General features: G+C 56.3%; 9 protein-coding genes across 14 annotated transcripts; 5 read left to right on the plus strand and 4 right to left on the minus strand.

Annotated features, from left to right (window-relative positions):
- Positions 1-498: 498 nt before the first annotated feature.
- On the minus strand, positions 499-8,880 carry RTN2 (reticulon 2). The gene is given in 11 exon segments (XM_066984709.1): positions 499-686; positions 795-853; positions 1,110-1,156; positions 2,413-2,482; positions 3,820-3,955; positions 5,032-5,239; positions 6,576-6,740; positions 7,036-7,357; positions 7,360-7,401; positions 7,516-7,560; positions 8,704-8,880. Coding segments are annotated over 11 exon segments (1,239 nt in total). The 5' UTR covers positions 8,806-8,880; the 3' UTR covers positions 499-643.
- Positions 8,881-12,332: 3,452 nt separating this feature from the next.
- Positions 12,333-21,896, minus strand: LOC136787463 (maestro heat-like repeat-containing protein family member 7). Of its 3 annotated transcripts, XM_066984680.1 has the most exons (19): positions 19,730-21,892; positions 19,202-19,272; positions 18,879-19,007; positions 18,659-18,738; positions 18,357-18,480; positions 17,977-18,066; positions 17,786-17,890; positions 17,387-17,564; positions 16,549-16,655; positions 16,059-16,208; positions 15,687-15,841; positions 15,267-15,405; positions 14,848-14,985; positions 14,427-14,603; positions 13,871-14,026; positions 13,500-13,601; positions 13,188-13,290; positions 12,890-12,949; positions 12,341-12,586 (listed from the first exon to the last, which is right to left on the minus strand). In XM_066984680.1, exons 1-19 carry the CDS (start codon positions 19,953-19,955, stop codon positions 12,459-12,461), a joined length of 2,418 nt encoding a protein of 805 aa, XP_066840781.1. In that variant the 5' UTR covers positions 19,956-21,892; the 3' UTR covers positions 12,341-12,458. The 3 variants fall into 3 exon arrangements, with proteins under 3 accessions (XP_066840783.1, XP_066840781.1, XP_066840782.1); XM_066984682.1 differs by lacking the exon at positions 13,500-13,601 and having other exon boundaries at positions 12,333-12,586; positions 19,730-21,896; XM_066984681.1 differs by lacking the exon at positions 17,977-18,066 and having other exon boundaries at positions 12,342-12,586.
- A 383-nt stretch (positions 21,897-22,279) lies between these two features.
- Positions 22,280-28,669, plus strand: VASP (vasodilator stimulated phosphoprotein). Its single transcript, XM_066984605.1, is given in 15 exon segments — positions 22,280-22,398; positions 24,687-24,858; positions 25,822-25,873; positions 25,876-25,922; positions 25,924-25,990; positions 26,083-26,134; positions 26,682-26,722; positions 26,847-26,980; positions 27,188-27,240; positions 27,354-27,414; positions 27,507-27,549; positions 27,710-27,755; positions 28,091-28,160; positions 28,250-28,307; positions 28,560-28,669. Coding segments are annotated over 15 exon segments (939 nt in total). The 5' UTR covers positions 22,280-22,393; the 3' UTR covers positions 28,598-28,669.
- Positions 28,670-29,108: 439 nt separating this feature from the next.
- Positions 29,109-30,482, minus strand: OPA3 (outer mitochondrial membrane lipid metabolism regulator OPA3). Its single transcript, XM_066984715.1, has 2 exons — positions 30,265-30,482; positions 29,109-29,913 (listed from the first exon to the last, which is right to left on the minus strand). The coding sequence occupies exons 1-2, from the start codon at positions 30,404-30,406 to the stop codon at positions 29,492-29,494; spliced, it is 564 nt and encodes a 187-aa protein (XP_066840816.1). The 5' UTR covers positions 30,407-30,482; the 3' UTR covers positions 29,109-29,491.
- Positions 30,483-35,499: 5,017 nt separating this feature from the next.
- GIPR (gastric inhibitory polypeptide receptor) lies at positions 35,500-43,873 on the plus strand. The gene is given in 12 exon segments (XM_066984710.1): positions 35,500-35,606; positions 35,708-35,829; positions 38,414-38,517; positions 38,602-38,683; positions 38,685-38,750; positions 39,623-39,782; positions 39,885-39,945; positions 40,082-40,151; positions 40,233-40,321; positions 41,787-41,925; positions 43,400-43,441; positions 43,613-43,873. Coding segments are annotated over 12 exon segments (1,197 nt in total). The 5' UTR covers positions 35,500-35,527; the 3' UTR covers positions 43,796-43,873.
- A 1,088-nt stretch (positions 43,874-44,961) lies between these two features.
- Positions 44,962-49,698, plus strand: FBXO46 (F-box protein 46). The gene is made up of 2 exons (XM_066984701.1): positions 44,962-45,533; positions 47,728-49,698. Exon 2 carries the CDS (start codon positions 47,785-47,787, stop codon positions 49,549-49,551), a length of 1,767 nt encoding a protein of 588 aa, XP_066840802.1. The 5' UTR covers positions 44,962-45,533; positions 47,728-47,784; the 3' UTR covers positions 49,552-49,698.
- Positions 49,699-51,884: 2,186 nt separating this feature from the next.
- QPCTL (glutaminyl-peptide cyclotransferase like) lies at positions 51,885-56,514 on the plus strand. Of its 2 annotated transcripts, XM_066984711.1 has the most exons (7): positions 51,888-52,141; positions 53,420-53,560; positions 53,647-53,940; positions 54,912-55,064; positions 55,524-55,623; positions 56,020-56,136; positions 56,265-56,514. In XM_066984711.1, exons 1-7 carry the CDS (start codon positions 51,920-51,922, stop codon positions 56,408-56,410), a joined length of 1,173 nt encoding a protein of 390 aa, XP_066840812.1. In that variant the 5' UTR covers positions 51,888-51,919; the 3' UTR covers positions 56,411-56,514. The 2 variants fall into 2 exon arrangements, with proteins under 2 accessions (XP_066840813.1, XP_066840812.1); XM_066984712.1 differs by lacking the exon at positions 55,524-55,623 and having other exon boundaries at positions 51,885-52,141.
- Positions 56,515-59,730: 3,216 nt separating this feature from the next.
- Positions 59,731-113,957, minus strand: LOC106049637 (leucine-rich repeat and fibronectin type III domain-containing protein 1-like protein). 3 transcript variants are annotated; one of them, XM_066984699.1, is made up of 5 exons: positions 113,874-113,957; positions 111,184-111,327; positions 71,996-73,390; positions 69,420-69,498; positions 62,288-62,427 (listed from the first exon to the last, which is right to left on the minus strand). In XM_066984699.1, exons 2-4 carry the CDS (start codon positions 111,222-111,224, stop codon positions 69,432-69,434), a joined length of 1,503 nt encoding a protein of 500 aa, XP_066840800.1. In that variant the 5' UTR covers positions 111,225-111,327; positions 113,874-113,957; the 3' UTR covers positions 62,288-62,427; positions 69,420-69,431. The 3 variants fall into 3 exon arrangements, with proteins under 3 accessions (XP_066840799.1, XP_066840801.1, XP_066840800.1); XM_066984698.1 differs by lacking the exon at positions 69,420-69,498 and having other exon boundaries at positions 59,731-62,427; XM_066984700.1 differs by lacking the exon at positions 69,420-69,498 and having other exon boundaries at positions 62,239-62,377.
- GGN (gametogenetin) lies at positions 87,857-91,735 on the plus strand. The gene has a single exon (XM_066984697.1). The coding sequence runs from the start codon at positions 88,532-88,534 to the stop codon at positions 91,733-91,735; it is 3,204 nt and encodes a 1,067-aa protein (XP_066840798.1). The 5' UTR covers positions 87,857-88,531.
- Positions 113,958-122,141: the final 8,184 nt, after the last annotated feature.

Raw genomic sequence — 122,141 nt, forward strand, 5'->3', positions numbered from 1 at the left:
GGCAGGGGACACGCGGGGGGGGGGGGGGGACGACGCGCGTGGGAGGGGGGGGCACGGGGGAGGGGGGGACCCCACGGACGCGTCCCCGCGTGTCCCCCCCTGCCCGTTCACCCCCGCCCCCACGGTGTCCCCCATTTTGGCCCCCCCCCCCACGTCCCCTCGTGTCCTCATGGCCCCCTTGTGCCCCCCCCGTGTCCCCACTGCCCCCCCCCCGTGTCCCCAAGGTCCCCCCCCATGTCCTCAAGTCCCCCCCCATGTCCCACTGCCCCCCCCATGTCCCCACGCCCCCCCCATGTCCCCACGCCCCCCCCATGTCCCCACTGCCCCCCCCATGTCCCCAAGGTCCCCCCCCCCACGTCCCCACTCCCTCCCCCACGTCCCCAAAACCCCCCCCACGTCCCCACGCCGCCCCCCCCATGTCCCCACTCCCCCCCCCCACGTTCCCAAGGTCCCCCCCCCCCTCATATTGCCCCCCCCCCAAAAAAAAACGAGCCGGGCTGTCACAAGAGTTTTTATTAAAGTGTAAACCCCGCGCAGGGGGGGCCCCTGCCCCCCCCCCCCGAGCGAACCCCCACATGGGGGGGGGGGTGTCCCCCCGTGTCCCCCCCCCCCCCACCACAGGGTGACACCCCGGGGGGGGGGGTCACTGCGGCTTCGCTTTGGCACTTGGGAGCTTGGCCTGGATCCTGGGGGCAGAGGGCGGCACCATGGGGTGGGGGCACCCCAAAACCCCAGGGGGGCACCGGGGGGGTGGGGGGGCACCGCGGTCCCCGTAGGTTTCGGGGTGCCCTCACCTGGCGCGGAGGTGACTCAGGTGGTCCCTCAGCAGGCTGGCGTACCGGTCGATCTGGGCCTGGGGGACAGTTGGGGACACGGGGGGGACAGTTGGGGACATTTTTTTTGGGGGGGGGGCAACTGGGGACACGTTGGGGGCAGTTGGGGACTTTGGGGGGGCAGAGGGATCCCCAGAGCTCTCCAGCCCCAGTGCGCGTCCCCCCCCGCTGCCCCCGACGCTCTCCGTGCCCCACGTCCCCTCGTGTCCCCAGCCCCATGTGCCCCCCCCCGTGTCCCCCCCCCGTGTCCCCCCCCCCCCAAAATGTCCCCAGTACCTGGTGGTGCCGGTAGAGCACGGGGAAGGTGAACGCGCAGATGACGCCTGGGCAGGGAGCAGCCGCGTCAGGCCGGGACCCCCCAGCCTGTCCCCCCCCCCCATCCCCATGTCCCCCCCCTGTCCCCATAACGTGACCCCCCACCCCCCGTACCCCCAAACCGCCGTCCCCACGTCCCCGTCCCCTGTGGCGTGTCCCAAACTCCCGTCCCCGGTTCCGGGCCGTTCCCCCCGCTCCACGCCACGCGCGCGGTGCCCCCACCTCTGCGTCCCCTCCCCTGGCCCCGTGCCCCTGTCCCCATCTCCTGTCCCTGTCCCCATCTCCATGCCCCATCCCCGTGTCCCCATCCCCGTGTCCCCATCCCCGTGTCCCCATCCCCCACCCCCATGTCCCCATCCCCATGTCCCCATGTCCCCACCTCTACGCCCCCTTCCCCATCCTCATATCCCCATCCCCGTGTCCCCATCCCTCTGTCCGTTCTCATCCCTGTCCCCCTCCCCGTGTCCCTGTCCCCATGTCCCCATCCCCGTGTCCCCATCCCCGTGTCATTCCCGTGTCCCTGTCCCCATCCCCATGTCCCCATCCCTATCCCCATGTCCCCATCCCATGTCCCCACCCCTACGCCCCCTTCCCCATCCCCGTGTCCCCATCCCCGTGTCCCCATGTCCCCATCCCTGTCCCCATGTCCCCATCCCATGTCCCCACCCCATCCCCATCCCCATCCCCGTGTCCCCGTCCCTGTCCCCATGTCCCCATCCCCATGTCCCCATCCCCATGTCCCCACCTCTACGCCCCATCCCCGTCCTCATGTCCCCATCCTGTCCCCATCCCATATCCCACCCCCATGTCCCCATCCCCGTGTCCTCATCCCCGTGTCCCCATGTCCCCATCCCTGTGTCCCTGTCCCCATCCCCATGTCCCCATCCCGTGTCCCCACCTCTACGCCCCATCCCTGTCCTCATGTCCCCATCCTGTCCCCATCCCATATCCCATCCCCATGTCCCCATGTCCCCGTCCCCGTGTCCCCATCCCCGTGTCCCCATCCCCGTGTCCCCATGTCCCCACCCCGTGTCCCCATCCCCATGTCCCCATGTCCCCGTGCCCATGTCCCCGTCCCCGTGTCCCCATCCCCATGTCCCCATGTCCCCGTGCCCATGTCCCCGTCCCCGTGTCCCCATCCCCATGTCCCCATGTCCCCATCCCCATGTCCCCGTCCCCGTGTCCCCATCCCGTGTCCCCACCCCGTGTCCCCCTGTCCCCACCCCGTGTCCCCGTGTCCCCACCCCGTGTCCCCGTGCCGTACCCACTCCGAGCAGCGTCAGCCCGTTGAAGACGGCCCCCACGTAGGTGAGCAGGTAGAAGAGGAAGGCGAACTGCGCCCGGAGCCCGCTGTCACCGCCGCTGTCCCCGCCGCTGTCCCCACCCCACAGCACCCTACAGCGCCCGCCGCTGTCCCCCTCCCCACGCCCACAGCCCCCTTGTGCCACAGGGTCCCGCGTCCCCCCATGTCCCCCCATGTCCCCAGCGTCCCCCCATGTCCCCAGCGTCCCCCCCATGTCCCCAGCGTCCCCCCGTGACCCCAATGTCCTTTGATGTCCCCCAGGACCCTGATGTCCCTCGATGTCTCCCCACGGTCCCAGTGACCCCGTGCCCCCAGTGCCCCCCACAACCCCATAACACCCCATGTCCCCAGTGGCCCCCGATGTCCCCCGATGTCCCCTGATGTCCCCCATGACCCCAATGTTCCCCCATGGCCTCAGAGCCGCCCCCCAGGCCCCTGATCTCCCCCCCCTGTCCCCCATGACCCCGACGTCCCCTATAACCCTGATGTTCCCCCATGAACCCAATGTTCCCCCATGACCCCAGTGTTCCCCATGACCCCGATGTCCCCTATAACCCCAATGTTCCCCCATGACCCCAGAGCCCCCATGTCCCTGATGCCCCCTCCTCTCCCCCATAACCCCGATGTCCCCTCCTGTCCCCCATAACCCCAATGTCCCCCAGTATCCCTGCTACCCCCCCGTGACCCCGATGTCCCTTCCTCAACCCGTGGCCCCGATGTCCCCTCCTGTCCCCCATAACCCCAATGTACCCCATATCCCTGATGCCCCCCGTGACCCCGATGTCCCCTCCTGTCCCCCATGGCCCCAATGTTCCCCCATGACCCCAATGTTCCCCCATGACCCCAATGTCCCCCCATATCCCTGCTGCTCCCCGTGACCCTGATGTCCCCTCCTGTCCCCCATGGCCCCAACGTCACCTATAACCCTGATGTCCCCCCCATCCCGGCTGCCCCCCATGACCCCGATGTCCCCTCCTGTCCCCCATGGCCCAATGTTCCCCCATGACCCCAATGTCACCTATAACCCCAGTGTCCCCCCATATCCCCGCTGCCCCCCGTGACCCCGATATCCCTTCCTCAACCCGTGGCCCCGATGTCCCCTCCTGTCCCCCATGACCCCAATGTCCCCTATAACCCCAATATTCCCCTACAACCCCAATATTCCCCTAGAACCCCGATGTCCCCTCCTGCCCCCCGTGACCCCAATATTCCCCTAGAACCCCAATATTCCCCTACAACCCCAATATTCCCCTAGAACCCCAATATTCCCCTACAACCCTGATGTCCCCCCCCATCCCCGCTGCCCCCCGCGACCCCGATGTCCCCCGGCGTCCGTCCCCCCCCCCCCCCCGCCGGGGTGACCGTCACCTTGAGGGACTCGGGGAGGCTGTGGACGAGGAAGAGGCGGGTGAGGGTGCGGGCGGCGGCGGCGAGGTGACGGCCCAGGCGCCGGGCCCAGCGCTGCTGCTGCTCGGGGCTCAGCCCCACGGCGTCCGGCTGCGCCCTGCGTGGGGACAAGGACGGCCTGGGCCACCCGGGGGGCAGGGAGTGGGGCCAGCAGGGCCACCCAAGGGCGCGGGGATCCCGGGGGCCAGCCAGTGGTACGGGGATGGGGACGGGAGGGGACACCCAATGTCATGGGGATGGGGACGGGAGGGGACACCCCATGACATGGGGATGGGGACGGGAGGGGACACCCAGTGCCATGGGGACAGGGACAGGAGGGACACCCAGTGCCATGGGGATGGAGATCCCACGGGACACCCAATGCCATGGGGATGGGGACGGGAGGGGACACCCAGTGCCATGGGGACGGGGACAGGAGGGACACCCAGTGCCATGGGAACGGAGATCCCAGGGGACACCCAATGCCATGGGGACAGGGACAGGAGGGGACACCCAATGCCATGGGGACGGAGATCCCAGGGGACACCCCGTGCCAGGGGGATGGGGACGGGAGGGGACACCCCATGTCATGGGGACAGAGATCCCAGGGGACACCCAGTGCCATGGGGACGGGGATCCCAGGGGACGCCCCAAACCACGGGGACGGGGTTCCCAGGGGACACCCCAAACTATGGGGACAGGGATCCCAGGGGACACCCCCAACCACAGGGATGGGGATCCCAGGGGACACCCTGCTCCCTGGGGACGGGGATCCCAGGGGACACCCCTAACTACGGGGACAGGGATCCCAAGGGACACCCCAGACTACGGGAACGGGGATCCCAGGGGACACCCCAAACTATGGGGACGGGGATCCCAAGGGACACCCCAATGCCATGGGGACAGCGACAGGAGGGAGACCCTGCTCCCTGGGGACGGGGATCCCAAGGGACACCCCAAACTATGGGGTCGGGGATCCCAAGGGACACCCCAAACTACAGGGACGGGGATCCCAAGGGACACCCCAAACTATGGGGTCGGGGATCCCAAGGGACACCCCAAACTACAGGGACGGGGATCCCAAGGGACACCCCAAACTATGGGGACGGGGATCCCAAGGGACACCCCGCTCCCTGGGGACGGGGACACCCCGGAGGATCCGGCGGGGGGGTGGGGGTGGGGGGTGTCACTCACCGGCAGGGCTGCTCGGGGGGGCTGCGGCGCAGCGCCCGCAGGGCGGCCTGGTGCAGGCGCAGGGGCAGGGTGACCCCCAGCACCGCCAGCGCCCCGTAGGCGCCCACGCTGACGGCGCTGAAGCGCGCCAGGCACCCCAGGGTGCCCAGCGTCCCCACCAGCGCCAGCGCCGAGCGCCCCGGGGCGCGCCAGTACAGCAGCTCCCAGACTGTGGGGACACCGGCGTGGGTGCCAGGGCCTCCCAGGGCCTCCCAGTGCCTCCCAGTAGCCCCTCCAGGTCACCCCAGTGTCCCTAGAGTCTCCCCAGTAGCCCCTCCAGGTCACCCCAGTGCCCTGCTACAGGTCCCAGTGCCCCCTCCAGTACTCCCAGTATCCCCGTCAAGGCTCCCAGTGGCCCCCAGTAGCCCCCCCAGGTCACCCCAGTGTCCCAGTGCCTCCCAGTAGCCCCTCCAGGTCACCCCAGTGTCCCTGGAGTCTCCCCAGTAGCCCCTCCAGGTCACCCCAGTGCCCTGCTACAGGTCCCAGTGCCCCCTCCAGTACTCCCAGTATCCCCGTCAAGGCTCCCAGTGGCCCCCAGTAGCCCCTCCAGGTCATACCAGGGCCCCTCTAATGGTCCCAGTGTCCACCCAGTGCTCCCAGGTCCTCCCAGTATCCCCTCCAGGGAACCCCAGTGCCCTTCTAGAGCTCCCAATGCCCCCTCCGGTGCTCCCAGTATCCTTCAAATGCTTCCAGTACCCCCCAGCATCCCCTTCAGGTCACCCCAGTACTCCCAGTGTCCACCCAGTATCCCCTCCAGGTCACCCCAGTGCCCTCTAACAGTCCCAGTGTCTCCCCAGTGCTCCCAGCACTCCCCAGTATTCCCTTCAGGTCACCCCAGTGCCCATCTAGAGGTCCCAGTGCCCCCTCCAGTGCTCCCAGTATCTTGCAAATGCTGACAGTGCCCCCCAGTATCCCCTCCAGATCACCCCAGTGCCCCCAGAGTGCTCCCAGTGCCCCCCAGTGCCCCCCAGTAACCCCCATAGACCTCTGCCAGTGCCCCCCACGTTCTCCCCCTTCCCAGACTCCTTTCAAGAGCCCCCAAGTGCTCCCAGTATCCCCTCCGGAGCCTCCCAGCCCCCCCCAGTTCCTCCCAGTGCCCCCACCCAGTCCCCTCCCCACACCCCCAGTTCCTCCCAGTGCCCCCCTCAACGTCCCCGGCCGCCCCCCCCCACGCCCTCTCCCAGCGCTCCCAGTCTCCCCCCAGTCCATCCCAGTGCTCCCAGTCCCCTCCCAGTCCATCCCAGTGCTCCCAGTCCCCTCTTCCCAGCATAGGGGGGGGGTCCCACAAGGCTGGGGGGGGGGCACCCCCCACACCCACCTTGCCCCTCCATGGCGCCTCGGGTGCTGTGTGCGGGGGGGGGGGGCCGCCCCCCCCCCCCCTATTTTTAGCCACCAATCTCGCCCCACCCTGCAACCGGATTCCTACCCCCCCCCCCCGGTGCCCCCCCCCCCACCCCCCCCCCCCCCCCCGAAACCGCGTCCCGGGGCCCTGATTGGCCGCTCACCCACGACGTCAGCTCCTGTCGGGCTCGGCGATTGGTCGGGGGGCGTCGGGGGCCGCTCGGGGATTTGGGGGGGGGCCGGGGGGGGCTCCGCGCGGGGGGGTCGAGGGGCGCCCCCTGCAGGCGGGGGGGGGAGAGCGGGCGGCGGGGGGGGCCCCGCAGGCGCTGCTGTGGGAGGGGCGGGGAGAAGCTGGGAGGGGGGGGGGCTGGGGGGGGGGGCACAAGCAGTGCCCTGAGACCCCCCCCACAAAACCCCCAGTAACCAGACCCCTCTGCCCCCCCCCCCCCCAGCACCCTAAGCCCCCCCCCAGGGTTTCCTGGTCACCCCCCCCATCACCTGCCCCCCCCCCCCCCCCCCGACACCCTCTGCCCATCACCCTGCCCCCCCCCCCCCCCCCGGGGGTCCCCTTCCATCACCCCCCCCCCATCACTTTGCCCCCCCCCCCCCCACGTCCCCCCATACCCAGGCTCGGTGGGGGCTCCCTGGGCACGGGGTCTGCCAGCACCGGAGGGGCCCCCCCCGGCCCCCCTTGCTCCCCGGGGCACTTCGTGGGGGGGGCGCGGGCAGAAGCGCGGGGGTCCGGCCCCCGGGGGGGGGGAACGAAGCCCGGGGTCAGGCGGGGGGGGCGGCCCCGGCGGGGGTCGCGACGACCCCGGGGAGCCGGCTCGCCGGGGGGGCCCCCCCCCGAGAAGGCGATGTAGGAGAAAGTGAGTTCCCGGGGGGGGCCCCGGCCCCCCCCCGCCACCTCCGCATCTTCATCCTCCTCCTCCTCCTCGGGGGGCTCCGGTGCCGCCTGCAGCTCGGGGAAGTCCGGCTCCTCGGGGTTGCCTTTTTTTTGGGGGGGGGGGGACAATGGGGACGGGGACGGGGGGGGGGTCAGGGGGTTGCCCCCCCCCCCCCAGTCACCCTAATTTTGGGGGGGGGCGGCTTGGCCCCACTCACCCTCCGTGGAGTCCGGCGTGGTGGAGGCCGTGGATGGAGCCTCTTCTGGGGGGGGGGGGATCAGAGGGGCACATGGGGGGGCTTGGGGTCACTCTACAAGGCCTGCCCCCCCCCAGTGGCAGGAGCCCCCCAAACCTGACCCCCCCCATACCCCCATTCCCACTGCGTCCCCGTGGCTTCATCCCGGGTGCCCCCCCCCCGGACACTCCCCGTACCCCACCCTGCCCTCCGGTGCCCCCGGGACTCCCGGTGCCTCCACCCCCGGTGACCCCATCCCCTAATTCCCCTCCTGGTGCCCCCCCCCGGGTCCCCATCCCCGGTGCCCCCCATCCCCTGCACCCCCTCCCGGTACCCCCCATCCCCTGCACCCCCTCCCGGTGCCCCCCATCCCCTACATCCCCTCCCGGTGCCTCCCAGCCCCGGTCCCTCCCGGTTCCCCGTCCCCGGTGCCTCCATCCCGTGCATCCCCACCCGGTGCCCCCCCCCTCCCGGTTCCCCATCCCCGGTCCCCCCCCCCCCCCCCATCACCTCCCGGTCCCTCCCGGTTCCCCCATCCCCTACATCCCCTCCCGGTACCCCCCATCCCCACCCTCTTTCCCCATCCCCGGTCCCCCCCATCTCCGGTGTCCCCCATCGGTCCCCACCCGGTGCCTCCCCTCCCGGTTCCCCATCCCCGCCCGGTCCCTCCCGGTTCCCCATCCCCGGTTCCCCCATCCCCGGTTCCCCCCATCCCCTCCATCCCCTCCCAGTTCCCCCATCCCCGGTACCCCCCCCCCATCACCGCCCGGTCCCTCCCGGTTCCCCATCCCCGGTACCCCCATCCCCGGTACCCCCCCCCATCACCGCCCGGTCCCTCCCGGTTCCCCATCCCCGGTTCCCCATCCCCGGTACCCCCCATCCCCTCCATCCCCACCCGGTACCCCCCATCCCCGGTACCCCCCCCCCCCCCATCACCGCCCGGTCCCTCCTGCTTCCTCATCCCCGGTATCCCCCATCCCCTCCCGGTTCCCCATCCCCGGTACCCCCATCCCCGGTACCCCCCCCCCCCCATCCCCTCCCGGTCCCTCCCGGTTCCCCATCCCCGGTTCCCCATCCCCGGTACCCCCCATCCCCTCCATCCCCCCCCGGTACCCCCCCCCCCCCCCATCCCCTCCCGGTGCCCCCGCCCCGCCCGGTGCCGGTTCGTACTGCAGTGGGCGAAGCCCAGGACCTGCCCCATGGCGGAGGCCCCGGCATCAGGCTCCCGGTTGCCCCCGGCCCCGCTTCCCCCCGGCCGGCCCCGCCGCGCATCACGGCGGCGCCATGGCGGGGCCCGCGGCGGCGGCGGACAAAGGGCGGCGGCGGCGGCGGCGGCGGCGGCGGGGGGGGGGGGCGAGGGGAGGGGGGGGGGGGGCGGGGAAGGGGCGGGGCCGCGCCGGGAACCGGGGAGCGGAGCCCCCCCAGCACCCTCCCGGTGTCCCCCGGTAATGACCGGAGACGCCCAGCTCCCTCCCAGTGCCCCCCCAGTGCTGAGCTGAGTGCCCCCCAGTTCCCTCCCAGTGCCCCCCAGTATTGCTCAGAGCCCCCCCAGCACCCTCCCGGTGCCCCCCAGTATTGCCTGGAGACCCCCAGTTCCCTCCCAGTGCCCCCCAGTATTGCTCAGAGCCCCCACAGCACCCTCCCAGTGCCCCCCGCTAATGCCTGGAGACCCCCAGTTCCCTCCCAGTGCCCCCCAGTATTGCTCAGAGCCCCCACAGCACCCTCCCAGTGCTCCCCGGTAATGCCTGGAGACCCCCAGTTCCCTCCCAGTTCCCTCCAGTATTGCTCAGAGCCCCACTACCACCCTCCCAGTGCCCCCCGGTAATGCCTGGAGACCCCCAGTTCCCTCCCAGTGCCCCCCAGTATCGCTCAGAGCCCCACCAGCGCCCTCCCAGTGCCCCCCGGTAATGCCTGGAGACCCCCAGTTCCCTCCCAGTGCCCCCCAGTATTGCTCAGAGCCCCCACAGCACCCTCCCAGTGCCCCCCGGTAATGCCTGGAGACCCCCAGTTCCCTCCCAGTGCCCCCCAGTATTGCTCAGAGCCCCACTACCACCCTCCCGGTGCCCCCCGGTAATGCCTGGAGACGCCCAGTTCCCTCCCAGTGCCCCCCAGTATTGCTCAGAGCCCCCCCAGTTCCATCCCAGTGTCCCCCAGTAATGCCTGGAGACCCCCAGTTCCCTCCCAGTGCCCCCCAGTATTGCTCAGAGCCCCCCCAGCACCTTCCCAGTGCCCCCCGGTAATGACCGGAGACGCCCAGTTCCCTCCCAGTGCCCCCCAGTATTGCTCAGAGCCCCCCCAGCACCTTCCCAGTGCCCCCGGGGTAATGCCTGGAGACCCCCAGTTCCCTCCCAGTGCCCCCCAGTATCGCTCAGAGCCCCCACAGCACCTTCCCAGTGCCCCCCGGTAATGCCTGGAGACCCCCAGTTCCCTCCCAGTGCCCCCCAGTATTGCTCAGAGCCCCCCCAGTTCCCTCCCGGTGCCCCCCGGTAATGCCTGGAGACCCCCAGTTCCCTCCCAGTGCCCCCCAGTATCACTCAGAGCCCCCCAGCACCCTCCCAGTGCCCCCCCATAATGCCTGGAGACCCCCAGTTCCCTCCCAGTGCCCCCCAGTATTGCTCAGAGCCCCCCCAGCACCCTCCCAGTGCCCCCCGGTAATGCCTGGAGACGCCCAGTTCCCTCCCAGTGCCCCCCAGTATTGCTCAGAGCCCCCCCATTTCCCTCCCAGTGCCCCCCGGGTAATGCCTGGAGACCCCCAGTTCCCTCCCAGTGCCCCCCAGTATTGCTCAGAGCCCCCCCAGTTCCCTCCCAGTGCCCCCCGGTAATGCCTGGAGACCCCCAGTTCCCTCCCAGTGCCCCCCAGTAATGCCTGGAGACCCCCAGTTCCCCCCAGTATTGCTCAGAGCCCCCCCAGCACCCTCCCAGTGTCTGCCGGTAATGCCTGGAGACCCCCAGTTCCCTCCCAGTGCCCCCCAGTATTGCTCAGAGCACCCCCAGCACCCTCCCGGTGTCTGCCGGTAATGTCTGGAGACCCCCAGTTCCCTCCCAGTGCCCCCCAGTATTGCTCAGAGCCCCCCAGCACCCTCCCAGTGTCCCCCGGTAATGCCTAGAGACCCCCAGCACCCTCCCAGTGCTGCCTGTAGCACCCCAATACCCTCCCAGTTCCACTCTTTGCTGCCAGAGCCCCCCCCCAGTACCCCCCCAGTGTCCCTCAGTGCTGTGTAGAGGTCACCAGTACCCTCCCAGTGTCTCCCAGTAAATGCCCAGAGCCCCCCAGTACTCTTTCAGTGACCCCCCAGTGCTGCCTGGAGACCCCCAGTACCTTCCCAGTGCTTCCCTGAGCCACCAGTACCCACCTAGAAGTAGCTAGAGCCCCCCAGTATTCTCCCAGTGCCTCCCAGTACTGCACAGAGCCCCTCAATAACATCCCAGTGCCCCACATTGCTGTCTAGAGCCCCTCAGTATTCTCCCAGTGCCTGCCAGTAATGCCTAGAGGAGGTCTCTGGGCATTACTGGGTGGCACTGGGAGAGCGCTGGGGACCTCTGAGCAACACCGGGGGGCGCCGGAAGAGCGCTGAAGGTCCACAGGCGTTACTGGGGGGGTGCTGGGGGGGCTCTAAGCAATACTGGGGGGAACTGGAAGGGAACTGGGGACGCTCAGGGCAGCGCTGGGGTCACTGGGAGGGAACTGGGGGGGGGTCTCCAGGCGTTCCTGTAGGCGCGCGAATCTGCCTTGACTTCAGTAAGGCTTTTGACACCGTTTCCCACAGCATTCCCCTCGAGAAGTGGCTTGGACTGGCGTACGCTTCCTTGGGTTAAAAACCGGCTGGATGGCCGGGCCCAAAGAGTCGTGGCGAACGGAGCCAAACCCTCGAGCGCTGCGTTCAGTTTTGGGCCCCTCGCTACAAGAAGGACGTGGAGGTGCTCGAGAGAGCCCAGAGAAGGGCGACGAAGCTGGTGAGGGGTCTGGGGAACGAGGCTTAGGAGGAGCGGCTGAGGGAGCTGGGGGTGCTCAGCCTGGAGAAGAGGAGGCTCAGGGGAGACCTCATCGCTCTCTACAGGTACCTTAAAGGAGGCTGTAGCGAGGCGGGGGTCGGTCTGTTCTCCCCCGTGCCCGGTGACAGGACGAGGGGGAACGGGCCAAAGTTGCGCCGGGGGAGGTTTGGGTTGGATGTTAGGAAGAACTTCTTTACCGAAAGGGTTGTTGGGCACTGGGACGGGCTGCCCAGGGAGGGGGTTGAGTCGCCATCCCTGGAGGGCTTTAAAAGACGTTCAGATGTAGCCCTGAGTGATAGGGTTTAGCGTAGGGCTTGTTAGTGTTAGGGCAGAGGTTGGACTGGGTCATCTTGGAGGTCTCTTCCAACCTAGACGGTTCTGTGATTCTGTGAACCCCCCCAACCCGGGCGGACCTTCGTGCGCATCGCCGTTCGTGCGTCCGTTCGTGCCAGAGCCTGTTGTATCGGGGCACCTGGGGACGGTGAGCTAGGCGAGGAGGCGCCCGCCCGCTGCCCCGAGCAGGTCCGGGCTTTCATCCTGGAGTTGCGCCAGGGGACGTTTAGGTGGGATGTGGGGAAGAATTTCTTCATGGAAAGGGTGGAACCGGCTGCCCAGGGCACCGGCGGGGTCCCCAGGCCTGGGGCTATTAAAGAAACGTGTGGACTCGGCGCGAAGGGTTTGTGGTGGGCCTGGTAGTGTTAGCTGACGGTTGGACTTGAGCTGAAGGGCCTTTTCCAACCGCAGCGGTTCTGTGGCTCTTTCATTGAGTAGGCACCAAGCAGTCACCGGGCCCAGGGAAAAGACGTCCTTGGTAGCCTCCAAGTTAGCTCAGCTTCACGGCACCTAGTCACTTTGAAGGAGCTGCTGGAATAATGAGACAAGAACCCGGTTCTATTAAGATATATATTGATGTTTTGAGGAGTGCTGCGTGGCTAGAAGCACCACAGCTGTCGAAATCTCCGTCCTGACGTTCTGTTACGCCTTGACGCCAGGATCATGATGGTCTGAGCTGCCAGGCATCTGACCATGGGTTCCACATCCTTCCCTGAAGACCGGAGGACTGCCAAAGAAAGAAGAGCAGAGATGAAAACCCACTCCTTGCAGAGATCCCCAGGCATCCCCTGCAGACCATGCCAGCCCCACTCGACTCTTCCCTTTCGACACTCAACCCTTTCAGCAGCACTGCCCAACTCCAGGCTGGGAGGGCATTCCCTGACATGCCGGGCTCCCCCGTCTCCTCTCCCTCCTTCCTATGCCTGCGTTGCTCCTCCGCCCCGAAGCATTTCCCTGGAGCAGGGCAAGGCATGGGGGCCTCTGCCCCTGTCCCCCCAGCCCTAGCACACACACCACTGCCCTCACTCACCGCTGATGATTTCATTCTGCTTCTCCTCGCTCTGGTCCCCGGAGTAGCGCGCAGCAAGCCCTAGACACAGAGTTCCCATCAGAGCCCCGCTCCCCAGCACGCTCCCAGCAGCGCAGCCCCTGGCCTGGCCAGCCAGGCTGTGCCCCCTCCTGCACCCCAGCAAGGTCATTGCCCGAGGGGGGCTGGAGCAAGGGCCCAGTCGGGGGGCTCTGGGGGCAACAGGGCTGCGCCTCGCTGCCAGGGCAGTGCCTGGGGCTGCCAAAGGCTGCCCAAAGAGGGACCCAGGGGCTGGGCTCACCAATGAACCTGACGGCCTCAAGTCGCAAGACGGTCTGCGAGTCCTGCAGGTAGGGCTGGCTCTGCTGCAGGTATTCTTCTACTCTGCCTCCGTCCTGCTGCAGCTGGAGAGAGAACACAAGGTCACGGGGCTTGCAGACCCTCCCCAGGGTCTCCTCCAGCATCCTGGGGGCAGGGAGGGCAGAGGGGCCTGCAGAAGAGCCCCCTGGGGCTCTGTGCTGGAAGGAAGGGAGCGAGGATGCGGCTGCAGGCAGCGGGCTCTGGCCGGGCACGTTTGCCCAGCTGGGGCTGGGGCCTGTGGGGTCGTCCTTACCAAGCACTCCCCGATCCTGCAGGTCTGTTCCGTCTGGGCCAAGTGCTTGAGTTCTTTGCGTCGCAGAAACTCTGCAGCGACGACGAGAGCTTCCCCAGAGGCCTGTGGAGCAGCAGAGGTTGGGACATGGCAGCACAGCCTTGGGAAGGAGACCCTCTGTCCCCTCCTCTTGGCAGGGCTGCGAGCCTTTCCCAGCGCGTTCCGGGAGGCTGTGGTGGGGGACGGCGTGCACGGGGTTCCATGGCCAGGGCAAGGACACGGGACAGCCGCCATCGGAGGCAGCTCACGCTGCCGGCCAGGGATCCCCCAGAGCATCCCTGTGGTGTCGGCACACCCTCGCCCACGTAACTGGTCAGCTCTGAGATCTGTACCTTTGCTACGCTCTCACTCTGGTCTCTCATCCGAAAGTAGAGTGGGAGAAGGCTGCTGTGCACTGTCCTCTTCAGTGCCCTCTTCCTTTGCCGCAGCACAGCCTCCGTCACGGCTTGGAAGAGGCAGATGGAGTGCTCCCGCACCTGGCTGGACTCCTGGCAGGGAGGAGGACAGGATGAATTTCAGCAACAGCTGCTGCCCGCCCATGGGGAGCAGGGGCATTAGCGTGGCTGACGCGAAGGGAGATCGCAGAACTGGGAGATGCTTCGGCGCTGGATCCTTCCCAGAGGAGCTGCTCAGCAGCCCTGCCGGGGCAGCTGCAAGGCCTGGTGCCCGTGAAAGGCAACGCAGTCGGTTGCCAGCACAGGCTGCCCGCCAGCCACCCCACTTTCGCCACCGGCCGCACCAGCCATGTCCAAGCAGAGCTCCCCAGCGGCTGGGCTGACGAGGAGACTGGCGAGGCCCTGCCTGAGTGCTGCCCACAGGGCCGGGCTGAAGGGCAGCCCTCATTACAGGGGGCCCAGCTGAGGGCTCGGGCTCCCGCAGCACACTTACGTGGTCAAAGAGTGGCAGGAGCTTCTCAGCCAGCTGCAGAGCCGTGCGACCGGCCTCTCTCCTCTCCACACGAGCCATCACGTTCCGCAGCACAAGCAGGGCCTTCAGCACGACGTCTGCGTTGGTGTCCTGCAGGGCCTCCAGGATGTCTGGCAGCACGACCTGAATTTTTCTTGCCTGTAGGAAAGACACAGTTTCCCTTCCGTGAAGCCGTGAGAGACCACCCTGGGCAAAGGGCTCTGGTTCCTGAGCACCAGCCTCCTGCCTTGCTTCCTGGCAGCTGGCATGGCAATCGCCTCCTGCAAGCAGTGGCCGCGGGCGCACTACAGGGATGCGGGGAGAGCAACGGGGAGGGACGGGAGGGCAGAAGAGCAAAGCCCCAGGCTGCCAACATGGCTTTGCTTGACGATGGCCCGCTCACCTTCTCAGGGCTCTCTGACACGGTGGAGAGCCCTTTGAGAACCGTCAAGCGCATCTCTGGGCTTGGGTGCTTCAGGTAACTCTGCAGGTGCACTGGGTTACCAAACTCCTCTTCCGAAACGTGATTCTGGGCCAGCATCTGCAAGAAAGAGCAGGGGGAGCCTGGCAGGGCCTGCAGGGCTCCCTGCAGCCTCTTCTTCTCCCGCCTTTGGGCAGGGATGGAGCAGCGCGAGCTGGCACCAAAGGCACCAGGCGCGGCTGGTTCCGGGGGCTTGCCGGCCCTGCCGGCCCCAGGGACGATGTGTCCGTACGCCCTGGGGGAGCTGGCAGGTTGGGGGTAGATGGGGACAGGGCTGTGCCTGTGTGCCTGAAGGGCCACGCGCAGCCCTGCTGGGAGCAAGGTTTCATCTGGGAACTCACAGCCAAGCGACGGATGCAGGTGTCTTCTGTCACCGTCGTGCACCAGTTGCGCAGTGGCAAGTCTTCCAACAGCGCGTTTAAAACCTTCTCCAAGGCCTGTGGCATTGCCAGGACCACCTGCCACATGCCCAGGGCAGTGCTGCAAGCACAGAATACTCTGTCAGTGGGGCTGCCTCAGCCGCAGGGCCACGGCCCGGGCCAGCCCCGTAGGACCCAGGCTGTCCTGCAGCCCCTGTGACTTGGGGAGCGCTGGGGGCCCAGCCTGGGCAAGCAGGAAGGCTCTGAGCTGGCGTTCCCTGGGGGCAGGGGGGCTCTGGGCTGCCTTGGACAGCTGGGCTGCTGCAGCCCTGGCTGGCCCAGTGGGGCTGGAACACGGTGGTGGGATGGAGGGCTGTGCTGATGGAGTGACAGGCTGCTGACCTGTCACTTGGCGGGGAGAACTTCAGCAGCTTCTGGACGTCTTCCCTGGACATCAGGTTGGTCAGCTGGAGAAGCAGGGAGTCCAGGCAGCGCCGCACTGATGCCGTGTGGATGCTGTCCAGGTTTTTCCTGATGCAATCCATGATCATTGGCACCTGGGGGGACAAGGTGGGAGTGGTGTGTCCACCGGACTGCAGCCATTTCCACAGCTGCCACTGAAACCTTGGCCCCTTCCATTGCTCTCTGCTGCCTTCACGTGGCTTCTGGAGCCCAGGAGACCTCGATGTGCGAGGGAGGCAAGGAGGGAGGGAGGGATGGAGGAACAACGCCTGAAAGAGCTCAAGGGCAGGGCAATGGCCACAGGCCACTTACATCTGTCAGCCAGTAGTCAGGGTCATCCAAGGCTGCATCCAGCAAGCTGCAGGCCCCCTTCTTGTCATGGATGCTGGAGTCTGGTAAAGCTTCAAGGGCTGTGAGGATGATGTCCAGCCTCTCAGAAGGGAAGAGGTATCCTCCAAACGCCTGTGGGAAGGAGGAGGGGAGGGAGGACATGCCGCACTGAGTGTCCCAAGGGTGCTGCTTAGCTGAGCAGCAAGGGCAGCTCCGGAGAGAGGGCCCTCAGGGGGAGGGAGTGAGGATGGGGCGTACGGGGACAGAGTGCTGGCCGTGCAGGTAACCAGGGCTTGCTGGTGGCCAGGAGGGCTGGAGCTGCTGCCGGGACACAGGGGAGCAGCCTTCGCATAGCCCCAGCTTCGGGACAAGAGGAACCCTCTCACCAGGGCGAGGGAGGCCGTGCCAGCCCCAGCGGTTCTGGACCCCTTTGCTCACACGAGTTGCCTGCTGATGCTACAGATCTCATTACCTTGGCAATCTCACAGGGAGTGGAAATTTTATACGAAGGATATGTCGTATCCTTCAAATTCTTGCGCCTCTCTGCGTAATTTTCCATGTCCTTTGTCAGCGAGCATTCTAAACAGGGGGAACACCGAAGAGTCAGTAGGGAAGAGCATCTTTGCCAACAAGCTTGCCAAATGGTGAAAAGCACTTTCACTAGGAATGGCTGAGGAGGGAGGCTCAGACCCCTCAGTAGGTGAGGAGAGCGGTGGGCAGGGATGTAAAGCACAGGGTGACGGCTGCTGGGAGCAAGAGGGACCTCAGGGATGATGCAGAAGGAGGAGAAGCAATGGCGCTGGGTGCCGTGGGGGTAGCAGCGTGTCACAGACCCCTTCTGCTCGGGGTCGGGATGTGCAGGAAGCTCCCTGCCATCTGCTTGCAAGACGGCAGGGAGCAAACAGTCAAGGAGAATTCTGGAGGGCGTCACCATCCCTGGTGATGCACGGCTGGCTCTGCTGTTCACTCCTCAGGGAAGATGTGGTTTGGGAAGTGGCAATCGATTGATGGCTTAGACTGGGGAATACCGCGAAACGGCGTGGTAGGTGAGCTGGGGAGGGTTGAGAAGGACAGCAGCAGAGAACTGCTCCTGGACATGAGGTGAGCGTTTAGCTTCTGTGGAAAACGATAGCCAGAGTCCTGCGGGAAGCTGCTGTGAGGAGCAGAGGAGGTCAGGGACCCTGGCAGACTTTCATGGACAGCCTCCACCAAGCAAAAGAACAATCCTTCACAATACTCGGGGAAAAGAAGCAGACATACCAGCAGATGTCTGTGTGCAGACGGACGCTGCCCACCACACCTTCTCTTACCTCTTCCCTCTGAGATGATTTCGTAGAAGCCAAAAAGAGCACCCAAAGCTGCGCAACTGATGGAATCTTTGCCACTGCTGACGATGAAGAGGTAGCCCAGCAGCTGGCCCAGGATGGGGATGCAGAGCTCTCTGGGATCATCGTGGCTGTCCTTGTGTTTTTGATTGTAGTCTGAGCTCTGGGGGAGGGAGGGAGGAGAGACAAAGGGCTTAGTGGAGGCAGAGCCGGCCCCTGAGAGAGCAGGGCCTGGGGAGGGAAGAGCAGGGGCAAAGGAGGGACGAAGAGCCTTGCTTCACGGTGCTGAGGCCCTCACATGCACCCAGGCTTGCCTCGCAGGCACCCCTGAGTGGCAGGATGCTCTGGGATGCAGGAAAGGGTGGAGGGTTCCTTGTTCCTTACCTCGTCCACAAAATACGAGACGATGAAAGCACTCAGCCTCTCAATCCTCCTCACAGCTCTCTCACGCACAGCTGAGTTTTTGGAGCCAGCAAAGTCCAGCAGCACCTGCAAGGAGAGAAGTTGCTGGGCTGACAGGGGTCTGCAAATGTGACCTGAGAGGATTCTTTGGAAATTCTTTGCAAATGCCAAACCTCCAAGATATTCTGCAACTCTGCGCTGATGCTGGCGGTGGGACAGTTGCGTACGAAGGCCGCCAGCATGGGGTCCATGGCATTCATAGTCTGCAAGGAGGACAGATGATCACTGAATTATTTCTGTGGCCCTTCTCAGCCCCAGGAGCTGGCTCTGAGCCCCTCTGGAGCCCAGGGGTGGCTTTGGGGCTAAAAAGCTGCTGCGTGCAGACCTCCTGCAGCACTGGATCAGGCCAGGGAAGGGGAAGGGGAAGAAGGGATGAGGCTGGGAAAGCAAATCTGGGCCCCGGCCCTGCACTGGTCTCCAGTTGTCTCAGCACGGGGAAGCAAGGCAGCAGCTCAGCAGGACTGGGGGTGCCGGTACCTCGCCCAGCACATACCTTGGTGTAGAGCTTTCTTTCTGTCTCTGGCGCATCCGACTCCGGAGGCAGAAAGAAGACGCTCCTGTAGCACGCGTTCCGGAGACTCTCCTTTTTGCCATCCAGTGCTGTCACCACGGTGTTGCTGAGGGAGAGAGAGAGAGGAGCCTGTTGGACGCAGTGCCTCGAGGCTTATGAAGGAGGACACGGACCTCCCTTGGCCAGGCATCCCTGGGAGGGACGGGCAGCCTCCCTGCCAGCTTCAGGGCCACCAGGACATTGCCCTGGGGATGTGCTGGCCCAACCAGGGGCTGGGCACTCACCTGAGGACGGCGATGGTCTCCATGGCCTTCTGCCGAAATTCTGTGCGCAAGCTGTCCAGGGGCTCCTTTTCCAGCAGCGCCTGTAGAGCACAAGCGGGATGAGACCTTGCAGCCGCCGGCACCCAGCACCAGCAGAGCCAGCGCTGCCCCAGCCCCGGCCTCCCAGGGGGCTGGTGCCGGGGGTCTTGCCCCTTCCCCAACCCGCCGCACATCCTCTCACCATGATGTTCTCCACCAGCTTATTTTTGCGGCAGAAGGCATGCAAGTCCAGCGTCAAGCCCTTCTCCGAAACAGTTCTGCACAGACCGCAGATTTTGCTGAGGAACAGCATCTTCTGCGCCTCCTTGTTCTGGCAACCACAAAGACACCAACAGAGCGTTAGGGGGACACCCACGGCCAGCAGGACCAAAGCCTTGAGGGGTCTGGAGCTGTGTGGGACGCCCGGAGGCCACGGCTCTGCCCAGCCAGCAGCCCTCCAGCAGCCCCGCAGCAGAGCCGTGGCAGCGCCAGGAGCACGGCTGCGATGCAAGCGGTTGCCGTTACCTTTTCTGTGCCGCTGACGTACGCCTCGATGAATTCTATGACCGAATCTTTGTACAGATCCCATGCCTTAACTGCAAAAAAAGGAAAGCGAAGAGTGCTGCAGAGAGGGGCTGAATGCAGGAGTGAGGAGAGGAAGGGCCCCAGCCCCAGAAGGACGTGGGGAGGCCGCGAGGATGCCCAGAGGCTGCAGGAGCTCTGCTGGGAAGAGAGGCTGAGGGAGCTGGGCTTGTGGAGCCTGGAGAAGGCTGCGGGGGGACCTCGCTGGGGCCTCCCAGTGCCCAAAGGGGCCTCCAAGAAGGCTGGGGGGGATCTTCATCAGGGAGTGCAGCGACAGGACAAGGGGTGACGGCTTTAACCGAAAAGAGGGCAGGTTTCTTTCGGGCAGGGAGGGATTTCTATCCTTCACGCCCAGGGTGGTGAGGCCCTGGCACAGCCAGGGATGGAGCCCCCCCCCCCAACCCTCTCCCACCCCGGGCCAGGCCGCGCTGGGCCTCGACCCTCCCCACCTTGTCTCACCCTCTCACTTACGGGGATTCTCCAGAAAGACGGTCTCATCGATGGGCTCTGGCTGGGCCACCTCCTTTGACAGGCTGCATTCCTCATCCAGCAAGTCGTCCGGGCCCAGCTCGCAGACCTCAGCTAGGCTGCTGCCCTCTGCCAGCAAGCTGTCCTCTGCTGGCCGGCTGCTGCCCTCAGAGGACCAGGTCTCCTGCCAGGCCAGCCTGGGCTGCATGGGGGACATCTTCCTCCTCATCGGAGTCAGAAAGGGTCTCTAGAGTGGGAACAGGGCCCTTCAGGATAAAACGGCGGCTCCTGCGGGCGGGCGGTTGCGGCATTGCGGGACGTGGGCTGTGCTCGGGGACTCCTCGGAGGCCCTGTGCTCCTGCCCTGTCCGTCACTGCCGTGCACCGACACTGAGGGTCCGAGCCACGGCTGCACTCTTACAAGGCGGACCCCTGGGGTGTCATCAGGTGATGTCACAAAGGGTCCCAGTGTGACACGCGCCTGGGCTGGGTGGGTCCCGGGCGTCCGGGCGCCGTACGTTCGCGGGCGGCACCAAGCTGGGCAGGAGGGTTGATCCGCTTGAGGGCAGGAAGGCTCTGCAGAGGGATCCGGACAGGCTGGATCGACGGGCCGCATCTAAAAACCCATCTAAAAATCCCACCTAAACGTCGCCTGGTGTTAGTAATAGAAGAAGAAATAATACAGTATTGCTTAATATGTTACATTTGCGATGTACAGTTCCGGGGCTGCGCTTGGAAGACACAAAATAAATGTGTAAGGGTAGCAGGAGAGAATGCACCGATTCATGATGAGGAGTAAGGAGGACTAAAAGAATGCTCAACTTGCAAGACATCTGGATAACTGGGGCTTCTTGGACCCTAGGAACTGGATCAAACCATCAAACCGGTTTGGACTGAGACCAAGGGCTCAGAGAGCACGCGTGAGAAAGAAAGGTTAAAAAGTTCAACTCTGATGAAGACATCGTACTTCATCCCGACGACCACCCGGACGACCACCAGAGAGTAGTACGCAAGCGCAGAAGGACTGATAAGATAATTAGCCTACGAAGCGAGGCTAGGCGGAGCTAGGAAATGAATATGCGTAGATGAGTTGTGAAACCTAAGGCATACGTAATATCTTAGGGGATAAAAGAGAACTAAGAGGACAAATCAGACGAAGTTAGATTTGGGCAGGCATGCCCCTAACTTCCGGCGCCTAATAAAGCACCTTCGTATAATCACTTTATTTTGGATTATGTGGATTATGGATTTCGTGATTATGTGGATCGTGATTATGGATTATGTGTTTTCGTGAACGCTAGCACCGGCACAACTCGAGGCCGTGTCCTCACGTCCAGGTCTCGGGCTGCAGGGTGCGCCCGCGTGCTCTGTCAGGGTTGTGGCAAACGGGGCCGCATCAGGCTGGAAGCCGGCCACCAGTGGGGTCCCCCAAGGCTCCATTTTAGGGCCAATTCTCTTCAACGTCTTTTATAAACGGTTTGGGCGTAGGGCTAGAAGGTGTTCGGAGCAAATTTGCTGGTGATACTGAACCGGGAGGAGCCGTTGACTCTGTTGAGGGTGGACAGGCCTCGCAGAGAGGTCTGGACAGATCGGAGAGCTGGGCGATCAGCAGCCACGTGAAGTTTAACAAGAGCAAGTGCCGGGTCCTGCACCCGGGACGGGGCAACCCTGGCTGTACGTACAGACCTGGCTGCCCCGGCAGCCAGGAGGGCCAACCATACCCTGGGGTGCATCAAGCACGGCGTCGCTGGTCGGTGGAGGGAAGGGATTGTCCCGCACCGCTGGAGTTTAAGAAGCGTTTGGGCTGTGCTCTGAGGCACCCGGTCTGAATTTTTGGGTAGAGCTGTGTGGAGCCGGGAGTTGGACTCGGTGATCCTTGCGGCTCCCTTCCGGCTGGGGATATCCGAGGCTTCTAGACGCGCTTCGAGGAATTCATTCGTAGCCATTTGGGTTAATTTTTAGGTCGTCAGTCCCATACGGAGCCAGGAGCTGGACTCGGTGATCCTTGCGGCTCCCTTCCAGCTCGGGATATCCGAGGCTTCCAGGATCCGTGACACCCTCGAGGAATTCGTTCTCAGACATCTGGGTTAATTTAGGGGTAGTCGGTCCCGTGTGGGGCCAGGATTTGGACTGTTCTCGAAGGACACCGGATTCGAAGGGTGCACCGGGTCCCCCTTCCCAAGCCCTCCCCGGTGGTGGGCCCCACTTCGGGGCGTCGCCCCTTTAAGGAGGCTGCCGCGTTTACGGGTGGGAGGGGGCTGGGCCGACCGGAGGGAGGCGTGGCCAATGGACGGGGGGGCGTGGCCTAGAGAAGAGGGCGTGGCCTAGAGATGGAGCGGTCTGGACGTGGGGGCGTGGCCGAGCGGTGGGGGCGTGGCCAAGCGGTTGGGGGCGTGGCCTAGCGATGGGGGGCGTGGCCTGGCGGCGGCGGCGTGGCCTAGCGAGGGGGCGTGGCCGAGCGAAGGGGGCGTGGCCTAGCGAAGGGGGCGTGGCCTAACCCCGGGGCGGGGCGGGGCGGAGCCGCCGGGTCGCGGCCGCCCGGTCCTTCCCCCCCCCCCCCCCCCCGCCCCATCTCCCCCCCCCCCCTCCCCGCCGCCACCCCGGTCCCGCCCCGCCGCTGCCGCCGCTACCGGAAGGGCCCGGCCCGGCCCCAGCCGCCGCCGCCAGCATGAGGTGAGCGGCCGGGAGCGGGCCCAGCCCCCGCCGCACCGGGGAGGGGGCCGGAAGGACCGGGAATTGGCACCGGGGGGGGGCTCCGGTAGTACCGGGGGGGGGGGGTCCGAAGTACCGGGGGGGGGGCCCGGTAGCACCGGAGGGGCTCGGAAGTACCGGGGGGGGGTGGGTCGGTGGCACCGGGGGGGGGTACGGGGGGGTACCGGTAATACCGGGGGGGGCCCGGTGGCACCGGGGGGGCACCGAGATCTGGCACCGGCGGGGACGGGAGAGCAGCGGGAGGTCCCCCTCGGCGGGGTCCCGGAAGCTCCCGGGGGGGGGGTCCCGGTAACACTGAGGGTACCGGGGGGGGGGGGGCACCGGAAGCACCGGGGGGTAACCGGGAGCTGCACGGGGGGGGGGGAGGACTAGAGGGGGGGCACCGGGGGCTCGCACCGGAAGCATTGGGGGGGGCACCGGGAACTTCACCGGGGATGGGGGGGGGCGGTCCTAGGTAACCCCCCCCCCCCCCCCCCGCCGCTTTCCGGGAGCGGGGGGGGGGGGGGGTCCCGGTGCTGCCCCCCCCCGGGGAGCCCCGGTGGTCCCGCGGTGTTTGGGTAGGGCCGCCACAAACACAGCCCCCCCCCCCCCCCTCCAGGATGTGCCCGCCCAGGGGAGGGCAGCGGCCGGAGCCGTTGGGAAGAGGAAGGAAAAGGGGGGGGGGAGGGGGTTAACGGGGGGGGGGCAGCACCCGCTGGGAGCCCCGGGGAACCCCAAGTGCTGGGGTGCCCCCACCCATGGGTGCCGGTGTCATGGGGGGGGGCTCACCCCTGGGGGGGGCTCAACCCTCGGGGGGGGGGCTGGGGGGGGCTCACCCCTGGGGGGGGGGCTGGTACCGGGGGAGGGGGTCTTGTTTTGGGGTGCCAGCACCCATGGGTGCACATGTTGGGGGGCTCCCCCCACCCATGGGTGCTGGGAGGAAGGGGGGGGGGTCACATCTGTGGGTACCGGTTCCGGGGGGGTCACTTCCTGGGGTGCCAGCACCCATGGGTGCCCCTTTTGGGGGTGCTATCCCCACCCATGGGTGCTGGGTGTGTGCTGGCGGGTCCCGTACCCACAGCCCCCCCACCCATGGGTGCTGGGAGGAAGAGGGGGGGGTCACATCTGTGGGTACCGGTTCGGGGGGGGGTCCCTTTCTGGGGTGCCAGCACCATGGGTGCCCATAATGGGGGGGCCCCCCCACCCATAGGTGCTGGGTGTGTGCTGGGGGGTCCCCTACCCATGGCCCCCCCCCACCCATGGGTGCTGGTGGAAGGGGTGCTGAGGGGGGGGGGGGTTTCCCCATTTGTGGGTACCGGTACTGGAGAGGTTCCCATTTTGGGGTGACAGCAGCCGGGGGAGGGGCTCCCCCCACCCATGGGTGCTGGGTGCCCCCTGGTGGTGTGTGCGTGCTGGGGGGGTCCCCATACCCATGGCCCCCCACCCATGGGTGCTGGGGGGGTGGGGGGTCACATCTGTGGGTACCGGTTCTGGGGGGGTCCCTTTCTGGGGTGCCAGCACCCATGGGTGCCCATATTGGGGGCTCCCCCCACCCATAGGTGCTGGGTGTGTGCTGGGGGGTCCCCTACCCATGGCCCCCCCCCACCCATGGGTGCTGGTGGAAGGGGTGCTGAGGGAGGGGGGTTCCCCATTTGTGGGTACCGGTACTGGAGAGGTTCCCATTTTGGGGTGACAGCAGCCGGGGGAGGGGCTCCCCCCACCCATGGGTGCTGGGTGCCCCCTGGTGGTGTGTGCGTGCTGGGGGGGGTCCCATACCCATGGCCCCCCACCCATGGGTGCTGGGGGAGTCACATCTGTGGTACTGGTTCCAGGGGGTCACTTCCTGGGGTGCCAGCACCCATGGGTGCCCATTTTGGGGGGTGCTACCCCCACCCATGGGTGCTGGGTGAGTGCTGTGGGGTCCCATACCCATGACCCCCCCCACCCATGGGTGCTGGGTAGGGTCACATCTGTGGTTACCAGTTCCGGGGGGTTCCCTTCCTGGGGTGCCAGCACCCATAGGTGCCCATATTGGGGGGTGCTCCCCCCACCCATGGGTGCTGGGTGCCCCCTGGTGTTGTGTGCGTGCTGGGGGGGTCCCACACCCATGGGGGACCCATGGGTGCTGGTGGAGGGGGTGCTGGGGGGGGGGGATCCCCATCCGTGCGTACATCGGGGTGTCCCAAGCTGGGTGCTGGTGACGATATCGTGTCCCCCCCCCCACCCATGGGTGCCCTCCACCCATGGGTGCCCCCCGGCCGGCCGCGCAGCGAGACGGTGCTGTGCAGCGCCCGCGCCACGGTGCTGCTCTACGACGAGGCCCAGAAGCAGTGGGTGGCGGCGGGGGGGGGCCCCCAGACCCCCAGCTGCGTCCAGCTCTACCACCACCCCGGCACCCACGCCTTCCGCCTGGTGGGGCGCAAGATGCAGCCCGACCAGCAGGTGGGGGCACCCATGGGTGCTGGGGGGGGGGCACCTGTGGGGGCAGGGGTTAATGAGGTTTTGAGGAATACGGGGGGGTTACGGGGCACCCATGGGTGCAGGGGGGGGGTTACAGGGCACCTGGGGGTGTGGGGTAACTGGGTATGGGCACCCATGGGTGCTGGGGGGTGTTATGGGGCACCTGGGGTTGTGGGGTAATTCCGGGCATGGGCACCCATGGGTGCTGGGGGGGGGGGGTGGACACCTGTGGGGGCGGGGGTTAATGAGGTTTTGAGGAATGCGGGGGGGCTACGGGGCACCCATGGGTGCTGGGGGGGGTTATGGGGCACCTGGGGGTGTGGGGTAGCTCTGGGTATGGGCACCCATGGGTGCTGGGGGGGTTACGGGGCACCCGGGGGTGTGGGGTAACTCCGGGTATGGGCACCCATGGGTGCTGGGGGGGGGGTACCGAGGGGGGGGTAATGAGGTTTTAAGGAATGTGGGGGGGGCTACGGGGCACCCATGGGTGCTGGGGGGTTATGGGGCACCTGGGGGTGTGGGGTAACTCTGGGTATGGGCACCCATGGGTGCTCGGGGGTTATAGGGTGTGTGTGGGGGGGGTGCAATAGTGCACCCATGGCGGGGAGGGGGGACATGGGGGCACCCATGGGTGTCAGGAAGGTTGCGATAGGGCACCCACGGGTGCAGGGGGGTGTTATAGGGTCCTTGGGTGCCGGGGGTGATGACGGGGTACCCATGGTGGGGGAGGAACTGCAGAGCACCCATGGGTGCCATGGGGACTGTGGGGCACCCATGGGTGCTTGGGGGGTGCTATAGGATCCTTGGGTGCTTTGGGGGAGGGGGGGATTACGGGACCCCCACGGGCGCAGGCAGGGAGGGTTAAGGGGCACTCACGAGTGCTGAGGGGCACCCATGGGTGCCGGGGTGCACCCATGGGTGCTCACTATCTCCCCCACCCCCCAGGTGGTGCTGAACTGCCCGCTGGGGCGGGGGCTGCGCTACAGCCAGGCCACCCCCAGTTCCACCAGTGGCGGGGGCCCCGCTGGGTGTGGGGGCTCAGCTTCGGCGCCCCCGCGCGAGGCCGCCCTCTTCGCCGCCGCCGTCCTGCGGGCGCTGCGGGCGCTGGAGGAGGGTGAGCACCCTTGGGTGGCGGCGGGGGGGCACCCTAAGGCACCCCCCCCCCCCTTACACACACCCTGTGACCCCCTCCCCCCCCCCCCATAGGGCCCTCGCAGCCCTGGACGGAGCCGGAGACCCCCGAGGAGAGCCAGGAGAGGTGGGTGCCCCCCCCCCAAAAAATGGGGGGCCCATGGGTGCTGGGGGGGGGGCACCGTATTTGGGGGGGGGGCACCGTATTTGGGGGGGGGGGGCACCGTATCTGGGGGGGGCACCCTGTGCCGTGGGGGTCTTGGGGGTGTTTTGGGGGGGGGGGGTCTGTGATCTATAGGGGGTTGGGGGGGGTCCCATGTTGGGGGGGTCCCACGTTAGGGGGGGCATCTGTGGGTGCCCCCCCCAAGGGTGGGGTCTGTGGGTGCCCTGGGGGGGTCCCATGTTGGGGGGGGTCCCATGTTGGGGGGGTCCCATGTTGGGGGGTCCCACGTTAGGGGGGCATCTGTGGGTTGCCCCCCCCACCCCGAGGGTGGGGTCTGTGGGTGCCCTGGGGGGTGTTTACCCCCATGGGGGATTGAGGGGGGTGCTGGGGGTCTCTGTGTCATTGGGGGGGTCTCTACATCGGGGGGGGTCCCATTCCTATGGGGGTGCTGGGGGGGGGGCCCTGTGCCTCGGGGGGGGGGGGGCTGGATCTGACCCTCTCCCCCCCCCAGGCAGGCGCCGGAGGAGCCGGAGCGGCGCGTGGCGGCTACAGGTGGGTGACGGGGGGGGGTCCCTGCCCCTGACCCCCCCCCCCCCCCCCCCCCAAAAAAAAAAAAACCCAGTGGGGGCTCACCCCTGAGCCCCCCCCCCCAAAACCCTTCTCCCCCCAATTCCAGGTGCTCCAGCCGGGCCCCGGGTGGCCCCCCCGCCACCCGGCCCCCCCCGCCGCCGGGCCCCCCCCACCGCCGGGCCCCCCCCCGCCCACCACCACCACCACCGCGGGGGTCCCGCCAGCCCCCCTTACCTGGGGGTGGGGGCTTCGGGGGGGCTCCGGGGCTCCGGCTTCGCCGCTGCCATCGCGGGGGCTAAACTCAGGAAAGTCGGCAAGGTAAGGGATGGGGGGGGGGGGTACAAATTTTGGGGGGGGGGGGTAATTTGGGGGGGGGGGGGTCAGGGCTCACCCCATTTCTCCCTGCAGGATGAGGCGCCCAGCGGGGGCCCCCCTGCCGCCCCCCAAGGGTGGGGGCGGGGGGGCTTGATGGAGGAGATGAGCGCCATGCTGGCCCGACGGTGAGGGGGGGTGGGGGGGGGGGGGGGGTCTCGTTTTGGGGGGGGGGGGGGGGGTTCAGTGAGGGGGGGGCATCCTTTTCCCATGCTGACCCCCCCCCAAACCCCCCCCCCAGGAGGAAGGCCACGCTGCAGGGGGACAAGCCAGCGCCAAAGAGGGACGAGGATGTCACCAACGTGAGTGTCGCCCCCCCCCCGTGTCGCTTTTGGGGTGCCCCCCCCCCCCAAAATCCAAGACCCCCCCCACTCCATGCCCCCCCCCCCCTTAGGACGACGCGGAGCCGGGCGCTAGGACCACGGCGCAGCCCGCGGGTGAGTGCGGGGACCACAACTCCCAGCGTGCCCTGCCCGCTGCCCCCCACGGCCGGGCATGCTGGGAGTTGTAGTCCTGCAGGTGCGGGCGGGTTTGGGGGCTCCTTTGCGGGGGGGGGGGGGGTCGTGCCCCCCCCAACTCGCTGCCCTCTCCCTGCAGAGCCTGTGCGGAGGCCGTGGGAGAAGGCGAGCAGCACGCTGCCCAGGTGGGGGCCGGTTTGGGGGGGCTGGGGGTTTGGGGGGGGGGCATGGGGGGGGGCAGGGTCTATTGGTAGGGTTTGGGGGGGTGCGAGTGATTTGGGGGTGCCCACGAGGTAGGATTGGGGGGGGCACCTTGGGGGGGGGATATATGGTGGGGGGGCTTGGTGGAGCCCAAGGTGCTGAGAAAGTATTTGGGGGTGCCGAGGATTTTGGGGGGGGGGTGGATTTGGGGGTGGCCAGGAGGGGAATATGGGGGTGCTTGTTTTCTTTGGGGGGGTCAGGGAATAACTTGGGGTGCCCAGGTTACGTTGGGAGGTCCCCAACCTGCCCCCCCCACCAGGATGAAGTCGGCCGCCCCCACCGAGCCCCCCAGTGCTGCGGATGAGCCCGAGCTGGAGCGGCTCAAACAGGTACTGGGGGGGGGGTCACAAGGGGTGAGGGTGTCATGGGGGGGGGAGGAATTTGGGGAAACCCCCCCCCCAACTTGTGTCCTGTGCAGGAACTGCTGGAGGAAGTGCGGCGGGAGCTGCAGAAGATGAAGGAGGAGATCATTGAGGGTGGGTGCTGGGGGGGTTATGGGGGGGCCATATGGTAATGGGGGGGGTCATAAGGAAATGGGGGGCAAGGGGCCATGGGGGAGAAAGGGGGAGCATAGGGAAATGGGGGGGCTACGAGGTAAAGGGGAGCATGGAGTGATGGGGGGCAGAGAAGAAAATGGGGGGCAAGGGTCAAGGTGAGGGCCATAGGAAAAGGGGGGGCACCTGAAGGGTCCCCCCCCAAAGTGACACCGCTTTTCCCTTCCCCCCCAGCGTTCGTGGTGGAGCTGCGGAAGCGGGGTGCCCCCTAGCACCCCCCAGCCCCCCTCGCACTCCCCCTCCCCGCCACCTCCCACCCCTCAGCCAGTGGAGGCGGGGGGAGGGGTCCCTGGGCCAGGGACCCTCCCCCCAAGGCTGTGCCTTACCGGCCAAGGGGGCTGCTCAGGCTGCCCCCACACACTGTGCCCCCCCCCCAGCACACACACACACGCATTCGGGGTCTTTTTTTATGCCACTTTTGTTGATTTTTTTTCACCTTTTTAAAAAAAATAAATAATTTGGGGGGGGAGGGGGGGTGTAAACGGGGGCCCACCCCCATTTGCCCCCCTCCCCCCCCACACACCCCCAAAAGTCCCGAATAAAGGCGGTTGTTTTCTATGGGACACCCCCTCCGTGTCACTCGGCGTCACCCGTCCCGTGGGGGGCCGCGGCCCCCGGTGTCCCCCCCCAACGACAGCAAGGACAGGGGACAACGGCTGCGGCATCGCTTTAATGTCACTTGTCACGGGGGGGGGACGGGGGGGGGGACAAGGGGTGCCCCCCCCCCCCGGGGCATCCACGTGGACCCTGCGAGGGGCTGAGGCCCCGCCCACTGCCTGTGGCCACGCCCACTCCCCGTAGCCCCGCCCCTTCCTCGCAGCCCCGCCCACAACCCTTGGCTCCGCCCCCGCGCGAAGGGACCAGCCCCGCCCCCTCCAAAGGGGACCCCCCTGGTGCTGAGCGAGGCTCCGCCCACCCCCGCTTTGGCCCCGCCCACAGCGCTCAGCCCCTCCAATCCGGGCCCGGATTCCCCCTCGAAGGTGGCTAAGCCCCGCCCACCTCCCGGGGAGGCCACGCCCACTCCCAGCTACCCCGCCCCCTTTCCGCCCCCGCGCTGCGGCCCCGCCCCCCGAGGAGACCGCCGGCGGGAAGAGCGCGAGGGCGCTTTAATGGGCGGGGCCGGGGGCGGGGCCGTGTGCAGCGCCGGGGGCGGGGCCGTGCGCAGAGTCGGGGGCGGGGCCGTGCGCAGCGCCGGGGGCGGGGCCGTGCGCAGCGCCGGGGGCGTGGCCCGTCTCGGCCCCGCCCCCGCCGCTGGCCGCCTTGAGCTCGTCGAGCTCGGCGCGCATGCGCTCCAGGCCGGCCGCCATTTCGCGCAGGGCCGCGGCCTGCTCCTCCTCGCGGCGCCGGGCCTGCCCCGTCTGCCGCGCGTACTCCAGGTAGATGCAGAGCCCGCCCACGCCGAACACGATCGCCTCGCCCAGCAGCTCGGCGCCCAGCTCCGCCGCCGCCTCCTCGTTGAGCGGCTTCACGGCGGCGCCGCGGAAGCCCATGATCCGCATCTTGGCGCGCATCTCCACCCAGTGGTACACTGCGGGGCCGCCGCTCAATGTCACCCCCCTTCCCGCTCCTCCTCCTCCTCCTCCCATTGGCCGCCCGCCCTCGCGGCTCCTCCCCCCATTGGGCCGCGCCGCTGTCGCTCAACCTCACCGCCCCGCCCTCCCCGCCGCGCCCACCCATTGGCCGCCCGCCCCCGCGGCTCCTCCCCCCCATTGGGCCGCGCCGCCGTCGCTCAACCTCACCGCCCCGCCCTCCCCGCGCCCGCCCCCCGCGCCCTCCCATTGGCCGCCCCCCGGCGCGCCGCACCCTCCCATTGGCCGCCCCTCGCCGGCCTCGCCCTCCCATTGGCCGCCCCGCCGGTGTCCCCCCCCCCCTCACTCACGCTGGGCCGGCGGCAGGCAGATGTAGGCGCGGAAGAAGGGGCTGGCGCGCGCCCCGGCCTTGATGCGCGCGGCCAGCGGGCGGCTCAGCTGGCGCGCGCCCAGCGTCAGCAGCTTGGCGATCGGGAACGCGCCCGCCACCATCCTCGGCGCGCGCCGTGACCTCAGCGCCACGCGCCGAGGGAGGAGGGGGCCAGGCCACGCCCCCTCTCGCTGGCCACGCCCCGCCCCCGTGTGTGTGCCCCGCCCCCCGGGTTTAACCCGTTGTGTGCCGCGGGGAAATGAAGGGGGCGTGGTTATGCAAATCGAGGCTGCTTGTGATTGGCTGAGGGGGAGGGCGGGGGGTAATGGGGTGGGGAGGGGTAATGGGGTGATGGGGGTGGGGGGGTAACGGGGTGGGGGGGTGATGGGGGGTAATGGGGTGGGGGGGTTAATGGGGTGATGGGGGGTGGGGGGTAATGGGGGTGGGTGGGGTTAATGGGGTGGGGGGTTAATGGGGTGATGGGGACTGATGGGGGGCAATGGGGTGGGGGAGTTAATGGGGTGATGGGGGGTGGGGGGGTAACGGGTTGGGGGCGGTAATGGGGGTGGGGGGGTTAATGGGGTGTGGGGGGGTAATGGGGTGGTGGGGACTGATGGGGGGTAATGGGGTGGGGGGTTAATGGGGGGTAGTGGGGTGATGGGGAGGTAATGGAGGTGGGGGGTAATGGGGGTGGGGTGGTTAATGGGATGATGGGGTGGGGGGGTAATGGGGTGGGGGGTTAATGGGGTGATGGGGGTGGGGGTAATGGGGTGATGGGGACTGGATGGGGGGGGCAATGGGGGGGTAGTGGGGTGCTGGGGGGTTAATGGGGTGATGGGGGGTTAATGGGGTGGGGGGTAATGGGGTGGGGGGTGTAATGGGGTGGGGAGGGGTAATGGGGTGATGGGGACTGATGGGGGGGCAATGGGGTGTGGGGGTTAATGGGGGGGTAGTGGGGTGATGGGGGGTAAGGGGGTGGGGGGTGATGGGGTGGGGGGATTAATGGGGGGTAATGGGGTGATGGGGAGGTAATGGGGTGGGGGGGTTAATGGGGTGATGGGGGTGGGGGGGGGGTAACGGGGTGGGGGGTAATGGGGTGATAGGGACTGGATGGGGGGGCAATGGGGTGGGGGGGTTAATGGGGGGGTAGTGGGGTGATGGGGGGTAATGGGGTGGGGGGTAAATGGGGTGATGGGGTTAATGGGGGGTAATGGGGTGATGGGGGGCATTGGGGTGATGGGGGGTATTGAGGTGATGGGGTAATGGGGGGGCAATGGGGTGGGGGGTAATGGGGGGGCAATGGGGTGGGGGGGGTAATGGGGTGGGGGGTTAATGGGGTGATGGGCTTAATGGGGGGTAATGGGGTGATGGGGGGGCATTGGGGTGATGGGGGTATTGAGGTGATGGGGACTGATGGGGGGGCAATGAGGTGGGGGGGTAATGGGATGATGGGGGGTAACGGGGTGATGGGGTGGAGGGGGTAATGGGGTGGGGAGGCATTGGGGTGATGGGGGTAATGGGGGGGTAATGGGGTGATGGGGGGGGTAATGGGGTGATTGGGGTGGTAATGGGGTGGGGAGAGGTAATGGGGTGGTGGGGGATAATGGGGTGATGGAGGGGCATTGGGGGGGTATTGGGGTGATGGGGGTAATGGGGACCAATGGGGCAATAGGGCTGCATTGGGGTAACGGGACAATGGGGGCCTGGGGGGCACTGGGGGTCTAGGGGGAAATCGGGGGCTGGGGGGGCGTTGGGGTAACAGGAGGTAATGGGGGGCAATGGGGGGAGGGGGGTCATGGGGGCCGTTGGGGCAATAGGGGGGCATTAGGTAATGGGGGACAAGGGGGGGCAATGGGGTAATGAGGGGCTGGGGGGGCATTGGGGCAATGGGGGGGGCAATGGGGGGCTGGGGGGGGGACAGTGGGATAATGGGGGGCAATGGGGTAATGAGGGGCTGGGGGGGCATTGGGGCAATGGGGGGGCAATGGGGGGCTGGGGGGGACAGTGGGATAATGGGGGGCAATGGGGTAATGGGGGGCCAAGAGAGGGGTTGGGGGGCAATGGGGAGGGCAATGGGGTAAACGGGGGGGCAACTGGGTGCTGAGGGGTACGGGGGGCACAGGCTTGGCCGTGGGGGGGGGGCGGGGGGCAGCCCCCCCCCGGCACTGCCACGTGCCCGCGGGGTCACGTTGCAGCTGCGGGTGCCCCCCCTCCCCCCCCCCCCCCCCCCAATTTCCACGCGTGTTTTTTTTGGGGGGGGGGGGCGCGGCCACCCCCACGCACGGGGCTCAGCGAGCGAGGGGCGGGGGGGGGGGGTCCGTGGGGCACCCCACGGGGGGGGGCAAGGGGGAGGGTGCCCAAATTGGGGGGGGGGACACACACGTGGGGGGGGGGACACACATGGGGGGGGGCACACATGGGGGGGGGACACATGGGGGGGTCCCACGGGGAGGGGGGGGGCGTGGGGACACCTCGGGGGGGGGGGGGGGGGGGCAGGTGGCAACGGCGGGGTGCGGGGACAACGGGGGGGGTAATAACGGGGGGCTGGGGAGGGGGGGGGTTGGGGGACGGCACCGGTGCCCCCCCCCCCCAAACCTCGGTGCCCCCCCCCCGGCCCCCGCCCCGCCTCTCCCGGGGGCGGTGCCGCCGCCGGAGCCGGTGCCGGTGCCCCGAGGGCGGCGGAGCCCCCGAGCCGAGCCGGTACCGGGAGAACCGGGGGGGGGGGGGGGGGGGCACCGGGGAGGTGATGGGGGGGGGGGGGGGGGGGGAACCGAGGCTTTTGGGGAGGGGGGGGACACACATCGGGGGGAAGCGGAGGGGAACGGGGCCACCGGGAGGGCACCGGGGGGGCGGAGGGGGACCGGGGGGGGGGGGGGGACGGTGGGGGACCGGGGGGGGGGGATATCGAGGTGGGGGGGGAGGAACGGGGCAGGCGGCTGCTGTGAGCCCCCCCCCCGCCCCCTCGACGGCAGCCACCGGTCCGGTGTCCCGCGGGGCTCCCGGTGCGGCGGGACGGGGGGGGGCGGCACCGGGGGGCGGGTCCCGGGCTCAAAGAAGAGGGGGGGGGGGGGGGGGCCGGTGTGGAAGTGGGGAGGGGGGGGGAATGTCCCGGTCCCCCCCGCCCCCCCCGTCGGGCCCGGCGCCTCCCGCGGCTCCCTGGAAACGAACGCGTCAAAGCGGGGGGGGGGGGGGGGGGGGGGGGGGGGGGGGCGGTGCCGGTAAAAGCGGGCACGGGGGGGGGGGGCACGGGGGGGGGGGACACGAAGGGACCGATCCCCTCCGGTGCCCCCCCCCGACACACACCCCGCCCCAGGAGCTGCCGTCGCCGTCATGGGGCGCCGGGCAGCCGCCCCCTGCTCACCAGGGTCCTGCGTGGGGCAGAGGTGAGACCCCCCCCCCCCCGGACCCCCCATCACCCCCAGACCCCCCATCACCACCAGGACCCCCCAGGACCCCACCACCCCCAGACCCCCCATCACCCCCAGGTCCCCCCCAGAACCCCATCACCCCCCAGACCCCCCCATCACCCCCAGGTCCCCCCAGAACCCCATCACCCCCCAGACCCCCCCCCATCACCCCCAGGACCCCCCAGAACCCCATCACCCCCAGACCCCCCCATCACCCCCAGGACCCCCCAGGACCCCATCTCCCCCAAACCCCCCCATCACCACCGGGACCCCCCATCCCCACCAGGACCCCCGAGGACCCCATCACCCCCAGACCCCCCATCACCCCCAGGTCCCCCCCATCACCCCCAGGACCCCCCAGGACCCCATCACCCCCAGAACCCCCCATCACCACCAGGACCCCCAGGACCCCATCATCCCCAGACCCCCCATCATCCCCAGACCCCCCATCACCCCCAGGACCCCCCCATCACCCCCAGGACCCCCCAGGACCCCATCACCCCCAGAACCCCCATCACCCCCAGGACCCCCCAGGACCCCATCACCCCCAGACCCCCCATCACCCCCAGGTCCCCCCATCACCCCCAGGACCCCCCAGGACCCCATCACCCCCAGACCCCCCATCACCCCCAGGTCCCCCCCATCCCCACCAGGACCCCCCAGGACCCCATCCCCCCCAGACCCCCCATCACCCCCAGGACCCCCCAGGACCCCATCATCCCCAGACCCCCCCCATCACCCCCAGGTCCCCCCCATCACCACCGGGACCCCCCCCCAGGACCCCATCACCCCCCAAACGCCCCCCATCACCCCGAGGACCCCCCATTACCCCCAGGTCCCCCCCGTCACCCCCCAGGTCCCCTCCCCGAAGGCCCCCCACCCCATTACCCCTGAGACCCCCCACTACCACCACTCCAGGACCCCCTCGCTGCCACCCCCAGGACCCCTGATGATGCCCCTGTGGTGTCCTCATGGTGGTGGCCCCACGGTGGTGGCCCCCATGGTGACGTCCCCGTGGCATTGTCCCCATGGTGGTGCCCCCCATGGTGGTGTCCCCGTAGTGACATCCCCATAGTGACGTCCCCATGGTGGTGTCCCCGTGGTGGTGCCCCCCATAATGATGTCCCCATGGTGTTGTCCCCATGGTGGTGTCCCCATAGTGACGTCCCCATGGTGGTAGCCCCCACCGTGGCCCCAGTAGTAGCCCCATGATGCCCCCATACTGGTGTCCCCATGGTGGTGTCCCCGCGGTGGCATCCCCATGGCATTGTCCCCATGGTGGTGCCCCCCATAATGATGTCCCCATAGTGATGTCCCCCATGGTGGTGTCCCCATTGTGACGTCCCCATGGCACTGTCCCCACGGTGGTGCCCCCCATAATGATGTCCCCATAGTGACGTCCCCCATGGTGGTGTCCCCATCGTGACGTCCCCATGGTGGTGTCCCCATGGTGGTAGCACCACCGTGGCCCCAGTAGTAGCCTCGTGATGCCCCCGTATTGTTGTCCCCATGGCGGTGTCCCCATGGCGGTGTCCCCGTGGCGGCGTCCCCGTGGTGGCGTCCCCACGGTGGCGTCCCCGCGGCGGTGGCCCTGCGGCGGTGGCCCTGGCGGTGGCAGCGGGCACCTTGCAGGGCGAGCGCTCGGCCCAGGCGACGCTGGCAGCCTGGCAGCAGTACCGGCGCGCCTGCGAGCTACGCCTGCGCCTCGACCCCCGGCACCCGGTGAGAGGAGGGGGACACGGGGTGGGGACAATCTGGGGGGGGGGGGGGCCGGGGGACACACAAACACCGACCACCCCCCCACCTCCAGGTCCCGTCTGCAACCGCAGCTTCGACATGTACGTGTGCTGGGGACGCGCCCCCAACAGCACCGCCACCGTCCCCTGCCCCTGGTACCTGCCCTGGCACCACCGAGGTAAGGGGACACCGTGTTGGGGGGGTTTGGGGGACACACGGGGGACACGGCGGCGGCGGTGGCCCCCCCGGTGACGCGGTGGTGGTGGCGGCGGTGGCCAGTGCAGGGCGGGGTGGTGGCCCGGCGCTGCGGCCCCGACGGGCAGTGGGTGACCGACGGCACCGGGCGGCCCTGGAGGGACCACTCGCAGTGCGAGGACCTGGAGCAGGAGCAGCCGCTGCAGGTGGGTGGCGACGGCGGCGCGGCGCAACATGTCACGACGCGCCGTGCCGTGTCACGACGTGCCGTGCTGTGTCACGCTGTGCCGTGCCGTTTTATGTCACGCCGTTGCGTGTCGTGCCGTGCCGTTCTGTGTCATGCCGTGCCGTGCCGTGCGGTGACATGCCGTGCCGTGTCACAGTGTGCCACGCCATGTCGTGCCATGTCATGCCGTGCCGTGTCACGCCGTGCCGTGCCGTTTTATGTCGCGCCATTGTGTGTCACACCGTGCCGTGCCGTTCTGTGTCATGCCGCGCCGTGCCGTTCTGTGTCATGCCGCGCCGTGCCGTGCCATGTGGTGACACGCCGTGCCGTGTCACAGTGTGCCATGCCATGTCGTGCCATGTCGTGCCACGTCATGCTGTGTCACACCGTGCCCGTGCCATTTTATGTCGCGCCGTTGCGTGTCGCGCCGTGCCGTGCCGTTCTGTCACGCCGTGCCATGCCGTTTTATGTCACGCCGTTGCGTGTCGCGCCGTGCCGTGTCGTGTCACGACGCGCCGTGCCGTTTTATGTCACGCCGTTGCGTGTCGCGCCGTGCCGTTCTGTGTCACGCCGTGCCATGCCATGCGGTGACACGCCGGGCCATGTCACAGTGTGCCATGCCATGTCGTGTCGTGTCATGCCGTGCCGTGCCATGTCATGCCGTGCCGTTCTGTGTCACGCCGTGCCGTGCCATGTGGTGACACGCCGTGCTGTGTCACAGTGTGCCACGCCATGTCGTGCCATGTCGTGCCACGTCGTGCTGTGTCATGCCATGGTGTGCCGTGGTCACGACGTGCCGTGCTGTGTCACACTGTGCCGTGCCATTTTATATCGCGCCATTGCGTGTCATGCCATGCCGTGCCGTTCTGTGTCATGCCATGCCATGCCATGTGGTGACATGCCTTGCCGTGTCACAGTGTGCCATGCCATGTCGTGCCGTGTCATGTCGTGCCGTGTCACGCCGTGCCGTGCCATTTTATGTCGCGCCGTTGCGTGTCGCGCCGTGCCGTGCCATTCTGTGTCACGCCGTGCCATGCCGTTTTATGTCATGCCGTTGCGTGTCATGCCGTGCCGTGCGGTGACATGCCGGGCCATGTCACAGTGTGCCATGCCATGTCGTGCCATGTCATGCCGTGCCATGCTGTGTCACACCGTGCCGTGCCATTTTATGTCGCGCCGTTGCGTGTCGCGCCCGTGCCGTGCCGTTCTGTCACGCCGTGCCATGCCGTTTTATGTCACGCCGTTGCGTGTCGCGCCGTGCCATGCGGTGACACGCTGGGCCATGTCACAGTGTGTCATGCCATGTTGTGCTGTGTCACGACGCGTCGTGCCGTGTCACGCCGTTCTGTGCCATTTTATGTCGCGCCGTTGCGTGTCGCACCGTGCCGTTCTGTGTCACGCCGTGCCGTGCCATGCGGTGACACGCCAGGCCGTGTCACACCGTGCCATGCCACGTCGTGCCGTGTCGTGCCACGTTGTGCCGTGTCATGCTGTGGCATTCCGTGCTGTGCCGTGTCACGCTGTGACCCCCTGTCCCCTCTCATGCCGTGCTGTGCCACGTCACGCTGTGCCATGTCATGCCGTGCCATGCTGTGCCATGCCGTGCTGTGCCACGTCACACTGTCACCACTGTCCCTTGTGGTGCTGTGCTGTGCCACGTCACACCGTGCCATTCCGTGCCATGCTGTGCCGTGTCACGCTGTGACCCCCTGTCCCTTGTCATGCCATGCTGTGCCGTGCCGTGCCGTGTCCCGCTGTGACCGCTGTCCCTTGCCGTGCCGTGCTGTGTCACATCACGCCGTGCCATTCCGTGCCATGCTGTGCTGTGCCGTGTCACGCTGTGACCACTGTCCCTTGTCATCCCGCGCTGTGCCGTGTCACGCTGTGCCGTTCCGTGCCGTGCCACGCTTCGTGCCCCATCCGGGTGTGCCACCATGTCCCAGCACCCCGCAGCTGGTCCCCGTGGCATCCTTGTGTCCCCACCGTGTCCCCATGTCCCCCTGCCGTCCCGGTGTCCCCACGCTGTCCCGGTGTCCCCATGTTGTCTCCCCATGTCCCCTTGCTGTCCTGGTGTCTCCAAGCTGTCCCCATGTCCCCACACCATCGTGGTGTCCCCACGCTGTCCCAGTGTCCCTCTGCTGTCCTCATGTCCCCACGCTGTCCCCATGTCCCCACGCCGGCCCGGTGTCCCCACGCCGCCTCCCCACATCCCGCCGCTGTCCCCACGTCCCCACACCGTCCCGGTGTCCCCACGCTGTCCCAGTGTCCCTCTGCTGTCCCCATGTCCCCACTCTGTCCTGGTGTCCCCATGCCAACCCGGTGTCCCCACGCTGTCCCCATGTCCGCACACTGTCCCCACGTCCCCACGCCGTCCCCATGTCCCCATGCCGTCCTGGTGTCCCCCCGCCGCTGTCCCCACGTCCCGCTGCTGTCCCCATGTCCCCACGCCGTCGCCACGTCCCCACGCTGTCCTGGTGTCCCCACGCCGCCTCCCCATGTCCTGCCGCTGTCCCCACGTCCCCACGCCGTCCCGGTGTCCCCACGCCGTCCCCGCGTCCCCACAGCAGCACGCCTGGCTGCTGGAGCAGTTCCGCCTGGTCTACACCGTGGGCTACTCCCTGTCCCTCGTCTCCCTCCTCCTGGCGCTGCTGCTGCTGCTGCTCTTCAGGTACTGGGGAGGGGGCACTGCCAGCAGCACCCATGGGTGCTGCCGGGCACCCATGGGTGCTGCCCAGGCCCCCCCCCCCCGCAGGCGCCTGCGTTGCACCCGCAACTACATCCACGCCAACCTCTTCCTCTCCTTCGTGCTGCGGGCGGGCGCCATCCTGACGCGGGGACGCGCTGCTGCACCGCCACCTGCGCCCCGGCCTCGGCGACCCGCTGCAGCTGCTGAGCCAGCAGGTGGGGGGCACCCATGGGTGGGGGGCACCCGTGGAGGGGGGCATCCTTGGGGGGAGCACCCGCTGGGGGGAGCAGCCGCTGGGGGGGAACCCGTAAGGGGGGAAAGGCAAGAGTTTGGGGTACCCGAGGTGGGTGCCGGTGCCACCATGGCGGCGCCGCCATCGCGACGTCGGTGCTCCCGGTGTCACCGCGGCGGCGGGGCCACCGGTGACAGCAGTGACACCACGGTGGCTGTGGGTGCCATCGTCGTCTTGGTTCTGCTGGTGCCACCACGATGGCAGGGCCACCGGTGACATCAGTGACACCACGGTGGCGGTGCCACCACGCTGCTGGTGCCACCACGCTGCTGGTGCCACCACGATGGCAGTGCCACCAGGACATTAGTGACACCACAGTGGTGGTGCCACCACGCTGCTGGTGCCACCACGCTGCTGGTGCCACTGTGCTGATGGTGCCAACACGATGGCAATGCCACCATCACCATGCTGCCGGTGCCACCACAATGACAATGCCACCGTGCTGCTGGTGCCACCGTGCCACCAGGTGCCACCACAGTGACAACGCCACCATGCTGCTGGTGCCACCGTGCTGCTGGTGCCACCACGATGGCAATGCCACCACACTGCCAGTGCCACCACAATGACAATGCCACTGTGCTGCTGGTGCCACCGTGCCGCCGGGTGCCACCACGATGGCAATGCCACCGTGCCGCCGGTGCCACCGTGCCGCCAGGTGCCACCACGATGGCAATGCCACCGTGCCGCCGGGTGCCACCACCCTGCCGGTGCCACCACAGCGGCAACGCCGCCTGCGCTGCGGATGCCGCCGTGCCACCGGTGCCAGCCCGGTGTCCCCGTGGCGTCCCCCGGCAGGCGGTGGCGGGGTGCCGGCTGGCGCAGGCGCTGACCCAGTACTGCGTGGGCGCCAACTACGGGTGGCTGCTGGCCGAGGGGCTCTTCCTCCACAAGCTGCTAGTCCTGGCCACCTTCTCGGGTGACCGCTGCCTCCCCGCCTTCCTCCTCCTCGGCTGGGGTGAGCCCGTCCCCCGCGCGTTACCCCCCCCCCCCACCCCCGTGTCCCCAATTGTCCCCAAGCCACGGTCCCCGACTCCCGTCCCCGACCCCGTCCCCGCAGGGGCCCCTGTGCTCTTCGTGGTGCCGTGGGTGGTGGTGCGCTACCTCTACGAGAACGAGGGGTGAGTCCCCTCGCGCCCCCTGCCCCCCCCCCCCTCGTTTTGTCACACGGAGGGGACATCGCTGTCCCCAGGGCGGTGTCCCCAACGGGGGACATGGAGGGGAGGGGACACCGCCGAGCTCTGTCCCCGCGCGCAGGTGCTGGGAGAGGAACGAGAAGGCGGCCGTGTGGTGGATCATCCGCTGCCCCATCCTGATGGCCGTGGCGGTGGGTGACACGGCACGGGGGGGGTGACACGGCACGGTGGGGGGGGTCACCGCCTGTCCCCGTCCCCTCCCCTCGCCGCAGGTGAACTTCGTGGTGTTCGTGCGCATCGTCCGCATCCTGGTGGCCAAAGTGCGGGCGCATCAGGTGGCCCGCGGGGACTGCAGGGTCAGGTGGGGACGCGCGGGGACACGGGGACACCGGGGTGTGTGTGGGGACACCGGGGTGTGAATGGGGACATGGGGACACCGGGATGTGCGTGGGGACACCGGGATGTGCATGGGGACACCGGGATGTGCGTGGGGACACTGGGGTGTGCGTGGGGACGTGGGGACACCGGGATGTGTGTGGGGACACCAGGATGTGCATGGGGACATGGGGACACCGGGATGTGTATGGGGACACCGGGATGTGCGTGGGGACACCAGGATGTGCGTGGGGACATGGGGACACCGGGATGTGTATGGGGACACCGGGGTGTGCGTGGGGACATGGGGACACCGGGATGTGTGTGGGGACACCGGGGTGTGCGTGGGGACACCGAGATGTGCATGGGGACGTGGGGACACCGGGATGTGCATGGGGACACTGGAATGTGCATGGGGACGTGGGGACACTGGGATGTGTATGGGGACATGGGGACACCGGGGTGTGTATGGGGACACCGGGATGTGTATGGGGACACCGGGATGTGAATGGGGACACTGGGGTGTGCGTGGGGGCGTGGGGACACCGGGATGTGCGTGGGGACATGGGGACACCGGGGTGTGCATGGGGACACGGGGGTGTGCATGGGGACACAGGGATGTGTATGGGGACACCGGGATGTGCGTGGGGACACTGGGATGTGCGTGGGGACACTGGGATGTGCTTGGGGACACGGGGACACTGGGATGTGTACGGGGACACCTGAGCCTGTCCCCATCCCTGTAATGTCCCCATGTGTGTCCCCATGCTTGTCCCCATCCGTGTAATGTCCCCAGGAGTGCCCCCACGTGTGTCCCCATGCCTGTCCCCATCCGTGTAATGTCCCCAGGTGTGTCCCCATGCCCTTCCCCATCCACGTAATGTCCCCAGAGGTGTCCCCAGGAGTGTCCCCATGCCTGTCCCCATCCATGTAACGTCCCCAGGTGTGTCCCCATCCACGTAATGTCCCCAGGTGTGTCCCCAGGTGTCCCCATGCCTGTCCCCATCCCTGTAATGTCCCCAAGTGTGTCCACATGCCCGTCCCCATCCACATAATGCCCACAGAAGTGTCCCCAGGTGTGTCCCCGTGCCTGCCCCCATCCACGTAATGTCCCCACGTGTGTCCCCATATGTGTCCCCATGCCCTTCTCCATCCGTGTAATGTCCCCAAGTGTGTCCCCATGCCTATCCCCATCCATGTAATGTCCCCAAGTGTGCCCCCACGTGTGTCCCCATGCCCGTCCCCATCTGTGTAGTGTCCCCAGGCGTGTCCCCATGTGTGTCCCCATGCCTGCCCCCACCCACGTAACGACCCCAGGCGCGTTCCCCGTGCCTGTAAGGTCCCCGAGCGCGTCCCCACGTGCGTCCCCGTCCCCATGCGCGTCCCCACGCGTGTCCCTGTCCCCACACGTGTCCCCACGCGTGTCCCCGTCCCCCCGCGTGTCCCCGCAGGCTGGCCAAGTCGACGCTGACGCTGATCCCGCTGCTGGGGGTGCACGAGGTGGCCTTCGCGCTGGTGGCGGAGGAGCAGGCGGGCGGCACCGTGCGCCTCGTGCGCCTCTTCCTGCAGCTGCTGCTCTCCTCCAGCCAGGTGGGGGGGCCCGGGGGGGGGCAGGGGGGGGGCGGGTGGGGTCGGGGGGGGGGGTTGGGGGGGGGCAATGGGGGGGGTGGGAGGGGCAGGGGGGTGCAATGGGGGGGGGGGGGGGGGGGCGTGGGGGGGGCAGAGGGGGGCAATGGGGGGGCAGGGGGGCAATGGGGGGGTAATGGGGGGTAATTGGGGGGCAGCGGGGTGCAATGGGGGGTGCAAAGGGGGGTGTGGGGGGGCAGAGGGGGGCTATGGGGGGGCAGGGGGGCAATTGGGGTCGGGGGGGGTGGGGGGCAATGGGAGGGGGTGAGGGGGACAGGGGGTGCAATGGGGGGTAAATGGGGGGCGTGGGGGGGCAGAGGGGTGCAGTGGGGGGCAGGGGGGCAATTGGGGTCGGGGGGGGGGTTGGGGGGGGGCAATGGGGGGATGGGAGGGCCGGGGGGTGCAATGGGGGGGGTGGGAGGGGTATGGGGGTGCAATGGGGGGGTAATGGGGGGCGTGGGGGGGCAGAGGGGGGCAATGGGGGGTGCAGGGGGGCAATGGGGGGGGTAATGGGGGGGGGTAATGGGGGGGCAGGGGGGTGCAATGGGGTCGGGGGGGGTGGGGTCGGGGGCAATTGGGGTCGGGGGGGGGCAATGGGAGGGGTGAGGGGGGCGTGGGGGGTGCAATGGGGGGGGGTAATTGGGGGGCGTGGGGGGGCAGAGGGGCGCAATAGGGGGGCAGGGGTGCAATGGGGAGGTAATGGGGGAGTAATGGGGGGGCAGGGGGGTGCAATGGGGGGTGCAAAGGGGGTGGGGGGGGGGAAAGGGGGGCGGGGGGGGCAGGGGGGCAATTGGGGTCGGGGGGTGGGGGGGCAATGGGAGGGGGTGAGGGGGACAGGGGGTGCAATGGGGGGTAAATGGGGGGCGTGGGGGGGCAGAGGGGTGCAATGGGGGGGCAGGGGGGCAATTGGGGTCGGGGGGTTGGGGGGGGCAATGGGAGGGTGAGAGGGGCAAGGGGTGCAATGGGGGGCATGGGGGTGCAATGGGGGGGGCTGGGGGGCAATTAGGGTCGGGGGGTTGGGGGGGGCAATGGGGGGTGGGAGGGGCAGGGGGTGCAATGGGGGTGGAGGGGCAGAGGGGGGCAATGGGGGGGCAGGGGGGCAATTGGGGGGAAATGGGGGGGTAATGGGGGGCAGGGGGGTGCAATGGGGGAGGCAAAGGGTGCGGGGGGGGCAACGGGGGTGCAATGGGGGTGTGGGGGGGGCAGGGGGGTACAATAGGGGTGCAGTGGGGGGCGTGGGGGGGCAGAGGGGGGCAATGGGGGCAATGGGGGGGCAATGGAGGGTAATGGGGGGCAGGGGGGTGTAATGGGGGGGCAATGGGGAATGGGGGGTGCAGGGGGGGGCAGCGGGGGGGCAGAGGGGTGCCGAGTCAGGCGGGGGGGTGCCCCGAACCCCTCCCCACCCCCCCCCCCCAAGCCCCAGGTGCCTCCTCCCCAGGGCCTCATCGTCAGCGTCCTCTACTGCTTCGTCAACAAGGAGGTGCGTGTCACGACGCGTCGTGACATGCGGGGGGGGGGGGCGTATGTCGCGACATATCGCGCCGCGCCGGGAGGTGCCAGGCCGCGTCACGACTCGTGTCACGACGGCGTGATATCGCGACATGTCGAGGGGGGGGAGGTCGTGACGTGTCGCCGTGCCCCCCCCTTCCAGGTGCAGGCGGAGGTGCGGCGCGGGTGGCAGCGGTGCCGCCTGGGCGCCCCCTGCCCCCCCGGGGCCCACCGGGGGCCCCCCCGGGGTCCCCCCCGGGGTCCCCGCCGCTACGTGGCCGTGGGGGGGCCTCACCCGGTGCCCCGCGACTCCGGGGGGCACCCCCTTGCTGAGAGCTGCTGCTGAGGGTGGCGGGGGGCCCCTGACACCTTTGGGTGCTGGGGGGGGGTCCCTGACACTGTAAGGTGCTGGGGGAGGGGTCTGGGGAAGGGGGTCCCTGACACCTTTGGGTGCTGGGGGGGGGGGTCCCTGACACCTTAAGGTTCTGGGGGAGGGGTCTGGGGGGCCCCTGACACCTTTGGGTGCTGGGGGGCCTGGGAGGGGGGTCCCTGACACCTTAAGGTGCTGGGGGAGGGGTCTGGGGGGCCCCTGACACCTTTGGGTGCTGGGGGTCTGGGGGTGCCCCTGACACCTTTGGGTGCTGGGGGGGGGCCCTGACACCTTAAGGTGCTGGGGGATGGGTCTGGGGGGGGGGGGAGTCCCTGACACCTTTGGGTGCTGGTGGAGGGATCTTGGGGGGGGGGTCCCTGACACCTTTGGGTGCTGGGGGAGGGGTCTGGGGGGCCCCTGACACCGTTGGGTGCTGGAGGGGTCTGGGGGGGGGTCCCTGACAGCTTAAGGTGCTGGGGGAGGGGTCTGGGGGGGGGTGTCCCTGACACCTTTGGGTGCTGGGGGGGCCCCTGACACCTTTGGGTGCTGGGGGGGTCCCTGACACCTTAAGGTGCTGGTGGAGGGATCTTGGGGGGGGGGGGGGTCCCTGACACCCTGAGGTGCTGGGGGAGGGGTCTGGGGGGGGGGTCCCTGACTCCTTTGGGTGCCGGGGGGGTTGAGGAGGGGGTGTCACTGTCACCTATGGGTGCTGGGGGGTGGGGGGGGGTCACAGGGTACCCCGGGCTGCTTAGCCCCAGCTTTGTACCCCCAAAGAAAGGTGTGACGTAATGCAGTGGCTCGTGTGACGTCATATCTGCACCGCCTGGGGGGGGGGGACACACTGGGGGGGGCGTTATTGGGGGAGGGTTGGCACCGTCCCAAGATTATCCCCCCAGCCGTGGACTACACTTCCCAGCATGCCCCGGCGCACATGCGCAGCAGCGCCAGGTAAACCGCTGCTCGCACCGCGCACGCGCGGACTCAGCCGCCGGGCAGGGAACTACAATTCCCATCAGCCCCCTCCCCCGCGGCGCACGCGCAGAGCGCGGCGGCCGTGCGCATGCGCGAGGCACCCCGGAAGCGGCGCGGAGAGGCGGAGCGGCCGCGCCCGGCACCTGCCCGGTGAGCGGGGGAGGGGCGGCGGGGCCGGGCGGGGCCGGGCGGGGCCCGGAGCCGGGGGCGGCGGCGGGGTAACGGCGGCGGCGGCGGCGGGGAGCGGCGGGGCCGGGGCTGCGGCCTGCGGGGCCTGCCGAGGCCCGGTTCGGCGGCGGGGCCCAGCGGCGGCAGCGGCGGCTCCGGGCCCGGGGCCCGCAGCGGAGGCTCGGGGCGAGGGCCCGGGGCCGGGCCCGGGCGGGGGCGCGCGCGGGGCGGGGGGCGCGCGGGGGCCGCGGCGCGGGTTCGTCCCCGGGGCCCTGGGGAGGGCGGGGGGGGAGCTGGCCCCGCCCCCTTCCTCTTGGCCACGCCCTCCTCCTGCTTGGCCACGCCCCCGCCCGCCCGCCGCCGCGCTGCCGCCGTCCATATATGGGCATGGCCCGAGCGCGGCCCCCTGATTGGCTGCGGGCCGCGCGCAGCCCCCGTCGACAAACGGCCGGCGGTTAAAAGGGCCGCGAGGCGCGCGCCGGACGGGGCCCACCCCCCGCGCGGCCACCGCGGCCGCTTTAAGAGCCGGGCCCCCCCGCCCCCCCCCCCCCGCGGGCCGGAGCCGGCGGCGCCGGTGAGGGGGCGGGGCGAGAACGCGGGGGGGGGGCGGGGCCTCGGGCAGGTGCGGGGGGCGGGGTTTCGGGGTTGGGGGCGGGGCCCGGGGCAGGTGCGCGGGGGCGGGGCCTCGGGGGGCGGGGCTTGTGAGGGGCGGGGCTTGGGGACACTGCCGGGGTTGGGCCCATTCATGTCCCTGGTCCAGCCCCATTCATGGCCCCGTAGGTCCCACCGACCCCGTTAGTGACCCTCTTCCAGCCCCATTCATGGCCCCACACCGTCCCCACCGACCCCATTAACGTCCCTCTTCCAGCCCCATTCTTGTCTCCGTATGTCACACCGACCCCATTCACGTCCCTCTTCCAGCCCCATTCATGTCCCCATACGTCCCACCGACCCCATTAATGCCCCTCTTCCATCCCCATTCATGTCCCCTACATCCCAGTGACCCCATTAACGTCCCTCTTCCAGCCCCATTCATGTCCCCATACGTCACACCGACCCCATTCACGTCCTTCTTCCAGCCCCATTCATGTCCCCCTCTTCCATCCCCATTCATGTCCCGTACGTCCCAGTGACCCCATTAATGTCCCTATTCCAGCCCCATTCATGTCCCCATACCGTCCCACCGACCCCATTAACATCCCTCTTCCAGCCCCATTCATGTCCCCCCTCTTCCAGCCCCATTCATGTCCCCATACCATTCCACCGACCCCATTAGTGTCCCTCTTCCAGCCCCGTTCCTGTCCCCGTATGTCGCACTGACCCCATTAACGTCCCTCTTCCATCCCCATTCACGTCCCCCTCTTCCATCCCCATTCATGTCCCCATACGTCCCACCGACCCCAGTAACGTCCCTCTTCCATCCCCATTCATGTCCCCACACCGTCCCACCGACCCCATTCACGTCCCTCTTCCATCCCCATTCATGTCCCCTACATCCCAGTGACCCCATTAATGTCCCTATTCCAGCCCCATTCATGTCCCCATACTGTCGCACTGACCCCATTAACGTCCCTCTTCCAGCCCCATTCATGTCCCCACACCGTCCCACCAACAATGACCCTATTCCAGCCCCCATTCATAGCCCCATATGTCCCACCACCCCCATTAACATCCCTCTTCCATCGCCATTCATGTCCCCATACCGTCCCACTGACCCCATTAATGACCCTATTCCAGCCCCATTCATGGCCCCACACCGTCCCACCGGCCCCATTCACATCCCTCTTCCAGCCCCATTCATGTCCCCATACCGTCCCACTGACCCCATTAATGTCCCTGTTCCAGCCCCATTCATGTCCCCGTACCATCCCACCAGCTCCATTCATGTCCCCATACTGTCCCACCGACCCCATTCATGTTCCCATACCGTCCCACTGACCCCATTAACGTCCCTCTTCCAGCCCCATTCATGTCCCCACACCGTCCCACCGGCCCCATTCACGTCCCTCTTTCAGCCCCATTAACTTCCCCATCCTGTCCCCACCGGCCCCACGCTGTCCCCATACCCAACTTGCCAGCCCCGTTATTGTCCCTGTAGCGTCCCCACCAGCCCTTCCCCAGCCCTGTCCCGTTCACACCAGCCCCATTAATAACCCCATACCTTCCCTGCCGTCCCCATACTGTCCTCACCAGCCCCTTCACCGTCCCAAGCAGCCCCAGACTGGCCCCGCGCTGTCCCTGCCATCCCCATTCACGTCCCCATACTGTCCCCAGGAGCCTTACCCTGTCCCCAAGCCACCCCTGCCATCCTCATTCATGGCCCTATACTGTCCCCGGGATTCTTGCTTTGTCCCCATACCGTCCCTGCTGGCCTCATTCATCTCCCCATACTGTCCCCAGGAGCCTTGCCCTGTCCCCATCCTTCCCTGCCAGCCCCGTATTGTCCCCCCCAGCCCCATACTGTCTCACCCCATCCCCCCAGCCCCATATTGTCCCCACCCCGTCCCCCCCAGCCCCATACTGTCCCCTTCCTGTCCCGCCCAGCCCCATACTGTCCCCATCCTGTCCCCCCCAGCCCCATACTGTCCCCTTCCTGCCCCCCCCAGCCCCATACTGTCTCCACCAGCCCCATATTGTCCCCACCCCGTCCCCCCCAGCCCCATACTGTCCCCACCCCGCCCCCCCCAGCCCCATACTGTCCCCGCCAGCCCCGCGTTGTCCCGCCCCGTCCCCGCCAACCCCGCTAACGTCCCCGCGTCTCTCCGCAGGCCTGGGCGCGGGCGCCGGCCAGCTCGGCGACGCGGCGGCCGTGCCATGCAGCCCTGATGGAGCCCAACGCCTTCCCCCAGCTGCAGCTCTGGTGCCCGCGACCCTTCGGCACCTACACCCAGAACAAGCCATGCCCGGTCCCCGGCCCCACCAAGAAACCCTGCCGTGCCACCGAGGAGCCCGCCGGTCCCCGCGCCCCATCCGAAAACACCCCACCGGCCCCCGCCGCGCCGTCGGACGAGGGCCGGGTGCTGCTGGACACCTGGTACGTCATCAAGCCCGGCAACACCAAGGAGAAGGTGGCTTTTTTCGTGGCCCACCAGTGCGGCGGCCCCGGGCGCGCCAGCACCATGAAGGTGAAGGGCAACTGGGGCAGCGAGAGCTCCAAAGCCAAGCGGCGCCGGCGCTGCCACCACCCCGGCAAGAGCAAAGCGGGGGCTGATGGCGAGGCGGGCTGCGAGCCCCCCGACCTCCTCTCGGTGGCCGAGATGGTGGCGCTGGTGGAGCAGCGCGCGGCGCTGGCCCTGCAGGGCTTCCCCCCGCCGCCGGCGGCGGCGTCGGCAGCGCCCGTGGTCTTTGTGGAGGCGGGCGGCGAGGCCAAGGCGCCCGCGGCGGGCGCCGACTGCAGCCGGGTGGCCGAGGCCGTGGCTCACTTCGAGTCGCGGCAGCGCGGCGGCGCGCGGCACAACGGGCTGTGCCACCCCGGCGCCGAGTGCGCCGCTACGGCCGCCGCCGCCGCCGTGGCGCCGGCGCCCGGCGAGGTGCGCATCGCCTTCCGCATCTCCAGCGGGCGCGAAACCCGCGCCGGAGCCGCCCCGGCCGAGCCGGCGAGCGGTGGGCGCCCCAATTGCGTCTTCGTGGGGTGCGGGGCCGCCGGTGGCACCCGCGCCAAGGACAAGATCACCTGCGACCTGTACCAGCTCATCAGCCCGTCCCGCGACGCCTTGCCCAACAACGTGGAGTTCCTCCTGGCCAGCGCCGCGCCCAAAGGGGACGGCGACGGCCCCGACGTGGACATGGGGTGCGGCGAGGGGACGGCGCCCGCCGGTAAGCCGGACGCCGTCGACGGGTCCGGCGGGGAGGCGGCGTCGGCGGCGTCGGCGTCGTCGTCCCGGGACTGCGTGTCGGGCTTCCACGTGGACGTGGTGGTGACGGGGGTGGTGGACCAGTGCGTCTTCTTCGGCAAGGACAGCGCCAAGAAGATGAAGGAGGAGACGGTGAGGCTGCCGGCGCCGCAGGACGACCCGCCGCCGGGACAGCTTTTCCTCCTGCCGGGCGCCGAGGAGGCGGCCGAGGTTGGGCCGGGAGCGGCGGAGGCGGCCGAGGAAGCGGCGGCGGCGGCGGCGGCGACGCCGGACCCTTCACTGTGCCGCTTGTACCGCCACGTCTCGCACGATTTCTTGGAGATCCGCTTCAAGATCCAGCGGCTGCTGGAGCCGCGGCAGTACATGCTGCTGCTCCCCGAGCACGTGATGGTGAAGATCTTCAGCTACCTGCCCACGCAGGCCTTGGCCGCCCTCAAGTGCTCGTGCCACTACTTCAAATCCATCATCGAGACCTTCGGGGTGCAGGCCACCGACTCGCGCTGGAACCGCGACCCCCTGTACCGCGACGACCCCTGCAAGCAGTGCAAGAAGCGCTACGAGAAGGGGGACGTGTCCCTGTGCCGCTGGCACCCCAAGCCCTACCACCACGACCTGCCTTACGGCCGCTCCTACTGGATGTGCTGCCGGCGCCCCGACAAGGAGGCGCCCGGCTGCCGCGTGGGGCTGCACGACAACAACTGGGTGCACCCGGCCGCCCGCCGCGACGACGGCAGGTGAAGGGGCGACGGCGACGGCGGCGACGACGGCGGCGGCACCTCCGGGGGGACGACGGCGTTGAGGGAGGGGGACGCCGAGGCGGGAGGGGGCGGGGAGGGGCGCAGGAGGGGGTGGGGAAAAGAAAATGGAAAAAGAAAAAAGGAAAAAAAATGAAAAAAAAATAAGGAAAAAGGAAAGACGCGGAGGGTGTGGGGAGAGGAGTGGGGGTGTGTGGGGTGGTGGCACCGTGGGGACGTCACGTCGCTGTGGCAACGTGGGGTGGTGGCACCGTGGGGACATCACGTCGCTGTGGCAACGTGGGGTTGGGGGGCTTTGGGGGGGTGGCGCCGTGGGGTGGTGGCATTTTGGGATGGTGGCACTTTGGGGTGGTGGCACCATGGGGACATCACGCCGGTGGTGGCATTTTGGGGTGGTGGCACCATGGGGTGGTGGCTTCATGGGGTGGTGGCACCGTGGGGACATCACGTCGGTGGTGGCACCGTGGGGTGGTGGGGCTTTGGGGTGGTGGCACTGTGGGGTGGTGGCATCGTGGGGACATCATGCCGGTGGTGGCACCATGGGGTGGTGGCACTTTGGGCTGGTGGCACTCTGGGGACATCACGCTGGTGGTGGCATTTTTGGCTGGTGGCTCCACGGAGTGGTGGCATAGTGGGGACATCCCACCAGTGGTGGCTCTGAGAGGTGGTGGCACCGTGGGGACATCATGCTGGTGGTGGTACTTTGGGGTGGTGGCACTGTGGGGATATCACGCCGGTGGTGGCACTTTGGGGTGGTGGCACCGTGGGGACATCACGCCGGTGGTGGCATTTTGGGGTGGTGGCTCTGCGGGGTGGTGGCATAGTGGGGACATCCCGCCAGTGGTGGCTCTGCGGGGTGGTGGCACCCTGGGGACATCACGTCGGTGGTGGCACCGTGGGGTGGTGGCACTTTGGGGTGGTGGCACTGTGGAGGGGGTGGGCTGTCCCGGGTGACATCTCTGTCTGCGGTGACGGCCACATGGGGGGGTGACAGCCCCATGGAGGGTGACAACGGCCCTCTGGGGGTGACGTCCCCACCCGGGGTGATGTCCCCGTTGAGGGTGACAGCCCGTCCAGGGACATGTCCTGGCCACGGTGACATCCCCATCGATGGTGACAGCATGGTGGGAGGGCCATCCCCGTGCGGGGTGACACCCAGAGGCAGGGTGGTGTCCCGGCTGGGACGATGTCCCCACTGGGGTGACATCCCACCGGAGGTGACGTCCCCAACCGTGAAGGTGTCCCGACGCAGGGTAACGTCCTCTGGGGTGACGTCCCCAGCTGGGGTGACATCCCGGTCCAAGGGGACGTCCCACTGGGAAATGATGACCCCATCCCAGGTGACATCTCACGGGGGTGACATCCCATGGGGGCGGCATCCCATGGGGGTGACGTCCCACCAAGGTGACGTCCCACCAGGGTGACATCCAACAGGGGTGACATCCCACGGGGGTGATGTCCCACGGGGGTGATGTCCCACCGAGGTGATGTCCCATCAGGGTGACATCCCATGGGGGTGGCATCCCACAGGGGTGATGTCCCTCCAAGGTGACATCCCCTCAAAGTGACGTCCCTGGGGGGTGACGTCCCACGGGGGTGACATCCCATGGGGGTGACATCCCCTCAAGGTGACATCCCTGGGGGATGGCATCCCACAGGGGTGATGTCCCACCAGGGTGACATCCCATGGAGGTGATGTCCCACCAGGGTGACATCCCCCAGGGGTGATGTCCTTCCAAGGTGACGTCCCTCCAAGGTGACATCCCATGGGGGTGACGTCCCACGGGGATGACGTCCCACCAGGGTGACATTCCACGAGGGTGACGTCCCCCCAAGGTGACATCTCACCACGGTGACATCCCACGGGGGTGACGTCCCATCAGGGTGACATCCCCCGGCGGTGCCACCCCCCCCCCCGCAGGTGCCACGCCGACGGCGCCACCACGTGTCCCCAGCCCCGGCCCCGGCACCACTGCGCATGCGCCTCCCTCCTCCCCCCCCCCCATTCAGAAAAAGGGGGCGTGGCCCCGCGCGTAAGCCCCGCCCCGCTCCATACCCGCGCCTCTCCCCTACACGAAACCACGCCCCCCGAGAAGCCACGCCCCATCCCGAGAAGCCACGCCCCCTCTGAGAAGCCACGCCCCCCGCCGCGAAACCACGCCCCTGAGCGAAGCCACGCACCCGCCACGAAAGCCACGCCCCTTTCCCAAAGACCACACCCCCGTTCGCAAAACCACGCCCCCATTTCGAAAGACCACGCCCCCTTCTGGAAGACCACGCCCCTTTCCCGAAGACCACTCCCCCTTTCGGAGGCCACGCCCCCCCCCTCGGGGAGGCCCCGCCCCCGCGCCATGCGGAAGGGCGCCGGAGGCTCCCGGCGGGCCCGGGCCGCGGGTTCGGGTCCCGGTCCCGGCCCGGTGGCGGTGCCGCTGCCGCTGCCGGTGCCCGGGCTCTGCCCCCGGGCCCGCGGCTGCCCCCGGCCGCTGCCGCCGCTGCTCCTGGCTCTGGCGGCGGCCGCTGCCCTCCTCTACGCGGCCTGGCCCGGCGGGGAGCGGGGCACCGGAGGCGGCCCGGTGAGCGGAGGGGGGGGGGACACACCGGGATTGAGGGGGGTCCCGAGATTTGGGGGGGGTCTCGGAATTGATGAGAGGGTACCGGGATTGGGGGGGGGGGGGTCCCCGGATTAGGAGGGGGTTCCGGGATCGGGGAGGGGGTCCCGGGATTTGGGGGGTCCCCGGATTGGGGGGGGGTCCCGGGATTTGGGGGGGTCCCCGGATTTGGGGAGGGTCCCGGGATTTGGGGAGGGTCCCGGGATTAGGGGGGGGTCCCGGGATTTGGGGGGGGTCCCCGGTTTAGGGGGGGATCCCGGGATTTGGGGAGGGTCCCCGGATTAGGGGGGAGTCCCGGGATTTGGGGGGGGTCCCCGGTTTAGGGGGGGATCCCGGGATTTGGGGGGGGTCCCCAGTTTAGGGGGGGGTCCCGGGATTTGGGGAGGATCCCCTGATTTGGGGGGGGGTCCCCTGATTTGGGTGGAGTACCCGGATTGGGGGGGGTCCCGGGATTAGGTGGGGTCCCGGGATTTGGGGGGGGGTCCCCGGGTTAGGGGGGGGTCCCGGGATTTGGGGAGGGTCCCGGGATTGGGGGGTGGAACCCAGGTCCCTGTCCCCGCGGTGCCTGCGATGTCCCCAAGCCCCCGGACCGCCCCCCCTCAGGGGTCGTAGCCCCCCTCCAAGGGCACCCCAACCCCATTGGGACCCCCACCCCGGGACCCCAAATCCCCCCCCAGACCCCTCTTGGTCCCATGGGGGTCCCCATCCTCTCCCCGGGCACCCCATGGGAGTCCCCAGACCCCCCCCATAACCTCCAAGACCCCCAGACCAACCCCCACCCCTCCCCAGGGCTCCCCAACCCCATGGGAGCCCCCAGACCCCCCCCCATAACCTCCAAGACCCCCAGACCAACCCCCACCCCCCCCCCCAGGGCTCCCCAACCCCATGGGAGCCCCCAGACCCCCCCATAACCTCCAAGACCCCCAGACCAACCCCCCCAACCCCCCCCCAGGGCTCCCCAACCCCATGGGAGCCCCCAGACCCCCCCCCATAACCTCCAAGACCCCCAGACCAACCCCCCCAACCCCCCCCCAGGACACCCCAACCCCATGGGAGCCCCCAGACCCCCCCCATAACCTCCAAGACCCCCCAGACCAACCTCCCCCCCCCGATCCCCCCCCTAAACCCCTCCTGGAGCCCCAGATGCCCCCCCCCGCAGCCCTATGGGGTCCCCAAAACCCCTCCCAGCACCCCCACCCCTCCTCAGTCCCCCCATCCCTGACCCCCCCCCACCCCAAACAGCCCCCCCCAGGCCCCCCCTCGGAGCAGGACCTCCGGGCGCTCCTGGGGGGGCTGCGCCCCCCCCGCCTGCGCGACGCCTTCCTGCGCCCCCTCCTGCGCGAACGACCCCCGGGCAGCGCCGGGAGCCGCGCCGCCCGCCAGGTGAGCCCCCCCCCCCCAATGTCACCTGTGTCCCCCCCCCAAAAAAAGCACCGTGTCACCGTCCCCGTGTGTCCCCCCCCCCGCAGCACATCGCTGACCGGCTGGCGGCGCTGCCGGCCGGCTGGCACCTGGAGCTCGACGCCTTCGAGGCCGCCACGCCGCGGGGGCCGGTGGCCTTCGCCAGCTTGGTGGCCACGCTGGCCCCCGGCGCCCCCCGCCGCCTGGTGCTGGCCTGTCACTACGACACCAAGGTGCTGCCCCCCGGCCCCCCCCCGGGCCGCCTCCCCTTCCTGGGGGCCACCGACTCGGCCGTGCCCTGCGCCATGCTGCTGGAGCTGGCGGCCGCCCTCGACCGGCCCCTGCGGAGAGCTAAGGACAGGGTGGGTGCCGAGCCCCCCCCCCCCCCCCCCCCAACAGGGTGCCCTGGTGCCCCACCCCCCCCAGGTCACCCCCAGCCCCCTGGGAATAACTGCGTCTGTCCCAGAGCACCCCCCGGGACACCTGGGTCCCCCCACTAGGCACCCCCAGGATACTTGGGTCCCTCCTGGACCCCCCCAGGACACCTGGGTGTCCCCCCAGACACCCCCCTGGGACACCAGGGCCCCCCCTAGATCACCCCCAGGACACCTGGGTCCCCCCTGGGACACCTGGGTCCCCCCCAAGACACTCCCAGGACACTTGGGTACCCCCCCAGGACACCTGGGTCCCCCCCCAGACACCTCCAGGACACCTGGGTTCCCCCCAGACACCCCCCTGGGACACCAGGGCCCCCCCCAGACACCCCTGGGACACCTGGGTCCCCCCCTGGGACACCTGGGGTCCCCCCAGACACCCCCCTGGGACACCTGGGTCCCCTCCAAGACACCCCCAGGACACTTGGGTCCCCCCTGGGACACCTGGGTCCCCCCCCAGACACCCCCAGGACACCTGGGTGTCCCCCCAGACACCCCCCTGGGACACCAGGGCCCCCCCTAGATCACCCCCAGGACACCTGGGTCCCCCCTGGGACACCTGGGTCCTCTCCAAGACCCCCCCAGGACACTTGGGTCCCTCTTGGACCCCCCTGGGACACCTGGATCCCCCCCCAGACACCCCCAGGACACCTGGGTTCCCCCCAGACACCCCCCTGGGACACCAGCCCCCCCCCTAGACACCCCCAGGACACCTGGGTCCCGCCCTGGAACACCTGGATCCCCCCCAGAGCCCACCTGGGACACCTCTGTCCCCCCCCCCAACCCTCCACGGAGCCCCCTGGGTCCCTCCCGGCCTACCCGGCTCCCTCCCAGACGCCTCCCTTGGGACCCCAGGGTGCCCCCAAGGGCCCTCCCCAGGGTGACCTCGGTCCCCGCAGGGCGCAGAGGTGACGCTGCAGCTGCTCTTCCTGGACGGCGAGGAGGCCTTTGAGGAGTGGAGCGCCACCGACTCGCTCTACGGCGCCCGGCACCTGGCGGCACGCATGGCCGCCACCCGCCACGGCCCCCACGGCACCCAGATCACTGCCATGGTGAGTGTCCCCGCCACCCTGGCACCCAAGGGTGGTGGCACGGTGGTGTGGTGGCACCCAAGGGTGGTGGTGACCCAGCTGGGACAGTCCCATGGCACCCAAGGGTGGTGGCAGCATGGTGTGGTGGCACCCAAGCGTGGTGGTGACCCAGCTGGGACAGTCCTGTGGCACCCAAGGGTGGTGGCAGGATGGTGTGGTGGCACCCAAGCGTGGTGGTGACCCAGTTGGGATGGTCCCATGGCACCCAAGGGTGGTGGCAGCATGGTGTGATGGCACTCAAGCGTGGTGGTGACCCAGCTGGGACGGTCCCGTGGCACCCAAGGGTGGTGGCACTGCCAGGTTGCCCCCCCCCCATCATGGTGGCCCAGCTGGGATGGTCCTGGAGCATCCGGGGGTGGTGTCCCTATGGCCACGTGGTGTCCCCGTGGCCGTGCTGATGTCCCCGCGCCGTGTCCCCAGAGCCTGCTGGTGCTGCTGGACCTGCTGGGCACCCAGCACCCCGCCATCCACAGCCACTTCCCCCGCACCCACCACTGGTTCCTGCGCCTCGTCGCCATCGGTGCGCTGCGGGGACACGGGGACGTGGGGACGTGGGGACACGGGGACGGGTGTGGGGTCAGGGCATGGACGGGCCCTGCGGATGTGCAAAGGGCTGGGGACGTGGCGTGGGGACAGGAGGGGTGACAAGGGGCTGGGGACAGGGCGTGGGTGGCACCTGGGGGACGCCCGTGGGTTTGGGGACAAGCATGTGGTCGGCATGGGGTGGGGTGACGTGGGGATAGGGACAGGGTGGGTGCTGGGACCGGGGGGTGGTCATGAGGATGGGAAGGGGGACACGGATGGGACGAGGAGGCTGGGATGGGGACAAAGATGGAGACAGGATGGGGACGGGGGTGTCACAGAGTGCCTTTCCCTGTGTCCCCCCCTGTGTCCCCTTTGTGTCCCCGGTGCGCAGAGAAACGACTGCGGAGCCTGGGGCTGCTGCACGCCTCCCCCCAGGACCAGCCCTTTTTCCGGCTCAGCCCAGCCCCGGGGCCCGTCGAGGACGACCACGTCCCCTTCCTGCAACGTGGTAACGTCCCCGTGTCCCCGTGTCCCCATGCTGCAGTGTCCCCAAGTCCCCACCGAGCGCCGTGTCGCCTTGCAGGGAGCGGGGACCACCGTGGCTCAGCCCCGCTGTGTCCCCCCGTGTCCCCGCAGGCGTCCCCGTGCTGCATCTCATCCCCATGCCCTTCCCCTGGGTCTGGCACACCACCGAGGACAACGAGGACAACCTCCACCTGCCCACCGTGGAGGACCTCTGCAAGATCCTCGCCGCCTTCGTGGCCGAGTTCCTGCAGCTCTGAGCCACCCGGACACCCCGACACCCTCCGGCCTGAGCCCCCCCGGGGCGTCGGGGCAGCCCCTGGCTGCGCTGGGAGCCCCCACTAATAAAATCCTCGGTGCCTGGCGTCGTGTCCTGCGCTGTCACCCACCCCTGGGGACACCCACGGGGACGTGGTTCGGAACAGGCTCGCTGGGTGGAGGTAGCTGCAGGTGGCAGGAGCGCAGAGGGGGAAACCCAGCTGGAAAAGGCAACGTGGGTCTTATCGACCCCGTTTTCAGCTGGGGAAGGTCCAACCAGACCTCCAAAAGTCCCATCCGGACCCCAAAGCGCTGCCGGATGCTTCGTCGTGGAGGTCCTCCTCGTTTTAATTTGGTCAGCAGTCCCCTTGTTTTTCCTTTCCGCGACTCCCGCGGTTGCTGCAGACCCACGAAAGAGCAAACCGTTACGTAAAAAGCACATCCACGTTCAAAAGAGGTGTTTAAATATTAACTAAACATCGAGGGAGCACCGGAATGATCAAGAAGGCGAGCTGTTGGTTCTCATAATGTTTCTCCTTCATCTGCCTGTAGCAGTGGTGTTCTGGATTTCCACTGCAATCAGATCTCTCTTCTAAAAAACAAAACAAAACAAAACAAAACTTTTTTTTGGGTCTGTTTTGTCCCCATTTCCATCGATGCATGTCCTTGCATCTGTCCCCATCGCCCCAGTTCTTGACCTCGAAGCCATCCTCTTGCACGCGTCTACCTGGGAACACTTCACTGCACAAATGTAATTGGGTTTAAAAAGTGTTTTTTTTTATTTTTTATTTTATTGTTTTTTCAAATCTTCTGGAATGTTGAAGCATCTAAGCCTGGAGATAACGGAAGGGACCAGATTATGAGACTCAAAGCACTTAAAAGCAGTAGTTGTCTAGCTCTTTGGAAGGAAATGACCTACACAGAGGCTGTTCCAAGAAGTATTTCCCGATTTTTATTGCGTTGTTCTGCTCCCATAGCCCCCTAGTACAGTCCCCTACAGAACTCAGAGCCACCCAGCATGATCCCAGTGCCCCCAGTACCCTCCCAGAGCCTCGCTGTACGTCCTGGAGCCCACCAGGAACCTCCCAGCACCCCCAAGACCCTCCCAAATTATCCCAAGTTCCCCGAGAGCCCCCCGGTACACCTCAGAAACACCCAGGACCCTCGCAGCACCCATAAAACCTACTCAAAGGCCTCCAGGACTAACCCAGACCCTCAGGAACCTCCCAGTACCCCAGAATACACCTCTGGTCATACAAGAACCCCCAGAAAGAAGGCTCTGAGACACCACGAGGGCCTCAGAAAGGGTCCTGAGAAATCTGCAGAGATGCTGAGGGAACCACTGTGGAAAAAAAATACGGTTTTGGAGCTTAACAAGCACCTCAGGAGGGATTCTGAGGGGACTAGAGAGGGCCTAAGGGGTCTGAAGAAGTACCAGAAGGTTCTGGGACATAATAAAGACCTTCAGAGGGGACCCAGGTGGTATTGCGGAGTCCACAGGGCCAGGTGTGGGGTTCCTTAGGGGTAGTGTGAAGGCCAGCGGGGGGCTTCGGGGCACGAGGAGGACCAAGGGAGGGGTCCTGAGGATCTGATGGTGGGTGCAAGGGGGCTGAAAGGGCAAATGGAGGCCTCTGGAGCACCTCAAAAAGCACATCGGGGTGCTGATAGAGCCAAGCAGGCCAAGTTGGCGGGTGCTAATTGGAAATTGGAGAAGCCTTGAGGGAATTTGATGGCCAAAGGAGAGCTTTGTGGTGAAATACGTGCAGAAAAGAAGGCGAAAGAGGGCTCTGAGTGTAACGAATGCAAACAGAGGGGAGCCAGAGAGCTCCAAGGAGGAATCTGGGTGCAACCACAGGGCACCAAGTACGGACACGGGGACACCGACGGTGGCCATTGAAGGGGCCCTGGGGTCGTGGCGCAACGGTTGAAGGCCTCCACTTGGGCACAAAAGGGAAATTATCCTGTGATTCTGTGAAACGGGGGAACTGTGGGGCATTCAGAAGCTCGTGAGGACACAGGAGTGGGAACGAGCGGGTTGCGAGGGGCTCAAGGGGCAAATGGAGAGCCCTGGGGCTTGCTGATGGCCTACACTTGTGCAGAAAACTACAACTCCCGCCATGCCTCGCGGACCACCATGGCGGCCAGGAGGACTACATCTCCCAGCATGCCGCGGGGAGGCCGAGAGCAGCGTAGAAGCAACGCGCATGCGCGTGGCGGGAGCCGGGGGGGGCACTGCGTGCAGCGCCGCCTCGTGGCGGCAGGGAGCAGCGCGGCCGCTGAGCTGCGCATGCGCGTGGAGGGCAGAACCATAGAGTCGCGGAGTGGCCTGAGCAGGAAGGGACCCACGGAGGACCAGCGAGTCCTGCTCATGGCGCCCCCCCCAGGCCCACCTAAGGCCTGGTCGCCATGTCCAAGCGCTTTGTGAGCACCCACAGGTGTGGGGCCTGAGCCGCAAACGTGACTTACCCCAAATGTCCAGCTTCAGCACAGCTTCAGCCATTCCCTCACGTCCTACCACCAGTTGTCCCCTCACGGAGGCTCCGTAGGCACCAAGGAGGTCGCCCCTCAGTCGCCTCCCAGTCGCACAAACCAAGTCCCCTCAGCCGCTCCTCACACACCGTGGCCACCGGTCCTTACACCGCCTTCGTGGCCCTCCTTTGGACACATCCAAGTAGCGTTACCTCCTTCTGATCTACCACAATCTCCCTGTAAAGCCCCTCTATGCCCAAGGGAACCAATGGCTCCTGACGTAGCATCATCCATAAACTTAGCGTGCACTCAACTCCCGCGTTCAGGTCATTGCTAGCAATATTGACGAGAAATGGTCTTAAAATGTAAGCCTTGGGAGCACCACCAGTGACTGGCCACCAAGCTGATGCCACCCCAGTTACTACAATACTTTCAGCCCAACCCTTCAGCTAATTGTTCACGCATCCTACAGTGTCCATGCCCGGCTGTATGCTGGAGGGATACTGAGAGAGCACCAAAAGCTTTGCTAAAATCCAAAAATAACAACAAAGACTAAAAAAAACAAACCCATACTCACTACCTTCCCTTTGTCCACTGGGTGGGTAACCTTGTCCTAAAAAGATCGTGAGTTAGCACGGCAGGACTTTCCCTTCGTGAACCCATACTGGCTTTGTCTAATGACTGCATTGTCTGTTATTTTTTTTTAATATATATGTATATATATAATTACCAGAATAATCTGCTCCCTAACTTTATATGGAGTAATTGCAGAGGGTTCATCAGTGGGCTCTGGCTTCCTGCTGCCTTCCACATTTTTCTGCTTGTATAACAGAGACATCAGGCACTCAGAGTCACTTCCAACCTCGACCTCTTAAAATAACCCGGAGAGAATCACCAAACCTCAATTCTATTTTTTTAAGGGAGTAATAGTTAAAACAAATCCAGTTTGCTGCTGCTGTCATAGGCAAGCAAGGATGGTGCTAGCACAACTCACACCGGTTTGAAGATAAGATGGACAACCTGAGTACACACCGCAAATTGTCAAAATGCAGCATTTCCAGCTCCAGCCCCTGAATCCCTTGGGATGCTGCTCAGCAGCAGCAGAGTTTTCATACTTAGCATGTAGGTACCAAATAAAAGGGCATGACAGAAATTGCTACTGGCAGAAAATGGCAGGATGTCACCAATAAATGGATTTAATGTGCAGGTTTGCTGAGCCACTCATGATACTCGTAGCAGTCAGGTTGCAGTAATTCAGAAAAGCATGTTCAAATTCCAGCACTGAATTTTGTGAGTGGGAAAAGATATATGTATTAAATAAAAGAAAACTGATATGAGTGCAGCTGCACAACCTTATCTCACTTTTACAAATATACCTGATAACAGACATCCCCCCCTCCCCTCCCCCAATTACTTCCTTCTCAATTTATGTTTGGAATTCAGAACAAAACATGGACCTCACCAAATCTGGGCATCATAGAGACCTCAAGAAAATGCCTCCTACTTAGGCAATTAGTGAGACTAACTGTATTAAAATATAGTATTTAATTTCAGTGGAGTTAAACAGCTTTCAGCTGTCCACCAGGTAACTTTTCTTGAGCATTCTTTCATAGTCAAACAGGAGAAATATTTATAGACAGTTAAAGGGACAACGTTAGGAGAAATACTTTTCTTTGCTAAATCAGATCTCAATCACCTGAAAAGATTTAAAGTCACTCAGCTCGCAAGCCTCTCCTGTCAATTGCTTTCTCGTTCCGTTTCTTGAGTTTCAATAAATAAAAGGTATCCTTGTTTTCTCTTGTTTTGTTTACAGAGCTAGGTACTTTGCAAAGGATCAGCGACCAATGAGGATGGCAGAGATGACATTTTGTTTGGTCGAGGTCACCAATTCCTCTTGTGCATATTTCAAAACCTAAACTGTGGGTCCATCTCGATTTGCCAGTATTCCTTGAAACAAAAGGAACATTTCATTCCATATGATGCGTTAAAATGACTTGACCGGACACATTCACATAATTCATCTATCAGCCAGTTACATTACGCTTCATGCAGCATTACAGAAAGAAGAGACTGGTATAAAAGCCATCTGAAGATGAGGTGTCACAGTGAGATTGTGCAGCGTGCCTCAGGACACGGGAGCTTTCGTCTGCGGGTCCTCGCTCAACAAATTTACCACCAAAATAAAAAGAGAGAAAAATACCTTCAGCTTTCAGAGCGGGAGACTATGGCATGGTTTTCAGCATAGCAAAAACATGCACAGTGGAACACACCTGATTTCAACCGGTTTGTGAAGTTTTACAATTTAGGAAGAACAAAAAGCGGGGGCTTCTTCCTGCCCAGAGGTAAATCTGACTTCCAAGAACAAGAGGAGGTTTCTCAAAGGCACAGCCTAGACAGATAACAGCTGTTACAAAGCAAACAATACGAGTCCATATTTCTGTGCCAGCGAATAATTCCAAGAGAATATGGTAAAGTACTTAAAGTACTTTCAATTTTCTTTATTTCTTTTCTTTTTAAAGAGTAGTGCTTTTTTTTTTTTTTTTTCCATAGGGAACCTCTACTAATTTTACTTCTTTTGTGAGCAGCATGTATACAACATACCTATGGCAATAAATAATTCCGCATTGAGACTTTCTATAACACATCATTCCTTGAAGAGATGAGTAGTTTGGTGACTCTGCTGTGAGAAAAGAAGTCTGAAGATCCTGAGAGTACGTCTTTGCTGCTGGTCAGTAACCAAATGAAAAAATAGTGCATTTCACTACAGACAAACCTAATCAGAATTTAGCTATGTTGCTGCCTTGATACCAGAGGTGTATGCTATAAAAGAACCAGTAAAAAAATCTTGTAAATCACACACTTATATTTAATATATTGAAACAAAATAGTTAAGAATGCAAGAACTGTTTACAGATTAAAAAAATATTTTTTAAACCATCTGATCTTAAAAATAGACAATAGTAGTGAAGCTTAAAATACAACCACTCGCATTAAAATGTTTCAAGCAATACCACCTTGGTGTGTCCTGTCAAATGGCCATTAAGATAACGCATCGGTTGTTAAAAAGGTTGTGTTGGTTGGAGTCACTTTTTCACAATCCAAGTCTACAACAGTTTTTCCTTTGCTGGAAGATCCCGAGCACTCTTGGTGCAAACTTTCCCGCCTCTCTGCAAGTTTAGAAGTGGATCGAGCCATCGAGCCACTTTGACTTCCATTGGTTTGAGAGCAGACATTATTAACTTTAGTAGTTTTATTTTTGTGGTGATTGTTGTAGACTTTATATTTCATGAGGAGGATGAAAATGAAGACAAGAACTGAAGCCACAATGATGCCCCCAATAATGATGATCATGGTTCCTCCAAGAAACTGCGCGTGAAGGGATCGGCACTGCTTGTATTCCTCCTGGGTTGTGAACTGCACGCATCCGATCACTCTGGTTGCAGTCAAAGATGTCAATCCATCATCATAAACAGCAAGGACACAGAGGTCGTACTCACGTCCTGCAACCAGATCAGTCAAGAAGAAGGATTTACTAGCAGCAGGGATCATCCTGGAAAAGAAAATAAGTACAGTAAACATCCAAGCGGATCGAACCTAAGGAGACCAATTCAAGCTATCGGTGCCTGCTGTAAGGAAACTAGCAGAGCAGAAGACAAGCATGGCAATCGGAACAAGCAGAAAAAGCTAGCATTCCCTAGGTTACTCGGTAGGGACGGAAAATACAGATTTTAGCAGTGAAAATGTCTTTACCTCGGCCATTTCAAACAAACACGGACTGGAATGCACAAGCTTGCGACGGCTGGAGGAGAAGTCAGACCTGATTTACTGTTCTGATCTGCATTATCTTCTATTTCTACAGTTTCAGCCTAAAAGGGGGCATTATGTGCCCCATGCAGAATGGAATACTGTCAACGTTTGAAAATCTATAAGGGAACATACTTAAGGGCTTAAATGGCAGAACAGGATCAACTGCAACACTCGGTAGTTAAAATGTATTCTAGTAATCTCACACCCACAGGAAGCACATTGTGAAGACGAAAGGAAAAAAGGCAAATTCAAACCTTTGGTCCACAGATTAACCTTATTCCCTCTTCCAGCAGCTCCGTGGTGCTCAGTGTCTCGTAATCAGGCAGCCAGTAAGAACAATTAGAGCACGTGCACTCGCAACTACGTGGCGTCTTCTGTACCCAAATAACAGCACAGACTGACCTCCTCCCCTTGATCCAACCCTAACATTGGGATTGTTCTGCGTAAATTCCAATTATTCATTTACCACAAAGAAGCATGAATGGGTACTAAACCAACAGATGAGAAGGATCCCAGGAGAAGAGCTGTATGCTATGTTAACACATTCCCACAGACCATGGTAATGACCATACGAATCCCAATATATCTCATTGCAGATCAGCTCTCCGTATATTTGGCTCAGATTTCTCACTGGAGTGAAGCAGTGCTGTTGCAGAGGAGTCAGTTTAAACAAAATACATTTGTTCAAAGTGAGTGGGAACGTGGCCTTCTCCTGGCCACCACGCTTTTTAAAAGACGAAGAAAAAACAGACGAATCATAAGCTCTGTTTCCGATTAAAAGAGGGAAAAAAAACCACCCAAACTATCTGCTTGTCATACATGTTTTTCCACGTAGTCATCCATTGGACTATGGACTATATGTGTTTAGACTGGAAAGAAAGAACTACACCTTCAAAGGAATGTTCTCCAGACACGTCTACTACTACTTCATGCAGAACAACCAATTTTCTGTAAATATGAAAAAAAAATGCCCATGTACCATCATTCATAGAACCCCCCAGAGATCTCTAGCCCGGCGTCCCACTCAGAGCAGCACTACCACCAACAGACGATCAGGTCAACCACACGTCTACCTTGCCAACCCTTGAAAACCTTCCATGAGCTCTCCAGGCAACATTCCAGCACTGAACTACCCTCCTAGTAGATATTTTTCCCCTTATCTCCAATCTGAATTTCCCAAACCTCAACTCTTCATTTATAACAGCAGCTTCATGACCTGCAAAGAATGTGGCCACGGGCTGGGCTTTAAGGCTAATGAGATTATTTTTCTTTTTGCAGGAAAGGCAGGGTTGGAGAGGAAGCTCCACAAAGATCCATTTGTCAAATTGAAACACCCAAACGACATTAACAACTCCTAGCGTGTGCATAATGAGAAATAAATTTGAGATAAATAAGATAAATGAGAAAAAAAATCCAGCATTAATGCATGGGAAAATGTACAAACTTAGCAACTGCTGCAGACCAGCACAACAAGCCCTCAGAGTTATTCATGGCCTGACCTTCACCATCCCAAAACACATACCAATGATCAATTATCAGATAAATAGCTAATTAACATTTCAGACTTCTGTTCAGCTCTGTTTTATAGTGACCAGCCACTGCAAGAGATGGATTGGAGAACTAACTTCATGGCCTATCCTGGCCAGCAGTCCTCCCTCATCCTTAAAGCTTTCTGAGTTGTGGGCATCCCACCATGAGCACTGAGTCAGTTCAAATACCAAATTACACAGAAACTAAGCATAAGAGAAGATCTTTGCTTGTCACGCTGAAGGGATGCGCCTGACGAGGCGGAGATTTTTGTTTGTCTGCCTTCACCGCTAAAAATCAGTCGTGCCCCCTAGAAAAATACCGCTGGCAACTGCATCCGATCGTGGCACAACGTCTAAAATTGGTTGACATCAACAAAACCGTCACCGAACCTCGGGGCACAACGCGCAAAAAAATTAAGGGATGTCATAGATAACGTCTGCAGAAGGCAGAGGCAGGCAGTGCCTAGAAGACCAGCTGAGCAATGAGAAGCAATCGATAGGAAACACCACGCAGAAAGCATCTTGTAGCGTTTAGGAGCCTGCCCATCTGTGAGAGGGAGGTGTAATTGCAAAAAATTATGCAAAGTACCGTTTTCCTAATGTCCGCATTATCTGGCTTATTCAGCAGCCTTTGATGCTCATTTTTCTTCCTTCAAACAACTTTCTGCAATACGTTATTGTCGGGATTATTCAGTGAAGGGCTTGGTATTGAAATTTGACTAATTACCATGGAAAGCTATGTACAGCATGTGCTGTATTACAGTGCGCTGAAGTACTTCTACAGTCATCATCATCCAAAAAGAGGAGGTTCTAAATCCTCAGCACAAACGTTGAATAAGGCCAAATATGTATTTGAATTTTATCGGCTTTTCTGGTAACGCGAGGCTATTTTCAACTACATGAAAAAGGAGAAGCGTGAAGTCCTGATAAGGCAGCAGATAAGGATTCATCAGTGGCTAAGCAGTTATGGCCAGGCATGTCTCCAGGGAAAGGCAGCTATTTTGGCATATTTAGGAAGTTTCAAGGAAATCTCTACAAATTAGGAAGGACAGCTCAGAACTGCGTGTGCAGTCAGTCAGGACTGAATCTCTGCGTGTGCTCTTGCTTATGCCTGCAGAACATTTACTTCTGCAGTGTAGTGCAGTCCTCCCTGCAGCTTATTTACCTTATGTAGTAATGCTAGAAAAGATCGAATCAGCTTGACAATTAGCACGGGCTTGAGTGTAATGGTTATAAACCTGGCAGACCTTTAGGGCCAGGCAAGGATGAGGAGGAACCACCAGAAAGCACATACGTAGGTATGGGGAGCAAACGTGTCACCTGAGAGCTTTCTCATTCTGCTAAAACCCATGGTCCAGGGTTTACAAAGGGGCATTTTCAGAACAAACATTCCCAGTAATACTTAAATTGACCTAATAACAGTTTAAGTGGAGTGGACTATGTAGGTCCAAGCCCATCGAAGATGTTGTAGGACCCGTGACAACCCAAGAGACTGGATTCGGGGACACCGTGGGTCTCAGCAGGATAAAAGCTCATCAGTCTCTCCATTACCCATGGCTCCGTCTCCAACCTTGGAGCTCTCAGCAATCAAAGTCTGCTGAAATAATTACTTTGAACGAAAGACGTTTCACAATAGCTTTATCTGCCATGAAATTTCCAAGGGGGATGCAAAAACCTTTTCCTTGGTTATTCTTTTTGGGGCTTTTTTTTTTTTTGGTCTTTTTTTAATTCCTCAAGAAATGTTCACATTTGTATTCCACGATAACTGCCAATTAGACTTTTATCAAAAACTCTTAATTCACATTTCAGCCTCCTGTTACCTGTAGACACTGCTGAAGCCACAATTTTAGACGCAAATCTGTCAATTTTTTTTTTTCCTGTAAGTGGTTTAAGAGCAACAGCATCCATCCCATAATCCACGCCAGCGTTTCCCCTGCCATCTGCAGTCAGCCAGTAACAAGTAAAGCCCTTTGGTGAAAGCTCAACTGTGAAATCTGCTCACAAAATTTTTGACAAAACACCGTTTTGTGGGATTGGAAATATTTCCTAGCAACACTGTCAACAACAACAGCAACAACAGCAACAAAAAAGCAAACCCCAAACCCAAAATAAACCGAGCAGCTTGAAACAGAGATGGAGGTTTTTTGTTTGTTTAGACTCTAATTAATGGTGATATAAGAAAATGTAATACAGTTTGCAAAACCGAATTTCTTTCCTGCCATTTCAATGGTTGCATTCGGAAGGGAAGGTGCAGGGGGGGAAGGAAGGGATGGGGAGGCTGAGGTGTTGGAGGGACCCCCACCTTTTGGAAACTTTATGAACCAATTCTGTCTTTTTGAACCAATTCTGTCTTTCTGAACCAATTCTGTCAACAAGCTCCTGAGCACCCAGTTTACTCAACTGATTAAAGGGATTAAAAAGCAATCAGTGTAGAGTCTGTTTATCTTGCAGAAACATTCACAGAGATCTGAATATGATCTATGGCATCTGTGGAGGTAAAAACAACAACAACAAGACTGTTCTAAGCATAATATCCTCGGCTCTTCCTGAACCCAGGCTGCTGGCTGCATCTTTCAGAAGAATTATATTTACGTGGTTGATGCTACGGGCTGGAGATGAAATGACCACGCACCGAAGGATGGAGTTATGAAGCTTTCACACAAATCATGCCAAAATGTTCGATAGAAGCAACGGCAGCAATCGATTCTCGATTGGGCTATTAAAAAACCATACTTCTGCAACAGCCGGGGTGACACAGGGAGGTTTTACCCCTCCAAAAACTTGAAATGTTTGGGAAAAACGACCTTGATTTTTCATGCTTGAATGTTCTGCTCCGTTGTGCAACAACTGCCATCCAATATCTGAATCTGCAAGGTCTGCTTATTTTATAAGCCATGGTGAAGCTCCAGCAGCGGTCAGTGCCTGGGCAGCCTCTTTAATGAAGACCACGGGGACGTGGGGAGGACAATGGAGAAACGTCCTCCATGCTGCGGGGAATCCAGCTGCGGAAGGGAAATCCTCATTAACTCAGCGCACACCAGCTGTGAGCCCAGAAGGCTTTTTTCCAATCAAGGGAAACCTGAAGAGGTTTCCAAGGAGAAATTCCCTAAAGAAGCCTGGGAACTGCCATGACAACAGCTACGTTGCAAGATAAGGAAAAAAAGCTACCAAAACGCAACCCAAAGAGCGACAGTCACGCGATCCCTCCGATTTCCAGACACCAGTGGCTCCCGCATTTCCCAACTTCTTTTGGTCCCTCCTCTTTTCTCGAGGTTATCTAGGTGAAGAAACGCAACCATGACCATTTGACCAGGATTTCCTCAAGCCCTGATAAGCCGCTGGCACACAGATATGACAGATAGCCTCGACAATCCCCACGTACACCAAAATCACCGCATTGTTCTCAACGCGTCTCGTACGACCCACACGCATCCACCCAGCCATGCAGGGCACGTGCAAGGTCTTCAAAATCTGGCATCGTCCTGATGCTTCTCCATTGCGCCGCACTGAACTAATTTAAGGATTTTTATTTTTTTTGAGCAGACGTAGCGTGGCTGATTCCAACTGCTTTTCACGCAACAGATGTAATCATTGCTATATCGATCTGGCAATATATCACCTTTTCCCCACGAGTGACAGCTCTGCCCTTTAAACAACAGTACTTTGTACTCCATATTAAAAGTGATCTGCCTGTCAATTTCTAATTTTTTTTTTTCTCTCAACAGTGAAAACAAGGACGTATTATCGTCTGGTTTATGCAATATACAGTCTCTCAATTATCTATAGAGAAGCATCACTACTAAATACTGATCTTCTAATTTATAGCCTGTAGTTGCGGCTAATTAAAGTTAGATGATCACCAGCTATAAAAGAATAAATTCAATGCTTAGGAGACTATTGCCTTTGATGTTATGAGAGCCAGCTTCTAATTGACTAGGGCATCAATCAGGTTGTTATGAAGCATTAGTAATCTGCTGCTTCGATCAGTGGCGGTACAAATTGAAGTTCATCTCAGAAAGGCAGCATCATGGGTTTGAATTTGCTGGCCATTTACGGAAACACCGGCAGACAAAACGGGAGCCCCTGCAGGGGATTGGGTTCGTGTCACCGCTCCCCTGTGCTCCTTTTTGTGTTCCGATAAGCCTTATCCTGCGACCTAAAAGGAGTTATTTTCATAAAAATGTATATGGGCTCTATCAGCAGGCAAAAGAAATGGAATTTCTATATGTACACACAAATATGCCTCACGACAAAGCAGCAAAAATAAAAATAGCGTGGTGTCACTCTCGGATTAATTATTACTTCACAAAGCTTGTGTAAGGTTTGGCACAATGACTGCTTTGGTATCGAAAGGCAGTTCTGCTGCTCTCTCTTCCCCGAGGCTAGCACTGCGAACCTGGGCAGGACACTTGAGCAATGACAGTTAAACTAAAATTACAGCATTGTGAAAGTCCAAGCTGCACGGGAACTATAATCAACATCAAGATTGTAAGCTGTTTAAAGAATACAGACCCATTTATATCCCCGAGAAGAAAGTGGCTATTACGATTCTTGATTCACTCCGTACAACGGCTGCACAAGGCCACTTTCCGACCTTTCTCCTGCAAACAAAGCTCTTGCTTTCAATATTGATGCTTTCCGCAAATTGCTACCTGCACCTTAATTTACTGATTCTGGATCATTGCTACTCACCGTGCCCGATGCTTCACTCGGATGCAATTTTCTTGCTCCCTAACTAACACCTACCCTTGGTGTTGCTAACCAAACCTCACCTCTTTCCCAGGAGGCAGGTCAGTGCCATGGTCACTCCAGAGGGAATTTAAGTGACTCACCCGAGACAAGCAGAGCCAGATGCACAACTCCTAATTTTTTGGGGTCCCCTTTCCGTATTCACCACTGGGGAAAATGCTGTGGGGCTGCATGGTGGGAGCAGCAAGGGAAATTACGGTGCATTTACATGCACATAGGGTGCATACGTTATTCTCATCTAGTTGGCCGGAAATATTGGTGGCAGTCGAGAAGGAAAATTTGGGAAAACATCACCTTTACTTTCATAGCATCCTAACGCAGACACAGACAGGCGTGCACTTACCCCGAAATACCTACCCAGAGGGTGAAGGCAACAGAAAGGTGAGGAAAAATAAGGGAGTCAAAGGAGCAGCTAAAATTCGCAAGATAAAGCAGAGTTACCATAGAAACTGCTCACCCGTGGTACCACTCAACTTGACGGAAGGGACAGGTCTCTGAGGCATCCTGCACCGTTTAATGCTTTTCCCAGGCGTTGCCTGCCAGAAATAAATTACACGGCGCGAGTGCTCCACCTGTGCTGGAGGTGGAAGGCAGCTTGCCGTCCAGCTCCTCCGGCAGGGCTGAATTGCTGTGGATCCTGTACATCTCCATAGCTCTGCTGGGAATCTCCGCATCCTTTACATCCCCATCCAGCAACAGGTTGATGCCGCGGAGCAGATGTTTATATAGCGGTGACATGGGCTGGGCTTAACCATACAAGAGGGGCAGCAAGCAAGCAGAGGGCTCCTGGCTTCCCAGCCACACACTGTGCATTGCTTAATTGCTTAATTGCTACTGCGCTCAGCTTAAATCGCTCTGACATTTATAGTGTGGCTTGAAGTAGGAGCAGTGCAGATAACTGCACATGCAGAATTGCCGCCCAATTACCACTCCCGTCACTTTAGCACGAAACTTCCTTTAAGGATCTCTATCTGATGATTGCTCACTGTGGGAACTGAAGAAGAACACACAAATTTTCATCTCGGAGAGGCCCATTATACTATGGTCTATTACATTACTTGAAATCACTGCTCTGTGAGTTAAAGCATCGAGTATTTTATCCTTTGGTCATCAACCTGGGCCTCTCACTTAGCGGGAATTTAGGCTGATAAAGGGACATGCAGACAGAGTATTCTTCCCCATTTCTTCCACATGGCTCTTCTTTCGGAACAAGGGCATTCAGCAGCAAGAGCATTTGATTCAGCTCTTTACAGAGTGACTAATTAACGAGCTGTCGCATGAGTTGGAGGCTTTGGGAAGTCTAAAACTCGCCGAGAGCAAATCACTGCGATTGCACACAGGCTGCCAAGTCATCCGACCAGTGTTATGGGAAAGGATGCACAAATGTCACCAAACAACTCTTATCCTGCTGCGATGCACCCACTGCACCCCACTGCCCACCCAGCCCCGGCTCCTTCTCCCCGTGCTTGGATTTACTTTGAGATTTACTCCAAAAATTGAATCAACGCCCCTTAGAAGCCCCAGCCACCGCTATTGAGACATCTCTGCTCTGTGTTTCCCTGCGTTTCACAACTTTGCAGATCCTTCCAGCAGCAATGTCACAAATGTGCTCGTGGCTGACAATTAAATGAGGCTTCATCTCCCAGCCAGCTCCTTGCTCTCCATCAGATACCAACAAGCACCCTCCCACCACTTCCTAAGAGGTCCTTGCTTATCCTCACCCAGTCTTCTGCATCCTTTCCAGCCCGTAGCCATGGCAACGCCAGGATGGCATCCTTCCCCAAAGGGACTCCGAGGATGGGCATTTTAAGATGAGGCTTTTAAAAATCCCAAGCGACTGTAAAGTGAAAGTCTCTTTCAAGGACTTCAACATTTTTCATATGCAGTTCCTTTTTTTTATTTTTTTTTAACAAGAATTTGCCTGCAAAGGTAGGCATTTGAAATATGAATCCCAGGGGAACAACTACCCTACATTCCCTTCCTTAGGGGACTGCTTACTAAAGCAGTATATTTGAACCCAGCCTTTCAGCTGTTAGATGTAATTCTCCTTTTGCTTATTCCTCTCCATACTTCAGTGCAACCAGCAGCATTACATTAGGTAAATCATCATTGCTTGGTTTAGAGAAGTTGATGAAATGCACAACCCCGGAATATTAAGTCCGTACCAAATGCTAGCTCCTGCTTTAACGTCAGTCTACCCCTCTCATCCCCCCCCCAAACTAATCACAAACAAAAGCCTACAAGCAGCAAGGCATGTAATCAGAAACTCAACCGCCCTGCCCAGGGAGCAACTATAAAAATCTGCACAACATCCACTGAAGCTGAGCACCAAATTGTTATTCCCGAGTAAATTTTACCAAATAAACTCCAGCCGATGAATCTGCACCTTTAAAAGTGAAACCCACACAAAATTCATCACCTAAAGTTTCCTGGGCAACGTCCAGTTCCCTCTGTGAGCTTTGTCCCCATGACACCATGGAAGTGGAATAAAGGAGGAAGTGCGTGATGACTTTTAGGGGCTGAAGGTTCAGCATAACATACACGAGACTTGGTATGGCCATATATATTTGCCATATGGGCAAAATGCGGCTTTGGGACATCTCTGGACATCTCACAACTTTGGGCATCTCGATTTTCCTCTCTTTCCTATATATTTCGGTAAAGTAATTACACTTAATCAGCATAAAAGGTAACTAAACTTTCCATCTCAATTTCCCTGGGTGTATTAACTGAGATAATGCTCATCAGCCTCACTCTGTCCATTAAACTGGACTCTGAAGATTAATTATGGCTGTAAAGGGTTTAGAGATCCTCAAGAGGCAGCAGAGAAGCGGGCGTATTATGAGTTTTAACAGTACAACTCCTCAACAATGGGAATTTAACGAGCAAAGGAGCAAAGTTGTCCCCTCGTTTACAGCCACCGCCTGCAATTAGCTGCCACTGCAGGGAATAATTCAACCTACGCTCTTATCACGGCTTTCTTGCTTCCACCTCCGAGAAGGAGGAGGTGCCAGGGCGCCTGTGCGGGGTTACCTGTACACGAGGATGTCATCAGAGGAGCTGTTGTACTGGATCTGGTACATGCGAATCCCGGGGAGGTGGTGCTGGGAAGGCCACTGGATGAGAGCAGAGGACGAGGTCAGCTCGGCGACCACGACCACCTTCTCTTGCTGAGCCTTCGTTTCATTCGGAAAGCTCGACTTGGCAGATATCAGAATATCCGAGGGGCCAGGCTCTGCGTCTTTATCGCAGTTGGTGCTGTTAGCGAGGTTGGGGTACGGGGTAACGAGGAGTTCGACCGGAGCCGTCGACTCTCCTGCAGCATTTGATGCTATGCAGGTGAACGTGCCCTTCTCTGTCAGAGACGTAACCAAAATATCCAGGGTACCATTCTCGTAAGAAATAGTCCTAGAGGTGTTAGAGACCAGCTTCCCGTCGGGTGCAATCCAGCGGACGTAGGGGTCCGGATCACCCACAGCTTTACACTTCAAAGAGATGCTTTGGCCCTCCGTTACGGTTAGCTTGGGGGTTCGGTGTGTTATCATTGGGGGCTCACAGACAAATTCCTCCTCTTTGATGGACCAGAAGTATTTGCCCATTAGCTCTGGTGGGGAGGCGCAGGTTTCTAGGTCGTCTTCTCTGGTGAGGCGCCTCAGCCACACCAGCTCGCAGTTGCAGTGCAAAGGGTTGCCCCCAAAGCTCAGCACCAAAGATGACAGCGGAGATCCTTTGGACTTGGCGTACACGGGGATCCTGGAGAACAACGGATCGGGAGGGATCTTCTTCAGCTTGTTGGAGGTCATATCTAGACGGGCAAGCTTGTGAAGATTGGAGAAGATTCCCTCCGGCACAAACTCGATGAGGTTATGATCCAAGCTGACCGTGTTGACGTTGGAAAGTTTGGCGATTGTTTCCCAAGGAACGTTAACAAGGTTGTTGTAGGACAGATCCAGGTCTTCGATGGTTTCAATAAAGTCATCCAACGACCCGGGAGAGATATAGCTTAGCTGATTGTTACTGAGTATTAAATGTCGAAGGTTGATCAAACCCTTGAAATGATCTTCGTTGATATATGTCAGTCTGTTACTATCCAAGTGTAAAGCGTGAAGGCCTTTAAGATCAAAAAATGCATAAGGCATGATTTGACTTATTGTATTCCTCGACAGCGTCAAGTGAATGAGATTGGTCATGTTTGCAAAATCCTTTCTCCTGAGCGTCGTGATGAAGTTGTCCATCAGCCTCAGCTCTGCTGTTCTCCTGTCGATGCTGGGGGGCACGAAGAGAAGCCCCGTCTTCGTACAGAGGATGGTGAAGGACGGAGACAGGTTTTGACACATGCATCTTTTGGGGCACATCATGGCCTTCACGGCTGCGCTAATAACCAGTAGATAGACAACCAGCCTTTCCATCGTAAGAAAAATAGCAGACCTAAAGGGGGGGAAGAAAAGAAATCCATGTAAATATATTTTAATTGGGCATTAGAATTAGGTTTACACTGTCGTTGTCGTTATTCTGTGCGTGGGTCAGAACCTCATTTCGAACTGTGCATCGCTTCATTACTCTGTGGTAATGCTCGCCTCGTTTTTTTTGCCGTTATGGATTTCTAGCAGCTTTCTTTGGCTTTCCCCAGCTCATCTATGCCCTGCCTATACCAAGCAGGGAGCTCCTTGGAGAGTGCACATTTCAAGACTAGGGCTTTTTCCCAGGTGGTGGCAGAGAACTAAAACTTTTCCAGCAAATAAAGAAGGAGAAACACCTTCAAAGGCATTGCTGAAAAGCAAGCTTGTGTTCAATCGGAGAAGCAGGTATATGTGGTTTTTATGTTTGTTTTGTTTTTTTTTCTGTGCAGCTTTAGAAACTAAATTTCATAATTACACATGGTTTTGGTCAATGAAATTATCTCTGTGCAGTCTTGTGCGTGCCAAGTTATTTCCCATTGTACCCAAAGTGCTTGGCTGCTATACCAAGGGTTGATTTTCATTTCTACTTCACCTCCAGCTGGCTGGAAAATTGCTAAGCATTAAGTGTGGTGACTCAAGAGACCATGAAGGCTCCCCATCTGCAATGTAAAGGACTCAAACTCCGTGTTTCGCCCAAGTGACCTGGTACAACCCTACTCTAGAAGAACCTTGTCGTCTTTCTGCAAATAGCACACATAGTTTGACTTCACATACAAGCCCCAGCACACTAGAGATCACTAATTACAGTTAATTCCATGTGCAAACCCCCTTGTATGGTGGGTAAATGCAGAATGCTGTAAAATAATAAGCTATTGCCTTTGAGAGTGAGCCATGCAACACAAGACATAATCCTCAGTTCAACACAAAGCCGGGACAACAATAACCTGCTGTGTCACCAGGGCACAATTTGAGGTGTCAGCAGAGTTTCATGCTATGTGTGTATATATATTTTATATTTTCATGTATATATATTTTATTTATTCAGGGTTACCACGATCTAGAGCTCCTTTACAGGGAAGCAGATCTTTAAAGTACAGAATTACAGTAGCACAGTTGCAGGGTCTAGAAGTCAGATTTTCCACAGTGAAAAGAAGTATTAAAACCAACTGATCACTTATAAAGTATTATCACTTAAATTAGGAGAGCATGAACATCACTTTAAACCAGGTGCTTGCTTTTTTAACCAGTGCTACAGATTCACTCACCGGAGGCTCTTCTAGTTGCAGCAGTTCTGACCAAATTTCTGCAAAATATTTTGTAAAAAACAAAACAAAACAAAACAAACAAAACCAAATGAAATAGTTTGCAGAAAGCTGATTCACTTTATACTTATGCTGTTTCCATTTTTTTTCCTAATAAGTATCTTCTTCATGTCTTGCTTCCTAATCATTTGTCTCAACAGTTGAGTACTGTCACTCCATCCTGCGCCCTGAACCTTTCTTGCCTCTAATGGCTCCAGCTTTTCACTCCTGCTAGGTACCAATGATTAACAGATGCGTAATTATCCAAAAAAATGGACTGCTGTGCAATATTGTAATTCCCTTGTTTTGTCATTAGCAAATATTAATGCAACTTTAATGGATTAACTGCCATCTGGGCTGTAAGAATCCAGTTCAAAACCATCTCACTTCAACCATTATTCTGTTAAAAAATAATTAAACGTTGCTAATGTGAAACTGTGGCACTAAAATTAATGATTTTTAGAGCCAACAATAAGCATAGTGCAATTACGCTTACAAACTATACGACAGTCACAAGGAAAATGCGACTTGTAAAAGAAAAGCTGCATAGAAGTGAATTACTGCTATTGCCCTGGATTCTAGTTAAAAGCAGCTTTGGTACTAGCACCTAAAAACTGCATTGGGAATATACCTGATTGCCTGATAACACAACAGTATTTTTCAAAACAGTTTAATCCACAGCATCTCAACAGAAGGCCGTAAAAGAAATAAACTTTGTGTTTATAGGACTGTGCACAGATCTAGGGCGTAAGCAAAAAACTTTTTTTCCTGAACTGTTGCTTCTTAACGCATTGCCCTGGTTTGCTTCTGCAGCTTAAAAATCATGCAAAAAATTTGTTTTAGTCATATAATTCAAAAACAATAACAATTTTGCTGGCAGACGAGTGGCAGTGCATCCACATCTCAGATTTTTTGCTGGGTTCGAGATACGCGACAGGAGATCAGTAGCAGGAAAACCTTATTAAAAAAAAAAAAACACATTGGCTATCGCTTGAAGTCTAAGCGATGTTAAAAGAAAGGGATATTTAATTCCCACAATTTGCAGCTATTGGGCTATTAACTTTGCTCCGTCGGAAAGAGTTTGGATTGCCTTGGCTGTAAATGTAACACATTTTAACAGCTTTAAATTGGTACTGTGGTATGGAGATTGCTTACACTCTGCAAAACACATGCACATGCTTCAGGGCGGATAATAAATGCTGTTTTACCAGCCTCAAGGAATAATTCCCATCCTCCAAAAAATAAAAAATGAAGGGCCTAGTTTAAATAGGAACTCTAAGTCAGCTAGTGGGCTTGGTCCAAAAAAGCCCAAAGCAGTTCTGTTTCTAGCAGTGCTGCCGAGCTGCCCCACAATGAAAAAAATCCCAGCACGCTATCCTAAATGCAGCAGACCTTGGCTCCTTGCAGCGCAGAAACAGCAATATATAGGTGGTGGCTAATATCTATTTCATGCCCTCGTCACACAGAAACACGTCCCGAGTTGTTTCATCCGTAAAATATTGCTTTTCCAGCAAACAAAACCCAAAACCCCATTGTACAAGACATTCCTGCAGCAGGTATCCTGGCCGAGGGGAGCAGGCTGAGCCCCTTCATCTCCCAAATACTTCCTTTTTTTACCATCCCACTGCCATGCCAACCTGCTCATCGCACAAACCAGATGCTCACCATCTGCCTCCTTAGAAATACCATTCGAAAAATGCTTTTTTTCTTGAGGGAAGCATCATTATTACCCTTCTCTGGTCCAGCATTAACCACCGCATTGGAAAAGTCTCTAATTTACCAACAATAAATAATGTGCTTAATTTACTGTTGCTCGCTCCACCTGGCACTGGGCAAGAAGCGCTTCCAGTAAATGTTTAAAAAGCATATTGCTAATTTCCCATTTTTTCCCCAAGACCAACACACTGGGAGTGCATCTCTTGATACACTTGGGCACAGAGCAGATTTGCTGCAAACACTTATTTTGGAATATTAAGTCTGAAGCCAAATTACTGTAATTGATGTTAATACAACTTTTTTTATATAAATCTAGATCACGGCAAAATAAGAACCCCCCAACTATTTAATACTAAATGACATCAACATGCAGAATGTTTATTCTTTTCCCTCACATTCTTCAGCATTCAGACAGGCCAACTATGCAAATGGACTCATTTGCATTTTCCCAATGCCCACATTTGCATGGTGATCGCCTGCTGCCTGGGGAAGTGCATTGGTCACACAAGAAAAAGTCACATTTGCTTCACCTAATGCCTCAATCATCTGTCAAGCCCATCAGCAGCTCTGAATTTTTTTTTTAATTATTTGTTATTTTTATTTTTTTTTTCCAAAATATGCTGGTTCTTGTTCCATTTCCTAAAGCCTACTGCGTACCATCTCCTGTGGAAGGAGGAGCAGGATCTAAGTGACGATTGCCACCAAAAGGTTAAACACTTTATGGATTTACTGCGTGCGTACCTGCGCTCCATCACTCTTTCTCTTTCCCTGTACTAAGCTGTTTTCTCCACCAAAAATCCTGACCTGAAACCATTCAATCCCTGGTTGAGGTAGCCAGGACACCAGCGTCAATTAGAAAACCGAAGCAGCTCCTGTGGGTTTTAATGAATGGTCCAAGGTCTCCTGAAGATGAAAAGCAGAGAGTGAATTATATATTGATGTTTTATTTAAGGACAGAACTGGTAATGCTGCTTCAGAGCTACCGCGCTCATAAACGAGCTATTCTTAGTCTTGCTGTATGTCTTTCATGGAGGCTACACTTAAGCACAGCCAATATTAGCAATTAGGAGCTTTCATTCTTTATTGGAAGACCCATTAAGGATTGCAACACATCCACCACCCCATTTCTCTTAAAGCAGTCTTAATGAAAGAGTGGAAGAAAGCAGGAGGTCAAGAGAAGGCAAAAACCCTGTTAGAAGCTCACTGCCGAATATTCAGAGGATGAGTAATTCCTCAAGCCATGAGAAGTCAGCCACTTTGTAAAACAAATGGAAAAACGGGTTTATTGTTCACCCAAGCACAGTCGGTGTCCGACGAACTGTGGGATTTCGGTAGCGCTTCAGTCTTCCACAAGCTCTTCAAGAGGACTGATTTCAGCACACCAGGTTTGGTTGGCTATTTTTCCCTTCCAGGAAATTCCCTTCCCCTTCTGAACATATTTCCTCTCGTGTGTTTGATGCTGACTTTAAAGCTGGAAGCAGTCAGAAAATGGCAGTTTTCTCTGTGGAAAAAAAGCCGGAGTTCCGCCCAATTACCCACTAACTTTGTGAATTAAAAAAGCCAACCTCCTACATGGGAAAAATGTGCCGAATTATTTTGTTTTTAGCATGGCAATGGGAAGGGATGGTGCACTGAGTGAGCGTTGCAAGGCTGTGAAACCAAATCATGGTTGTATGACAACACGCGCGTAATCCCCGGTGAGAACGGCTGCCGGATAGAGCACAAATCCCAGCACCTGGCTTTACTTCAATCACTTCATGCCGTGCAGGTAACACCACGCTAGCTAAAGGCAAACTAATGTCAAAACCCACCAAAAATGCCATAGCAAGTTCCCCCCATTCAGTACAATGTTCTGAATCAACTGCTGTGGGTTCTCCCAGTATGACCACTAAGACCATTAACTAGTGCTAACCAGGCCATGGTTGTTCTGTGTTACTTGGAAGTGCATTCATCTGAGACTTATTTTTAAGAAATGAAACATCAAGAAATGAAGTGTCCACCTACTACTACTACGAGGCGTTTGCTACGAGAAGGTGTTCAACACTGAATGTTACCGACTCTACCGCTTCCACATTTTAACCAGCCCAAAATGTTTTACAATTGATGACAGCTAATGACACTTATAACAAAGCTGGCAGACAATAATTTCATTACAAATCCCATGCCACCACCGTTCCCACCATTCAAAGTCTAACAAGCATAAAATTGCACGCTCAGTATGTATGCAGGCAGGTGTGTCATTACTCTGACAAAGAAATGATAGTATTTGTAGACAGTGCTTTAACAAAAGAACAATATTCATGTGAAAAATCACCTTTAGTTGGATATGAAGAAAGTGGGCTGCATGGAAAAACACGTCTCTTTCTACAGACTTATTTTAATCTTTCCAAAGTTCCCTTCTGCTCATCCCCGTCCTTGTGGTTAGCGGGATGAAGACGAGTTGTGAACAGGGCATTGCAAAGCTGATCGCTCCGTCCTTCCAGCTCGTACTTAGGGATCCAAGACCAGTGTAACATCAGGATTTATTTCTTTGTTTATTTGTGCTTTATGCAATTCTATTTTTACGCGATTCTATTTTTATGCGATTCTATTTTTATGCAAACTGCATTACACATTGGAAGCGAAGTGAGTTGCCCCTCTGCGGGACAGCCAAAATGTGATCCGTAAGAATAAGGAGGCTGCTTTAAACTGCTTTCAGCAAGCCTCTAAATCCGTTTCTTCACTGAAAAGGAAATATAATCCTTACACTTAATCTACACGCCTGCTTGTTAGCATGTGAGGAATTAATGGGAATACTCAGAGCGGTTCAGCGTTAATGCATTCGAACAACTCACTGCTGGCACCGATGGGGCTATGCTGGAGAAAAATCAGTCTATGGGATGTAGAGGCTCTGCTGTAACCCAGCAGAGCGTGCTTTATCGGCCGACCTCTGCAACGCACTGCCGAAAGCCATTTTCTCAGCTGCTGGGAAGTCTCTTGCCGAAAATCATTGATGCTGCTGCCTTGCTCGCCCTCCCCATCGCGAGGGCACACAGATGCCTTTGCCCGACAGCTCTCGGCATTTCCAAGGTGTCTGGACCCTAGGGAATAACTCCTCTGGGCTGCACTGGGAACCCACTGGGAACCAGGGAAAAACTAAATGGGGTCCTTCCAATGGCGTGCCCACACCTCAGCATCTGAATACTTTGCAAAACCTCAGCCCTTTCTCTTAAAAAGAAACAGAAGTTTTAACGCAGTTTCCCCCCAAAGCGTTGATGCCACCCAAGGCTGCTAATTTCCTTTTCCTTAGCAAAAGAGGAGGCTGGTTAAGCAGATGAGCCCTGAGTTTGCACCACCCAACAGCTTCGTCTTCTGTTTATGGAAAAAAAAAACCACCCAATAGTAGTTTTATCATAGCACCACCACACATCCCAACTCCTTTTGGAAGCCCCACTGCTGTCACAAAGAGTCAATCCACTGCCTGCAGATACTTTGGCAAGATAGAGAACAACCAACAAAACGCAAGCAGCACATGGCAGGGCTCTTCTTTCGCAACAGAAATGCAAAACTCAGGGTTTGTTCAATGTTCCCATCACCCTACCTGCCTTCCACCCTGCTGCCGTCACCCAAAGCAATGACATTTTCACGAGGCTTGCCCAGCATGAAGCTGTTCCCAAAGAGACTTGTAAAGCCCCTCGACATCATGATTAACAACGTCTTTTTTAAATTGCAATTGCTCAGAACAATTCCGCAATGCATACAGCTTGTTCCTGGCCTGCAATTTCTTCTCCTAGCTTGGAGCAGATTCTCTCTCTCTCCCTCCTTCCCTGATTAAAGCATTAAATCAGAAAACCGCGGGTGCCACGAAAGCAGAAGTTTGTAGGAATGAATCCTCGTTGAGCACGCTTGTCAGGAGACACCAGATCAGTCATCATGGCAAGAAGGAACACAGCAGCTACAAAGACCAGCAACTGATTGTGCCCTACCCAAAATGCTTAAAATTACGCTTAAAATCACGGTGTTCCCGAGTTTTTGTGATATCTGCTCGCTCACCTATTTTCTCCTTGACTGCCAAATAATTTGCCCGAAAATACAGAGGGTCAGTAAAGGGATTCCTGCAGCCATCCTGGGCTTGCCAAAATGGGACCTTTTTGGTTTTTCAAGCCCACATTCTTGCTCTTCTCTTCATGGAATGGATCATCTGGGTTAGAAAAGACCTCCAAAATCATCATGTCTTAATAACTGGGATGCTGTCCCAGAAGTGTATTTGGGATCCTGATATAAAATTCTTCTAACAAGGCTGCTACGGAGGATAAAGAGAAGCGCGTTGGATGCATCTTCTAAGATGACACAGCAGTTCAAAAACTCACCCAGATAATTAACATGCACGTCAGCCAACCAAAGTCTTACGAGAAGGTCATTACTGTGCCTCCACGTGGTGATGTGCACGAGGTTTATTCCTAATTCCCGTGTTTGTCACTGGCCAGAGTATGTCGAGAGGCTGACATGCCGCCTTTGAGCACAAAAAGCATGCAGAAAGTTAATCCCGACTGGCATTTTCATTCAAAAAAATGAAACAAAAGGTGCAGCAGAGGGGGAACAAAAGAAAGCAGCATGTTAGCTACACTTTGACCTTCGTGGGTAAAGGATTCAGAAGCATTTAGGGGAGGAAAAAAACATCAAGCTCCTCAAAGGCTGTAGCAAACTGAGCATCAAAAACTACCACCGTTCCCTTCAGAAACAAATGCTAAATATTTAATAAGACAATAAGCTGCCACACAAGGCTTAAAAGGCTATTTTACTCCTCTTTGAATTATGAATTCCATGCAAGCGACCCCTCCACCACAAAAGATGCAGTACGTGTGTATAACAATTAATTTCTGACCGCTAAGCATCCCTTGGATACAGCACTGATTTCAGCTTTGCTGTTGAGAAGCAGAAGTGAAGAGGATTATTTTTTTTTTTTTTGTGGTCTTACTACAGAGAAAGAGTTGAGTGCTCTGTTGAGACAGATGGACAGACATTTGGCAAGACCTGCAGCCTTCAACAGAAAGGGAATGCGTCTCTATAATCGTACAAGCATCTGCTACACACGAGAGGAAATCCAGCACCAGCTAGAAAATGAGCCCTCTCAGGGTCCCCGGGGAGCAGCTCCTTTGTGAAATGCTCGTAATCCTCCAAAAAAGGCTGGAGTGGAGCGTGGTGCACGTAGACGAGATCACAAGTTTGTGCCTTGTCCTTTCATGTACCCTGCAAGTAGGACGAGGAGTCCTACAACATCATCAACAGCAAGAGAGGATCAGTGGAATGTGAGAATTTACACCATGAAGGACTGATAAAGTGTTATTCCTCAAAAAATCTGGCTCCATCTGACTCCCTAAGCAGACAAACCAACCGCAAGGGTTGCCGAACCTTCAGAGCTTTGCTTACCACTAAAAGTAAAAAAAAAAATAAAATGGGGGTGGGGGATTAAAGAAAAGCAAAACGAAGCCCGTGTTTCAGTATTTGTTTTTTAAAATGATTTCAAATTGGATTATCAAGCAACATAATGCCTTCTTGCTTCTGGTATGCATAACACGCACCACAGGAGCAGCCAGCGAAGGGAGATTATTTATGAGCGCCAATTACTCTGTTTTTGTCACTTATCTTGATTTCCACTGCAGAGATAGCTGTCTTCACGACTCAAGCAATAACAAACAATAAACCCCAAAAGGCTTTCATTTCAGAAATGAGAAACTCCAACTGGAACACGCTTGCTCTAACACAGAGATCTCGACCCTACGCAGGAGCTCAGGATGGATTTGAGCAGCTAATTAATCACCCACCCTCTTACAGAGGCTGTTTCTGCAGAGCTCTCCTGTACCTAAAAGCCTTTTTTTTTTTTTTTTTTTCCTTTTTCCACCAGAGAAATTCCTTAGACGACAGTGCATGGAGACAAAAGTATTTTTAGAAATAGGAAGCACGCTGCCGAACGTCTCCGGCGCGCGTTTAATCAGTGCTCAGCCAGCCTGGCTGAACGTGGCTTGCGAGTGTTTGTATCCAAATATGATGGCTTTGTTTGGTTTGGGTTTTTAAACACGCCGTTCTTCTTCTCTTAAGCTGAGGTTGAGCGCCTGTGACTAGGAACAGAGGAAGAGAGTGCCTTGGCAAAATCCACTGCTGTTTAGAGATAGCTAGATAATTAAGCCATTAATTCAAACATCTGCATTATCGCATAATTGCCTCCAGGCAACACTAAACCTCAGCTTTTTGTGGTTTTCAGAGGCTGGTTAAGGACACTTGTCCCCTTCCAAAGGTTTCTTGCAGCTGCAGTCTCCTGGTTGGTCTCATTTTCCTGATGCAGAAGGAGAAGAAACCAGAACTCAGCCCCTCAACATCTGTGCTACGCGTAACACCCAAGGGGCTGCTTAAGTAGCAGGAATTGTACGCATCAAAATGTGACGTACACGGGTTTTTCTGGATAATATCCAGGCCCAACGAGCTTAACAGTGCTGCCTGCTCGTGCTGGCTGGGGTGAGGGCGTCCACAAGAGCTCGTGAAAACAGCCACTGGCTTAGCATCACCTATAGCACGCCTGAGCTGCCTCTGCTAGACGGGGGCTGTCGGTAAGCCAGCAAGATGTTCTCACGTTGTGCATGGATAAAAGCATCAAGGGCATCTCTTTTAAGCACCTTATTTCGGTTAAATTGGAGCAGATAGTCAGCACCAGCAAAATAACCCCACACAACGTACAGAAAAAAAAAGAAAAGCAATATACAATGATCTTCAACATTAAGAATTTACCTAACCCAGGAAGAAAATGAGCTGTTTTTTCAAAGTAAGAGCAAGCACAGCTATAAATATTGAATAGGGTCTAAACACTCTCATTCTCCCCCAAGACTCTACAATACGCAAATTAGTATTAAAAATGGAAGATTATTTGGAAGTATTCAGTGCACAAATACTATGCAAGCACCAGAAAGCTCTATTTTCTCTCTAGCACCTGACAAGCAAAAGGGAGCCCAACTCTGCAGGCGTCGTTATTTAGTTATTTAGGAGCACACACATAACAGAGGAAGACTTTTTCCCCTCCATACAACACACAGCAGTTAGGTCATACCCATTACTTATTAAGTCGAACCCATAAGTAATTAAGGATGCTGCTGTAGGGCTCTCATGGCACCTGTAAATCCTCTCCCTTCACCATAAATATCTTATTTAACTGACAAGGTCGCGTTTTTTGCACAGGATCAACCACGCCTGACCCGTTCTGGCAAGTGGTCATCTTCATCAACACTCATGGTCTCTTGACTATGCTTCTGCATACTCATCACAGCCTTCCCCTCCTAATTAAAATCTCTTCTGCAGGCTGAGGAATGCAAGAGTTGAACTGGAAGGCCAAGCTTTTTGGCCTTCCAGAAGCCTAGGACAGTTGCTTTTGAAAGCTGAAAGATTTCCAAACGCTCCTAGTTGGACATAGAGTGAGAGGATTGTTATTTCTGATACTGTTCCTGACACCGTCCTCAGCATGGCTGCTGATTAAATGCTTTGCAAAGCACTATGAGACGTTCCACCTCATGAAAAGCATTATGGAAATCCAAGCCACTTACTGCTGTGAGATAATCATCAGAAAACTCCAGCCCCTTTTTATTATATTCATGTAAAATTTTGTTATGCTGCTCCAGAGGACTCTAATTGAGCAGACGTTAGAAATTAAAGCATATCCAATGCTGTCCTAACCTTGGTGACCTCAAAACTTTATGCTTTTTCATGTTTCTAATAAAAAAAAAGCATTGGCCTTCAATGTTCTGTGCTCTTGGAGGCTACGTCCTTTCTCTAGAACCACTGGTAACCCTCTCTGCAAAACAGAAATGCATCAGAAGTCAGCAACTAATGCACAGACGCTGAGATTTATTTAACTGTTGGAAGGAAGGGGAATTGAAGCAGCACACGTTTTCCAAGGGGTCAGAAAAGATAAAACAAGCCAAGTGCAGCGAACTGCAGCATGCAGAGTCTGGTTGGGGAATACCTTTTGACAGACAAAAAAAAAAAGAAAAAAGATAACTAAATGGTTTGTTAAATTCATTTGTCCTTAACCCAACTTGCTGTGAAGTTCGTAACTTCATAAATACTATAAAAAATTGACCTATTTTACTCTCTGACGGACTGTGCAGCCTGCAGGTTCCGCATCTGACCGGGATCACTTGGCATGCATAAATATTGCCTCTTTCATTCATGTTCAACAGGATGCTCCAAATTCTGTAGAATTGCAGGTTTTTAATGGGACGTTCCAGAGGTTAATATACTACTGAGATTGTTTCAATTTACCATCAGATAAAATGACTATCTATACAATTAAGTCCATTCTGGTGAATTAATTATCTCAAACCGGAGTAAGCTATTAATAATGAACTGAATTATTCATGCTTCAATTCCTTTGCAATATCTGACCTTCTGCTAATGCATGCACCCTCCCAGGTTTTGGTGGGTGTGCAGGAGAAGCACGTAAATCCCTTGCATACAAAGCCCTCGGAAATGCAATTAAAAAAATTAAAGGGGGGGATCCAAAAATCAACCCCATTAATCGTCATATCTGGCTGACGCTTAACAAGTTGAGACTTTCTTTGTGTCCCCGCTGACAAAGTGCCTTTGCAAGGCCTGGACCACCATACGCTGGACAAGATTTGCTTTTAAAGTAGTTTAAAGTTTGTTTTAACATAATTTTCTGGATTGAAAAATGTACTAATATCTTCCTGAAAGCCTACAGAGCCAAACTAAGCAACGCTGTGAGCATAGAAAACAAATAATAAGATGCAAAATAACAAAATCTAATGACTTGATGGAAAACAAAATAGGTGTAGATGACCTTTGTACAATATCAGTCTGGGGGACTGTATTCATCCTGGCTGTAGTGGCTATTGCCTTTGCTAATTGAAGCACTTAATGTGTTCCAGCTGCTATTCAGGTCAGTGCCCTGTTCTCCAAAAATTGCTTTTTTTGTGCACTAAATGAAGATTGTTTTCTTTCACATGAACTTAATTCTGAACCAGCTATCTCTGGACACCGAAGAGATGGGAGTTTAAGGATGGAAGCGCTGCCTGCTTTTTTTTTTCAGGGAGACTTTATTGTTATTTAAATTTGTTTGGATGCCTAAATACAAGAACGCTGCTCTGAAGCCTTAGAGCTTTAGATAAAATATAAAGAAATAATATTTAGAAATACGAAAGGGCCCATCTCCTGGTGGAATAGGGGCAGTTTAAGCTGTTCCTCCTTCAAAGTGACCTCCAAGATGAGCATCAAATCTGCTTTTTGGGAGCCTGATGCACTTTCTTTAAGGGGTTAGAGGTCCAAGAGGTGACGGATTCTCCTTTTGGATGCAGTGCAGCATTGTGGCCATCCATCCTGAAAGTAAGAGGTCCCATTCCCTTCGGGAATTGCACTTTATCAGCAGTACAAGGAGTAAGGATACTGCAGGGGTTGGATCCCAAACAGGGCGGCTTGCTATAGGGGGCAGCCAATTTCTGCACAATTTTTGCAGAAGCTCCTCTCGAAACCAGGCAGAATTGCTAAAAGCCAGGTCTTCCTCCGAAACTACAAGGTGCAGAATAAAACAGGCCCAAACATCCACCGCAGAATACAGGACAAGGCACCCCAAGTGCCCAAGGAAATAAAATTAAATATTGATCTACCCCGCTATGCACCCCAGTGCTCATAAACCAGTGCCAAATGCTTGGCTGTTAATAGGTCCCACTCCCATTTGCAGGAAATATATATACCCTGACTGTGCGAAACGCATGAGATTGACTTTATCTCGGATTAAGCTCATTTTCCCCAAGAATGCATCAAATTGAGCATTTGGGAGATGTCGGAGGCTCTCTGGTCAGAGATTCAGCCTCCCGCCAGGTACTCGGCAGAAGCAGTACATTCTGTTCAACAGCAAAACCGGACCCAAATCCCCAAAATCCAGGAGTACTGGCCTAGTTAAAATGCCGTACCAATCCATTACATTAAATTAAACTCCAGGTTTCTGCAAAGGTGGCTGCTCACGAGCAGCTCTGCAGCAGCAGCCAGGCTGGAGATGGGAATTTCCTCACTTCACTGCAATTCCATGCAAATGAACCCATCCCCGCTCCTTCCCCATGGGCTTGGCATGACACGGCTGAACCTGATGTTGTAAAGCAGATTTTGGGGATTATTCACAGCATGCAGCTGTGTCCTTCCCATTTTCCCAGTTCTTTTTCCCTCCCTCTCCCCCTTGAAGCTATCCAAAACCCTACATCTTGCTTTAAAATAATAATAACAATAATAATATTTACAGACCCTGCCACCTTATCTCATTTCAAACATAACTGTCAATTCTGTATGCAAAATGAGTGACTTCGTTAGCTTTATGCTGCCAGAGAAATGAAGATTTCTCTGGGGGAACACAGATGTGCCAGCAACATTAAGAAAAACTCATGCACCTCACCATTATGGGGTGGGGGTGGTGGAAATCCTGGGTGCCAATTAAAAGGGTCTGAACATTCATTGTGCTCTGTGAGCTTGGTTAGCAAACAATCTAGACCTCCAGAATCTATCAATAAACCAAAAACTGTACGATGAGGTGGTTCAAAAGCAAGAAGTCTCCAAACGTCATCCCAACCCTTAGGGTCTCCAGTGTGGGGTTCTGGGGGTCTTTCAATACCCAGTGACTGCAGCAGTCCTTTCTGTCTTTTTCAAGCCACCAAAACAGTCCTGAGATAAAAAAACAGGAGGTTTGCACCCTAAAAAACACCCAAAACAGCTTGGCATTGGGGTTTTGTGCCCCTCACCCTATGTTGTGCCATGTCTGAGTTTTGAGTTTTACCAGCAATGTCAGCTTATTGCAAGGTTAATTAGCGTCAGGATGCCACTGCTGGGGATGCTTACCCTGGAGGCATCAAGATTCACATTTTGGAACTTACTTTTGGCCACAGAAACCACATATTGCAGCTCCTCGACGCAGAACGGCTGGCATATATTTTTAGTTGCCGTGTGACTTTGACATTTCACCATTTAACAGACACGGGAAGGGTTATCGTGAGTCAACAGCTAGGTGGCAACATAAACCGCAGGCACAGGGAAGTGAGGAAATGCAGAGAAACTTCAAAAAGCTCTTAAAAAAAATACTGTCAGTCTCAAAACTCCTGACAGATCTGAGCAAGGGGAAATTTCAGCTTGAGGCCTTTCTGAAGTCTGACAGACAGCTTAATTGCCTTGCTAAGGACGCCAATTAATTGCAAGAGAGGAACAGTAAGCTGGGGACAGCGGAGCAGCAGCAGAATTTAAAGCCTGAGATTTAGCAGCAAAAACAAGAGCAGGACAATAAGGAAGAGGAGGACAGACCCCTCCAAAAAATAAATGAGAAAGGAAAAGTGTGGAGTCTGTGACACCCCCTTGTTTGCCGGTTTGGGGAAGGAATAAGGTAGAAAATTAAGAATTGGGATGCCTGACGCACACCAGCTCCTCCGCCTGCGTGTCCTGGTTCCAGTTAGGACAGAGTTAAGTAGCTCATAGTAGCTGGTAGGGTGCTATGTTTTGGATTAGGATGAGAAGAGCGCTGATAACATGCTGATGTTTTAATTGCTGCAGAGCAGTGTTTACACCAGGCCAAGGACTTTTCGGCTTCTTGCTCTGTCCTGCCAGCGAGCAGGCTGGGGGTGCAGCAGGAGCTGGGAGGGGACAGACCCAGGACAGCTGACCCAAACTGGCCAAAGGGGTATTCCATACCATCTGACGTCATGCTAAACAATATATAGGGGTGGCTGGCCGGGGTGGGGGGGCCGGCTGCTCGGGAATAGGCTGGGCATCGGTCAGCGGGTGGTGAGCAATTGCATTGTGCATCACTTGTTTTCTTACACATTATTATTGTTAATACTATTACCATTATCACTATTATTATTATTATTGTTATTATTATTTTCCTGTCTTAATAAACTGTCTTTATCTCAACCCACAGGCTTCACTTTCCCGTTTCTCTCCCCCATCCCAGAGAGGGAGGGGGGAGGGTGAGCGAACGGCTGTGTGGTGTTTAGCTGCCAGCCGGGTTAAACCACAACAGTCTTTTTGGCGCCCAACGTGGGGCCCGAAGGGTTGAGATATCGACAAATCTGACCAGAGTGTGTTAAACTAAAATTGGTATAAGTATTGGACCTGCTTAATAGTTGCTAGTCACGATGTTGATTGCCTTAATCTCCAGTCTGCTGTACCTGTATTCCAAATTGAGTTTTATGGTGCGTTACTTTCTGTATGTGCTCCCTGTTGCACTGTTTATCCTTTCCGGGCCCTGGTTTAAGATTGTTATGGTACTGTGCGGTGTAGCAATGGCTTATGAAATGATGAAATATCTGGTCACGACTTTAACCTGGTATTTGTACTCAGCACTGACGTCGACTCTATACTTTGGAACCCATATCTCGGAAACTATTAGCAATTACACCTATTGCCTGTTTTCGTTAGGGAGCCAATCTGTGAAGGGGACAGGGGAAGACATGTTTCCCTACCTGTTCACTCTCCCTTTCTCCTTCACCACCACCCTCTTATCCCCCGAGTTAGTTACGGTGGTTCTCCGAGATGTTGAATATCCTTGGGATACTCAGACCAGCCTGCTCTTGTTGTTATGTCTCCTGAATGCGCTTCAGATTTTGTGGAGGGTTAAACAACTACTTAGGAATCTCATCCGGAGATCTGTCTTGAGGCGGGATAGTTGCGAGTGGCAGGGAGTGTGGGAGGATATGGGCAGGTTTCTAGAGCAGTGGTCACCTCCAGTGTTTTGGACATTCACCCCTGAACAACTGCAAAATCCTAAAAAGCTGGCAGAATGCTTGAAAAAAAGGTGTCATGACTCTGGCAGTTCCAAAGTGACACAAATCACTGTAGCGTGCTGGGGTCTGGCTTGTGCCTATCGAGCTGCAATTGATGCTGTTAGCAACCTAGCTCCTGCAGCCGCTCCAGCTGCAGCTCCTGCAGCCGCTCCAGTTCCAGCTCCTGCAGCTACTCCAGCTCCAGCTCCTGCAGCCGCTCCAGTTCCAGCTCCTGCAGCTACTCCAGCTCCAGCTCCTGCAGCCGCTCCAGTTCCAGCTCCTGCAGCTACTCCAGCTCCAGCTCCTGCAGCCGCTCCAGCTCCAGCTCCAGCTCCTGCAGCCGCTCCAGTTCCAGCTCCTGCAGCTACTCCAGCTCCAGCTCCTGCAGCCGCTCCAGCTCCTGCAGCCGCTCCAGTTCCAGCTCCTGCAGCTACTCCAGCTCCAGCTCCTGCAGCCGTTCCAGTTCCAGCTCCTGCAGCCGCTCCAGCTCCTGCAGCCGCTCCAGCTCCAGCTCCTGCAGCTACTCCAGCTCCAGCTCCTGCAGCCGCTCCAGCTCCTGCAGCCGCTCCAGCTCCAGCTCCTGCAGCCGTTCCGGCTCCTGCAGCCGCTCCAGCTCCAGCCCCTGCAGCCGCTCCAGCTCCTGCAGCTGCCCCAGCTCCTGCAGCTGCCCCAGCTCGTGCAGCTGCTCCCACTCCTGTGGCTGGGTCAGAGAAACGAGCTGTAGCAGTGCAAGTTGACCCCGCAGAGGGTATCCCAACCCCTGTGGCAGACCCTGTGTCTGGGTCAGAGAAACGAGCTGTAGCAGTGCAAGTTGACCCCGCAGAGTGTATTCCAAGCCCTGTGGCAGACCCTGTGTCTGGGTCAGAGAAACGAGCTGTAGCAGTGCAAGTTGACCCCGCAGAGGGTATTCCAACCCCTGTGGCAGACCCTGTGTCTGGGTCAGAGAAACGAGCTGTAGCAGTGCAAGTTGCCCCTGTAGACAAGGTGAAAAAATGGTATAGAGGCTCAGGTCGTTTAAAACGCAGACAGTCTTCTGCTAAGTCTGGGCGAAGTGAAGACGAGGCTGGGCCATCAAAGGTGCAGGAGACTGAAGATGAGGATGAGGATGGCGAAAAATCAACAGTAACTACCCGGACTCCATACCAGCCATCAAAGGTGCAGGAGACTGAAGATGAGGATGAGGATGTCGGAAAATCAACAGTAACTACCCGGACTCTACACCGGCCATCAAAGGTGCAGAAGACTGAAGATGAGGATGAGGATGTCGAAAAATCAACAGTAATTACCCGGACTCTATACCAGCGTGAGCTACGAGATGTGCGAAAAGATTTTGGTCGCTGTATAGGCGAGCAGCTTGTCACCTGGCTGCTCCGGTGCTGGGACACGGGAGCCAATTATGTGGAATTGGAGGGCAAGGAAGCCAGGCGGCTGGGATCCCTTGCTAGGGACGCATGCATTGACAAAGCAATTGGAGATGGAGCACAATCTCGCAGCCTCTGGAGGCGTCTCCTGTCAGCTGTGAAGGAAAGGTATCTCTTCAAGGAAGAACTTGTATGTTTACCAAGCAAATGGACCACCATGGAGAAGGGAATTCAGTACCTGAGGGAATTGGCCGTACGGGAAGTAATTTATAAGGACCTAGATGACGCACAAACATCCGCAGATCCAGATGCAGTCCAGTGTACACCACCCATGTGGCGGAAGTTTGTACGGAGTGCCCCATCATCATATGCCAACTCATTGGCAATACTAGCCTGGAAAACGGAGGAGAATCCCACAGTGAATGAAGTGACTAAAATACTCCGGCAGTACGAAGGAAATCTCTCCTCTTCCCTAAAGGCCTGTGTCTCAGCTGTGGAGAAACTCTCTGAAGAGGTCCACCAACTTAAAGAGAATTTATCTTCCCCTCCACCTGAACGAACCAGTGTCCACCAGCTAAAAGAGAATGCTTTAGAGAAACTTTCTGAAAAGATCCACCAACTTGAAGAAAGATTATCTTCCCCTTCACCTGAACGAACCAGTGTCCACCAGCTAAAAGAGAATGCTTTGGAGAAACTTTCTGAAAAGATCCACCAACTTGAAGAAAGATTATCTTCCCCTTCACCTGAACGAACCAGTGTCCACCAGCTAAAAGAGAATGCTTTGGAGAAACTTTCTGAAAAGATCCACCAACTTGAAGAAAGATTATCTTCCCCTTCACCTGAACGAACTAGTGTCCACCAGCTAAAAGAGAATACCTTGGAGAAACTTTCTGAAGAGATCCACCAACTTAAAGAGAGTTTATTTTCCTCCCCACCTGTACAAACCAGTGTCTCAGCTATTAGGGGTAAACGTTCATCTATGCAAGGAGGACAATATGGTGGGCACACACACCGCGCCACCCTGTGGTTTTACCTACGTGACCATGGAGAGGACATGAGAAAATGGGATGGAAAATCTACTGCGACCCTAGAGGCACGGGTACGTGAATTGCAAAGGAAAACAATTGGGAAAAAGGAGTTCTCTGAAAGGTTTGCTGCTCCAACTTCCAGCAGGCAGTCCTTTAAACACAGAAATGAAGATTCTGACCAGGACTAGAGGGGCCCTGCCTCCAGCCAGGGGGAGGAAAGGGACAATCGAGTTTATTGGACTGTGTGGATTCGATGGCCTGGCACGTCAGACGCACAGAAGTATAAGGCTTTGGTAGACACCGGTGCACAATGTACTCTAATGCCATCAAGCTATAAAGGGCCAGAGCCCATCTGTATTTATGGTGTGACGGGGGGATCCCAGCAGTTAACTGTATTGGAGGCTGAAGTGAGTCTAACCGGTAATGAGTGGCAAAAGCACCGTATTGTGACTGGCCCAGATGCTCCGTGCATCCTTGGCATAGACTATCTTAGAAGAGGATATTTCAAGGACCCAAAAGGGTTCCGCTGGGCTTTTGGCATAGCTGCTTTGGAGACAGAGGACATTAAACAGTTGTCTACCTTGCCTGGTCTCTCAGAGGACCCTTCTGTTGTGGGGTTGCTGAGGGTTGAAGAACAGCAAGTGCCGATCGCTACCACAACTGTGCACCGGCGGCAATATCGCACCAACCGAGACTCCCTGAGTCCCATCCATAAGCTAATTCGTCAACTGGAGAGCCAAGGAGTGATCAGCAAGACTCATTCACCTTTTAATAGTCCCATATGGCCAGTGCGAAAGTCTAATGGTGAGTGGAGACTAACAGTGGACTATCGTGGCCTGAACGAAGTCACGCCACCACTGAGTGCTGCAGTGCCGGACATGCTAGAACTCCAGTATGAACTGGAATCAAAGGCAGCCAAGTGGTATGCCACAATTGATATCGCTAATGCATTTTTCTCCATCCCTCTAGCAGCACAGTGCAGGCCACAGTTTGCTTTCACTTGGAGGGGAGTCCAATATACTTGGAATCGGCTGCCCCAGGGGTGGAAACACAGCCCTACCATTTGCCATGGACTGATCCAGTCTGCGCTGGAGCAGGGGGAAGCTCCTGAACACCTGCAGTACATCGATGACATCATTGTGTGGGGTGACACTGCAGAAGAAGTTTTCGAGAAAGGGAAGAAAATAGTCCAAATCCTTCTGAAGGCCGGTTTTGCCATAAAACAGAATAAAGTTAAAGGACCTGCACGAGAGATCCAGTTTTTAGGAATAAAATGGCAAGATGGACGCCGTCAAATCCCAATGGATGTGATCAACAAAATAACAGCTATGTCTCCACCAACTAGCAAAAAAGAAACACAAACTTTCCTAGGTGTCGTGGGGTTTTGGAGAATGCATATTCCAAATTACAGTCTGATTGTAAACCCGCTCTACCAAGTAACCCGTAAGAAGAATGCTTTTGAATGGGGCCCTGAGCAACGACAAGCCTTTGAACAAATTAAGCAGGAAATAGTTCATGCAGTAGCCCTCGGGCCAGTCCGAACAGGACCAGATGTAAAGAATGTGCTCTACACCGCAGCCGGAGAGAATGGTCCCACCTGGAGCCTCTGGCAGAAAGAACCTGGGGAAACTCGAGGTCGACCCCTGGGGTTTTGGAGTCGGGGATACAGAGGATCTGAAGCCCGCTATACTCCAACTGAAAAGGAGATATTGGCAGCATATGAAGGAGTTCGATCTGCTTCGGAAGTGGTCGGTACTGAAGCGCAGCTCCTCCTGGCACCCCGACTGCCGGTACTAGGCTGGATGTTCAAAGGAAGGGTCCCCTCTACGCATCATGCAACTGATGCTACATGGAGCAAGTGGGTTGCACTGATTACTCAGCGGGCTCGAATAGGAAACCCCAGTCGCCCAGGAATCTTGGAGGTGATTATGGACTGGCCAGAAGGCAAATACTTTGGGATATCACCAGAGGAGGAGGTGGTTCGTGCTGAAGAAGCCCCCCTGTACAACAAGCTACCGGAAAATGAGAAGAAATATGCCTTGTTCACTGACGGGTCCTGTCGTATTGTGGGAAAGCATCGGAGATGGAAAGCTGCTGTATGGAGTCCTACACGACGAGTTGCAGAAGCTGCTGAGGGAGAAGGTGAATCGAGTCAGTTTGCAGAAGTAAAAGCCATTCAGCTGGCTTTAGATATTGCTGAACGAGAAAAGTGGCCAGTTCTCTATCTCTATACTGATTCATGGATGGTAGCAAATGCCCTGTGGGGGTGGTTACAGCAATGGAAGCAGAACAACTGGCAGCGCAGGGGCAAGCCCATCTGGGCTGCGGCATTGTGGCAAGATATTGCTGCCCGGGTAGAGAACCTGGTTGTAAAGGTACGCCATGTAGATGCTCATGTGCCCAAGAATCGGGCTACTGAAGAACACCAAAACAACCAGCAGGTGGATCAGGCTGCTAAGATTGAAGTGGCTCAGGTGGACCTGGACTGGCAACATAAAGGTGAATTATTTATAGCCCGATGGGCCCATGACACCTCAGGCCATCAAGGTAGAGATGCAACCTACAGATGGGCTCGTGATCGAGGGGTGGACCTGACCATGGACACTATAGCACAGGTTATTCATGACTGTGAAACATGTGCTGCAATCAAGCAAGCCAAACGGTCAAAACCTCTTTGGTATGGAGGACGATGGCTGAAATATAAATATGGAGAGGCCTGGCAGATTGATTACATCACACTCCCTCAAACCCGCAACGGCAAGCGCCACGTACTTACAATGGTGGAAGCAACCACCGGATGGCTGGAAACATATCCTGTGCCCCATGCCACCGCCCGGAACACTATCCTGGGCCTTGAAAAGCAAGTCTTATGGCGACATGGCACCCCAGAGAGAATTGAGTCAGACAACGGGACTCATTTCCGAAACAACCTTATAGACACTTGGGCCAAAGAACATGGTATTGAGTGGGTGTATCACATCCCCTATCATGCACCAGCCTCTGGAAAAGTTGAACGATACAATGGACTGTTGAAGACTACACTGAAAGCAATGGGTGCTGGGACATTCAAAAATTGGGATACACATTTGGCAAAGGCCACCTGGTTAGTCAATACCAGGGGATCTGCCAACCGAGCTGGACCTGCCCAATCAAACCTGTTACGCACTGTAGAAGGGGATAAAGTTCCTGTAGTGCACGTAAGAAACATGCTGGGTAAAACAGTCTGGGCTACTCCTGCCTCAGGAAAAGGCAAACCCATTCGTGGAATTGCTTTTGCTCAGGGACCTGGATGCACTTGGTGGGTAATGCAAAAGAATGGGGAGGTCCGGTGTGTACCTCAAGGGGATTTGATACTGGGTGAGAATAGCCCATGAGTTGAATTGTAGTATGTTAATTATTATATAATACTGTATGTCATCACTACCATGATTGCTGTATATCATAGATGAAAATGGTGATTAATTAGAATGTATTGGACAGAGTGTAACCTGAGCATGACATAAATGGTATGGAATAAGGGGTGGATATCTGTCCTGGTTCCAGTTAGGACAGAGTTAAGTAGCTCATAGTAGCTGGTAGGGTGCTATGTTTTGGATTAGGATGAGAAGAGCGCTGATAACATGCTGATGTTTTAATTGCTGCAGAGCAGTGTTTACACCAGGCCAAGGACTTTTCGGCTTCTTGCTCTGTCCTGCCAGCGAGCAGGCTGGGGGTGCAGCAGGAGCTGGGAGGGGACAGACCCAGGACAGCTGACCCAAACTGGCCAAAGGGGTATTCCATACCATCTGACGTCATGCTAAACAATATATAGGGGTGGCTGGCCGGGGTGGGGGGGCCGGCTGCTCGGGAATAGGCTGGGCATCGGTCAGCGGGTGGTGAGCAATTGCATTGTGCATCACTTGTTTTCTTACACATTATTATTGTTAATACTATTACCATTATCACTATTATTATTATTATTGTTATTATTATTTTCCTGTCTTAATAAACTGTCTTTATCTCAACCCACAGGCTTCACTTTCCCGTTTCTCTCCCCCATCCCAGAGAGGGAGGGGGGAGGGTGAGCGAACGGCTGTGTGGTGTTTAGCTGCCAGCCGGGTTAAACCACAACACTGCGACACCCCCTTATTCACTGGTTTGGGGAAGGAATACGGTAGAAAATGAAGAATTGGGATGCCCAACTCAGACCAGCTCCTCTGCATCTACACGAGCCACGGGGCTGCTGCGGGTTTGTGGTGACGATGAGGATGGAGGAGCTGGACCACAACCATGCCATAGCATCTCGATGGCTCGTGGAGAGGCTCACTGGAATTTCAGCTTGCTACCAGCAGCTGCTCCGAAATCATATTTGTTCATCGTTTTCTAACCTACAGAGCCCCTAATAAATCACCTTGGCTTCGCAGCTCCAAAGACACAGCTCATTAAGCAGGCGAGAAACATGCAGGGCACAGCACTTCCCAACCTGCTACTGAACAAGCCAAGCAAACACGAAAACACAAGACACCTGGCAAATGAGTTTGTCTCTGAGACCACAATCCATGGGGAAAGGTCTTTCTAATCCCCCCCAACAGAACAGAGCTTGTCCTTAGGGCTTCCATAACCATGGGATGAGGTCTGCATGTTTTTGGGGCTAATCCTCCAGAAATAGGTGTCATTTTGACGTCTGCTGCTAATATCTGGTCGATGCCATCCATCTGTTGAGGTGGGATTCGCACGATGGGTTATAGATGCTGTCTCAATGCCTCTATAGACCCAGAAACTCACTCTATCAGGAGGATTAAAAAGCAAGAAAACCGACCCCAAAACAAATCCTTTGACTGACAGCAAGGAAAGTGAAATATTTCAGATGAAGAGGTCATAACAGCTTGAGCGAAATACTCCGGCTTCGAGGCCCGCAGCAGGAAAAGATGATGGAGGAATTAAGTTGCACCAAAGGTGATTTCCTTCCCCAAAGCCATACTCAGATCCAGGAATACTTTGCACTAGTATTTCCTCCTTTGTGATCCCCAGGAAAGATTTAAGAAAGTCAAAATAAACTGGGGATCTTTTCAATCAAAATAAAGATTTGCTTCCCCAGCTCTTCTCTCAGACAGGCAGCAAGCCAAGCATACAAGAAGAAATAAGAAATAAGACAGAAAATCAGAAATCACACAGAAAATATGAAATAGGGTTTATGGTCAGTATCTAACAGAGCTTCCCCTCAATACTGGATATGCTCAATATTTAACGTTCATTTTGTGCATGAGCTCTTCAACCCTTTGTCTGTTGAAGTGAACGTTTCCCAAAGCCAGCTGATTTCATGTTTGGGGCTGCACAGCACAGGGAAATAATAACCTCTTCTACTGAAAATAGAAATGATTTTCTAAATTACACAAAGATTTCAAAAATCTAGTTCCCGTACCTTTGACTACTTCAGGCTAGGAGAAAATCCTGGTTCTTCTGGATTTTATGATGGTCTCAGATTTGTCCTGGCTGTTTGCAGTGTTAAGGGAGTAAAAGAGATGAAAATAATAGATCCTTCACTTTTATTTAAAAAATGCTCCCACACTGGGCTCACTATGCTCTAAGTCATAGGAACAGAAATATTTTGCACTCCTTATTCTCCTCTGAACTGAAGCAACTCAAGACTTACCCCGATGGCCCACCAGGCACAGACCTGCTGTATCGAGCACAGGGACAGCGAGGGCAACTCAAAGATGATTAAAAAAAAAAGAAAAAAAAAAAGAAAAGTGATCACCACATATCACCATTATGAGCTGCATCATGATTACACTGGTGAGTTAAAGTTTTTTCTTTTGCACTGTTATTATTTCCAGAATGAAGACACGAGGATGCTGCAACAGTCCTGCTATCGAGACAAAAGAATTAGTTAATCATCTTGTGAATTAGAGATCACTTTAATTACATCTGGTATATTCTCATTATCCTCCTACTACGCTACAACATTTTTTTGTTCTTATTCTTTCTTATCCTCTCTTATTCTAATCTTATGCTCTTATTCTCATTGTTTTATTATTCTTATTCCCCCCCTCCTCTATTAAGTATGGTGAGAAAATGGTCAATACATTCAAGGCAAAGAAACTGTTTTTTATGGTCCTTAATGAGATTTTGCATAGATATTAATGCCTTTGAGTGGTAAACTGCAGTCTACAGCACATAAAGCGATTTTATTTTTTATTTCTTTTTTATTCCAGACCAAATCAGAGTGCCAAACAAGGAAGGGGGATGTCAGGCATGGTTCCTAATCCCGATTCCTGCTGCAGCCCTAAATCAGCTCGTGGCGTTGATGTTGCTGCAAGTGCTCAGGATCCTCTGCACAGTTTCTGAAATGTCATCACCAGAACTCTTCCGCTTCCAACAGACATCCAATTTATTGCAAAAAATAAAAATAAAAAAATCCATGCATTATCACTTAGTTAACAGAGGAGTTTTAAACCAGTCCTGAAAGTGCAAAACCTACATAAGGATTCCCAAAACCCAACAGCAAGACGTTCAGTGAGTTTTGATGGAATAAATCACTGTTTGCTGAACCCAAAAAAAGAAATAACATCTTCTGCCTGCCTGGAATAGCACATCTGCATGCAGCACCTAAAATCAGGAAGCCTCTGAAGTGTCGCCCCAGGCTGACACCCTTCAGGACGCACTCCCCCGTCTCCGAAAGCTTCTCTGCTAAATCTGAAAGGAATCGGTGAGAATTATGCTCAGAACAATACACGCTTATTAACTCGGTCTTTGCATCTTTCTTCTGTATCTCAGACTTTTAAAAAAATCAGGTCCTAATAGCAAACTGCTGAGCATCCAGAAGGTTAAGGACTCAAATCCTCACCAAACCCCTTTTCTCCTCCATTTTAGAGATGCACGCACCCAAGTACACGCCGAAGCCCGTTACAATCCTTGACACACTACAAAACTCCCAGCAAAGCTGGCTTTGCTCTAGTCAGGCTGATTTCTAGAGCAATGCATAAAGGACCGAGCCGAGGCACGTCACGTCTCGGGGGTTTTTCTTTCAGGGCTCAACCTCCTTCCCACCTACGCTACAGCTTGCGCATAATTTATATGAAAAATGCAGTGCTGTCTTTAAGTGACAAAAAAATCTATACTATCCAAGCTTGGTTTCCTGCTGCCTAATGGCAGCAAGAAATGGCAATTATCCCCTAAAGGTGTAATAAATGGAAAAGAGAAGAGGAGAATAATTGGTAGAGAACCAAAAAAAAAGAAACAACACGCTAAAAAATTCAGCTATATGGACCCAGAATGTGCAAAGACTTTCCTGATGTTGTGCACCTGCCCTCAACAGCACTGGCTTTGCTTCAAAGTTTTCCCAGCACACGCCTGTGACTTTACAGCAGGCGATGCAAGTGATCTGTACGACGCTACCTATTGGCAAACTCGGTTAAAATTCTGCTGAAAGTCCCTGGCTGTGAAAAAATCAGAGGTAGAGTCATCATTTAAATGCTTTTTTTTTTTTTGCCTGTGTTTACCCTGTCAATGTGCAAACAAACAAGAAAAACCCACGTATAACATAATCCAACACTAACATGAGACAAAGGACCTAAAGCCAAGTTGGATTGCATGATATTTAAGATGTCTTGGTTGGAATTCAACCTCAAGAAGCTGATTTTAAAGCATTATTTATAGAGAAATACAGGCTTTCCAGGAACTATTTATGAAGTTAGAGGCTGCTCAATGCCTTGCTGCAGAGTCCGGCTCCATCACCTGGCTCCACCACCATGAAGCCCTGGGGTAGCTTTGCAGGACTAAGCTCAACTTGCCAAAACGTCCCCTGGGGTCACTTGTCCTCAGCCATTCCAGACGTCCTTCTTTGGGCCCTCTCCAGTTTTCCACGTCCAGCTGAGGTTGTCCAGAGATCATCTGCTCCAGCCCCTCGGCTCAAAGCAGGGTCACCAACAGCAGGGTTCACATTCAATGGACTTGGAATAGCTCCACAACCTGTTCCGATCACCCTTACAATTAAAAAAAAAAAAAAAAAGGGGGTTCCTTACGTTTAAAGAATTTCATGTATTTCATTTTGCACACAACACCTCTTCTCCCGTCACCAGATAGCACCAGGAAGATCTTGATGCCGGTAAATAATCAATTTTTTTTTGTTAACTTTGTTTTGTGTGAAAAGACGCAAAATACCTACTCCGAGGCAAGGGCAAGGATGACCCAGGCCTTGAGGGTATCCAAAGGATGATTAACTAGGAAACTATTTAATCAAGAAAACCATTTTGTAAGGAAAAATCTGACACTTACGCCCTTGAGTTTGTTACTAATCAACCTGTTGGAAACAATTGGCTGAAAAACACAGATAGGAGTGTTGTAATGTGAACCATTTGTGAACTACGCTCACGATAATCCTAAAAATCGCAGCTCTAGGCTGGGAGACCCCAGCCCAGCAAGGGACCCTTCCCCTCTGAGGATGTGCAGAATGATTGCATCGTGTCAGCATTATGCTAATTATGGAGCCAATTAGAAGGGAGAGGATTGCACCGAAACCAAATTTTTTCTTGGACAACAATCCATCTGTCTTTGCATCCTCTCACCCGTTGGTTATTTCCCACCCGAGCCTTCCTTCCTCCAGGCTGAGCAGTCCCAGAGATGCTCCAGGCCCATCGTTATCTTGCTGGCTCTTCGGGGGACTCTCCCCAGTCCCTCCCATACTGGGGAGCACTGGATCCCACTTAAGTTCCCACTCCCAGCCCCGAAATGCCACGTCCTTCCCTTCCACCACTTGCCGAGCTGCTCCAAAGACCACATGAATTATTTCCGAACAACTTGCTCAGAAGAACGCTCTCAAAAAAATGCACAATAACTTTCTGGGTCGTACAGAATAAAATCGGCCAGGATACATCGGGGGTCCGCAGAGACCATAAGAAAGAATCGGCAGCCTAATTATTCATCCGCGTTGGCACCAGCAGATAGAAGCGAAGCATTCATCCTTTTCCTTCAAGACAGCCCCAAGTGATAGCTGAATCCATCTGAAAGAGCGCTCCCCTCCCAGGAAGGGGGCTGCACGTGGTGCCAGCATTTATTTATTCCGCTTTCTTGCTGCTCAGATGGAAAAATGCCCAGGTCAGTCTGCTGCGCTGCAATAGCCTTGTTTTATCTTCGACGCCTGTCTCTTCTGTGCCTTTTGTGCATACGCAAGCAGCTCCTCGCGGCGCTATCAAAATAAGTAATAATGGTGTAGCTTGTTTGGGGAGCAAGCTGTACTAAATTATTCCGAAGGCTGATGTCTCAATGAGGAAAAATAAAGTAGCTGCGATTTTGAGATCAAGCAAGTTCAGACCTTTTCATCACGTCTTTAGACTCGCAAATTTGGCTCTCGGAAAACCAGGGGCTATTTCACCAAGTTCTCCTTCTTAAGGGAAAAACCTTTGTTTGAAGCCTGCACGGATGGAGCTGTTTATCTCCCGAATTGTTTCTGGCAGAGAAGCCATATCTGGTATTACGCAGACTTAAAAACAGTCCAATAGGCAAACACAATCCCGACGGGAATTTAAGGACCTGCACACTTACACTTAATAAGTGGCAGCACTGCTCCAGTAAATCTAGGTTATTGCTGTGGCTCTAATTGCACTGGATCTCTCCTAGACATCGTTTCTCTTCCAGCAGTACCCTGCAGAAAACAACACACACGGCGCAGCAACGGTACAGAACAACTCCCTGGGCTGGGAGTCGGAGGAGACAACAGCCCAGGTCTAACAAACCAAGCTCAATCCTGAAAGCTGCAGATGTCTGAGATGCCCAGAGAGGAGCATTCATCTGAAGCACCAAAGCAACTGCAATTATTGTGTGGTTACAGGTTTAGCAGGAGCAAAATGAGATGCTGTGGGTGCTCCAGCTGTGTGGTGGGCTTCAGTTTAAGGTCAAACTGGCTAAAAACTCCAACGCAAAGCCATCAAGCTTGCAAGGTTCCTCTCCAGTGCAGACCATCCTGACTCTGTACATCTTGCTTGGAAGCAGAAAGCTCCCCATGCAACATGAATTGCTATTAAACCTCCAAAATGCCAAGCCCCGCGTTGTCTGGGAAGGAGACAGCAACCCTGTTGCTGGATCTCCAAGCACTGCCATGCAAACCACATTTTATTTGCACCAACAAAAATTATCTGCTGGGCGATTCCCTCCGTTGAACAATGCTCATGTGTCCTCGGTGCCAAGGGAGTCATATATTAAATATCGGGCTGCAGAGGGCAGGCTGAGGTCTCTAAATGCCGTAATGGAGTAATGATCCTGGAGGCAGAGGCCAAAAGCTGGACGGATAGACACCCTCTCATCATTCCAAGTTACATCCTCAAGCAAAGCGAGGCAAACACACACGGAGCAGCAAGGTCACAATTTGCAATTCGTGACCCGTAATTACCACCGCTGAAAACAAGGGCAAGGAAAGCGAGATGGCAAAGCAGCAGTCCTCGCGTGCACGGAGGGTGCTGGTGAAGCAGGAGAAGGGCAAACCCATGGCACACGACCCACAGCAAGGGGGCTGCTCTGATGTTTTTGGGTAGATCAAAGCGACCCTCAGCTCACAGCCAACTAATTTGGTTTCACAAGTGCTGCTGTAAGATGTAAAAGCAGCATCTAGACTTCAGTCCTATGGGAGGATGGTGGAGAGCCATTGAGAGCCCCATAGTGAGTGCCCCTGTTCTCACCTCAGTGATCACCTGGAGGAGCGTGAAAAGCTTGTAGTGAAATTCTCCTGTCCCCCCAGACAGAAGAAATAGTGCATCACCACCAGATGTGGCTAAACTATAATTTAAGGAGGTACCAATTTACCCCAAAACCACCAACAGTGATGAGTGGGAGCCATCTGAGGTCTTGGCCATCACCCTCTCCCCCTTGGGATGCCTGCAATGGGGCAAGGTAGGACCAAGCTCTCTCCCAAGACCCAGAACAACCCAAAAGCACAACCGTGGCAATTGGCAGAGAAATCTGGGCAGCCCCTCGTGCGTGTGCTGAAGTAAACACCAGAAATCCAGTGAGCTAACTATAGGGATAAAGGCGGTGGCAAACTGGTCCATCATCTGGACGCCTCTCGACGCACCACTGTAGGACATCACGGCTTATCCTTGTCCTGCAGACCCCAAAACCTCCAAAGTTACTTAAGATCAGCACATCCCATTGTCTAAGAAAGCAAAAAACAAGTCAGAGCACAATTCAGGAGGATGCAAGGCGTACTAGGTGTGCATCAAGGCACGTTTGGACTCTGCATGTGTCAGCATCAGCAACCACAACATCCTTCCACGTGAATAATAATACAATTTCTAACACAAAACTTTTCTTTCCTTTTTAACCTAGGCTACATTTGAGATTATCTAAAGTGTTAAATATCGTCTTGATGAATTTCAGATATTTACAACGTAGGGAGACGTGGAATGGGCATTAAAACCATGTCGTAAGGTGCCTAACTCAACACAGACTGGCTTTACACAGATACAAATGGTTTAATCTGAATTACATTCCCAGTAGATTATTTGGACTGCACTTAATCCTCGTGTGACCACTTTTGATCATAATTTAAAGGGCTGCAAATCAGGATTAGCCGACTTCGCTCATCGACAGTGGCTGCTCACATCTGAATTCCAAACAAAATAAATCATCCACTTAGGGATTTATATTGCTTTAACTCCCTCTAAGCTAATGCCAATTTGCTAAAGTCATAAAGCTGTTGGTTTAAGAAGAAAAAAAAAATAAAAAGAGAGAGATGACCACAGCAAACAGCTGTGGAAACCAGACAGGAAAGCAATGATCCTCCAGCACCTGCCGATGTGACCACCAGGACCACGGGTCCCCTCCCAGCTTTGAGATAGCCCCAAAATTCATGACAGTCCCAGTGCATCCTTTGTTTTTATTTCTAAGCAAGGCTCTGCATCGCGGGGATGCGAACCGGCCTCCAAGCCGCCTCTCATCCAGCAACAGCCCTTTGGCCCCTTATTTCACAACAGCCAGCTGGGCTACTACAGAAATAAACTACTTCAACTATTCCTTTTTGCATTTCCAAGGAGTCTGAGGCATGTCTGTACTCTGCAATTAACAGGAATATCTGAAACACTTCCTTATACTGCTGAAAGACATCGCATTTTGTCCTCTCCTCTTCTACAAGAGGAAAGAAGTGCGCTTGCAAGCAAAGCCAAGCTTCTGCCAAGTTTTTGCAACTAAAGATAAGTCTCTTCAGGTCCCAGCTAATGATTCTATTTTTTTTCCCTTACTTTACAATTCATCCTGTTCCGAGTGTTTAAGCAAACTCCTTGACACAGGAATCCTAATGCTGCATTTTTGGTCAGCAGCCATAACCACACAGGTGTCATTAGGAAGCAGATTGGAAAGGGGGAAAAAGGAAAAAAATGGGGAAAAAATAGGAAAAAATATTATCCCTCAAAAAAAAAGGGGGAAAAATAGGAAAAAAAAAATTATCCCTCAAATTCCCTAAGACATTTTACTGAGGGATGCAGATGCAAAGTAGAATCATCCCCTATAAACATATATTCTGCCAGCTTTTAATAATAATACAATAAAGATGATAAAAAAAAAAAACAAACTTGCTTTGACAGTCCCCTTTTCAGGAGGATTTGATAAATTGGTGTTTTATAGGCACAATTTTAAAGCTTCATTTTAACACCATCTAAAAGGCAGCAACGATTGTATTACATAGCAGTCACAGGTGAATCAGCTTTCGTAAAAACCTTTGCAAACAGCTGAAAAGAAAGAAAATGAGGTAGAGAAATAATGACTATTATACGCAAGAAAGCAACTTTAAAGGATGCAGCATACATCAGGAAAGGCATTACCGTCCTTTTGTTAAATTCAAATACGCTTTGAGATGCAGAAAAGTTCTTTTTTTTTCCCCAAAAGCACCCAGACAAAGGCAAATAGCTCCTGATGGAGCGTATGCCATGGAGAAAATGTAAATGTAAGAGCAGACAGAGCTCATCATCGCAGCCTTTTTGGGGAGGATTATGTTCTAGTGAGTAAAGAGGAATGAAAACCGTGACACTGAGATTTACTGTACGAAACCTTTTGGATACCCCAGGGTTGCATTCCAGAAACCTGTGCTCATCTCCTCCTCAAAGCTGGGATCTTCCAAGCTCAGGCTGGTGAGCCAAAACCACGACAGCAAAAGCACACCACCCTCCTGGGGGTGAAGGCTTTGGGGCGTAAAAACGTGTTTTTGGGGGGGCAGGAAACACGTTTCTCCCGCAACGTGTGTCCCCATCACATTTCCTTCTTTTAGCCCTCACTGCTTTCCATTCTCTCCTCGTTTAGTTGCTAATCCCAGTGCCTCACCGAGCACCCTGCCTGGATCCCAGCACCCTTCATGCCTGGGGAAATGCTTCTAGGACATCTCGTTAGGAGAACAAAAGAGCCAGAGGAGATCCCCCTGGATCTTTCCAAGCCTTGAACCCACCAGGGCAGAAGAGGAGCGACCTCCACACTTCCACCGCTGGAACCTCGGCGAGACCCCAAAGAGCAAACCTGATTTCCTTCTAATTAATAGGCTGTAGCCCATCACTTATGGCGCCTTAAATTCTGTAGACTTGTGAGCACCTCTCCAGTGCGAGATGCTGGAGGCTGAAAACATTTTTAAGTGCCTTTTGATGAACACACCGACCTCTTGCTGGTGCCTCCGGGCTTAATAATGTTATCACCTTCATAGCGTTTGGGATTATTTCCCACCAGACGGGGGAGAAAGGTGCCTGAGCAGCTCACAACCTGCCAGTCCTCAGGGAAACCTCTCCTGGTCCTGCTCCACGCCTCCACTACCAAGCATGGATAGGATTTTTTCCGCATTCCCGTGGAGCAGCGATGAGTCCTGTTAGCCTAGGGCTGCCGGATGCTTTCTGGTGGAGGGAATATTCCTAGCAGATTATTCTCCTGTGCTAGCACATGCATTCCTGATGGGGATGTCCTCGCAGGCTCCAGGGATAGAGGAAACTTGGTCTCCAAGCCTCCACATCCTGGTGTACAGCACCAGACCCACAAAACCCCACCAAAGAGCTACGCCGGAGACACTGCACGAGAAACATTAGCAGGTTTCCTCCCCAAATGCAAAATATTTCTCTAGAAGCTGACCACGTCTGCTGAAACCTGTTATTTCCTCCCGTGGCGTGCTGTTAGGCCGTACAATCTGTTAGCTGCGTGTTGAATTGCATCCCTGGCTGCATGGATCAGGTGCTGCCTAACTTCACCCCCTGTGCCATGGGGCAGTTTGGGGTCTACATTGCAACCATACCAGCTGCAAGTACCATGGGAGCTATGAACGCCAATCTTGGCCCATTTCTCCTCAAAAGAAAGGATACGTGCCCAGCTATATGCAGCTTCCATGCCTCTCTGGGAGCTCATGTAGGACAGCCGCAAATACAGCTTAAAAAAAAAAAGAAAAAAGAAAAAAGCAACAAGAAATAATAAAAAAATCAATAATGATAATGATGATGGTAATGATACTACAAATAATACAAGGGAAAGAAATATACTACTACTAATAATACAAGGGAAAAAACAACAACAACAAAAAAAGCACAAAGCAGAAAAATGACAAGAATTTTCATTTTTGCTCTTCACTGACAGCAAAGGGAAGGCTCCCAGCAGAAGAACCGAGGGCATCTACATTTTAAAGAGAAAACTTCAAACGGATCAAACCAGCCATTCTTCCAGCAGGCTCTTCGAACCCAGCTCCCACCGTTCCCATCCTCGTCTCCATAAGACACGGCTTCCTAGCGCTTTTCTCCAACCTGGAGGCCACTCCTGGTCATCTCTCGCTCATTTCTAGCAATTTTTTATCGTGCTGCAAAAATCAGAACCAAGCTGGCTTACTAAGTCATATGGAACACCACGTGTGATGTGATTTCTTCTGCCTGGATAATATTTGTCGGGGAATGCCACTTTTTTTCTGATAGAATACAGTTTGCAATTCAGATCTTAGTTACAGGGACCCAAGGAAGGGCATTTTTCACAATAAAAAGCGGAGGAAAAGAAGGAAATTCATGGCTTCAAAATGAGGATGGATTAACCTGCCATGGGGTGCGGGCTGAGCTTTGGGTACCTTCAGATAGGAGCGGTGTCACGAAGAACCGAAGCCTTGTAAAGCCTCCTCCCCCCCTTTTTCTCTGATTCTGGCTTAAACAAAGAACTTTTGGAGCAATCCAGAAGTAACCCTCTGACCTGGACAGAGGTCCAGAACAAATCGTGTGCTGCTGACATCACTCATCCTAAAAGATAATGGAAAAAAAAAAATTCAGGGGTAAAACTTGACCTAAAGACAAATATTCAGCCCAGTGCTGTGGCAACCTGATGCAGCAGGCTGTGCTTGATGGAGCATTAAGACAAAAACAGGCATCTTGGAAGGGTTCTCAGCATTTTGGCACAGGACTCCCGACACAAAATGCTGTGCTGTCACTCATTCTCATGCAAATATCCCTTAGGAAGAGGGGAAAAAAAAAAAAACACACACACAAGGGGAACCGGCTGTGCGCATCCAGCCCTGGGGCATCCTGCTATTGAAAGGAATTCAAAGGATTAAGCAGTTTTAGAGGGCAGCACCAGCCCTAAAACAAATCTTACAATTTGAGTCGCTCGTCAGGAGTTCAGCCTTACAGGAAAACAGCCACAAATTATATTTTATTATATTCGAACTTCATACCCATCCACCTGGAATACGAGACAAACTGCAGAGGTCAGGCTAACTTAGCCACCCTCAGCCTCATCTTTGATGCAATACATATATATATATATATAAAATATGAAATTAAGAACGCATGTTTTGGTGTTAATATAATACAGAAAGCCAGCAGCCCTACCCTTGATGCAGGATATATATCTACATCTATATATATAGATATATAATATGAAACTAAGAATGCATATTTTGGCGTTAATATAATACAGAAAGCCAGCACCAAGCAGGCACAGGGACACCTCCAAGCTCCTGACCTGGTTTAGGTGCCTTGCATTTCCCCACCAATAAAGAACGGAGGGAAAATGTGCAATCACAGCAAAATCCTGGGCTCTGCAATAGCCCGAGCGCCACGCAGCAGCCCTCTGCTAGGATTTCTCTGGGTTGCTGATGGCACTGAGTGATGCTGGGGTGTTCAGAGAAAGGGATCTACTCGCAGGTGGTTTTAAGAGTCTGTAATTTCAGATAGAAATGGCTTCTAATTACAGCGGGAGAAGGAAGACCTGTGAAAACAGATACTGCTATATAATCTGGCTTCGGTTTTCAATGAAGAGAGGCTCAATTAGCATCCAAATTGCCAATGTGGCCACATTCCCCTGGTCTGTCTAGGAGGACAGACCCAACCACTTGTCCTCCATATGTTTAAAAACCATTTCATGGGCACTTCACATCCAGTGAAGAACCCCAAATCTCAGTGGTTTGCGCTGATATCAGCACTCAATCTCCTACCAGCAGCCTAAAAATGAGATAAAAAGCCAAGTTCCTCCTAAATTGCAGGTCTGGTTTGGTCAATATTTGGGATTGATGAGAGGAGTCGAGGTCTGGAAGAAGGCAGTCTTCCTCAAGGCAGCACCACCCTGGTCCCTTTGATGGGAGCTCTACCTCAGTCCACCCTACCGGCTTCATTTTTTAGTTTAAAAGAAGAAAAAAAAAAAAAAGAATAACAATGCTCTGAGAACTCTCATTTAATAAAAAAACCATCAGGGAAATAAGCAGGACTCGAAGCACTCTTGCTGATTCAAGTGTGTTGGGCATGACGGGAACCCAAGCTCTTTTTGCCCTGAAAAGTTTTTTTTTTGGTGAAATGTTTTAGCCTCGGAGCAGCTGAGCCGGACAGACGGCAGCTCGGAGCAAGGCTATTTCGGAATTCACGAGGACGTCACCCAGGGGACCCGTGCCAGGAGCCGTGCTTTGTTCCAGCTGGAAAGGAGGAGCCGCTCCGCACCTCCAGCCTCTCGTGGAGGCCAAGTGGAGGCAGCAGGAAGGGAGAGGCTTAATTCAACCAGCCTAAATAGCTCAGCGTTTTAAAAGCACAAAAAAAAAAAAAGGGGGGGGGGGGAATAAGGGCTCCCTCTCCCCGTGTTACCCAAGCAAAGGGCATGAAGCAGCTCCCCAGCAGGAGCCACCAGCTGCGGTTGGAGCAGTCGCAGCCCCAGCCGGTGTCACTGCGGCCGTGTAGTGACATGACCTCCTTGGTCCAGGCTTGGCTTGAATTCAGCCCAGACAAGCAAACAGACTGCAAAATATGTCACTGCCACCCATCGCTCATTACTACGCAGAAATACTAAAGCCTAGCGCAGAGCACACACACACAAAAAAAAAAACACACGACAAACCAATGCCATTTGGCAGCTGTTATATACCATGAATCTGCAGAAAAATTTCGGGCGGAATGGGACCTGCAAAGGGCGTCTGGTCCAGCCCTAATCCATCCTTCTCTACAGCTTCCGTCGGAGTTGAAGCAAAAGGTGAAGCCTGAACCATTTTCCCAGGCAGAAAAATGAGAAAGAAGGCTTTTCTGAACATAAAGGTCAGCTGGCAAAATAATCCAAGGAGGCCAGCAACGGGAAAAGAAAGACTTCTAATTCATCACAACCACAAAAGGCCCTCTGCCAACGTGAAAACCAGCACGATCCGGCTCCATCCTGCACGTATATATATATCAATTTATAGGCAAGGCAGAAGTCACATCACCAGTTTGCTGGGATATTTCCCAGGACACGGATTCCTGCGGGAATAATCACGTTTGGTTCATTCCAAGAGGTGCACCCCTGCATTTCATTTACTGCTCGTCCACCACGCCTGTGCTTGGAATCAAGTTGCTGGCTTTGCAAAACCAGCCTCCAGAAGACGTTTTCCAATCAATACGCATTATTTCCATCACAGCCAGGGCTCCCAGCACTCGTCCCAGAAAGCAGACAGGCAAATACAGCTCCGAAATGCAAAGCATATCCAGCTCAGAGCTGATTCTGCCTCATGTTAGACACGCACGAAGGGAAAAAAAAAAAAAAAACACCACTAGCAACGTGGGCATGAGCTATTAACTCTTTTAGTAGAGCAATTTGGGAGCTTTTTTTACACGCTGCTTGTCTGCCTCCCTCCCACCTCCCATCACTTCCACTCCTCCCCACAGCCCCAGCGCTTCCCAGCTCCTGGGGTTCAAAGGCAAGTGGAGGTCAGTGTGATCTGCAGCCTCCCGGGTGCAGCACGGCAGCAGGCACCCAGCGTGGGATGCACGCGAGCACCACCACTTGCTCCAACACCGCTGAGATCCCAGCGCTGAGGAGAGCCACCACGGCTCCGACAACGGGAATCGTACAGAAAGGTACCGTAAAATATTTATTTTAGGATAGTTAGGGGGAACCAAACTCACGAGAGCACTGATGCTGTCACTTAAATTGCATTTCCTCACCTCTCCCAGAATTTAAGGGAGGGAAGAATGAAACAAGAAGACCCAATCCTAAATTTCTCTTTGCCAAAGTGCTGCCCAGTTCCAACCCAGTGCCCCCAAGTCCTTATTTCTGTGGGCATCCATCTATAAGCTGGTCACCACCAGAGATCCCAGAGGGGATGGAAGCAGCCCAGGGGGTGAAGAGTAACCTTCAGAGACATGCCAGAACACGGAAAGGAGCCCAAATTTCACCCAAGACTGCACACACCTCGGTAAAATATCATCCATTTAAAGCTACCTGCTCACCTGGCCCAGTGCTTGCTTGCCAAAAAAAAGGACAATGGGGAAAACACAAGGGAATGACTAAAAAGCCATTTTGGATATATTTGTTCTCCAGAAAAGTGTATGCTTGCAAGCACCTGGAAAACAAGCAGCTGCTAAAATTGGGCAAGGCAGAAATTTAACAAAAATTTCGCACTTTAAAATTCAAAGCCTCGTCTGAAGCTGGTTGGGTGCCACAGAAAATCCACGGGAAGATTAATAATTCAGCTCTGAACGAGAAAAGTCAACGCACAAGGAGCAGCGATAGGACAAGTTATTTGGTCTTGGCGCTGAGTGCCTACGACAGGGCTCAGCGGAGGCTCAGTGATCCTCGAAATTTGTCTGGAAGTGTGATTGCTACCGATCAGAAAAGAATATGCACATATTTCACAGACACTCTGCTTGACAGTGAGCTCCTGCCACTCTGGGGCTAAGTGTTGGATCAGAGAAGTGGGGATAACAAAATAAAGCAGCCAGTCTCTTCTGAGCTTATAGAGGATCCAGGATTTCCCCACCACAACAAAACTCCCTTTACTCAATCCACATTAGTGGAAAAAATCCTTCATGCAGACGACAACGGTATTTTTTTTCCCATTTTTCAAAATGAATTCAATGCTAAACGTCATGTTGTCTGCCCTAGGCACCCAACACTTAGAAACATCCCAGTTTGGGATGGGTGAGTGCCCCTCTCACCCAGGGAGAGGGGTTTGTCTCGCAAGCACCTGCCAGGAGCAGATTTTTGGGGTTTGTTCCTTCTGTGGGACAACCAACACGTGAAGAAAGGAAAGAGGGAAACTGAACAGCAGGAGCATCACAGGGGAATCCAGCTAAAACCAAGCGGGGCTCAAGCAGCAAAAGATAAAAGACCTCTTGGTCCACGCCATGAAGTTCCCCTTAATATCAACCACAACCATCGTTATCTGAAAGTCTTGGGGCCGGGGACTAGCTGAGGCCACCACACGCTTCTCTCGTACCTGCAGATGCAATAGGAAGCATTTAGCTTTTGTCCATCCATCTCCTACATCATGCAAAGACCCGGAGCAGACAGGGAGCCCGTCTGGAGCGCCGCCCGCATCGTCCTCGTCTGAGCATCCAGCGTCCCCTCTCCGTGTCCCGACCTGGGGGGCACAGAAAGGATTGACAGGCTAAGTAAATCTCTATCCAGCCACTTACTGCCAAATAATTTCAAGCATATTAGGAGCTGCAGAGGTCCTTCTGGCTTTTGGACACCCAAAAAGCACGTGTTATGGAGAGAAACCAAATTATTTCAAGCAAATTTGGAGCTACAGAGGTCCTTCTGGCTTTTGGACACCCAAAAAGCACGTGTTATGGAGAGAAACCAAATTATTTCAAGCAAATTTGGAGCTACAGAGGTCCTTCTGGCTTTTGGACACCCAAAAAGCACGTGTTATGGAGAGAAACCAAATTATTTCAAGCAAATTTGGAGCTACAGAGGTCCTTCTGGCTTTTGGACACCCAAAAAACACGTGTTATGGAGAGAAACCAAAACCATCATGAAGACAGGGGCCGTGAGATGTCAAACAAAACTCTTTTTTTGGTTTGTGCTCATTTAGGAGCACATTACTCAGGAGCATCCCGCCCCATTCATGTCACTACCAGAAATGTTGGGAGCTGCTTTAACCGAGGAGAAAGTTTCACTGATGATGCCAACAGGAGCTGAATACGCTGCTCCTGCCAGGAGCCAACACCACAGGCCATAAATGTGTTGATTTAGCCTTCGAGCGAGCTGCCACGCAAAATTCCCAGCACCCAAAGGGCAGCACCCATCATCTCGCAGCCACCCAGGCCCTTCGCTGGGATTTGGGAGCATCAGGTATCAAGGCACACAGTGGAAATCCCACGGATCAGGATCATGGACCACTTAACAACAGCTCTTTTCCTGATCTAATAAAATCCCCACGATGAAACCACATTAAATATTCAGAGTGAGAATAAAACCTGTGTGCTAAGTGGCAACACCAACTCTAACAGCATGGGACTTTTTCCCACTGCTCCTCGCTCCACGATGAGCATTCTGCTGTAACACCACCACTAAAACCGCCTCAGCAGCTCGGAAAAAAATAGCATGGAGCTATATAGCTGGGAGCACCGGTGCAAATCCCAGGTGGGGATGAGATTTCCCCACGTGCACATCGCCAGAAGCATGCGGGCACGGGCCCTCTCGCGGCGAGCGAGGCAGAGGAAAATCCCCCAGCCTCAGCATCAAGAGAGAAAATGCTGCAACTGCCTGCAGCAACGCCGGCGATCGGCGAGTCTCCCGGGTTACCAACTTGGAAAAATCACACAGGAGGTTAAGAACATGTAATTTCTCCCGAAATTATGAGAAGGTGGGGGAAAAAAATAATAATAGCCGGTTGCTTGCGAATTATGGTCATCCAGGCACATTAAAAAATTGAGCATTAAGCACAACCAATCCTTGCTGCTGCTTTTTTTTTTTTTCTTTAATAGACTGTAAAAGGTATTTTTTAGGTTTATAAATAGATCAAGCGCCCTACATGCTTCACAGGAAGAGTTTGCACTCACACACATCCAGCTGCAAAATGCAGACAGCACGCAAGGATTGCAGGTGGTTTGGGGGCTCCTTTATAGCCAGCCTTCCTCTGCTAGACCACAACCCTGCTTCCACCCCGATTTTCTGGGTAACGTGGCCCAGCGCCTCCCAGTTCCTGCCCTGCTCTGCTCGCCAGGTGGGTGAGGATGAAAAAACTCAGGCCAGCTCCACAATCAATGCAGTCTTTTTTTTCCTCTTTTCTCTTTTCTGCAGAGAATCACCTTATGGGGCTCAATGACAGCACAATCACCCCCTATAAAAATGCTTCGGTACCCAGAGCATCCTTGGGTCCCCAGGGCATCCTTTGGTACCCAGAGCATCCTTCGGTACCCAGAGCATCCTTCTCCCCTTTTTGGAGACAGAACAAGCCTGGAAGGTCGTGCCCCTTGGATGTGACCTCGAGCTGGCGGGGGGGGCCTCTCTCACACCCCTCCGCACCACCCCGTCCCCTGGCTGCACAGCCGAATATTGTGTGCAGAAAGGGCATGCAGCACTCAAGATCCTAAAAAAAAAAAAAACACCACAAAAAAAGCAGAGGACTGCAAACCAAGCAGGTGTGCGATGCCACCCAGGAGTGATGAAAGGAAAAAAATCCCCCCAAAAGCACTGGAAAGCCTCAGTAGCCATCATCCTCACGACTTCGAGCAGACGTATTTTTTTTTTTTCTCTCTTTTTTTTTTTTTTTCCCTCCCTCTCTGCAAAAAGCTGCATCGCGGGGCTCGGCGTGCGCCTGCAATGGGCAGGGTGGATCCCACCTCCCTTGACGGAGACAGGGCAGGCACAGCCGACAATGACACTGCAATTTATCAACAACTAGTGGGGGGAAAAAGGGAAAAAAAAAAGAAAAAAAAAAAGAAAGAAAAAAAAAAGAGAAAGGAAAAAAAAAAAAGAAGAAAAATAATAATATAAAAAAAACCTCTGAGCCCCTCCACCTCCATCATCATCCTGACCTTCCGCGGTGCTGAGCGCTCCAAAGCGGGAGGACAAAGGCGGCGGCACCGCTGCCAAACCGGAGCATCCCCCGTGAGCGACCCCCCCCCCGGACCCCCTCTTCTCCTCCTCCTCCTCCTCCTCAGCTTCATCCCCGCTCACCTCTCCCCGGGGCCGAGCACTAGCGCGGGGGCGCGCCCCGCGCCGCGCCCGCCGCTCCCCCGCCGCCCATGGCCGCGGCCGCGCCCGCTCCGCTCCGCCCCGGCTCCGGTTCCGCTCCGCCCCGGCTCCGGCTCCGCTCCGGCTCCGCGCAGCGGCGGCACCGGGGGGGCGGCACCGGGAGGCGGGGACGCGGCGCGGCGCGGCCCCGGGATCCGAATTCCGGCTGAATTGCCCCAAAAGTGCAAGTTGTTTTTGTTTTTTTTTTCTTTTATTTCCCCGGGGAGCGGGGTTGCCCCTTAATTATAAGGTGGTTTTGTTTTATTTTATTTTATTTTATTTTATTTTATTTTATTTTATTTTATTTTATTTTATTTTATTTTATTTTATTTTATTTTATTTTATTTTATTTTATTTTATTTTATTTTATTTTATTTTATTATCTAATTTTATTGATTTTATTTCATTTCATTTCATTTTATTCCCAGTAAATGGGACTCCTCGTTAATTATTGTATTTATTTATTTATTTTTCCTGGCAAACAGGCTCCCCCTTAATGGCGCGTTAAATACATATATGTATATTACACTTATATATATATATGTATATTCCCACTAATATAATATATATACACCCACTTACATATATATATCTATACATTCCAACTAATATATATGCCCACTAATATATATGCCCACTAATATATATGCCCACTAATATATATGCCCACTAATATATATCTATTCCCACTTATATATATATTCCACTAATATATCCATATATATTCCCACTAATATATATGCCCACTTATATACATCTATATATTCCCACTAATATTTTATATATGTGTATATATATAGTCCCACTAATATAATGTGTATGTATATATATATATATATTCCCACTAATAGGGTCTTCCCATTAATTGGCCTTTATAAGGTTTTTCCAGACTGTTAATTGGCCTTTAATTCCACATCTTTGGTTTTGTTTGTTTGGTTTGGTTTGGTTTTGGTTTGGTTTTTGTTTTTGTTTGTTTGTTTGTTTGTTTGTTTTGTTTCAGTGGTAGGGATTAGTGGGGATTAACGTTAATTACCCGTTAATTATTCTTTTAGCAGACGAGGATTCCCCTTTAATTGCATGTTAATTACAACTTTGTTTTCACTGGTGGGGAATACCCGTGAATTGCCTGTTAATTACAAGTTTCCTCAGTGATTGAATTACCCGTTAATTGCCCGTTAATTACAAGGGTTTTTTTTTGCAGTTATAGAATGAGACGTTAATTACAAGGAGGTTTTTTTTATTATTTTTTTCCCGGTGATTGGAATTACTTGTTAATTGGCGGTTAATCATGTGGATTATATTTTTTTTCAGCTCGTGAAAAAATACATGTATGAAAAAATAAATATGTTGGAAATAATAGGCATAAGTGGGGCTAAGCATCTTTACTTAATGTGGCATCGGGTGAGGCTCGTCCGGTCCAAGCAGGGGGACTCGAAGGGTTGGTTTAGGTCTATTTTGGCTCCTTTGGGATTTTCTGTGACCCTAAAAGGGGAACTGGAACATGCTCTTGGGCTGTGCGGCCCCCTCCATGCAAAGGTGGCTGCGCTGCTGCCGAACTGCTAAAGTGGCCTTCTTGCCATGGAAAAACTCTTCTTGCCATGGAAAAACTCCTTTTCCATGCACAATATGCAGGTATATGTAGAAGAGGATATAGAAGAAAGAGAAAAAAAAAAAAAAAAAAAAAAACACTTCAAAATCCTTCCTTTTCTGTTCCTTTAGCCAAAGCAGCTACAACCCTCCAAATCCTTCCTTTACCCCATGTGATTTTTAAGTGTGGTAGAGGGAAAGACTATGATTTTTTTTGGGGGGTGGGGGGGTTCTTTGCTTTGAGATGATATCTATTGATACAGAGAATGCAAGGCAGCCTTGTCTATTAAACAATTTACTACAGGAATTAAATGATAAAAAAAAAAATATTTATGGCAGCGGAGAGATTGCAGCTGGGCCCAGGAAGGTTTGGGGCTGAGGATCGCTGCCGTCCTGCTCCCATCCCGTGACTCACTCCTGGATAATACCAAGCAGAGAAAAATATCTGGAGACGTGATTCACGCTCCGAAGAGGCCAGAATAGGGCAGGCTGTAATATTTACAGCGAGCAGCTTCTTCCCCGACGAAGACACATGGGTGCTGTGCACGGAGGGATGCTAATGAGTGTAATCTGTGCGTGCCCGATGCTAATGATGGCATTAGGAGAAGTCCCCAGATGTGTCCGGTGGAAAGCTGGGTCCAAGGCTTCTTCCTTCTGCAGCTCGGGAATAATGGATCTGATTAAACCGAATATTTTCTTGTTTTTACCCTTCTTGGGTGCATCTTCCCAAATTTTCCATTTGAGCATCGTGCTGCAGAGGAAGTCTTCGCAATTTTGGGTCATGAAAGTAGAGCTTTGGGTGCATGCTGGTGTTCAAATCCCTTGACTTTCCCCCCAAAATTACCGAGTTCGTGCCTCTGTCTCCTCCTTCTTGCAGAGACCTATGGAGATTTCCTTCGTACGCTGAGCTTGTTGTGTCCATTGCACAGGGCTGAATGTTGAGGTCTCCCTACATCACCGTTTCTCTCTTTGTTTCATGACTTTAAAACCCCAAGGTGCCAAGTGCCAGCTCTACCTTTTTGGCTTCTCCTCGTGTCCCCAGGAGACTTGTGCTCATATTGGATGTTGTTTCCAGGCACCAAAACTAGACAATCCACCCCAAAACGATGTTGTGGATGAAAGCTGGACCAAGAAACTGCTGAGACATCACTGAATTGCCCTGGGACCACCCTGTGAGCCCCCACACGACCTATTCATGGTCTCCTTGATTTCAGGAGCTGGCCTGTGAGGATATTTGGAATTGCACAGGGATAAAGGGCAGTCTCTGCTCTGGGTTTTGGAATACCATGAGAAGGTGTTAGGCTCTTATCGCCGCCGCGGGACCCCTGTGCCTGCCCTTACCAGCCCACCAGCTGCTTGCTAGGAGCCCCAGCAGAGAGCTGGAGCAGCCGACGGCTGTTTGGCCACAACACAACCGCGTGAATTTGGAGATTAAAAGCCAGCGCGTGTCAAATCCAGGGCCTTGGCAGCAGGCAGCGCAAACATCTGTGTGATAAGCCTCCAGGTAGGAAAAATGCCAACGGAAGGAAACAGAAGCAACTCCTAGACACAATGGAGCGCGGGTGTAAAAATGCGACTTACGAATTGCACAGACAAATTGTTATCCAAGTATGGCTTATAGCTTCTGGTTATTTTTATTTTATTTATTTATTTTAAGAAATCCTTGATTACTACAGCAATCCCTCCTAACTGTAGCTGTTGATGATCATTTTGTAAAACATGCAGCCAATATTTCTGTTGAACCTGAGCTAGCTTTCTCTGGTGGTGGATTGACTTTCGAGGCAGCCCAGCAAAACCAGATAGCAGCTCTGAGGAGCTCAGCTTGCGTTTGGAGGCACTTGCATCACTGCCCCGTGGTCATTTCAGCCCAGTGGTCCCATTTTGGGACCGGTGTGGTGAGGATTTGGTCCTATAGATGCTGTCTGAGCAGAGCGCCGCCAGCTATTTCCCCTCTCCAGTTGTGTGTTGTCCTAGAATAAGATCAAGAAAATATATATCTGTTAACGTCTGTAGGCTGGAGGCATTTGAAATGGGGAGGAACCACATTTCTTAAGGCTGCAATCTGAATTTATTTGCATCGCTGATGACTTCAAAATTAGAAGCAGTTATTGGTGTCTGGCTTTCTGAAGGAAAGCAAAGGCTGCAGAATTGCAAGTGCAACTCATGTATAATGGATGCGAGGCTTGTAGTCCATGGAGAAGGTGTTTTTCCTGCACAGGAGGAAGGTTGAGCAGAATGTAAATGCCTTGTTCAGCCCGAAATATTCCATTGGCATCAGTGTGGGAGAGGTATCTGATATAAACCTTAAATACCCATCAGCTTGCTTCATGCCTGTGGGGAACCAGCAAATTAGACCCTGTGGTTTAATAAACAGTCCTTTGATGGAGGAGGAACTATGCAAAATATTCTTCCTATAAGACTCGAAAACAAATTGACTCCCTGCTGTACCTGGGAGGGGAAAGCACGGCAGCGCTGCTGCTACGAGAAGGAAACTTTTCCAAGCAGCACGCCTGCAGTAAAAACCAACAGCAGGTCAGTTGGCTGGTTTATTTTCCTCCAGGCTTTTTGGAAGTGATTTCCATTTTCCATTCCCACTTGTATCCAGCTCCCAGAGGCACAACTTGGATATTAGGAGAAATTTCTTTACTGAAAGGGTTTTGTGGCCTTGGAATTGGCTGCCCAGGGAAGTGTTGGAGTCACCATCCCTGGAGGTCTTCAAGAAAGGTGTAGATTTAGAATTTAGTAGAGTGGTTTAGTGGTGGGGTTTAGTACTGGGTTAGGGGTTGGACTAGACGGTCTAAGAGGTCTTTTCCAACCTGAGCTATGATTTTATGATTCTAGAGGTCTTTTCCAACCTGAATTACAATTCTACAACTCCTAAGCGCAGCAGTGGGAGAGCATTCGTGCCTTTAATCCTTGCAACTGAAGGCAAGGCCGAGCTGCTTTGAATTCTGCTCTATGGCCATAAAATAAGGCAGGAGGGAATTAGGTGCTTCTTCTTAGGTTAACCCCTGCTGCCTTGACAAGGATGTCGGCACCTCGTTGCTTATCCCCATCCCTGTCTAGAGGGAATTACAGACCTAGCTCAGCGCCTTGGTGCCCACATGAACTGTCACGGTGATAACCAATTGTCTGGTAACTCTCTGAAGCTCCGGCAAAAGAGTTAGCAAGGCTTTTCAGCAGAATACCGTGTTTCAGCACTTGTTGCCATGCCTCCAGGGCTGTCTCCTTGAGCTAACAAGAGACGGAGAGTGGCTTTTTGGAAATGCATTGTGACACCTCCTTCTAGAGATGGCTAGATATCCTATCTGTGTTCCTCACGCTGTGAATCATCGCAGATCAGAGCACCCTTCTCTGCTGAGGCTCCAGCAGCCTTTAAATGTTACATGCTTGCACGCCAGCGTGAGCGGGTTTTTCTGAAAAGCCAGCCCACGTCCTATTCTTGTCATCTGTCCCCTTCTCTTACTTCCCCTTGTTCCTCGTTTGTCCTTTCATACCGTGAGTCCTGGCATCTCTGCGCTATGCCACTGAGGTTGGACAAATCTGCTGCCAAGTGCTCCCTCCTCGTTTTGCTTTTGGTGGCTCTTCATGAGGCCAAGAAATACCTTTTGGTCCCCTGAACGTCTCCTTTACAACTGCACCCACATCTCCTGGCCTTGTGATGCCTCTCTGCTTTCAGATGAGGAGACTTTGTTGACCTTGATGATTTCATAGAATCATAGAATATCCTGAGTTGGAAGGGATCCATAAGGATTATCAAGTCCAACTCCTGGCACCGCACAGGTCTACCCAAAATTTTAGACCATGTGACTAAGTGCACAGTCCAATCGCTTCTTAAATTCAGACAGGCTTGGTGCAGTGACCTTGGTCATCTCTTGAACCCATCCTCTTCCTCTCCAAAAATTCATTCCTGTTGGAGCTGACTGACATGAACTGACCTCTTGATGTCTCCAGACCCAAGCAGATGATTGATTGGAGCTTCCAGCCGACCTGGAGAGTCCCAAGGAGCTGCTGAAGTGAGATCTTCCTGAAGTCCTGCTGGGGTTGGCCCCTCAAAAGGCTCCCCTACTTGACTTGTTGGCCTAACGAAGCTGCCCTGTGAAGCTAACGGGGTTAAACAGTCTCCCCTAACTCCTAACAAAATATTGGCTTATATCTGGTGTTTAAAAATCCCCTGTGGACAAAACGAGACGTATATTCAAATATATTTGTGCTCACCATGGTGCTTTCTGACCTTCTCCTTCCTGGGAAGTCTACATGGCGTCCCCAAGGGGCTTAAGCATTGTGCTGGGCTCTGCAGAGCGAGGTGAGGCAGCTAGCAAGGGTAGAGATGTTTGTGAGGAATGTGTCTTCCTTGGGGACCCTGAGGAGTTGACTTTGTAGTAAACATGTGTCCTGAGCTGACCTGTTCAGAAGGTCAGGATGAACGCTTCTGGAGTGCTCGATTTTCTCCCCATTTTCTTGGCATCTAAATGGCAGCGTGCACTGGTGATGCTGCATGGTCACCAACGTGATCTGACTGCTTTAGATCCCCAAAACTGTCCATGTTGTTTCAACCTGATCCTTGCTTTGTTGCTAGCACTCTCTCCAACCTGCTTCATGCTATTAGGATGCTCACTTTGTTTTATTCTTGGTCTTAATTTGTCTTGTTTGTCATAAATTTACTTTGTCTCATAGGGAGATTTGTTACATACTCTCCATTCTGGTTTGAGCTTGGTATTTCTTCTTGATACTTTGCAGTCTAAGATTATTGCACGAAAAATACCAGAACTCCGCTTAGGCTTCCAAAAATAACAAAATCCAGTTTTGAGATGTGGCGATTAATGCCACCCTGCCGCACGCAGCCTCTCCTCGGAGCACAGGGGCTGCATTGCGGACCCGAGCGCGTATTTGCCTCAATAGGGGCCGTCCTTTTGTAAAGTGCCATATGCGTGCCACATTGCAGCTGGTTACCATGTCAACCTCTGAATGATCCTTTTTTTTATTATTATTGAAAGGCGAGAAGGTAGGTACACGAAGTCCATTGATCTCGCTTGCCACCACTCTTTCATTGCACCAAGCTGCTTCTTTCTGGGAATGTTCTCACATTAACAGAGAGTTGCTTTGGGTTTTATTTCTTCTCTGATGCGCTCCGCCGTGATTCTTTGTAGGGGGCTGTGGTAGTCACCAGAAGGGAAAGCAGTGTCATATGAAGACCAAATTGGCGAAATCTCTATGCATGTGGTCCTCTTTGTGCCTCTTTTAGGGAAGCTGCTGCTGGTAGCGTGTTAGTTAAATATGTTAAATACGGACCCGAGGCTTTGCAAACAGCATAAGGTGGTGAGATGAGGCTTGCCAGGGCTTCACCTACAGCTCTTAGTGGTAGGGGGGTCTCCTGAGACCCCTGAGCCCACAATGGTCGCCCTCGATTTGTCTTGTTGGGATGCTTTTTTTTTTTTTCTTGCACCTGGAAATATCAGCATGATGCCAAATATTTTGACCATGTCTTGGGTGTTCCCTCTTCTTTATGGCTCTCTGCTAGGGTGTGGAAGACTTTCTGGGGAAAGATTGGGCTTTGGTTTGTTCCAGAAATCAAATGAAGACTTTTAGGCTCATCAGAGTGATACCTGAGGTGGATGAGCAATGAACTAACTGAGCATTTAAAGTGATGCCTTCGTACCAAAACTCATTTGTACGCTCTGATTTGTTTGCCTGCATCCCGAAAATGAGACTTCTTGTGGTGTCTGTGCTCAGACAGAGGTACCGGAACTGGCTCGCCTGCTCCAGTTAATGGCAAAGCACAGCATTGTTCTGCACTGAAACCAAAAATGAAACCAATCGACCTCACAAACTGGTTAGGGCAAGCACAACCAAGCCCCCTGCTTAGTTTTTGTGGCAACCCCAGATGTTGAATATTGTAGAAGGAAAATGAACAGAAGAAGGAATGTGGAGATGGGGATGGAGATGGGGATGCAGATGGAGATGGAGATGGGGAAGACCTTCTGGGTAAGCCTAAAGATGAAAAGCTCTTTCATTTGCATTCTGGCTTTGTTCTCTGCCCAAGTTAAGATGCGTTCCCAACCAAGGAGATGCTGTTCGTCAGAACTAAGGATAAATACCCTGCATCTTTCAGCTTCCTCTTGCTGTGGTTCTTGGTTTGATTCAGCACGATTGCTGAAGCCCCAGCTCCTCTAGGTGGAAGACTTCTTGATGCTCATCACTTAATGCCTGACACTTCAAGGCTTGTTCAGTCTCAAATTGAAATCCAGAAAGAAATGCCACAACTTAAACCATTTCTTTTATTTTTTTAACTTCTCCAACTTTACAGAAATTGAGCCCATTTCCTTCGTGTGTGTGCTCAGATGCGGTTTGTGGCATCCTCGTGCTCGTGTGCCGGTGTCTCTGTGGTTAGCCAGTTTGCTGGTAACAAAGCAAGCATCTGCATTCGTGTTGGCAGGGATTTCTCATTTCACAGCTGGAGCGCTGCTTGTTAACTCTCCTCTACAGCGACGAAATAATCTGGTAGCAGAGCTCACTGAACTTTTTCCTATTAAATTCCAAAAGTGCCCGACCCGGCCACTTTCACCTCTGTGGCAGCATCAAGATTAATGCCTGTATTACTGCTTATAGCCCAGCATACAGCAG

This window comes from Anser cygnoides, chromosome 29 (genome assembly GCF_040182565.1).
Source record: "Anser cygnoides isolate HZ-2024a breed goose chromosome 29, Taihu_goose_T2T_genome, whole genome shotgun sequence".
Taxonomy (NCBI): domain Eukaryota; kingdom Metazoa; phylum Chordata; class Aves; order Anseriformes; family Anatidae; genus Anser; species Anser cygnoides.

Excerpts from the sequence above, each read along its gene's own strand:
- LOC136787463 (XM_066984680.1), bottom strand. The coding sequence starts at position 19,955 with ATGAGGAGGAAGATGTCCCCCATGCAGCCCAGGCTGGCCTGGCAGGAG. Across the intron at positions 13,602-13,870 it reads AGAGTGAGAGCGTAGCAAAG|GCCTCTGGGGAAGCTCTCGT; the intron begins GTACAGATCTCA and ends GCTGCTCCACAG. Across the intron at positions 12,950-13,187 it reads TGAGGCCGTCAGGTTCATTG|GGCTTGCTGCGCGCTACTCC; the intron begins GTGAGCCCAGCC and ends CTCTGTGTCTAG.
- OPA3 (XM_066984715.1), bottom strand. The coding sequence starts at position 30,406 with ATGGTGGCGGGCGCGTTCCCGATCGCCAAGCTGCTGACGCTGGGCGCG. Across the intron at positions 29,914-30,264 it reads CTGCCTGCCGCCGGCCCAGC|TGTACCACTGGGTGGAGATG; the intron begins GTGAGTGAGGGG and ends GCGGCCCCGCAG.
- GGN (XM_066984697.1), top strand. The coding sequence starts at position 88,532 with ATGTTGATTGCCTTAATCTCCAGTCTGCTGTACCTGTATTCCAAATTG.
- FBXO46 (XM_066984701.1), top strand. The coding sequence starts at position 47,785 with ATGGAGCCCAACGCCTTCCCCCAGCTGCAGCTCTGGTGCCCGCGACCC.
- QPCTL (XM_066984711.1), top strand. The coding sequence starts at position 51,920 with ATGCGGAAGGGCGCCGGAGGCTCCCGGCGGGCCCGGGCCGCGGGTTCG. Across the intron at positions 52,142-53,419 it reads GGGGCACCGGAGGCGGCCCG|CCCCCCCCAGGCCCCCCCTC; the intron begins GTGAGCGGAGGG and ends CACCCCAAACAG. Across the intron at positions 55,065-55,523 it reads GCACCCAGATCACTGCCATG|AGCCTGCTGGTGCTGCTGGA; the intron begins GTGAGTGTCCCC and ends CCGTGTCCCCAG.
- LOC106049637 (XM_066984698.1), bottom strand. The coding sequence starts at position 111,224 with ATGGATGGACAAAAGCTAAATGCTTCCTATTGCATCTGCAG. Across the intron at positions 73,391-111,183 it reads GCTTCCTATTGCATCTGCAG|GTCTGCTATTTTTCTTACGA; the intron begins GTACGAGAGAAG and ends CCCCCCCTTTAG. Across the intron at positions 62,428-71,995 it reads GATGACATCCTCGTGTACAG|GATGATCCCTGCTGCTAGTA; the intron begins GTAACCCCGCAC and ends TTTCTTTTCCAG.